The 143,329-nt window shown below is 47.7% G+C and overlaps 3 protein-coding genes across 4 annotated transcripts; 2 read left to right on the top strand and 1 right to left on the bottom strand.

Moving 5' to 3' along the window:
* The first annotated feature begins 26,772 nt into the window (after positions 1-26,772).
* On the top strand, positions 26,773-27,526 carry LOC139317540 (GTPase IMAP family member 7-like). The gene has a single exon (XM_070944616.1). It carries the CDS (start codon positions 26,780-26,782, stop codon positions 27,401-27,403), a length of 624 nt encoding a protein of 207 aa, XP_070800717.1. The 5' UTR covers positions 26,773-26,779; the 3' UTR covers positions 27,404-27,526.
* Positions 27,527-64,805: 37,279 nt separating this feature from the next.
* AOC1 (amine oxidase copper containing 1) lies at positions 64,806-75,225 on the top strand. 2 transcript variants are annotated; one of them, XM_070944607.1, is made up of 5 exons: positions 64,806-64,846; positions 66,986-68,532; positions 70,734-71,022; positions 74,267-74,399; positions 74,481-75,225. In XM_070944607.1, the coding sequence occupies exons 2-5, from the start codon at positions 66,993-66,995 to the stop codon at positions 74,757-74,759; spliced, it is 2,241 nt and encodes a 746-aa protein (XP_070800708.1). In that variant the 5' UTR covers positions 64,806-64,846; positions 66,986-66,992; the 3' UTR covers positions 74,760-75,225. The 2 variants fall into 2 exon arrangements, with proteins under 2 accessions (XP_070800708.1, XP_070800710.1); XM_070944609.1 differs by lacking the exon at positions 64,806-64,846 and adding an exon at positions 72,175-72,182 and having other exon boundaries at positions 66,855-68,532; positions 74,209-74,399.
* A 6,429-nt stretch (positions 75,226-81,654) lies between these two features.
* Positions 81,655-128,965, bottom strand: LOC139317530 (voltage-gated inwardly rectifying potassium channel KCNH2-like). Its single transcript, XM_070944601.1, has 15 exons — positions 128,865-128,965; positions 127,005-127,235; positions 105,612-105,776; positions 103,633-104,085; positions 102,913-103,127; positions 90,990-91,421; positions 88,636-89,023; positions 88,027-88,226; positions 87,272-87,524; positions 86,130-86,323; positions 85,910-86,009; positions 84,748-85,014; positions 84,282-84,483; positions 83,620-83,809; positions 81,655-83,373 (listed from the first exon to the last, which is right to left on the bottom strand). The coding sequence occupies exons 1-15, from the start codon at positions 128,938-128,940 to the stop codon at positions 83,194-83,196; spliced, it is 3,546 nt and encodes a 1,181-aa protein (XP_070800702.1). The 5' UTR covers positions 128,941-128,965; the 3' UTR covers positions 81,655-83,193.
* Between the last annotated feature and the right edge of the window lie 14,364 nt (positions 128,966-143,329).

The following is a 143,329-nucleotide window of genomic DNA, read 5'->3' as shown; positions in this document are numbered from 1 at the left end:
ACAATGATGAATGTAAAATAACTCATGATAACAAAAATACACACAATGAGAAGAAACCAAAAATAGGTAAACCAATTCATGATGAGTGTGCTCACATCTTACATAGGAAGTTAGGACATGCAAGCTTTCCTGTAGTACAAAAAATGACTGAACACGCAGAAGGTGTCAAAATAAAAAATTGTGAAAATTATTTGGAATGCTCAGTATGTAAATCCACCAAACTAAAAACCAGTCCCAGACCAAAAAAATCTAACAGATCAACCAACAATATTTTTGATTTGGTACATATGGACTTAGTTGGTCCATTAACTCCATCAATTACCTATAGAAAACGTTACTTCCTAACAATAGTGGATGATTACAGTCGCTATGGTTTTGTTTACACATTAAAGCACAAGGATGAAACCTTTCAGAAATTTAAGGAATTCTACAAACGCATAGAAACACAACATAATATTAGAATAAAACAAATTATGACTGATAGGGGATGTGAATTCATGTCTAAAGAATTCTCCCAATGGTTAAAGGATAGAGGGATGCTACATTTCACGTCCAATCCATTTTCTGCATTTCAAAATGGGATTGCAGAGAGAAAGAATTCCACACTACAAACCATGATTAGATGCACATTAGAGGATGCTGGTTTAGGCAAACAATTTTGGTCAGAAGCCTTACATTATTCAAATTACACTCAAAATAGGACATGGTCCAGTATTGTGAATAAGACACCATATGAGGTGATGTACAATAGAAAACCCAAATTAGCACACATGCACATATTTGGAGTTACTGCAGACGTACACATACCTAAACAATTGAGGAGAAAGGGAGAAAACGTATCCAGGAGATTAAGATTCATGGGATACGAAACTGGAACCAAAGGGTACAGATTCATTGATAATAATAACAAATTTATAGTATCCAGAACAGCTGTGTTCCATGAGCAGGCCAATTGGTCTAAATTGCACCTTAATGAAATATTTCCTAATAAAAGCAAAGATAATATATCTTGCGAGGAAGGAACAACAGAAAATCAAAGTATTAACAAAAGTAAGAACAAAACCAAAACTTGGACAAATAGTCAGCATAAAATAAAGACAGACACATTAACAAAAAAGGAAGCTAGATATTTGCATGACAACCATAGCAAACCTGAAAGAAATATTAGAAACAATAGAAACCAAATACCAAATAAATACAAAGATTACATAATGCATATGGATAGAGAACAAATAACACCTAATACATATGAGGAAGTATTGAAACTTCCCCGTGAAGAAAGAGAAAAATGGGAACTAGCTATGGAAAAAGAGATGGAAAGTTTACAAGGATTAAATGTATTCACACCTGCGATCGCACCTAAGGATAAAACAATTATAGGTACCAGGTGGATTTATAAAATTAAGAATTTAGAAGGAGGTAATACCTTATACAAGGCCAGACTAGTTGCACAAGGTTATGCACAAAAATATCCAGAAGACTATACTGACACATATTCACCAACAGTGAGAACAGAGAGTGTCAAAACAGCTCTTGTAGTAGCATCTGCACTCAATCTGGACGTGTTTCAATATGACATACAGACTGCATACTTACATGCAAAATTAGATAAGGAAATATATGTAAGAGCACCACACAGTCAATACACTAATAAGAACGAAATTTGGTTATTAAATAAGAGTCTGTACGGATTGAAGCAATCTGGCAAAAGATGGTACGATTGTTTGGTAAAAGTACTTAAAACCATGGATTTCAACGCCACTACTGCTGATAACTGTTTCTTTGTAAAAAAGAGTAATGATCATATTGAATTTGTATTAATTTATGTGGATGATATTTTATATATTGGAAAGCATAAAGAGAGCAGGGAAATCTTTGTAAATAAGTTAAACGAACACTTCTCATTGAAATCACTAGGTAGAGTGAACAAATACCTTGGTGTACAAATTAACAAAACAAAAAGGGGATTCAAACTTACTCAGAAAGATAAAATCATTGAACTCCTAAACAAATGTAACTTAAATAATGCCAAAACATGTGACACACCTATGCAAACTGATTTTCTCAGAAACATTGATGAATCTTCCCCTGAGTTTAAAGACAACACATTTTACAGATCAGTTATAGGTTCACTCCTTTATATATCTAATTGGACTAGGCCAGATATTGCATTACCTCTCAATTTATTGTCAAGATATGTTAGCAGACCAACCTTGTATCATTGGGAAGCTGTCAAAAGAATTTTAAGATATCTGAAAAGTACATTAGATTTTTGTTTAATATTGGAACCCAATAATGACAAAGAACCAAAAATTACTTGTTATGCTGATGCAGATTGGGCTGGTGATACATCATGCAGAAAGAGTACCTCTGGTTATGTTTTTCTATTGAACGATTGTCCAGTTTACTGGTATACTGGTAAACAAGAACTGGTAGCCACTTCTACCACAGAAGCGGAATATGTTTGCTTGTCTAAAGCTGCAAATAACCTTGTATGGTTCAATGATTTGATCACAGATGTTTGGAAGAAACCTACTTTACCATTTATTATGCATGAAGACAATAAAGCGGCCATTGAAATATCTAGATCCGATGCAATTGGACAAAGGTCCAGGCATATTGATATAAAATTTAAGCACGTGAGACAACTATCTCAAGACGGATTCATCAAAGCAATACATTGTGATACTTCTGAACAATTAGCTGACATATTAACAAAACCCTTACCTTCTAAACAACACAAATATTTAACTTCTAAATTATATGTATTATATTGTCCTGAATCTGAATGTAACTGGTGTTGTATAACGAACCGGCATTTAGAGGGGGATTTGTCAGATGTAAATGCCTTATTCTCTAATGTGTAAATAATGTATATATGGAACATCAGGGGTTAACTTATTCTTTGGACTTTAATGTATTCATAATTTACCACTCCCATTCCTGGCTCCACCCCTTGTATATATAAGGAGCCATCCTCCCCATTTTGCTTGCTTCTATCTTGAATATTCAGCGAATATAGAATGCCTATTATGATTAAAGAGAAATATATTTAAATCTCTAACTTCTATTATCTTTATTGAGTCTGATCCTGAAAATATTGCAACATGAAAGGATTAATACCCTTCCCACCTGCTTTGACTGTGGCATACAAGGTCACTTTAAAAGGGAGTGCCCTCGCTCTAGGGCCAACACGGCTGGACTTAAGCACAATAAAAATAAAAGAGGCCGTGGAAGAGGGGGAGGTGGTCATAAAGGATACCAATTCTGTAGTGTCACTAGTGACAATCACACCTCCCAGGTAAAGGATGCTGAGGGGCTGTGGCTTCTTGATTCAGGTGCATCAATGCATATAGCCAACACGAAGCAACGATTTAAGGTTTTACACCCACTCAAGTCCTCAGTAAAAGTTGCTACTGGGGACAAGGCAGAGGTAACTGGGGAAGGCGTGATCAATGTGCCTGGTATAGGAGATGTCACAGGGGCACTGTATGTTCCCTCAATCAAGAACAACCTTTTAAGCATCTTAAAATTGACTGAGGATAAAAATGTAAAACTGGTTTTTGAGAAGGGTGGAGGTTATGTTTTCGAAAGTGGGGGTGTTGTTGGCGATATTGTAAAAATCAACAATTTGCCTTATTTTTCCCCAAAAGCAAAGGTCAAAAGGCACAAGAAACCTAACAAGAGGGCTCAGGGAGCTAACGCCCAGATAGAGCAGAAAGCTTCTGTGCCAGCCCCCAGGTTGTCCAAACTCAAGGACCCTGGACCTAAAACCAATGAAGCTTTTAAACCAGCTCCTAGGACATCCAAAGCCATTAAGGCTGAGCCCATTAAGGTCACAACTCCTCAGCCAACCCTGAGGAACTCTAAGGTGACCATTAATCCAGTGCCTACTCTCATTACTGAACAGACCAAGGCTTGTAATGGTAAGATACATAAGGTTGACAAAGTATGCATGGGTAAACCTTTACATTTGGATTGTGCTCATATATTACACCGCAGGCTCGGCCATGCCAGCTTCCCGGTTATTAAGAAAATGCAAGATTTTTCTGATGGGCTTAAGATAAAGAATTGTAATACCTATTTGGAATGTGCCATCTGTAAGGCAGCAAAATCTAAAACTGCTGCTATACCTAAGGTCTCTTCCCGTCGTGCAAGGTACCCTTATCAGCTGGTACACATGGATTTGGTTGGTCCTTTTAGACCCTCCCTTGGTAGGGGGCGTTATTTTTTAACGGTAGTAGATGATTACTCTCGTTATGGCCATGTATTTATTTTAAAGGACAAAACTGAAGTCTTTACCAACTTCAAATATCTTTACAACCAGATCCAAACGCAACACAAGGTGTGCATCGCTCAGGTGCAGAGCGATAGGGGGACTGAGTTTACATCCAAGGTTTTTGAAAAGTGGATGAAGGAGAGAGGTATCCTCCATTTTAAATCATCCCCTCGAACTCCGTCCGAGAATGGTATTGCATAAAGGAGAAATGGTGTGCTGCAGAATGTCATGAACTGCCTACTTGCAGATGCTGACATGAGCCAAGTTTTTTGGGCAGAAGCGGTCAAAATGGCTAATTATCTAGTCAACAGGACGTGGAGTAGTGCCATTAACCAAACCCCATACTTCCTGGTCCATGGAAGGAAACCTAGCCTCTCACACCTGAGAATTTTTGGTTCCTATGCCTGGGTCCATATTCCCAAGCACCTCAGAAGAAAGGGGGGCAAGGCATCAAGGAGGCTCAGATTTATAGGTTATGCAACCGGCAGCAAGGCCTCTAGGTTTGTAGACAAAAATAACCTTGTTATTGTCTCTAGATCAGCTTCCTTTGAGGAGGGGTCAAATTGGTCAAAAATTCATTCCAATGAACCCGGTTATTCCCCTATTAGAAGCGACACTGAACAAGCAGCACCACCTGAAGAGGATGAACCAACAAACTCCAAACAACTGGCCAGCGAAGATCCGGATGGTGATGAATCCCTACCTGACTCTGACGACTCAGACAAGGAATCCCTGGGTGACTTCACAGCTCCTGCCTCACCTAAACGACCATATCTTCGCAGCGCCTGGGACAGAGGCCCGCCCCATTTTGATTGGAAAGATACCTCCGGCAGCTCCAATTCTGACACCGATGCTCCGGATGACAATGATGATGGTGAGTGGCAATTTCCCAGACGATCAAAACGCTCCAATAAAGGGGTGCCACCCAAAAGGTTGGACATTGGCTGTGTTGCCTCGGTCAACAGCGTTACCATGGCCCCTAAAACGTACTCAGATGTCCTCCAGCTTCCCGAGGAAGAACAGCGCAGGTGGAGGGTGGCAATGGAGCGGGAAATGGACAGTCTCAAAAAATTGAAAGTCTTCATCCCCATGGAAGTCCCCAAAAAGAGGAAAGCAATTGGCACCCGTTGGGTCTACAAGGTCAAGCCAATGCCCAACAACAAACTCCTCTATAAGGCCCGGCTGGTAGCACAAGGCTACGCACAGCGCTACTTGCAGGACTTTGATGAAACATACTCCCCCACCGTGAGAGCGGAAAGTGTGAGGGCTGCTTTGGTCACCGCTGCAGCACATGGGGAACACATTTTTCAATTTGATGTGCAAACTGCTTATTTACATGCACATCTAAAACAAGAAATTTACGTCAGAGGTGCCCCCGGATTTCAACGGCAGGAAGGCCACACCTGGCTTCTGAAGAAAAGTTTGTATGGCCTCAAACAATCAGGCAGACTGTGGTACAAATGCCTAACTAAAACTCTCAAATCACTGGGTTTCCATCCATCTCCAGCTGATAAATGTACCTTCACAAGAGATACCAAAGGGGGGCTGGAGAAAGTCCTAGTGTATGTCGATGACCTTTTATATATAGGGCCTGACAAGGGGGGAAGTATTATATTTGCCAGGACCCTACAAAAAAAGTTCACTCTAAAGTCTTTAGGATATGTGGACAAGTACCTAGGCGTACAAATCATCACTACACCAAAAGGTTTCGCTCTCTCCCAAAAGGAAAAGATAGAGGAACTCTTGGTGAAATGTAAAATGGAAGATAGCAAGCCAACGGCTATCCCAATGCAGACCGACTATTATGGATTGGCACACAAGGATAGCCCAGAGTTCCAAAATAATACTCTATTTAGGTCAGTGATCGGCTCATTACTATATATAAGTAACTGGAGCCGTCCAGATATTGCCCTGGCCGTAAACCTGCTTTCTAGACAAGTGGAACATCCTACCCAGTTCCACTGGTTGGCCATTAAAAAGCTATTAAGGTATCTCAAGACCACAGCAGATTACGTGCTTCGCTTGGAACCTGAGAATAGAGACAAGGCCCAATTAAAATGCTTCGCGGATGCGGACTGGGCCGGAGATACCAAGACACGTAGGAGTACTTCGGGCTTCTTGGTACTATTAAATGAGGCACCCATCCATTGGCATGTGGGGCAACAGAAATTTGTTTCGTGCTCCACCGCTGAGGCCGAATATGCATGCTTATCAGAGGCAGGGAACGATCTGATATGGTTTGATGCCTTAATTTCTAGCATCTGGACACCACCGACTTTGCCCATCCAAATTATAGAAGACAACACCGGGGCCATAGGCATTGCCAAAGCCTATGCGGTGGGAAAAAGGTCCAGACATATTGATATCCGCTATCAAAATGTTAGGCGACTAGTAGAGATGGGGTTTATATCTTTATCACATTGTCAGACCAAATATCAAACAGCTGATATTTTCACAAAACCTCTACCAGCAGATAGGCACAAAGATCTGTGTAAAAAGTTATGTCTCACAGGGTAAAATCTGTTGTGCATTGCATTTGTATGTTTGCATGCCATTGGCTCGCAAGGAGGGGAACTGTCAAGTATTTGCAAGCCATTGGCACATATATCATACAGACACTAGTGGAGGCAGAAAGTGCCCCCACCCCTATGTGGAGAGGAGGGGCTTACACTGAGTATAAAACCCCCTCTAACCTTTCCACCGCGCTCTCTTTTACATTTGTTCTCCATGAGACATGATCTTTGATAGGGGTAGTCACACACGCTGTGTGCCCCCTATCCTAATGGATATTAAGACAGCCTTTGTATATAGTTAATATGTTTTGTTATATGAATAAATACATTTATCACATTTATTCATGCATCTGCCTTTGGACTCTTCTATGCTCCTGGGTGTTTCTACGATCCCAATTTCCACAGAAACCCTGTTGAAAAAAATTAGAGAAGATCAAGGAATTGAAGGTTTAAGGATTAATAGAGAAGAATACAAAGTTCAAGCCTTTGCTGATGACTTAGTGTTTTTGACAGAAAATCCTATGGAATCTATACCTAATTTGTTCCAAAAAATAGAAGAATTTGGAGAAGTGGCTGGACTAAAAATTAATAAAAGTAAATCGAAGCTAATTGTTAAAAACCTTACGGAAATCCAAACAAAAGATTTGATAGATAATATACAAATCCAAACAACAAAAAAAATAAAATATCTAGGAATCTGCTTATCTACAAGAACATCAGCAATTAAAGAAAACAATTATGATAAATTACTAGAACAAACAAAGAAAGACTTAGAAAAATGGGAAAATTTACACATTTCATTCCTAGGAAGAATTTCGGCCATCAAAATGATTATATTACCTAAATTTTTATATTTGTTTCAGGTCACCCCAATTAAAATAGATAAACCGTTTTTTGAAAAGCTGAATAAAATAACATCTAAATTTATTTGGCAAGGGAAAAGGCCACGAATAAAATTTAAACTGCTTCAGGATACAAAAGATAGAGGAGGAGCTGCACTCCCTGACTGGGAGATATACTACCAAGCAGCAGTACTATCGTGGGTCAAAGATTGGATAGAATTAAAGGACTCTAGAACTTTAACAATTGAGGGACACGAACTTCAAACTGGCTGGCACTCCTTTATGTGGGATGAGAAATACAAAACACATTCATATTTTAAAACACAAACAATAAGGAACTCATTATTACAAATTTGGCTTAAAATTAAAAAACAACATTATATGAAGATACCAAATTGGCTAGCACCGGCTGAATCAATTAGACACCCAAATTTAACAGATAAGACAAAAATAATTAGATATAAAGATATAATTGACTATCAAGGCAAACTAAAGACAAAACAACAATTGGAGATAGATTCACACAGAGGAATAGACTGGTGGACTTACACTCAAATACAATCCAAATATAGAGAGCATATAAAAACATATGAAATTTATAATAAAAAACAAGAAATAGATAAAATTATATTAGATTCAGAAAATAAATTAATTAGTAGAATTTATAAATTTCTCCTACGCTATAAATTGGAAGAAGAGACAGTCAAAGAAACGATGATTAAGTGGGCTCAAAATATCAAACACACAATACCTTTGGAAAAATGGGAAAAGTTCTGGCAGGTAAACCTAAAGTTAACGAAAGCAACGGCGTACAAGGAAAATCAACTGAAAATGTTTTATCGGTGGCATATGTCTCCAACCAGATTGGCAAAAATACAACCTAAAAATAGCCCAATTTGTTGGAAGTGCAAAAAGGCACAAGGGACTTTCTATCATTTATGGTGGACGTGCCCGGCAGCAAAGAAATTTTGGTCTAACATCAAAAAATGGTTGGAACAAATAACAAAAACACAGATTGAAAAAGAACCAGAAACATTTTTATTAGGAATATTTAACAAATCATACCCTAAGGATATCAAATATCTTACAATTCATATATTAACTGCTGCAAGAATAACCTACGCAAGAAATTGGAAACAAGAAAAAATACCAAGTGAAACAGAAGTAATAGGGAAAATTTTAGAATGCGCTGAAATGGATAGGTTAACCGAAGAATTACAAGAAAAAGAAGAATCAGACTATTATAAAATATGGAATAATTGGTATAATTGGTTAAAAATTAGAAATATACAAAAAATATAGGGGATATATTACTGATTGATACATATATATGTAATAAAAATATTATTAGATTACAGAAAGGTGAAGGAATATATTATAAGTAGAAGTGTAGAATAAGGTGACCAGATTTTAACATTGGTAAAGAGGGACATTGTGGGCGTGGCTTATTTTGTGGGCGTGGCTAGCTGGTCATGTGACTGGGTGGGCGTGGCTAGCTGGTCATGTGACCGGGTGGCCATGGCTATCTGTATAGGGTAAGGTGAACAGATTTTAACATTGGTAAGAAGGACACCATTGTGGGCGTGGCTTATTGTGTGGGCGTGGCTTGGAGGCCATGTGACTGGGTGGGTGTGGCTAGCTGGTCATGTGACCGGGTGGCCATGGCTATGTGTATAGGGACTACTCAGAGGGCTGAAAAGTCATTTCTGACAGGTCCTCACACTTTTGACTGGTCCTCACACTTATGACCATCCTCACATTTATGCCCGTGCAGCATTCTTAACAACCATGTCACTCATTTCACAACTGCTTCTCTTCAACATGGTATAAGATAGGGCAAAAAACGTAAAATGTGAGGACAGTCGTAAATTCGAGGACTGGTCAAAAGTGCGAGGACCAGTCAAAAATAACTTTTTCAGCCCTCTGAGTAGTCCCTGTGCCCAAAAGGACTACCCAGAGGGCTGAAAAATGTGATTTCTGACAGGTCCTCGCACTTTTGACCGGTCTTCGCAGTTATGACTGGTCATCATTTATGCCCGTGCAGCATTCTTAACAACCATGTCACTCATTTCACAACTGCTTCTCTTCACCATGGTGACAAGATAGGGCAAAAACGTAAAATGTGAGGACAGTCATAAGTTCGAGGACTGGTCAAAAGTGCGAGGACCAGTCAAAAATAACTTTTTCAGCCCTCCGAGTAGTCCATATGCACAAAAGGACTCACCAGAGGGCTGAAAAAAGTCATTTCTGACAGGTCCTTGCACTTTTGACTGGTCCTCACACTTATGACCATCCTCAAATTTATGCCCATGCAGCATTCTTAACAACCATGTCACTCATTTCACAACTGCTTCTCTTCACCATGGTGACAAGATAGGGCAAAAACGTAAAATGTGAGGACAGTCATAAGTTCGAGGACTGGTCAAAAGTGCGAGGACCAGTCAAAAATAACTTTTTCAGCCCTCCGAGTAGTCCATATGCACAAAAGGACTAACCAGAGGGCTGAAAAAAGTCATTTCTGACAGGTCCTCGCACTTTTGACTGGTCCTCACACTTATGACCATCCTCACATTTATGCCCGTGCAGCATTCTTAACAACCATGTCACTCATTTCACAACTGCTTCTCTTCACCATGGTGACAAGATAGGGCAAAAACGTAAAATGTGAGGACAGTCATAAGTTCGAGGACTGGTCAAAAGTGCGAGGACCAGTCAAAAATAACTTTTTCAGCCCTCTGAGTAGTCCATATGCATTAAAGGATACAGCAATAGAGAGGGATGAAGGAAGGTAAGGGAAATTAGAGTAGGAGTGAGGGTAAGAGAGGGAGGAAGAGAGGAGGAGAAGGAGAAAGGAAGAGGAAGTAGGGAGGAGAAGAAGAGGGGGAGGAAGAGAAAGTAAGAAGGAAAGAAAAGAGAGGTGGTAGGTTTGAGGAGAAAGATTGCTGTACAATAAAAAAGATGAAAGGGAAGAAAGCCAACCCCAAGCAAATATAAAGATATTAAGATAAAGAATGAATTGTTAAACTTTAAAGAATAAAAGAGAACAAATATGAATAAATAGCAATAATTAGAAACACATATACAAACATACAATGTATTTTCTTTGAGCAGAATATTTGGCTGGTTCACAAATTTAAACAGCGTTTAGTCATTTCAATTAAATTTACAATTTCTATATTTCCTTTTTGCCATATTTATTCCTCATCTATTTTTTAAAAAAAACAATATTACCCTTCATCCTCATCTCTAATCTTAATCAAATTCAATTTTTCCCTTCTATTCTATATTATACCCCTTCCCATTGTCATCTATTTTTATATCCATCCTCACATTGTTTAATTAATTATGTAATACAGTTGTTTAATACAAATTCAACATTTTAATATAAATCAATTAGTTATATTGAGCCAGGCTAAGATTCGATATTGGGATAAAACTCAAATATTAGAAATCCAAATCTTTGGTCAAGACAGAAGTGCCTCTCCCGTGCCAAGGTGCTGAGATGACAAACGGTATTTGATGTAGGTACAGAATTGTAAAAGGGCAAACTGACCCTAACCAGATACATTCTGTTGTTTAATGTTTATTGTACCCCAAATGTCATGTAGATTTCAGAGAGAAAATACTGTTTCCCTTACTGTCCTCTTTACTGCTTGTGAGGCGTCTTCTAGCCTCTTATCTCCTTTTGTTATGTCTTGAGCTCCGGAGCTGAAAACCTGAGCCTGTGGGAACAGGGCTGTTATGTCTTTCCTAGAGATAGATTAAAGGGTAGCTTCTACGTGTGAAATGCATCACTCTCTGTAATAATTTTGCCTTTAAACTGTATAAATACATGGCCAGAAGAAGCCATCGGCGTTCAGACCCTTAGCTGTCTTTGGACTGTTTGAACCTTGCGCAAATAAACTCTTTCCTGCATTGAAGAGCTTGCCCAGTCCGTTATTTTGTCTACAACAGCTGGCGACTCCGCCGGGACTAGGTGCAAGGCGATATTTCGCTGAGGACCGTTTCAACCCCTCGGGACCATCGGGAGGTCGCTCCTGAACATTCTCCAGGCGCCACGGAGATACATCTCCGGGAGACAGCCGCGATAACCCTGTGGGCCCGACGGTGCTCTGATCGAGTCCAAGAACCCTGCGGTGCAGGAAAGGTGGTCTGAACAAATTCCTGGCCAGGAATCTATGGAGTGGGAGCGTTTTAAGTAAGTATATTGTAAAAGAATTGTACCTGCTTCATTTGAAAGCAGAAGGAGGGAATTGATCACTCCCTCGGACTCGGGGTAGGCTACCCTAATGAAGTCCATGTCAGGTTGTGTGGGTGGTTAAGCCGTCGCATTTCTCATTAGTGGCTGTGAGTTTCCGGGGCTATGAGTCGACGGCAGTGTGGTAGAAGGGATGGGGTTCAGAGCGTGCCAAATACTCCGTTGGCATGCATGTTAAAAGGTTTTGACAAGTATTTTAGCAACCCTTCCTATCCGAAAGGATCAAAGGATCAATTAAAATTCTTATGTAAACATGTGTGGCCACAAAGGGAGATGGGCTGACCCCCTCCCCCTCAGGGATGGTTAAGGGAAGAAACAGTGGATAAGTTGTGGGGAGTGATTGCAGTGAATCAGGATAAATATCCTGATCAATTTCAATATATTGATCAATGGGTGAGAGCCCTGTTGAAAAAAGCTGAGGATTTATTGCAATGTAGGGCTGAAACAGTCGGGTTATGTGTATCTGAGCAGGCAGGAAAAGTAAGGGGGCTGCTGGAGGGAGCGGAGGAGGAAATCAGAGGCGTATGAGTGATCCTGGCGTGAAGTCAAAAGTCAAGGGGAGTCATTCGCCTAGAGGTAGCAGTCAGAGTGAGGGAGAGGAGGATGATGATGAGGAGGAGGAGGAGGATTTGGAGGCTGTGGGGGCTGTAGGTGGAGAAGAAAGAGCAGGAGGCACGGATGAATAAATAGGCTGATTTGTTGGCAGGAGCACTGCGAAGTGGGATGCAAGGGGGTTTTTCTCCCCCCCTTCCTTTGGAGGGGAGAAAGAGGAAAAGAGATGCTTTTAAAACTTTTTTTCTCCTTTCTGGTGGTTGTCTGGTTTTTTTTTAAACAAAATAGGCTGTACACCGCCCTGAGTCCTTCGGGAGAAGGGTGGTATAGAAATAAAATTATTTGGGAAAAGGAATTACTTGGGAAAAGGAATGCCCAAGACAGATGGTGAGAAGTAGAGGGATGAGAAGAGCGGATTTTGGGTCAGGGATGCGTGGGCAGTTTGCAGGGAGAAGGGGAGAACGAGGACAGAGGAGAGGTTTGAGTATAAGTTCAGGTTGGGGTTTCGGTAGAGGATTTGGAGAGGGCGCAGGGCAGCAGAAAGCGGAAAGTATTGGATTGGCAGACATGACTTGGTCAGATTGAGGGGGACCAGGCTTGGAAGAACCCCCGCCTGAGCCATTAGTTACAATGAAAATAGGGGGTCAGTACAGAACGTTTTTGGTAAATATGGGAGCAGGAAGATCAGTTGTAAATAAGCAGATTGCAGCCCCCCGGATCCCATAAAATCCAGGTTCAGGGGGTATCAGGACGGATTATGGGGCGGCAGGTCTTGAAATCAGAGATGTGTGATTTTAAGGAAGCTGAAATCCAGTATGAATTTTTGTACATTCCTGAGTGCCCTATTCCATTGCTAGGCAGGGATATGCTGAGCAAATTAGGGGCAACAATTTCTTTTGATGAAGATAGTTAGAGAATGACCATAAGGCATTCTCCGGAGGAGATTTGGAGGTTGTTTGATGTGCGCTGAGGATAACCTGCCGGGTTTTGCAGCTCGTCACCCTCCAGTGGGGGTGGAACTAAAACCTGGAGTGGAGTCTGTGGGTATAAGGCAGCGTCCCGTTTCTTGGGAAGCTATTTGTGCTATTTATGAAAGCATTCAGAGATTTGGAAGCGGGGTTTTTGGTGCCTATTTAGTCCTCCTGGAATACTCCAATTATCCCAATTAAACAGTTAGATGGGTCTTACAGCCCGGGGCACGGTAACTTTACACCCGGCCGTGTTGAATCCTTATACCCTGTTAAGTTTAATTCCACCCCGGGCTGAGTGGTTTTCTGTTATTGATTTAAGGGGTGCATTCTTTACAATTCTCATTCACCCCGTAAGCCAGCCACTGTTTGCATTTTGAGTGGGAGAATCCTTATACAGGAATGAAAATGCAATATACTGGGACTCGGCTGTCTCGGGGATTTAAGACCTCCCCCACATTGTTTGGAATAGCGGTAGCTAGAGACTTACAGTATTATGTGCCTCAACAACCAGGAGACACAATACTGTAATATGTTGATGATGTTTGGATCAACAGGACTGATAGAGGATTTATGATGGGAGAATACTAAGATGAATGCACGAGGATGTTAGATTTGTTACTAGAGTGTGGTTATTGGGTATCAAGAAAGAAAGCTCAATTGGTGAAAAGGAAAGTTAGATATTTGGGATACAATATAAGGGTCATCGAGCTTTAGGACCAGAGCAGAAAAGGGCGGTCCTAATGCTGGCAGAACCCCGAACAAAAAGACAACTGAGAAGCTTTTTAGGACTAGCTAGCTTTTGCTGTAATTGGATGGGGGGGCCCAAAAAGCTGGCCCCACTGTTTGAAGGTGCTGGCTGCAAGTGCAGAATTGATTCAGAATTGTAATAAACTTACTTTTTCTTGTCCTATACTCATGCACTCCCCTCATGAGGAGCAGTCTGTGTTGGATACTAAGGGACATTTGTGGATTAGTGGGCAAAGGCTGACAAAATATCAGGCAATTAGGAGTGAGAATCCACAGGTGTGTCTGGTGGTGTCTAACCGATTAAATCTAGCAACTTTGTTGCCTACGGAGTCTGTTTCTGAGCATGATTGTTTACAGGTATTGGAGGTTTATTCCACCCGACCATGTAAAAAAAAAAGGTAAAATAAGGTAAATATGTATGTTAGGTGGCCTGATTTAGGTCGTAAGGGGGGGGGGGGGGGGTTGGAATATGGAGATGGTACAAGAACTTAATAAGTAAATTGAGAGATTCCAACAATATGTGATGGAATAAGTACCCCCTAGATTAGTAACTTAATGTCACTCATTTGAACCTGGGGACCAAGTGGAAGATGGAAGGGATCTTTTATTGGTATTATGACTTCTCCACTTGCTATTAAGATTGCAGGATCAAAATCATGGATCCATCGGACATGAGTCAAGGCAGCAGCTGACACCGGCTGGAAAGTGTCCGTGGACAAACAACATCCAACAAAACTGACATTTGAATGTGCTTAAAGAAAGCTTTTGTATTCTATATATAGGTTACCTTGATGTATATCTGCTGATGTAACCCGCTGTAAGCTAAAAAGAGGATGGAGCACCTGCTCTCTTGAATTGGTCCGGAACTTGGATCCTGACAAGAGATTGAAGATCATTGCGGATCCATGTGGGAGGAAAATTGGGTGTGGGCACTTTGAGTAATTGGGGTAGTAGCTTTATTGATTATTGTGTTTTACAGATATAAGCAATGGTTTTGTGGACAATCAGGGCCCATTTGATTTCTCAGTCGTTCCGATCCCTAATATTTCCCAACCGGCTGCGGAGTGTGAACCTCTTACAGATGAAAGAAGTCCCTGCTTAGGACACCCTGGAAGCTGCCTTTTGATGCAAAAGAACAGAAAAGAGAATTTTCTTTAAATGTGTTGGTTTTGTAATTGTGGGTGTGAGTGTTGTTGTTGCACTCACGGTATTGATTGTGTTTTATGTATAAGCTGTAAGGTAGAGTGGGACGTGAAGATTATAGAGGAGGTGCTAGTACATTATTTGGTAATAAATCCTGAAGAAGTCCCCTTGTGATATTATCTGAAAAGGGGAAAGCTGAATATACCCGAAATTCCTAGTCATGTAACAAATACCTTTGTCAAATTGGCAGAAGACATAGCCCACACTCTGAATGTATCAAATTGTTTTGTTTGTGGAGGAACTAACATGGGAGAAAAATGGCCATGGGAAGCTCAAGGAATTAAATTATTCTAAAATATTAGAAATGGATCAGAAAGGTAATCTGTCATATAATAAGGGTAAGGATGGGGACTGGACATTGACTACTAGTCTGGTAGGGAGTGTGTGTTTTCAGGGAAGAATTGTGGCAGGCTGTCATCAGGTAGGAAACCTCATATGTACAGGAAAATGGGAAAGTAAGGTATGGTGGTCAGGAGGTAATGCCACAGAGGGAACTGATAAAAGGGCCCTGTTTAAGGTAAACAGGTTATCTTTTTTTAAAGGGTCCTGATAATCAGGCCCTTGAATGGCTGGCTCCTGATGGACTATACTGGATATGTGGTAAAATGGCATATGGGGATCTACCTAAATCCTGGTGCGGAGCCTGTGTCCTGGGAATAATTGGACCAGGATTCTTTTTGCTTCCCCTTAAAACTCGACAGGTTTTAGGTGTCTCGGTATATGATGAGGTGGGAAACTTAAGACAAAGAAGACATGTAGACACATCTGCAATAGGAGGAGTTAGGGTTGGAGGTAACCAATGTGGTTGGGGAAGTGAAGAATGGCCTGCAGAGCGAATTATTGAGGTTTAGGGACCAGCTACATGGGCGGAAGATGGCATGTATGGCTATCGGACCCCTATATACATTCTGAACCGTTTAATTCGTCTGCAAGCGGTGGTTGAAATCATCACCAACGACACTGTAGAAGGTCTTACTCAATTAGCTAGGGAGAGTGTCAAATCAAGGACATATCTTATGCAGAATAGGTTAGCCTTAGACTATTTGTTAGCCAAGGAAGGAGGGGTATGTGGAAAGTTTAATTTGACTAACTGCTGTATAGAAGTTGATGAAAGCAGAAAGGTTATTAAGGAAATAACAGACAAAATGGTTGAAATAGCTCATGTGCCAGTCCAGACTTGGAAAGGTCTTAATTTACAGGATATGTTTTCAGGATGGTGGCCAAAGTTACCTGGCCTGCAGGCCATTTTTGGCCTGGTGGGATTAGTGGCTGCAGGGTGTATTTTTCTCCCATGTATTTTACCTCTGTTTGCTAACACTATTAAAAGTCTATCCTTGCTGGTGGAACGTAAGACAACTGCTCAGGTGATGGCTATGTGGGATTACAAACGGCTCCAGCAGGAAGAGGACCTATGGTGTGACTCATCTGGATAAACAGATGAGTCACAAAGGGGGGTATGAGCCAGGCTAAGATTCGATATTGGGATAAAACTCAAATATTAGAAATCCAAATCTTTGGTCAAGACAGAAGTGCCTCTCCCGTGCCAAGGTGCTGAGATGACAAACGGTATTTGACGTAGGTACAGAATTGTAAAAGGGCAAACTGACCCTAACCAGATACATTCTGTTGTTTAATGTTTATTGTACCCCAAATGTCATGTAGATTTCAGAGAGAAAATACTGTTTCCCTTACTGTCCTCTTTACTGCTTGTGAGGCGTCTTCTAGCCTCTTATCTCCTTTTGTTATGTCTTGAGCTCCGGAGCTGAAAACCTGAGCCTGTGGGAACAGGGCTGTTATGTCTTTCCTAGAGATAGATTAAAGGGTAGCTTCTACGTGTGAAATGCATCACTCTCTGTAATAATTTTGCCTTTGAACTGTATAAATACATGGCCAGAAGAAGCCATCGGCGTTCAGACCCTTAGCTGTCTTTGGACTGTTTGAACCTTGCGCAAATAAACTCTTTCCTGCATTGAAGAGCTTGCCCAGTCCGTTATTTTGTCTACAACAATATAACTATCTTTTTTGTATATTAATCAATATGAACATGAATATTCCAATTATTTCCATGCAATCCAATTTCTTACAAATCAATTAATTATATTTACCAATAATAATAAACCAAATAATTTCCCCCATATATTCCTCTGAACCACAACTTAACCATTTCTGCTTTCAACACAATATACAATTAATAGTATCTCAATTATTACAATTCCCTAGTTAAATACAGCTTTTTTTTCTTTTGTGTTTTAAAATCTTGAACTCTCCTCCTAAATTTCCCATTGTTTGCAGTTTTTCACCTACCTTTTTTGGGGAGGAAAAATAAAAATAAATCTCTCTCTGCCTCATTTTGTCACGTTGCACCAAAGATCCTGGTTTCGGTTTCGTTTCTGCAGCTTAGCTAGGGGGAAAAAAAACTGCTTCAGGAACTCTTTAGAGTCTAAAGTTTAGACTGATTGCCTGTAGGGCGGCCCTTTGAAGCCCCGGGCAAGAGTTTAAACAGTTTTTTTTTCTTCTAGCCATCAGCTGGGGCTCAAGAGGCAGCGGGACTCAGGAGGCAGAATGAAAAATCGGGACTTTTTTGAAACGCCGCGGGACGCGGGACAAATTTCTAAAAATCGGGACTGTCCCGCCAAAAGCGGGACGTCTGGTCACCTTGGTGTGAAGGCACTGAATACTTATGCCAATACTTATTTCAGGGTTTTTTCCCCTCTTTTTAATAAATTTACAGACATTTCTAAAATTCTGTTTTCACTTTGTCATTATAGGGTACTGAGTGTAGATTAACAAGGGGAAAAAATGAATTCCAACAACCGCAGAATCAAGCTGCAGCATAACAACTGGCAAAAGTGAAGGGGGTCTGAATGCTTTCTGAAGGCACTGTAAATTTACAGCAGACAAGATAGTCAGGAACACAGGAACATCATGAGGTAAAGCATCAGACAGTATACAGAACACACAGAAGAAAATGGTGGGGAAAAGGGAAACTCCCCCTTTAATCTCCCTTTACACCAGGGGTCCTCAAACCTTTTAAAAAGGGGGCCAATTCACGGTCCCTTAGACTCTTGGGAGGGTGGACTGGGAGGGCGGGCGTGGCTAGGTAGTCATGTGACTGGGTGGGTGTGGCTAGGTCATGTGACTAGTGGGCATGGCCAATTTAACAGTCCCATTAAACAATTCACAAGGGACGTGGTGGCTCAGTGGGTAAGACGCTGAGCTTGTCAATCGAAAGGTCGGCAGTTCAGCGGTTTGAATCCCTAGTGCCGCGTAATGGGGTGAGCTCCCTTTACTTGTCTCAGCTTCTGCCAACCTAGCAGTTCGAAAGCACGTAAAAAATGCAAGTAGAAAAATAGGGACCACCTATGGTGGGAAGGTAACAGTGTCCCGTGCTCCTTTGGCATTTAGTCATGCCAGCCACATGACCACGGAGACGTCTTTGGAAAGCGCTGGCTCTTCGGCTTTGAAACAGAGATGAGCACCACTCCCTGGAGTCAGGAACGACTAGCACATGTGTGCGAGGGGAACCTTTACCTTTAAACAATGCACACAAATTAAACTTTAATTTGTTTTGTTCCTGGGGGTGTTTTGTTTGCTTTTGTTTGCATGTTGCTTTTTTTGGTTGACTTTTCTTTTTACTAGATCATTTTTTCAGTTTTATTTAGGAGTCTAGTGGTCCACTTCAAGAAACCAGTTTTGCAGCAATTCTTCTCAGCCCTAAGGAGCTTGAGAAATCTCTCTCTCTCTCTCTCTCTCTCTCCCTCCCTCTTTCTCAGTCTCTGTCTCTGTCTCTCTCTCTTTTTCTATCTATCTTCTGGAAGCGGGGGAGGTGAAAAACAGGCCCATTTTTGGCCTCCCGGGTCATCCACACACCCTGTTTTTCACCTCCCCCTCCTCCAGAAGCATTCTGCAGGCCAAAAATGGGCCATTATGCCTGTTTATTGGCCTCCTGGGGTGTCTGTGTGCCCCATTTTTCACCTTCCCCGCCTCCAGAACGTCTCTTCAGGCCAAAATTGTTGGCCTTACTTTTCAGTTCCAGCTCGCGGGGCTCATGACGGTAAGTCCTGTGCTCAGCCGAAGGGTGGGCGGGGCAATGTGGGCAGGGCAGCCTCATGGTCCTGCACGGGCCAGATTAATGGCTTTGGTAGGCTGCATGCTGCCCGCGGGCTGTAGTTTGAGGACCCTTGCTTTACACCCACAGAAACCAATTATAATGTAGATTACCTGCCTTATGCAAGAGCCAGCACTCTTGTACACTAAGGTGAGCAGATTTTAACATTGGTAAAGAGGGACATTGTGGGCGTGGCTTATTTTGTGGGCGTGGCTAGCTGGTCATGTGACCGGATGGCCATGGCTGTGTGTATAGGGTTAAGTGAACAGATTTTAACATTGGTAAGAAGGACACCATTGTGGGCGTGGCTTATTGTGTGGGCGTGGCTTGGAGGCCATGTGACTGGGTGGGCGTGGCTAATTGGTCATGTGACCGGGTGGCCATGGCTATGTGTATAGAGACTACTCAGAGGGCTGAAAAGTCATTTCTGACAGGTCCTCACACTTTTGACTGGTCCTCACACTTATGACCATCCTCACATTTATGCCCGTGCAGCATTCTTAACAACCATGTCACTTATTTCACAACTCATTTCACAAAATGAGCCTTGGTAGTACAAGGGTTTAAGGCACCCTGTTATTAAGCTGCTTAAGACCAGCTGCCTGCAATTACTGCAGGGTTCGAATCTCGCCAAGGCTCAAGGTTGACTCAGCCTTCCATCCTTTCTAAGGTAGGTGAAATGAGGACCCAGTTTGTGGGGGCAATAAGCTGACTTTGTATAAATATACAAAAGGATGAAGGCTATTGCTGAGCACATTGTAAGCCGCCCTGAGTCTTCGGAGAAGGGCGGCATATAAATCAAATTAAAAAAAAAAAAAAACTGCTTCTCTTCACCATGGTGACAAGATAGGGCAAAAACGTAAAATGTGAGGACAGTCGTAAGTTCGAGGACTGGTCAAAAGTGCGAGGACCAGTCAAAAATAACTTTTTCAGCCCTCCGAGTAGTCCATATGCACAAAAGGACTAACCAGAGGGCTGAAAAAAGTCATTTCTGACAGGTCCTCGCACTTTTGACTGGTCCTCACACTTATGACCATCCTCACATTTATGCCCGTGCAGCATTCTTAACAACCATGTCACTCATTTCACAACTGCTTCTCTTCACCATGGTGACAAGATAGGGCAAAAACGTAAAATGTGAGGACAGTCGTAAGTTTGAGGACTGGTCAAAAGTGTGAGGACCAGTCAAAAATAACCTTTTCAGCCCTCTGAGTAGTCCATATGCATAAAAGGATACAGTAATAGAGAGGGATGAAGGAAGGGAAGGGAAATTAGAGTAGGAGTGACGGTAAGAGAGGGAGGAAGAGAGGAGGAGAAGGAGAAAGGAAGAGGAAATAGGGAGGAGAAGAAGAGGGGGGGGGAGAGAAAGTAAGAAGGAAAGAAAAGAGAGGTGGTAGGTTTGAGGAGAAAGATTGCTGTACAATAAAAAAGATGAAAGGAAAGAAAGCCAACCCCAAACAAATATAAAGATATTAAGATAAAGAATGAATTGTTAAACTTTAAAGAATAAAAGAGAACAAATATGAATAAATAGCAATAATTAGAAACACACATACAAACATACAATGTATTTTCTTTGAACAGAATATTTGGCTGGTTCACAAATTTAAACAGTGTTTAGTCATTTCAATTTAATTTACAATTTCTATATTTCCTTTTTGCCATATTTATTCCTCATCTATTTTTTTAAAAAAACCAATATTACCCTTCATCCTCATCTCTAATCTTAATCAAATTCAATTTTTCCCTTCTATTCTATATTATACCCCTTCCCATTGTCATCTATTTTTATATCCATCCTCACATTGGTTAATTATGTAATATGAGTTGTTTAATACAAATTCAACATTTTAATATAAATCAATTAGTTATATAACTATCTTTTTTGTATATTAATCAATATGAACATGAATATTCCAATTATTTCCATGCAATCCAATTTCTTACAAATCAATTATATTTACCAATAATAATAAACCAAATAATTTCCCCCATATATTCCTCCAAACCACAACTTAACCATTTCTGCTTTCAACACAGTATACAATTAATAGTATCTCAATTATTACAATTCCCTAGTTAAAAAGAGCTTTTTTTTCTTTTGTGTTTTAAAATCTTAAACTCTCCTCTTTTGCCCTAAATAATTTCCCATTGTTTGCACCTACCTTTTTTGGTGAGGAAAAGGAAAATAAATCTGCTGCCTAATTTTCCAACGTTGCAAGCAAACAGCAAAGCCAACAGCCTGTTTTACTTTCAGTTTCGTTTTGAGCTTGGTTTGCACAAAGAAAAAAAAACTGCTGAGCAATTTAGCAAGAGCAGAGCCCTGCGCAAATCAGCTGAGAGGGGGAAGCCGAGCTAATCAACGTAGGGCGGCCCTTTGAAGCCCCGCGGCAATCAGCGGGGACTCAGGAGGCAGAATGAAAAATTGGGACTTTTTTAAAACGCCGCGGGACGCGGGACAAATTGCTCAAAAGCGGGACTGTCCCGCCAAAAGCGGGACATCTGGTCACCTTAGTGTAGAACGTCACTCTGAAAAAATGCTTAAGAAGAAATTATATTCTTTTTGTGTATATGTTGTATAAATGTTAGTTGTGTATATGTTACGTATGTCTTTTTTAATATTTATATTCAATAAAAACTATTTTAATAGAAAACAATTGTGGAGAAAACTGGATTTTTTTCTTCAAAACATTCTGCATAACCCACCAAATTTTTATCCAAAAAGCCTTCACTTTCTTACAAGTCCACCACATATGATAATATGTGGCATCTAGACAATCACATCTCCAGCATTTTGGTTGAACATTAGGGTACATGCACGATAATTTCTTAGGATCTAAATGCCATCTATAAAACATTTTATAAAAATTTTCCGTCAAATTCTGCGACTGTGTAAATTTAACATTCTGAACCCATATTTTTTCCCATGTTTCCAACATCACTGGTTCTGCAAAATTTTGTGCCCACTTTATCATGCAATCTTTAACCAATTCAGTTTCTGAATCCCTTTCTAACAAAACATTATAAACCCTTTTAATATGCATTGGACCTTTCTCTTTTATATGTCTAACCAATTCTTCCTCGTGCATCATTATACCAGTTTTTTGGTCCTCTTTCCATCTCAATTGAAGTTGAGGATATTTCTGACAGATGGGCAGTCCGGTCTCTTCTTGAAGCTTGGAGACCCAGGCGAACAGCGTCGCGACAGGAAAACCACTTGCCAAAATGTGTAGACGGAGAAATTAAAATAAATCTGGATTATTATTTTTTTGGATGTGTACATCGCCCTGTTTTTAGTCGGAACCGAAGGCCTGGTCCGATCGGGGATAAAATGGACCTCATCGGGGGAATTGAATCCTGAGCGATTTGTAGACCTCCTGCTTAAGCAGGGGGTTGGACTAGATGACCTCCAAGCTCTCAACTGTGATTCTAGGATTCTGTAAGGATCTCCTACTTGAGAAGGAGGGGGTTTGGACTAGATGACCTCCAAGGTCCCCACCAAGTTTTATTCTGTGATTCTATAAGATCTCTTCTGATTGGTGACCTGGCCAGAGCCCAAATGAGGAGATGGAGGGATGAGACCCGCCCTTCTTTCCTTCCTCCCCCCCACTCTACTTCTGTTCGTTTTCTGACCCGCCCAGAGCGAAAGCGAAAATGCGGAGAAGAAAGCTGGAAGAGCACGCGTTGTTTCTTCGGGTTGCTCAGTTGAGCCTGGAACACGGGAGTCAACGGAGTGTCTGCCCGGCTTTCCACGACTCAGGTGGACTGCTTCTCCCTGCCAGGGTCGCTAGCGCAGGGGGGAGGCGGCAGCGGCGGGGGGGGGGAATCTTGGTGGCGCAGCGGACTAAAGTGCTATTAAGTAGCACCAGCTGCCTGCAATTACTGCAAGTTCGAATCTCGCCAGGCTCAAGGTTGACTCAGCCTTCCATCCTTCCGAGGTAGGTAAAATGATGACCCGGATTGTGGGGGCAATAAACTGACTTTGTATAAAAAAGAACACCGCTTAGGGGGGGCCGAAAGCCCTACTAAGTAGGTATGAAGGCTATTGCTTAACGCATTGTAAGCCACCCTGAGTCTCCGAAGAAGGGCGGCATATAAATTGAACTAATAAATAAATAAATAACGCTTCCAACCGCCTTGTCCTGGTTTCAGGCTGGGCATCAAGCAGGCGGCCGGGACTTTGGCCGGTCCCTCCTTTACTTTTTTTTTGGGGGGGGAAGGAGGATGTTCCTGTGGGAGGAAGGGAGAGTAGAGGGGAGGGGTCTCTACTCTGTCCTCAAGAACTCCGGGTTCCTTTTCAAAGTTTTGTGTTAGCATCGGAATCCGCTCCGTGGACAGGTGTTAAAACAATACAAAGAATATTTATATTAATATTCCTGGACCCCGAATGGTTAAACTACTCCAAACAGGACTAATTTTTTAAGGTTTGTGGGGTTTTTTGGCATAGAGGAAAAGATCTCACTGATTTCACAATGTGTTTGTCTGATTTTCCTGCCCACAATATCCTAATTTCATTTCCCAGATTTCCTAAACTTCTCCACCTGGACAGACAAAAGCAGAAACACCACAGAGAGGTAGCTATGGTTTCTTTGAGGTTTGCGGGGGGGGGGGGGGGGCACACCTGGATAGCCAAAGGACAATCCGGACTTCCATTTTAACCCCGGCTGCAAAGCACCTCTGACTTCCTGCTCCTCAGAAGGTCTCAAAGAGGGATCGTGTGACCCAGGGAACGTCATAAATATGAGTCCGTTGTCAAGCGGGCAATGGTGCAACGGTTGTTGGTGCGAAAAGCCACCATAAGGCCCTTTTTGCAATGCTGTCGTAACATTGGACGGCCACTAAATGAACCATCATAATTGGAGGAGTAGATCCGTAGACATCACATCAGAATTGTTCTTCTAATTCAGAGCAAAATATGGCAGGGAGGTTGAAGAATAGGTTTTTCCATGGTCAGTTATTTCTCTTTTCTATCCCCTTGGAATCGGATAATATTTGCATTCCTGATTCCTCTCTGGGGTCCCCGACTTCCGGTACCAAGCTGTGGCCCATTGGGAACTGGGCTGCACAAGTCCTCTTCTCCCGCCGGGCAGCTGGGCAGGCCCTCCATGGAAAGCATCTCCAGCCATTTCAGGCTACGTTGGCCTGGCCCTTCGGGATGTACGCAGAGGGGTGTTCTCCCTTGGCAGCCTTACATAGGGTAGGGAGCAGAAGGAAGGGGGTCCTGTGGCAGAAGCCACCAGAATGCAGGATTTTCCCTGCTGGAGTCAGTTTTTGCAATTTTGGGGAGTAAAGCATCAATGGGTTCAGATTAACTTTTAAAGCAGGGGTGAGAAACTCAAGGCCTGCGGGCCACATCGGGCTTGTGGGGTACTTAAATCTGGCCCACAGGGCCGGCCTGCAAATTTCAAAGGACCAGTCTGCGGTGCCTCTGCTGGCCAAAACGGGCCGCACAGAGGCCTCGTTGTTGGCCCAGTAGGGTGGTGCTGGAGGCCAGGGAGTACTGTGGAAAGAAAGAAGGGAAAAAGCGCATCTTGAGCCTATGTCAAATGCCCACCCAGGCCACGCCCTCCCTGGCCACGTCCACCCCCAACTACCCACCTCAGCTTTCCAAGGTCAAACAACCTTGATGCCCTCAATGAAATCCAGTTTGACACCCCTGCTTTAAAGTAAATTAAAATCGGAGTTATATTTATTACAGGGATGACCTGTTGGACGAACAATTTAGCTTAAAAAAAACATACATGGTGAACGTTTTCCATGTTAAAAACACATTGAAGCCGGGGAAATGCATGAAATTATGAAAACGGGTGCCATGCTCATCATTACAGTCCTTGACTTACGACTGCTCATTTAGCGACCGTTCAAAAATTACAACAGCCCTGACAAAAAGTGACTTAGGACCGTTTTTCATGGTTACGACCGTTGCAGCATCCCCGTGTTCACGGGTTCAAAATTCAGAAGCTTGCCAACGGGTTCATACTTACATCCCGGGGTCACACGATCCCCTTTTGCAACCTTCAGGCAAGTGAAGCCCACGGGGCGGAGCCCGATTCGCTTAACAACTGGGGGACTAACACATCCACTGTGGGGTTCACTTAACAGCGGTGGCCAGAAAGGCCGTAAAATGGGGTTAAAATGACAGTGGCACTGAATTCAACTATGGTCGTAACGGAAGAACCCGTATTTATGTTTGCAAAATGGAGGTGTTGGAAGTCACAACAGAAAGACTCCGGCAAACAGCCCAGCCTCACCTCACCTCTCCTCCCCCTTTTTTTCTGTTTATTTTCACTCCTGTGACTTCCTTCCTGCCAGAAGAAGCTTCTCGAACCATTCTCACTCGGTTTGCTCTTCCTGTTAGAAACCCTGAAGATCGGCGGAGGACCATCCGAGCGTCGGCAACATGGGTGCAGCTGAGTCAGGTAAATCTAGTCCTGTCACCTTAGTGTCCTCTGCACATTTGACGAGTTCCCCTTCTATTCCTTCATCTGAGTCATTTCTGAAGATATTGGAGAACCTTGTGGTACCCCACTGCATACTTCCCTCTACTGTATGTAGACGTAGTACCATTTAAGGACTACTCTTTGAATACGGTTTGTCAGCCAGTTACAAATCCATTTGGGGGTGATACCATCTATCCCACATTTTTTTCTAGCTTATCAAGAAGCAGGTCATGGTCTACTCTGTCGAATGCCTTACTGAAGTCCCTGTAAATTATATCTTCAACTATATAAAATATAAATTATAGTTTCCTGGATCCACATTCCCTCCCCCTTTTTTTTGAAGATAGGGACCACATCAGCTCTTTTCCAAGCTTCAGGTAGTTTCCCTGGTGCTCCAGGATCTTTGAAAAATCTGGTACAATGGTTCCGAGATCACATCGGCCAGCTCCTTCCGAACTCCAGGGTGTAATCCATCAGATCTCGGTGATTTATATTCGTTAAGATTTATATTAGTTAAGCAGGGGTGCCAAACTCAAGGCCCAGGAGCCGGAGCCGGTCCACGGGGTGCTTAGACCTGGCCCGTGGTGCTGCCCTGGAAATAGTGAAGGACTGGCCCATGATGCCTCTGCCAGCGAAAACAGAGCTCTGTTTTTTTACAGGACTGTTTTTGACAGGTGGGACTGTTTCTTCCCTTTATGGAAAGACGTATGGAAAGAACGAGTTCAGCCGTTTTGCTTTCTCCCTGCTGCTCGTCACGTTCTTGCCCTTTACTCCCGTTCCTTCTCTTCCCTGCGAGTGAATGGGAGGCCTCTGACCCCTTTGTCCCTTCTCTTCTCTTCCTTTCAGTTCAAGACGTGAGGATCATCATGGTCGGCAAAACGGGCAATGGGAAAAGTGCCACCGGGAACACCATTTTAGGGAGGGAAGCATTTATCTCCAAGATGGAGGCCAAATCCATCACCGCCCAATGTAAAAAGGAAACGGGTACCCTGCCAGATAAAAGGACACTGGCTGTGATTGACACGCCGGGCTTTTTCGATACCAAATACTTGCAGGTGGTGACGCTTGCAGAAATTAGAAAATGCACAAGCTTCTGTTACCCGGGTCCCCACGTCATTATACAGGTCATCCGTCTGGGCCACTTCAGCAAGGAGGAGATGGAGGTCGCCCAGCTCATCAAAAACATCTTCAGCATTAAAGCCAAGGCCTACATGATTGTCTTGTTCACCCGAAAGGAAGACCTGGAGGGGCGCCCTCTTTCTGAGGTACTTCAAGACGAGAGTGTGGTGGCTCTGAGGGAGCAAATTGAGAGTTGTGGCAATCGGTGCCTGGCTTTCAACAACAAGGCAAAAGGGAAGGAACGGGAGGATCAGGTCAAGGAGTTGATTCAGATGGTGGATGACCTCACACAAAACAACAAAACCAACCCCTATTACACCAAAGACATGCTGGAGGAGGACAAAAAAAGTGCACCTACATGTATCCTGTGATCCAGGAGCGCCCTCATCACCAATGGAGACCCATGGAAGATGCCATTCAAACACATCTGGGTCGGAGTAGATGGCCATGGCTTTCCTTGGCTGCTTCATCCCCAAAGGTGCTTTCCCACCCCCCCCACCCCCATAAAAGCCACTGGACTTCATTTTTTCCTTGAAGAGGTTTTGCTTCTCATCCCAGAAGCTTCCTGAGTTTCTGAAGAAGCTTCAGGGATGAGAAGCGAAACCTCTTTAGGGAAAACGCCAAGAAGGGCCCAGTGGCCTTTTGTGAAAAAGCATCTATGGGACAGCCATGACCCGGAGGTTTGGGAACCCTCGAGTGAATCAGAATAGAGCTGGAAGGGACCTTGGAGGTCTTCTAGTCCAACCCCCTGCTCAAGCAGGAAACCTAATTGTCAGACTTCGATGCTATCTCAAAATAAATGAATTTCCAAACTGCCAATCTTTAAGGAAATCTTCTCTTTATTTGAGCACAGCAACCGGATCATGACTCGATGCGGACAAGACTGACCTTTTGCCCCCCAATCCCTCCCTTTCCGATCCCCAATTATCTGCTTCTCATTGGCTATCTTCCAAGTCACTCCACTGACTTCTTGTCTCGTCATTTCACAGGACTGTCCCCCCCCATTTCCACGACGACCCAGCTTCAAAGGGATTTAGCAGGCAAAAGTTCAGGGTTTATCTCTCTCCTCTCTATGCCAGCGGTGAAACGCTGACACTAATACCATTTGAGACAAGGGCCTGTCCAATCTCTTCTTTAAAAAAAACTTCCATCACTGGAACACCCACAACTTCTGATGGCAAGCAGTTCCACTGGTTAATTGTCCTCACTGTCAGAAAATTCCTCCTTAATTCTAGCTTGCTTCTCCCCTGGATGAGTGTCCATCCATTGCTTCTTGTCTTGCCCTCTGGTGCTTTGGAGAATAGGTTGGTCCCCTCTTCTTTGGGGCAGCCCCTCAAGTACTGGAATGTTGCTATCATGTCGTCGTCCCCCCGTCTCTCCATTGCTCTTCTCTCTCTATCCCAGCAAAGGATCCCTCTGTTAAAGTAGTGAAGTTTGCAGCTAATACAAGGATGATTGGTTTCACTCATTCGAGACAACAACAAATCTGCAGGCAGACGGGAAGTTGAACAACTGACTCTGGGGTGCGGCCAGAACAATCTTGATTCCTGGGTCCAGTTTTGGTCACCACACTATAAAAAAAAGATGTTGAGACTCTAGAAAGGGTACAGAGAAGAGCAACCAAGAGGATTAGGGGCCTGAAGAACAGTTACAGGAACTGGGCGTGGTGAAGAGAAGGACCAGGGAGGACATGATAGCAGTGTCCCAATATTGGAGGGGCTGCCACAGAGAGGAGGGGGTCAAACTATTTTCCAAGGCACCCGAAGGCCAGACAAGGAATAACGGATGGAAACTGATCAAGGAGAGATTCAACCTGGAAATAGGGAGACATTTCCGGGTGCGCTTCAAGGTACTGGTTACCACCTTTAAAGCGCTCCATGGCATCGGACCTGGGTATTTGTGGGACCGCCTTCTGCCGCCAATAGCCTCCCACCGGCCAGTACGCTCCCACAGAGAGGGACTCCTCAGGGTGCCGTCAGCTAGGCAGTGTCGGCTGGCGACCCCCAGGGGGAGGGCCTTCTCTGTGGCAGCACCTGCCCTCTGGAACGATTTGCCCCCGGAGATACGGAGGATATCAGATCTCCGGGCTTTTCACCGTGCCCTAAAAACTTTTTTCTTCCATCAAGCAGGGCTGGCGTGAAACACCCCCCCCCCCCCCCCCGTTTTTGAGATATTAGATTTTTTAATTGTTAAATGGGTTTTAGTTGTAAGGTTCTTAATGTTTGGCCAAAGGGTATAATTCTTTTAAATTTTTAAATTTTGTATTGGATGTTTTTTACTTGGCTGTGCACCGCCCTGAGTCCAATAGGAGAAAGGCGGTATACAAATTTAAATAAAATAAAAAATAAAAATAAAATTTCCTGACAGCGCAATCAACCCATGGAACAGAAGTTGCCTTCGAAAGTTGTGGGAGCTTCATCACTTGAGACTTTCAAGAAGAGATTAGACCAGCGGTTCTCAACCTGGGGGTCGCGACCCCTTTGGGGGTCGAACGGCCATTTCACAGGGGTCGCCAAAGCCCTCTCTCGCCCCCCCACCACACCTTCACTCACCCTCACTCTCTGCTCTGTTGGATCACCGGCCGTTCGCTTACCCCGCCCACTCCCAATCTATTGCTGCCTCCGGAGTCCCTCTGATGGCTAGAGGGAAAAAACTGTTTAAATTCTTGCCGCGGGGCTTCAAAGGGCCGCCCTATAGCCAGTGGTGGGATTCTGCCGGTTCCGCCCTGCCCCTTGCCCCGCCCCTCCGCACCACTATTTATTGCCAATAAATAGTGGTGGGTGAGGGGCGGGCGAGCCAGCAATTTAACAAATGGTTCGGTGTTTTTTTGTAATTTTATTAGCCTGTGGAGCTTCAGCATAGGCTAATTAGCCCGTTGATTAGATCGGCTCCTGACTCTCAGCTGATTTGCTCTCAGCTGTTTTGCTCAGGGCTCTGCTGCTTGTTTGCAAAGAGTGCTGGAGCAATTTTTTTCCCCTAGATATGCTGAAAAACGAAACTGAAAGTAAAGCAGGCTGTTGGCTTTGCTGTTGCTACAATGTTGGAAAATTAGGCAGGCAGATTTATTTTCTTTTTCCTCACCAAAAAAGGTAGGTGCAAACAATGGGAAATTTAGGGAAAAAGTGGAGAGTTCAAGATTTTAAAACACAAAAGAAAAAAAGCTCTATTTAACTAGGGAATTGTAATAATTGAGATACTATTAATTGTATATTGTGTTGAAAGCAGAAATGGTTAAGTTGTGGTTTGGAGGAATATATGGGGGAAATTATTTGGTTTATTATTATTGGTAAATATAATTAACTGATTTGTAAGAAATTGGATTGCATGGAAATAATTGGAATATTCATGTTCATATTGATTAATATACAAAAAAGGTAGTTATATAACTAATTGATTTATATAAAAATGTTGAATTTATATTAAACAACTGTAATATTACATAATTAACCAATGTGAGGATGGATATAAAAATAGATGACAATGGGAAGGGGTATAATAAAGAATAGAAGGGAAAAATTGAATTTGATTAAGATTAGAGATGAGGATGAAGGGTAATATTGTTTTTTCTACAAAAATAGATGAGGAATAAATCTGGCAAAAAGGAAATATAGAAATTGTAAATTTAATTGAAATGACTAAACACTGTTTAAATTTGTGAACCGGCCAAATACTCTGTTCAAAGAAAATACATTGTATGTTTGTATGTGTGTTTCTAATTATTGTTATTTATTCATATTTATTCTCTTTTATTCTTTAAAGTTTAACAATTCATTCTTTATCTTAATATCTTTATATTTGTTTGGGGTTGGCTTTCTTCCCTTTCATCTTTTTTATTGTACAGCAATCTTTCTCCTCAAACCTACCACCTCTCTCGTTTCTTTACTTCTTAGTTTCTCTTCCTCCCCCTCTTCTCCTCCCTACTTCCTCTTCCTTTCTCCTTCTCCTCCTCTCTTCCTCCCTCTCTTACCCTCCCTCCTACTCTAATTTCCCTTCCCTTCCTTCATCTCTCTCTCTTGCTGTATCAGCGGCTCCTCGGACAGCCTGAGCTTCCTGAGTTGGCGCAGGAAGTCTGTTGTGCTCTTTGGATGACATGGTTGATGTTAGGCATCCATTTTAAGTCCTGAGATATCACGGAACCCAGAAACGTGAAGGTCCTTCCTGTTGACGCTGCGTTGTCCAGTATTGTTAAGAGGTGGTAGAATCGGAGGGCTGCTTCTAAAATCTACCATTATTTCTACAGTTTTGAGCACACATCGAATAACAGAGTTGGAAGGGAGCTTGGAGGTCATCTAGTCCAACCCCCCCGCCCAAGCAGGAGACCCTACTATACCATTTCTGACAGATGGCAGTCCAGTCTCTGAAATGTATTTGAATGTAAGTAGCTTGGCGCAGGAGTTGGGCTGTGGGGCTCAGCTCCAAGCTTGGCAATTCGGTTGGAGAAATGACGTCACCATTCGAGGAGATGCTGTTGGTGTGCTTTGAATTGTGAAAAGTCTAATCCAGTGGTTCTCAACCTTCCTAATGCCGCGACCCTTTAATACAGTTCCTCATGTTGTGGTGACCCCCAACCAGGGGTGGGTTCTAAATTTTTTTACTACCAGTTCTGTGGGCGTGGCTTATTTTGTGGGCGTGGCTAGCTGGTCATGTGACTGGGTGGGCGTAGCTAGCTGGTCATGTGACCGGGTGGCCATGGGTATATGTATAGGGACTACTCAGAGGGCTGAAAAAAGTCATTTCTGACAGGTCCTCGCACTTTTGACTGGTCCTCACACTTATGACCATCCTCACATTTATGCCTGTGCAGCATTCTTAACAACCATGTCACTCATTTCACAACTGCTTCTTTTCACCATGGTGATAAGATAGGGCAAAAACGTAAAATGTGAGGATAGTTGTAAATTCGAGATCTGGTCAAAAGTGCGAGGACCAGTCAAAAATAACTTTTTCAGCCCTCTGAGTAGTCCATGTGCACAAAAGGACTACCCAGAGGGCTGAAAAAAGTGATTTCTGACAGGTCCTCGCACTTTTGACCAGTCTTCGCACTTATGACTGGTCATCATTTATGCCCATTGTAGCATTTTTAACAACTGTGTCACTCATTTCACAACTGCTTCTCTTCACCATGGTGACAAGATAGGGCAAAAACGTAAAATGTGAGGACAGTCGTAAGTTCGAGGACTGGTCAAATGTGCGAGGACCAGTCAAAAATAACTTTTTCAGCGACTTCCGGTTGGAGCCGTTGTCGCTGATAGACAGTCCTTTTAAGACCGCCAGCCCCGTTGCTCGTAAAGAGCCATCTCTGCAGTTGAGAGGTGGCTTGGAAAACTCCACGATCCGGAGGAATCGGGAGAAGAGCCGGCGCGACAAGGTAGAGCCCCCTTTGAAGTCCCCAGATTGTTTTTTTAGCATCTGGGGAGGAAGCAGGGTGAGGCTCCCTATACAGCGCGCTGAGGCTCTGGGCTCCGAGGACGACTCTGCAATTGCAGAGCCAGGCGACGCGACCAACGAAACAAGAGAAAGCCAAGAAAATTGTTAAAAATAAGCAGGGTGGAATCTGGACTTCAAAATTAAACCGCAAGTATTTTTTTTAGCCCTGTGAATGAGTTTACTAACTGAGAAGAAGTGAAAGTTCTTTTAAAATGGCGCCCGGCTTTAGCAATAAGGAATGCTGAAAGCGAAAGTGGAATTGTTTGAGCTTATTTGTGCTACAAAGTAACAAAAAGTAACAGCGCTGGCCTGAAGAAAGAGGAAAAGTTCTTTTAAAAGTGATTTGACTTGTTCCCTCTCCCTTGGGACTTGACTAAAGCTGGGGAAATTCCTGAAAGGTTTTTGTGGTGGAAAGGGAGAGAGGATATCTTTTTTAGAAAGAATCAGGCTGCGTGGAAAAATGGCTTCAAAACAAACAAAGTCAGCTAAAGCTGAGGGGGGGGGCTCCCCCACTCATAAACCAAAAGAGCAGCCTTTGAGTTTACAGACACAGACCCAAACACAAGAATCTGGATTTAATGATTTGAAGGAATTTATTGCTGGGGCTTTAGATCAGAAATTTGAAAAATCACAGCAGGAATTTAAAGAGATGGTTCAAGAAAAATATGACAAGATGAAAAGGGAAATACTGACAGCTGTGACTGGTTTGTCAGAAGTAGTGCTCCAAGTTGATAAGAAAGTGGAACATCTCAGCTCAGAAGTGGAATCTAAAATGAAGGAAGCTGATCAAAAAATTTCTAATGTTGATAATAAAACACAAAGGCTTGAAAATGAAGTTACAATGATGCAATTCAGATTTATGGAGTTTGCTGTGAGACTCAGAGGTATAAAAGAGAACAATAGAGAAGACCTGAGAAGGGTTTGTGCTGATGCTCTGGCTGTTATGTTAAAGGTTGACCCTGAGGAGATTTTTTGCAAAATTGATAAGGTCTATAGAGTGAATTCTTGGGTGGCAAGGTAAAGGCAATTGCCTAGAGATGTGGTGATCTACTTTACAGATAGAAGAATAAGAAATGATATTTTGCAAAAATCTTTTGTTTCTACTATTCAAGTGGATGGAAGAGAGATTGGGATCTACAAAGAATTGCCACCTAAGATGTTGAGAGATAGAAAAGATTTTGGATTTTTGGTGACTGAATTAAAGAAACAACAAATTCCATTCAGATGGGACACTCCAGTTGGTATAATATTGAGGTATCAAGGAGAGAGATATCGATTAAATACTCTTCAAAAAGCGGAAGAATTTTATTTCAGTGTTTTTAAACCTGGTGCAGCATCTCCACGTACTTCCTCGGTGTTAGCCATAGTGGAGGGTGAAAAGGATATGCAATTTGAACAAGAGCTTGAAGAGCAGAGGAAACAGACGGAGAGGGAGGCACTAGAGACTCAAGGAGCGGCAGGGGGCCTACCCTTGTTGGATCCTCCTTTAGAGTTTTCAATTGAACCACCTAAAAATACAAGAGAAGTGGCAGCGGATCTTGATTTGATGTTGCATAGTGCTAAAGATCAGCGTATTACTCGAGCAGCTTATAAACAATTTTTAGAGAAACAACAACATCAGAGCTCAAAGTTATCACAAGACGAACAGGGAGTCAATGGTAAAGCACAAAAATCCAAAGCTATGGGAGGAGCTAAGCCGAAGACTATCAGTGTGGAACAGAAACTTCAGCAAATGCTCTTATCGCTTCAAGAGCCCGCAAATGACAATTAAGTTTTTATCTTGGAATGTGAATGGATTGAATTCACCACAGAAAAGGAGGAAGATATTTCATTATTTGAGACAATTTAATAATGATGTTATTTGCTTACAGGAAACTCATATTAGAATACAAGATCAAAAATATTTGATAAATTCTAGATTAGGAACACAGTTTATAGCTTCAAATTCGGAAAAAAAGAATGGTGTAGTGATTTATACAAATAAAAGATTGCCAACAAAAATTATAGAAGCAGATGATTGTGGAAGATATATAGCAATAGAACTTCTTACAGATAATGGCCCAATCTTGGTGATTGGAATTTATGCTCCTAATCAGCAACAAGAAAATTTTTATAAATTACTGCATTCTAAAATACTACAATGGGACTATAAATCTATCTTACTTATGGGAGATTGGAATGGAGTTATAGATCCTAAAATAGATAAGAAGAGCTTGGCAAAATCATGTGTTAAACTACCACAGTTTTTTTTTTTTTGATTTGAAAGAAGACTTGGAACTAAAAGATATATGGAGAGTGCATAACCCAAAAGAATTGGACTTTACTTTTTTTTCAGATAGACACAGATCCTTCTCTAGGATTGATTTTATTTTACTTACAGTTGACTTGCTTTTAAAAACAAAGAAAACAAAGATATTTCCGAGGACTTTATCTGACCACAGCCCAGTATGGATAGAAATAGAAATGGGAAAGAAAGAGAGAAGATCTTGGAGAGTAAATGAAAATTTATTTAGATATGAAAAAAATGTAAATGAACTTAAAAAACAAATGAAGGAATTTTTTGAAATGAACTTGAATAAGGGTACCCCTATTGAAACTGTTTGGGATGCGAGCAAGGCCTATATGCGGGGGGTACTGATTTATATGAACTCTAAACATAAATCAAATCGACAAAAGAAAAAGCTTAGAATTGGAAGGGGAGATAAAGAAAAAAGAGCAGTTACTTATAAAAAATCCAACAGATGAAAAATTACAAGGAGTTATAAAACTTTTGAAAGATCAATTCCATATGCCCACAGCGGAACAAGCAGCAACTAATTTACAATTTGTGAAACACAATACATTTTGTAATGCCAATAAACCGGGCAGGTGGTTGGCTTACACATTGAGGAAACAGCAGAGTACTCGGACTATTGGGAGTATTGAGTATAAGGGGAAGGAAGTATTTCAACAAAGACTAATTAAAGAAGCCTTTCTAGATTATTATACCAAACTATATGCTAAAGATGATATACAGAATGAACTTATAAATAAATACCTAGAAGAAAAGAGAGTTATAAAAATTTCTAATGATCAAAAGGAAAGAACGAGTTTACCAATAACAGCTGAGGAGATTATTGTTGCTATTAAACAACTGAAAACAGCTAAAGCTCCAGGAACGGATGGTTTAACTGCGGTGTACTATAAAACTTTACAAGCAGAAATGATTGAACATCTTAAAGACTTATTTTGTAGTATACAACAAGGGGGAAAAATACCCCCTTCATGGAAAGCAGCTTTTGTTTCTTTGATACCGAAAGAGGAGGCAGGCTCTACAAAACCGGAAAATTTTAGACCAATATCTCTCCTGAATACGGATTATAAAATCTTTGTGAAAGTATTAGCCAACAGATTAATGCCAGTTATTCAAGAAGTGATTCATCATGATCAAGCAGGATTTATAGAAGGCAGATACATGAAGGATAATGTGAGGCAAATTATAGACTTATTGGAATATCTTGAGAAGAATAAACAGATCTCTGCAGTGCTGGCGTTTTTGGATGCGGAGAAGGCCTTTGATCGAGTGAATTGGAACTTTCTATTAAAGACTTTAAAAAAGATGGACTTTGGGGATCAGTTTTTACAGGCGGTTTCAGCAATTTATCAAGAACAAACAGCACAAATTATTATTAATGGAAGCTTAACTACAAACTTTAGTATAGAAAAAGGCACAAGACAAGGTTGTCCGTTATCCCCGTTGTTGTTTATTCTAACTCTAGAAGTCTTGTTGAATACAATACGGGACTCGAGCACTTTGAAGGGAATAGTGATAAGGCAAGAGGATTACAGAACAAGGGCATTTGCAGATGATCTGGTTGTTACCCTAACGCAGCCGATGGAATCAATAATTCAGTTGAAAGACATTATAGAAGAATATGGTATGGTATCAGGATTTAGACTGAATCAGAAAAAAACCAAGATGATAGTTAAAAATATGACAGTTGATCAAAAGAAGGAACTGGAAAGGAAGGCAGGCTTTGAAATAGTATCAAAAGTGAGATATCTAGGAGTTCAAGTTGCAGATTCAAATATAAAACTGTTTCAAAATAATTATGAGGTGTTGTGGCGAAAGGTACAAAAGGATATGGAAACCTGGAAAAAACTGCAGCTGTCTTTACTTGGAAGAATAGCAGCAGTTAAAATGAATGTTCTACCTAGATTTTTATTTTTGTTCCAAATGATTCCGGTGCTTAAAAGTGATAAATATTTGACCGAATGGCAAAAAGGAGTGAATAAGTTTGTTTGGAATGAGAAAAAGCCAAGAGTTAAACTGAAAATTATGCAAGATGTTCGTGAAAGGGGTGGTCTTAAACTTCCAAACCTGAGATTATATTATGAAGCTGCAGCGTTTACACAAGCAAGTGATTGGTTTGGAAGGACAAAGACTGGAATATTGAATATAGAAAGCCACGATCTTGAATTTAGTTGGCATGCATATTTATTTTATGAAAACAAGGTGGACAAAGTATTTAATAGCCATATACTTAGAAGCTCCTTGATGAGAGTATGGAAGAAGCACCGATTCAAATGGGATTACAAAATACCGTTGTGGTTGGATCTTGGTCACATTATACGGAATATAAATATAAAGTCACTGGGGGGGGTTTATATAAAGAAGTACTTTTTAATGATGGGGGCAGATGGCAACTAAAGACATTGAACACACTGTTGGAAGAAGGGATTAATTTAACTTGGTTACAGTATAATCAACTTCAATTGAGATGGAGAGAAGATCAAAAAAACGGTTTAATGTTGCATGAAGAAGAATTGGTTAAACAGATAAAAGAGAAAGGCCCAATGCATATTAAGAGGATTTATAATGTTTTATTAGAAAGAGATTCAGAAAATGAATTGGTTAAAGATTGTATGATAAAATGGGCGCAAAATTTTGGAGAACCAGTTATGATGGAAACATGGGGAAAAATATGGGTTCAGAATGTTAAGTTTACACAGTCGCAGAATTTAAGGGAAAATTTTTATAAAATGTTTTATAGGTGGCATTTAGATCCTAAGAAATTGTCATGTATGTATCCTAATATTCAACCGAAATGTTGGAGATGTGATTGTTTAGATCAGCGGTTCTCAACCTGGGGGTCGTGACCCCTTTGGGGGTCAAACGGCCATTTCACAGGGGTCACCAAAGCCCTCTCTCGCCCCCCCCACGCCTTCACTCACCCTCACCCTCTGTTGGATCGCCCGGTCGCCGTTCGCTTACCCCGCCCACTCCCAATCTATTGCTGCCTCCGGAGTCCCAGCTGATGGCTACAGGGAAAAAAACCCGCGGGGCTTCAAAGAGCTAGCTGCAAAGAGGTAAATTCCTGTATGGTGGGACAGGTAACAAATAAAATAAAATAAATAAAAAACACGGGTCCAGATTGAAAATATGATTGGATGACCTTGTTGCCTTTTTGGGTCTGGGCTTGGTTTTCAATTTTGAACATTTACATACTGAACATTCCAAGTAATTTTTACAGTCTTTTATTTTAATACCTTCAGCATGTTCACTCATTTTTTGTATTACAGGAAAACTGGCATGTCCTAATTTTCTATGTAGTATGTGTGCACATTCATCATGAATTGGCTTTCCAATTATGGGTTTCCTGTTTGTGTATGTATTGTTGTCTGATACAGTTTCATCATCATGTTCTGTTCCATGTTCTTCATTGTCACTATCTATATCATTTTCTGTTTCTGTGTTGGTGTTTGATTCTATGTTTGAATTTATGTTGTGTAGCCATTTTTCTTCTGCAATTAAGTATGGTAGGTCTCCTTTGATAATTATAATACCTATGTTTGTTTTGTTTTTCTCTAGTGTTACTTTTCCCTTTGAGAATGTTATATCTATGTTAGAATCCCTGCTTAATTTTATTGCACTGAGAATGTTGTGGGGTATTTTAGGTACTAATAGTACCCCCTCTATTTTCCCTAGACCGGGTAATTCTACATTTCCTTTTCCGACCACTTGAACTTCCTCTTGGTTTGCTACTTTAATTAAAAATTTATCTTCAATGAAGGAAGATAATATTTTTTTATCATGTGTTGTATGATTTGTTGCTCCGGAATCAATGAGCCAAGCACTGTCTTTTGAGTCTTGATTTTTGATTTTTGTGTGTTTATCTATTCCGTACAATGACCCAGACTTCCTGTCCCTTGAGTTGTCTCTGCCCCCTCTATGTTCTCTAAAGTTTGGTGAATTTCTGTGCCTATATCTGTCAATGGATGATTGTCTATCATGATATCTGCTTCTTGTGTCATGTCTTTGTCTCTCTCTAGGACAGTGGTTCTCAACCTTCCTAATGCCGCGACCCTTTAATACAGTTCCTCATGTTGTGGTGACCCCCAACCAAGGGTGGGTTCTAAATTTTTTTACTACTGGTTCTGTGGGCGTGGCTTATTTTGTGGGTGTGGCTTATTTTGTGGGTGTGGCTAGCTGGTCATGTGACCGGGTGGCCATGGCTATATGTATAGGGACTACTCAGAGGGCTGAAAAAAGTCATTTCTGACAGGTCCTCGCACTTTTGACTGGTCCTCACACTTATGACCATCCTCACATTTATGCCTGTGCAGCATTCTTAACAACCATGTCACTCATTTCACAACTGCTTCTTTCGAGGACTGGTCAAAAGCGCGAGGACCAGTCAAAAATAACTTTTTCAGCCCTCTGAGTAGTCCCTGTGCCCAAAAGGACTACCCAGAGGGCTGAAAAATGTGATTTCTGACAGGTCCTCGCACTTTTGACCGGTCTTCGCAGTTATGACTGGTCATCATTTATGCCCATTGTACCATTCTTAACAACCGTGTCACTCATTTCACAATTGCTTCTCTTCACCATGGTGACAAGATAGCGCAAATACGTAAATTGTGAGGACAGTCGTAAGTTTGAGGACTGGTCAAAAGTGCGAGGACCAGTCAAAAATAACTTTTTCAGCCCTCTGAGTAGTCCATATGCATAAAAGGATACAGCAATAGAGAGGGATGAAGGAAGGGAAGGGAAATTAGAGTAGGAGTGAAGGTAAGAGAAGGAGGAAGAGAGGAGGAGAAAGAGAAAGAGAAAGAGAAAGAAAGAGGAAGTAGGGAGAAGAAGAAGAGGGGGGAAGAGAAAGTAAGTAAGAAAGAAAAGACAGAGGTGGTAGGTTTGAGGAGAAAGATTGCTGTACAATAAAAAAGTTGAAAGAGAAGAAAGCCAACCCCAAACAAATATTAAGATATTAAGATAAAGAATGAATTGTTAAACTTTAAAGAATAAAAGAGAACAAATAGCAATAAATAGCAATAATTAGAAACACACATACACACATACAACGTATTTTCTTTGAACAGAGTATTTGGCCGGTTCACAAATTTAAACAGTTGTAGGAGGTTAGCACCCACCCCTTTCCTAGAAGAATGAAATATTTTGGGAAATATTAAAAAGGCAGAATATTATATTTCCCTACCTGGATGAGAAATGGAGAAGCATATTTTACAGACAAAGCAGCTCCCACCTTCCTGGCCCCCACCCTTTGTTAATGGGCCAGAGGCAGAAAGTCAATCCTTTGTCAAAGGACATTTGCAACACAATAGCAACAGAAACTAACACAATGGGCCCCATCAAGCCATGTGATCCTGTCCACCATTAAACCATCTTTCCAAGCAGTCTCCATGTTTCCAGTGTCTTTTTCCTCACTTGGAGCAGAACCCAGAAGGATATTTCTTCCAACACAGTATTTAGTCATTTCAATTAAATTTACAATTTCTATATTTCCTTTTTACCATATTTATTCCTCATCTATTTTTTTAAAAAACCAATATTACCCTTCATCCTCATCTCTAATCTTAATCAAATTCAATTTTTCCCTTCTATTCTATATTATACCCCTTTGCATTGTTATCTTTTTATATCCATTCTCACATTAATTATGTAATAGTTGTTTAATACAAATTCAACATTTTAATATAAATCAATTAGTTATATAACTATCTTTTTTGTATATTAATCAATATGAACATGAATATTCCAATTATTTCCATGCAATCCAATTTCTTACAAATCAATTAATTATATTTACCAATAATAATAAACCAAATAATTTCCCCCATATATTCCTCTGAACCACAACTTAACCAATTAATAGTATCTCGATTATTACAATTCCCTAGTTAAATAGAGCTTTTTTTCTTTTGTGTTTTAAAATCTTGGAACTTTCCTCTTTTGCCCTAAATTTCCCATTGTTTGCAGTTTTGCACCTACCTTTTTTGGTGAGGAAAAAGAAAAAGAAATCTCTCTGCCTCATTTTGTCACGTTGCAGCCTGCTTACTTTCAATTTCGCGTTTTCAGCTAGAGGGAAAAAAATCTGCTCCAGGAATTTACCTCTTTGCAGTTAGCTCTTTGAAGCCCCGCAGCAAGAATTTAAAGTTTTTTTTCCCTCTAGCCATCAGCTGGGACTCCGGAGGCAGCAATAGATTGGGAGTGGGCGGGGTAAGCGAACGGCGACCGGGCGATCCAACAGAGGCAGAGGGTGAGGGTGAGTGAAGGCATGTGGGGGGGGGGGGCGAGAGAGGGCTTTGGCGACCCCTGTGAAATGGTCGTTCGACCCCCAAAGGGGTCGCGACCCCCAGGTTGAGAACCGCTGCTTTAGGTGGGGGGCAGAGGCTTTGCTTTCGAGAGACTTCAAGAGGAGGACCTGAAAGTCCATCTTGTGGGGTCGGTCCTCTGCCACTACCCTGTTTTGCAAAAGGTCAGTGTCCCATAAAGTCACATCTGCAAGGAAGTTTCATTAAAGTTGCCATTCAGAGCATGCATGAGGGTTTATTCATGAAAAAGAAGACTGTTTATTCCATTCTCTATTCTGTTCTGTTCTGTTCTGTTCTGCATTCTATTCTATTCTATTCTATTCTATTCTATTCTATTCTATTCTATTCTATTCTATTCTATTCTATTCTATTCTATTCTATTCTATTTGTATTCTCTTCTCTTCTCTGTTCTATTCTATTCCGTTCTGTATTCCGTTCTGTATTCTATTCCGTTCTGTTCTGTTCTGTTCTATTCTATTCTATTCCACTATTCTGTATTCTATTCTATTCTCTGTTCTATTCTATTCCATTCTGTATTCTATTCCACTATTCTGTATTCTATTCTATTCTATTCTATTCTATTCTATTCTATTCTATTCTATTCTATTCTATTCTATTCTGTTCCATTCCATTCGATTCTCTATTCTATTCCATGCCATGCCATCCATTCTTCTGTTCTATTCTGTTCTGTTCCATTGTTCCATTCTTTCTGTCCTGTTTTGTCTCATCCCATCCCATCCCACTATCCCATCTCATATCATCCCATTCTATCAATTCCTTCTAGTCTGTTCTGTTCCATTCCGTACCACTCTACCCTACCCTACCCTACCTTACCTTACCCTACCCAATCCCATCCCTATTCTATCCATTCCTTCTATTCTATTCCCTCCCATCTCATCCCATCCCGTCTCATCCTATTTCTATTTCTATTACTTCTTTTTCTACTTCCATTCCAACAATGCTGAGGGCTGATGGTGAGTGGCGGGCGTACGTTTTCCTTTTCAGGGAGGATAGTGAGTCACCCTCGACTTCTCCAACCCGGAGCGGCTCAGAAGAAGGGCCTGACCTTCCCCCAAGGAGTCCACGGCTACCTGGGAGCACCAGTCTGGCTTAAGGGTAGAGTCACTGGGAGCCCAGCGGCCTCCTCCTGCGCCCCAGGAGGCTCAGAGCGACAGGAGAAGCCAGGGGATCTTACCTGGGATCAGGGAATCTCTGTGGCAGTCGTAGAGCCTCCCCAGCTGGAAGGGGCGACCCAGGGTCGGCATCTCCAGGGCCCCTTCCATTCTACGCGTCTGGCCTCAAGCCAACCAGGGAGAGAGGAAGTCCCAGAAGGGAGAACCAGCTGCCGGACTCGGCCTGGGTGTAGGAGATGAGCAGGCGGAGCTGGAGGGTGGGGATAAACGTGCCAGTAGTTTGGAGTCATTGTGTGGGCACAAGAGACCCAAATCTAGCCCTGCGAGCTCTCGACTTTTTTAACCTTTTGTTTGGAGATCCGGGAAGGGGCAGGGGCCAGGGAAGAAGCTGGGCTGTCGGCCGACAGGGATGGTCTTCAAGGACCTCAAAGGAGGGTGGGGCCCCTTTGCCACCCGCATTCCAGCACAATTCCACCCTGGAGAAGCACGGACCGACAAGGCATGTGTTGTTTCCACCCCCACCCTGCGTGATACTCCTTTGTCCCCTTCCGGGCTGGGACAGGGCCACGGGGGGGGGGGGGTTGGCAGGATCCTAGGGTTGGATGGGACCTCGGAGGTCATCTAGTCCACGCCACTGGTCAACCCAGGCAGCCCGTCTGTCCATCTGTCCAAGGACCCGAGGGGAGCGAAATCCAGCTGAGGAGGGGGGGCTCCTGTCCTCCCTCCCTTCCCCCCAACTCCTCCCTTGGCAGGGACTTACCTGCCAGCGGCTCCTTCCTAGGAGGGGGCGGGAAGGACTGCAGCCTGGCCCACTCCCCCCTGACTCGCCCACTGAATAGCAGAGTTGGAAGGGACCTTGGAGGTCATCTAGTCCAACTCCCTTGCTCAAGACAGGCAGCCCGTCTAGCGTTTCGGCGCCGCTTTTGCTTCCTTGTACCGGGGGGGGGGGGGAGGGGGCTCTTGACCTAACTCCCTTTCGTCCCCGCACCCCCGCCTCCTCCCTCTGCGCGGACTTACCTTTCAGCTGCTCTTTCCTGGGAGTCTAACTGCCCTCCCCCGCAGGCGGACACCAAACGAGTCTCCCGCCACGAAGCAGAGCCAAAGACCCGCTCGCCCCCGCACCTCCCCCCCCCCGGACAAAGGAAACGCTGTGGGGGCGGGCCGGAGGGAAGCAGCCTGGAATGGAGCGGGGGGGGAGGGGGAAGCAACTCCCCCCCCAACGGCCCTTAAGAGACCCAGGGACAAACACGGCCTCTTTGTAGGCAGCGCCTCCCCCCTTTTCCTGCGGGTGCGGTGGGGTGGGGTGGGCGTCTTTTCTCGGGCTCTTTTCTTCAATCACGTGGTTTCCAAGCAGCGCCGCCGTCTGCAGATTTTCACTTTCGCTTTCCTTTTTTTATTTTATTTATTTTTTTTTAAATTTGATTTATATGCCACCCTTCTCCGGAGACTCAGGGCGGCTTACAATGCGTTAAGCAATAACCTTCACAGTCAGGGCTTGGGTTTTGGATATCACTTTTCCTGTTATCTCTTCAAGTGGGGGAATTGCCTGAGGGGTATTGCTTCCTTCCCCATGGAATTAGCAAGGAGATATGACTCCTTGGGCTTTTAGTGCCACAGAGCAAAAATCAACCTAGGAGAAGCTTTGTGTGGAGGTAAGTGAAGGAAATCGTTTCAATCTAATTCTGAATAGTGTGTCTCTCTGTGTGTGCATGTGTATGCAGCTACTTTTACAATACAGGCAATACAAACATTTTGGACATATTTCTCCTCCACACCAGACAGAAATCTAGAGTGTACATAACTTGCTGTGGCAATCACTCCCAAATACAATTCTTACAATAAACTGATTACAATATAAATGAGACAAGAAAGAAAACCTTACAATGAATTTTCACCCTCCCCATAGTCTTTCCAGCTGTCTTCTGGGAATTGAAAAGAATCTTTTGGTCTTTACTTATACATCTCAGGGTCTTTTCTTTCATGTCTGCTGGGTAGCATGCTTGGTGGTAAGGCTGGTCAGTCAGGCTTGGGAAGATCTGCTCCACTCTGGTTGCTGTGATGACTTTCAGTGGAGGCTGGATTCAAACCCAATCCCTGGTTCAAACAGATGGAAGGTCTCCTCTGAAGGCAGCATCTGGATCCATGTGCTCTGCTTCCACAGGTTGCAGAGTCCTTTGTGCAGGGCTGAAAGACATTAGAACAGGGTCCCCTCCCCCCTTTTGTGGGTAATCTTCCCAGGAAAAGCATTGTAACAGGATTAGAGATGGGGGGTGGTAGATAGCTTGCAGGCATAGTTTGAAAAGAAACAACACACCAGTATTGCAGTTACTAAACAGATAATGGAGTTTCAACAAAATGGAGACACAACAGATAAGAAAAAACTGGATTCACATGCTTCAGGAAATAGATGAACAGGTAAACCTATTTAAACACATACAGTAAATGCAAGACTGAATTTTTTCCCTTGTAAATGAACTTAAAACGTTTCCTCATAAACTTGAGTTGCTACTTTAAGATACAGAGAGGGAAGGAGAGAAAAAAAAATAGAAATGAAATGAAAAGCTCTCTTTAATCTGTATTTGTTGGCCAGACAAATACAGGGCAAAGGCTCTGTAGGAAGTTAGCACCCACCCCTGTCCTGAAAGAGTGAAATATTTTAGGAAATATGTCAAGTATTTGCAAGCCATTGGCACATATATCATACAGACACTAGTGGAGGCAGAAAGTGCCCCCACCCCTATGTGGAGAGGAGGGGCTTACACTGAGTATAAAACCCCCTTTAACCTTTCCACCAAGCTCTCTTTTACGTTTGTTCTCCATGAGACATGATCTTTGATAAGGGTAGTCACACACGCTGTGTGCCCCCTATCCTAATGGATATTAAAACAGCCTTTGTATATAGTTAATATGTTTTGTTATATGAATAAATACATTTATCACATTTATTCATGCATCTGCCTTTGGACTCTTCTATGCTCCTGGGTGTTTCTACGATCCCAATTCCACAGAATGGTAGCAGAGGAATGGTAGCAGAACTCCACTCCAGGAGCTGTTGAAAAGGCAAGATGCCCTCCAAAATAACCTGTGAGAGAAGCTCCCCTGTTGTGACCAGAGGCCTTCAACGGAGGAGAACTTCACAGCAGCCCCAGTCTGAATCAACAAACTTTCCTCTTTTGCCCTAAATTTCCCATTGTTTGCAGTTTTGCACCTACCTTTTTTGGTGAGGAAAAAGAAAAAGAAATCTCTCTGCCTCATTTTGTCACGTTGCAGCCTGCTTACTTTCAATTTCGCGTTTTCAGCTAGAGGGAAAAAAATCTGCTCCAGGAATTTACCTCTTTGCAGTTAGCTCTTTGAAGCCCCGCAGCAAGAATTTAAAGTTTTTTTTCCCTCTAGCCATCAGCTGGGACTCCGGAGGCAGCAATAGATTGGGAGTGGGCGGGGTAAGCGAACGGCGACCGGGCGATCCAACAGAGGCAGAGGGTGAGGGTGAGTGAAGGCATGTGGGGGGGGCGAGAGAGGGCTTTGGCGACCCCTGTGAAATGGTCGTTCGACCCCCAAAGGGGTCGCGACCCCCAGGTTGAGAACCGCTGCTCTAGGAGGTTTTGGGCAGTCTCTTCTGTAATGTTCTTTGGACCCACAGTTATAACACTCTATTGTGTCCTGATGTCTGTCTTGGAATGCTACCCTTTTGATCTGTCTATGCTCTTTATGTATATTGTAGCGGCTTTTTCTCAAATTATCTTCAGCAATTAATCTGTTTGATAAACTCTCTATAGATAGATAGCCTAGGTTAATTGTATCTAGATGTGATATGAAGTTGTCCCATGATGAGTCTAATGAATTAATAATGACGCTTTTCATTGTCTGGTCAGATATTATTTCTCCTCTTAAATGTAGTTCTGCTCTAGTTGTGTTTAGTAATAATAGATGTTCACTTATGGTAGTCCCAGGTTTTATCCTGGCTGAGAAAAAGTTTTTAGACATTCTAGTTGTGGTTGCCACACTTTCACTATGAAACAGTTTAAACATACAATGAATTATTTCTGAAACAGTTATGTTATGCTTAATACTATGATAAATAGCAGGTGAGATACTGGAGATTAGTAAATAAAATGCTCTGTGATGTAGGCAGTCCAATTTTAGTGTCCATGGTTTTTTAGGAGGGTTAGTTATGAAAAACAATAAATTCTCTTTTAAGAAAACAACCTGGAGTTGCTGACTCCATTCCTGTAAATTAACACCGTCTATTCTCAATTTGGGAAAATCACTAGGCAAATTTCCAATGTTATTTGTTGCATTACTTACAGCTGGTGGCTGTCCATGGTCCTGTATATGCTGATAATTGCAGAATGGTGTAGGAACACTCGCGGCTAGTCTGAATGGTTCCTTCTGCTTTTTATTACCTCTAAGTTCGTCTGGACGTATTTGCGCGTGCACGTAGATCATTTCGTTTCTGAAGCTGTCGGGGAAGGGCCTCGCCGCTGTAGCTCCCTCGTAGTGCTCTTCCTCTGAAGATTCGCTTTCTGGTTCGGCTTTGGGCGTCCAGGTGTGAAGCGGGGTTTGTCTTTTTTCCTTGTAGTCGTCCCGGCTGAGGTCTCTGGCTCCCGGAAGTGTCTGCGGTGTGTGTGAGTACTTGCAAGATCCTCTGGGTTCAGGCGTTAGTGTCCTTGTCGGTCGGATCAGAGTTGATTTTAATCGATGCTGGGATGCTTGTGTGTTCGTTCCTGTATCTTCGTCTTTGGATCGTGCAGTTTGTCTTTTCTTTGTTATTTGATCGACTGTCTTTGGTACTTTCGTTGATTCTTTTGAGATTTTTAAATTCGGGCCGAAGGCTGCGAAAAGCGTTTTCATAGCTGTTTCGATTTGTAGTTCAGTTGGTGTTTCTTCGGTGTCTGTATCAGATTCTTCTGATGAGTAGAAATTTTCTTTTTTATTTCTTTTGCTGTGTAGAGTTTTTCGCACCGGCCATTTTGAACTCTGCTTTCTGATTGGTTCTGGATCAGTCATTTTGGCGGGCTGACAAATTAAAGATGGCTGCCATTCAAAATTTTGCGCGGGATCGCTAGTCTTTTCTTTAGTCATATTTTCATCTATGAGTAAGTCGCTTACCAGTTCGTGGTCTTTTGACTTTGATGTGTTGATGTAGTTTTCTCTCGCTGCTCCGCTATCTTTTATGATGTCTTGGAGGTTCGCGATGAGGTTTTTGTCGTCTTTTTGGCTTTTTAGTAGTCTTAGTATTTCTAATCTGAGTGTGTTGCTTTCTGTCTCACTTGCTTCTTGGTCGCTGGATTCATCGATTACCTCTTCGTCGTCTGTAGTGAGGTTTTCGGATTCTTTTGTCATTTTTATTGTAGTTTCGCTGATCATTTCTTGATCTGTTTCCATTTCTTTGGTGTGTGCCCTGGTGTTGGGTCTTTCTCTTTTGTTTCTGGAGTTTTCTTTCTTTGGCATGTCTGTTTCTTATTGAGTCATCCAACCATCCTCTGCTACCAGATTGTTGCTGTAATTCGAGGATCAGACTCAATAATAAACTCAGACTTCTTTTTATTCAAACAGAAGATAGTTTATTTACAGATGGCATTCTTTATTTACAGAGCGATTGCAGAAAGAAGCAAGGAGAGAGGATGTGCACCACCTTTTATACCAAGGAGGCGGGGTTAAAAGTAGGGAGTGGTTAATGAGTGATACATTAGGGAGAGGAGAATGAGTTAACTCTTGACATTCCAAGACATATCTTTCCTTCAGGTATGAATGAGGCATTTACACATGACAGTTCTCTTCTTTGTCAGTCAGTCAATCAATCAATCAGAGTAGATTAGTGTGTAGCAATATGGCGATTACCACAAATAAATTTCTCCAGATGCCTTTCCAGAGTAACTTTAGTTCACGTTTTGGATGGCTAATTCCCTTAGTAGATTGCAGGAAGGCTTTAGCTGTAACGTATCTTGATTTCAGCCAAACATTTATCTGTTTATATACTAAATTCGGAACCGCCAATCACGCTCAAGGGAGTGACTCGGGGCAGTGTACAGTTAAAATAGGAGGGAGTTACAATGAAGTAGGGGGAGGCCTTATAGACCCTGGGGATGCGGGTCTAGGGGTGCGTGGGGGGGGCGGATCCTGAGAGAGGATGGCAACCCCAGTGTTCCCTCCCCTTGGCCCTGGCAGCCTGGTACAAATGTAGCTGCGTGCACACATGCACTCGCCTGTTGCTTGCACAGCCCGGTTCTGTACGGGCCGTGACTCAGGGGTTGTGGACCCCTGATGTAGTCCCCAGCTTCCTGACAGAGATCCAGCTGGCCTCTGCTTAACCTTTCAGTCTTCAACCTCCAGTTTGTTCCCCAGGGGCACAAAACCTGTCCCAGGGAGGAATTTGGCCTCGCTGTCCCACCCAACTCCTCTTCCTTGGGACAGAAACCCCTCCATCTCTGCCTCCCGTGTGGAGGACAATGGAATTGGGTCCCTCAGCACCCCAATGTCTCAGAGAAAAGATGAACCAATGAAGCGAGTCCCAGACAGGAGACGCCGTGCACCGCCGGTCAGCCAGCTGACCCCGACTGTTGACTTCACAGCCGGTCTGGCCAAGAGGTGACCATCCTGCACGACTTTTCTGCTTGGGGTCCGGTTACAAGCCACAAGGTGGACACGGCTGTGGACGCCTTCCGAGTGCAGTGCCACAGCAGCCTGCAGGGCACTCCGTTTTGCGACCACGCAGGTGCCTACAAGGGTAAGGTGCCTCTGGAGCTCTAGCTTCAGTCCCGGGCCCTGGGGGCAGGGCTGCCAAACGGCCCCTCCCTGAGTATCCTGGAAGGCAGGGCCTCGTAGTTGGCAGCCCCCCTCCCCGCCAGGAAGTCCGACACTGATTGGAGCCCTTCCTTTGCAGCCTTGAACCTCTGCCAGTTGAACGTCTGTGACCCCTTCTCGACCGCCTGCTCCTCCCCAGATGGCCTGGTCGGCTGCACCTGCCATCCCGGCTTTTTCCGGGCACACGCCATGGACCGCACCTGCACAGGTGGGCTCCCTTGGATTGGCCTTGGGGGATCCCTGCTCCCCACTGCAGATGGGGCACCCCTTTTTTTCCACCCAGGGTCTCAGCGGATCTCTCTTTCTCATCCTCTCTCTCTCATATCATCCTCTCTCTCTCTTATTCTCACTTTCTCTCTCTCTTTCTTTGTCCTCATTCTCTCTTTCATTCACTTTCTTTCTCTCTTCTCATTCTCTCTCTGTCTGTCTTCATTCTCTTTCTCATTCTCCTAATTCTCTCTCTCAATCTCTTTCTCTCCTCTCTCATTCTCTGTTCTCATTCTTTTACTCTCTCTCTTTCATTCTTGGTTCTGGGGGGGGAGAAATTGTCCCCCTCAGAACGGGCTCGCAATTTGGGTGTCCTCCTAGACTCACAGCTAAGATTAGAGCAACATCTGACAGCTGTGGCTAGGGGGACCTTTGCACAGGTTCGCCTGGTGCACCAATTGCGACCCTACTTGGATCCGGAGGCTCTCGTCACAGTCACTCATGCCCTTGTCACCTCACAGTTAGATTATTGCAATGCGCTCTACATGGGGCTACCCTTGAAAAGTGTTCAGAGACTACAGTTGGTCCAGAATGCAGCCGCGCGAGCTGTCATGGGTGCACCTAGATATACCCACATTACACCAATTCTCCGTGAGCTGTACTGGCTCCCTGTTGGTCTCCGGTCCCAATTCAAGGTGTTGGTTATTACCTTTAAAGCCCTACATGGCTCAGGGCCAGGTTATCTTCGAGACCGCCTTCTACTGCATAGCTCCCAGCGACCGGTAAGATCCCACAGAGTTGGTCTCCTCCGGGTCCCGTCAGCTAAACAATGCCAGCTGGCGGGCCCGCGGGGGAGGGCCTTCTCTGTGGCTGCCCCAGCTCTCTGGAACCAGTTACCTCCTGAGATCCGGACCATCCCACCCTATTGGCCTTCCGAAAAGCGGTGAAGACCTGGCTCTTCCGGCAGGCCTGGGGCCGTTGATCTCGCTGTTGCGATCTTGCGAGATCTGGCCATGAATGGCGTGAATGAGTTTTTAATGTTTTTAATTTTTAAATTATTTTTTTTTGGTGGTGATTTTTTGAAGTGTACTGTGAGCCGCCCTGAGTCTTCAGAGAGGGGCGGCATATAAATTGAATTAATTAAATTAAATTAAATTAAATTAAATTCTCTCTTTCTCTCTCCTTCTTCCCCTTCTCTCTCTCTCTCTTTCTTGGTCTTCTCATTCTCTCCTTCCCTCTCTCCCTCTCTCTCTCTCTCTCTCTCTCTCTCTCTCTCTCTCTCTCTGTCCCCTATCCAGCTTGTGAGAGTGGATTTTGGCTGCAGAACGGCACCTGCATCAGGTGAGGTGCATTTATACTCGGCAGAATCAGGTCCCAGATTCTAATTCTGGTCCTGCATCTTCTTCACACCCCAGTCCGTGAGTGGCGGGTGTTTCATCGCAGATCAGTTTGAAGAAAAAAAAAAAAACAACCAAAACCAGACGCCCATTTGTCCAGGATGGAATAAAAGACTCGGGTGCCTTGAGTCCCCGGGGGTTGGACTAGAAGACCTCCGAGGTCCCTTCCGGCCCTAAAATCCTCTGATGAAAAAGAAGCCGATCGAGGCCACTAGAGGGCAGCAGTGTCAAGGCCCGGCGCTTGGCAACAAAGAGATGCCTGCCTGGCAATGGCTGAGGTTTCTGGCTGCCCCAAGTGAAAGCAGGGTTATTTGGGGGGGGGGGGGAGCAGTTGTCCCAAAAGGGGAATCCGGTGCCCTCCCTGCACCTGGCTGGTGAGAGTGAACCCTGCCTGCCCTCCTACCTCTTCCTTCCCTTCCAGGTGTCCCTTTGGCTTTGGAGGTGCTGCCTGCCAGGAGCGTAAGTGCCTCACCTCTCGGGGGGGGGGTGTTTCCTCCCCCACAGCGGCCAAGCCAACAGAAGCCATGGCTGAGGGATAAAGGGGGGGGGGGAGGAGGGGGTTGAGAGAAGAGCCTAGTGGGGAGGGAGGGGTTAGACAGTGTGCTGGAGAATTGGAAGCAATGCATGGCAACCTGGCTGGATGTTGTGCAGGCAAACTTGGGAACTCATTGCCACAAGCACTTGGATTAGGAAGGTGGTGGTGGTGGGGAACTTCTTCCGGTTGGGCCCGATCCAACACCAGGCCGATTTGGTTGAGGTGGGAGCACTGGAAGCGCCCCCCGCCCACTCATTGGGAGTGAGACCCTCCCTTTGAGGCAGGCACCAGAGGGCCAAGGACGGGCTGCCCACTCTCCCTGTCTAGGAGTCTCAGGCTTCTGACCAGTGGAGGGGAGGGCCTGCCGAAAAGAAAGGAAAAGAGGGAGGGAGGGAAAAAGAGAGAAAAAAAAAAAGAGAGAGAGAGAGAGAGAGAGAGAGAGAGAGGAGGGATAGGAGGAAGGAAAGGAAGAGGAAAGGAAAGAAAGAAAAAAGAGAAAGAGTAAAAAAGAAAGACAAAGGGAAAAGGGACTTACTTAGGGAGAGGAAGGAAAGAAGGAAAGAAAGAAAGAGAGAGAGAGAGAGAGAGAAGGGAGGGAGGGAGGGTGGGAGAGGAGGCCCTCTATGGGGCAAGGGCCCAGACTCCTCCCAAGAACCCCCTTCGGGCACTGCCATATTTGTGATGCTTTGTGCCTGGTGAGGAGGGGCCTTCCATGCATAGGGCTGAGCAGGGAAAACCCATATTTGAGTTGGGGGGCTGGGTCTCTGACCTGACCTTTGACCCCCCCCTCCATGCAGCTCTCCTCCTGGCCCTGGTGGGGGTCTCCTGCTTTGCGGGTCTCCTGCTGTGGCTGCTGCTGGCACTGCTGCTCTTCCGGTAAGAGGAAGCGACTGTGGAGGTCATCTAGTCTGACCCCCTGCTCGAGCAGGGAAAACCTTACCATTTCCTGAAAGGGAAGGCGGCCATCATTGATGGGGAGGGGGCTCACTGCACAACCTTTGTCCTGTCAGTGATAGGGCCAGCCTCACCCCACACCAGCCCCCTCCTGGAAGGGGCGGGGCCTGGGTGGAACCTGCCATGGGTAGGGCTCTCTCGGAGGGTGCCCCCCCTCAGTGGCTTCTCTCCCCACAGAAGAGCTCCCCCTGCCCAGAAGACCCTTGTGGCCCTGCCACTCCCTCTCCGCTCGAGGGTCTTGAGCCTCCCTCGCGTGCAGCCACCGGGGTCCATGCCAGAGCTGGAAGACTGCCCCCCTTTTGTCCTTGACCCAGTGAGTGTTATCGGGAGCTGTGGGGGGTGGGGGCTCAGGAATTTGGGTCCCAGCCCTCCAAGACAGACCCCAGCCCTCCCCTGGGTTCAGTCACTGTCACTTTTTTGCTTTCCATGCCTTGCAGGAGAGGGAGGGGCTGCCTGCAGAAGGAGCCCCTCGGATGAAGACGTTTTTGGGGTCTCGGGGTCCTCCTCCCTCGGCCCCACAGACAGTGGGGGGCTGCAGTAACCTGGTTTTCATCGGCGACGCAGGAGAGCCGGACGAGCAGGACCACTTCTGAGGCGCTGGAAGGGCCTTCAATCAATCAGAATAGAGTTGGAAGGGACCTCGGAGGTTGTCTAGTCCAACCCCCTGCTCAAGCAGGAGAGCTTTACAATATAACAGAAGAACAGAGTTGGAAGGGACCTTGGAGGTCATATAGTCCAGCCCCCTGCTCAAGGGCTGCAAGGTGGATATATTACCTTCCTTTTAGACCAGGGATGTCCACGCTTTTTAACTTTAAGACTTGTGGACTTTACCCCCCCTCCCCCCAGAATTCCCCAGCCAGCAATTTTGTTCACTTTGCTGAAATCAAGATATATTATGTTCACTGCATACCCACCATCTACTAATAAAATTATCCTATAAAATGTGATATATTTTGTTCACTGCATATCCACCATCTACTAATAGTTTCCATGTCAAAAAATGGGATATATGAAGTTCACTGCATAACCACCACCTACTAATAAAAAAGCGATAAAACAGTCTATCCACATTTGTTCTTCTTCTTGTGCTATCCATTTTGGTAAACCCTTGCTAACTGGGGAATTCTGGGAGTTGAAGTTCACAGGTTTTAAAGTTGTCAAGGTTGGAAAGTCCTGCTTTAAAGCAATCCATTTTCTCGGCTGAAACCTTTTATTTTTTTAACATCTGGAAATAGACTGATGTCATTCAGACTCAATTCAGAATCTGGGTCAGAAAGCCAAGTACAGAAATAAATATATATAAAAAGTCCACCATTTTTGAATTCTTGGCTTCCTGCTCCATCTCACTGAGTTGGGGACGCCCTTTTGTCCTTTTATGGGAGGAGGGGGAGGTTAAATCCAGATTTCTGAGAGTCCCACCGATATTTGACTGCTCAACCCTGCCGTACATCGGTGACCCATGGGGCATGTGGATCGTTCGGAGTTTTGCACAACAAACGCTTTGTTGATTTTGTCAACGGGGACATGGAAATGTGACGCAACCCCTTAATCTGGAAACAATTTCAACACATTCATTTTATTTCATTTTATTGCTCTCATTTTCAACATCTCTCCAGATGGGAATCCAACTTTGGCTGCAAACCCTTCAGTTAATCAGCTCCCTCCGAGCAAAGGTGACCTGAGATAAATTCTTCTTAGTTACTCATTGAGCCGTCCTTTTCTCCCCAAAAGAGACAAAAGCAACTTTTTGTGCTTTTTTAAAATATACACTGCTCAAAAAAATAAAGGGAACAGAAGCAGAAGACCTCCGAGATCTGAATGAATGAAATAGCCTTATTAAATACTTTGTTCGTTACATACAGTAGTTTTGTGTTCCCTTTAGGTGTTTGAGCAGTGTATAAACTACTGTATGTAAAGAACAAAGTATTTAATAAGGCTATTTCATTCATTCGGATCTCGGATGTCTTCTGCTTGTGTTCCCTTTATTTTTTTGAGCAGTGTATTTATAACTATAAATATAAATTTTATATAAATACAAAATCCAATATATATATATATATATATATATATATATATATATATATATATATATATATATATATATATATATATATATTATATGTACTACGACTGTCATAAATACGAGTCGGTTGCCAATTTTGATCACGGGACCATGAGGGAAGCTGCAACGGTCATAAGTATGAAAAACAGCCTTAGTGGTCCCCACAGACATGTGATCAAAATCCAGGCTCTTAGCAACCGACTCATATTTATGACAGTCGCAGCATCCCGTAGTCCGACGACTTCCTTTTGTGACCGTCAGACCAGCAAAGTCCACGGGGAAGCCCAATTCACTTAGCAACCGAGTTGTAATTTAGCAGCTGCAGTGATCCACTTAACAACCGGGACAATAAAGGTGGTAAGATGGAGCAAAATTCACTTAGCAATGGGTCACTAAATGGACTAAATAAGTCCAGCATTACTTGCAGAAACTGGATACTTTACAAATGTTAGTTTGTTGTTTCTAAACTGGAAACTCGCATGTGAGGTTTTACAAAGGTCTGCCCAATTTAGGGGTCCCATCGCATTTTATTTTATAGGGGCCTTTATATTAAAATAATCTTTTATTTTATGCATCTGAATTTGCAATTTTTATTTGGGGCACGAACCAATTTTCCCCATAAAATTGTGCTCAACACACAGAGATGCTGGTTGTATTTTTCCTGGGAACACAATAGTTTGCGGTTGCCAACTTTCTGGTACACGGTTTTGACTTCCCAAGCTAGCTTGCATCCTAGGGGTGGGATTTGGTGGGCAATGTGGGTAGGGCTAGACGGAGGTCTCCAAGTATTAGTTTGGTCTCATCCTGGTTGGCTTTTAAGAATGGTTGCTGGAATTGTGGATGTCTCATTGAATAAAAAGGAGGATGGGGGGATGGGGTGGGACATGATAGCTGTTTCAATATTTGGGGGGCTGCCCCAAAGAGGCGGAAGGCCAATCTATTCTCCAAAAAGCAGCTGAAGGCAGGACAAGGAACAATGGATGGAAACTAACCAAGGAGAGAAGCAACTTGGAATTAAGGAGAAACTTCCTAACAGGGAGGACAATTAACATGTGTGTACAGCTTGCCACCAGAAGTTTTGGGTGCTCCATCACTGGAGGTTTTGAAGAAGGGACTGGACAGCCAGCTATCTGAAATGGTATAGGGCCTCCTACTAGAGCAGGAGGCTGGACTAGAAGACCTCTGAGGTCCCTTCCAACTCTGTGATTCTGTAAGGATCTCCGGCTTGAGCAAGGGGTTGGACTAGATGGCCTCTGAGGTCCCTTCCAACTCTGTGATTCTGTAAGAGTGTCCTACAAGAAAACAGCCAAGCTCAAACAGCATCAGGGACCTGACAGCCATCTCCCCTCCTCCTCCTCCCTTCTAGAACTGATAACGTTCCCTAGTTGGGTCACAAAACATCTGCAAGAAAACCAACCAGCTCAGAGAGCTCAGCTGTTTTCAATGTACAGCGCATATACACACAACACCTACACAGAGAGAGAGAGAGAGAAAGGAGAGTGGTATACTACAGCCGAAAACCGGGCCTTGGTGTACGGAGCGAAGCCAGAGAGCATTGAGGGGAATCATACGACGTTTACGGCAAAGACGGTTTCCCAACCGCAACCTCTGCAGAGGGACAGGGCCAGGAGGACCGGCAGAAAAAATGGATTAGATGCCACGCACACCAAAGGGAGCCATCAGCAAAAAAGGGAACCAGGCCGGCTGTCAAATTGTCTCTGGTCACGGAACGGCTCACCAACTTCCGATTTCAGTTCCAAAGAAGCCACAGCCAAGTGTGTCAGCAAGGTTGCGTATGAGGCTGTCATGAAGGTGCAGAACAAATTTGACGGGTGGCATCTGATAAAAATTCTGCCCCCGGGGACCTCTGGACCAAAATTTGCAATATTGTCCAAGGTGAAGCAACTCAAGCATTTCAGAAGCCCCACAAGCATGGGCTCTGGGTATCTACGAGACCACCTTCTGCCACTGATAGCCTCCCATCGACCAGTACGTTCCCACAGAGAGGGGCTCCTCCGGGTGCTGTCAGCTAGACAATGCCGGCTGACGACCCCCAGGGGGAGAGCATTCTCTGTGGGGGGCCCCACCCTCTGGAATGAGCTGCCCCGGAGATTCGTAGGATTACCGACCTGCGTACCTTTCGCCGTGCCCTAAAAACATTACTATTCCAACAAGCAGGGCTGGCCTAAATAATAATAATATTTTTACTATTTTAATGGGTTGTTTTATTAGAATTTTTGGGCAATTGATTTAATTGTTTTAACTTGTTTTTAATTTTTCTACTGTCATGGTTTTATTTCTGGCTGTACACTGCCCTGAGTCCTTCGGGAGAAGGGCGGTATAGAAATTTAATAAAATAAAATAAATAAAATAAATAAAACAAAGGCTTTATTTGTTATTACGGAATAACAGAGTTGGAAGGGACCTCAGAGGTCTTCTAGACCAACCCCTTGCCGAAGCGGGAGACCCTAGCTAGATCATTCCAGACAAGTGACTGTCCAATCTCTTCTTCAAAACCTCCACTGATGGAGCAAGCCACAACTTCTGGTGGCCAGTGTTCCACGGGTTAATTGTCCTCCCTGTTAGGCGGTTTCTCCTTAATTCCAGGTTGCTTCTCTCCTTGGTTAGTTTCCATCCGTGGTTTCTTGTCCTGCCTTTGGGTGCTTTGGGAAATAAATTCTTTTATTCATTTTTAACAAATCTAATTTAAATTTTATTTTATTAAATTAAATCTTTTAATGAAATAAAATTCTTTTATTTATCTACATTCTTCTCTGGGGCAGCCCCTCCAAAGATTGGAAGATGGCGCTCATGTCCCTTCGGTTTCAGGCCGACATTCCCCCAAACCTGCTGGTGGATTGGGCCCAGTGGTGGGATTCAGCCAGTTCGCACCACTTTGGGAGAATCGGTTGTTAACTTGCTGAGCAGTTTGGCAAACTGGTTGTTGGAAGAAATCATTAGGGCAGAGAACCGGTTGTTAAATTACTTGAATCCCACCACTGATTGGGCCCCTCTGATCTCCCCCCCTCCCAATCCCAAAGTGTCTAGGAATCTCTGTTTTTCGGCTCTTTGGGATCCCTCGACCGGGGGGGGGAGGAAGGAGGGCAGCCTGGGATCAATCGATTGATTTTCATTGATTGATCGATTTTGATCGATCGGCGAATAAAAGCTGGCAACGTCCCCTCCCGTTGTGGCTCTGTTTGGGGACTTTCCAGGCCAGGAACCACATGCAAAAGGCAACGGATCCACCCCAAGTAATCCACCACCGATCTGGATCTATCTATCTTTCTGATCGGCCTTTCTGGTCCAAATCTGATTTTCTCCCGGGGTTTTATCTCTCCTTCTTAACTGTACGTTCTGTTTTTCTTGGTTAATTTATAACTCTTCCTGAGGCAGCCGGGCACGGTGGCCTTGAGGAGGTGGCTGGTGTTGTGGTCCACCAGCAGCCTGCGGAGTTGGCAGCGGAGTTGGACAGTGAGGAACATGGGCCAGTCCTGGAGTCTGGAGAAGGCCCGGACAAGGGCTCTGCATTGGAGGCAGAGATGGGGCCAGGGCCATCTGGGAGTGATGCGTGGACTCCGGAGCCTCTAGAGTCAGACATCAGAGAGGCAGAGGAACAGGAGGAGCCTGTTCCTAGTGCACACATGCGCAGAGCTGCCAGAAGGAAAGAATAGTTCAAACTAAAGGTGTTATGTTGGGTGAATGAGGACACAGCAAGCCAGGCAGTGAGTGACAACAGCTCTTTATTGTAGGGTGAGAACCCAGCAACTGACCTGGGGAAACAGCTCCCCTTATATACCTTGCAGCTGTGGTGGTCAGCCAATCAGCTGATGGTCAGTTAATTCAAACTGCCCGTCCAAATCTACATACATAACACTCCTCCCCTCCCAGAAGTCACTTGGGGTGGACATTAGCATACATAGTCCCTCAGGTGACCAGGGCGTGTCCGCACCCTAGTTGACCTGCACAGTTCAGTCGAAGGTGTGGCATCGAGCAGGTCAGAGGAACTCCCTGTTTCTCCCTGCTCCGCCAATGGAACCTCCGAGAATTCGTTGTGGGCGGCGACTTCTTCGGCTGGCCGATCTTCCGCGATGGGGTGGTGCTGGATCTCAGGGCCGACAGCTAAGTCCTTCGCTTGACTCGGGCTTGAGTTAGGTCTGGAGTTCTGTTGGTAGTTAGGGAGTGGTTTGTCGAATATGTCTTCTGTGTCGGCGGTTAAACGTTTCCGTAACTGATCAATGTGCCGGCGCCAAATCCTCCCATCTCCCATGTTTATCCTATAAGACTTGGGCCTGGTTACCTCCGTGATTGTCCCGGTTTCCCAGAGGGGCCCGTTCCCGTAATTTTTTGTGAACACTGGCGTCCCTACTGTGAACTCTCTAAGCCTTGGCCAGCGAAATCTATATGGATCCTGGACCAGGGACCCTAGGGCTGTTCCCATTCCCTTACCGGTGCTGTGAGGGGGTCTGGCCTAGACTCCTGGCAGGGCTGGCACTTCCCCACCCACTCAGTGATGTCCTTATCCATTAGGGGCCACCAAACGTAACTCCTAGCTAACCCCTTCATCCTCACGATCCCGGGGTGCCCCTCATGCAACAGATTCAAAACTTTTTTCCTTAGGCACAAGGGAATAATGACCTGATCGCCCCACAATAGACAACCCCCTTGCATTGTCAGCTCGCCCTTTTTGTTAGCGAAGTGTTTGAATTCCCCGCCCTCAGTCTTTTCCGGCCACCCCCTCGTGGCCCAACTCGTGACTTTCCTAATCACGTGGTCTTTGGTTGAAGCCCTTGCCACCTCTGCTGAGGTGATGGGCCCCGAGTCCAAGACATCAATCAGCAGGACTGGAACTCCAGGTGTGGGGTCCTCTATCCTGTCCGGTAATGGGCAACGGCTGAGGGCGTCGACGTTGCCCATGCTCACTCCTGGTTGGTGTACCAGGCAATAGGAGTATGCTGCCAGGAAGATGGCCCAGCGTGTCATCCTGGGAGACAGGGCTGCCGGGGTAGGTCGGTCCCCTGCTATGAGACCCAGAAGGGGGCGATGGTCTGTGATGAGGTCGAAGTCTCTGCCGAATAAGTATTCGTGGAACTTCTTGACTCCTGAGACAGCTGCCAGGGCCTCCTTGTCAAGTTGACTGTAGTTCCATTCGGTGCTTGAAAGAGTCCAGGAGTAGTAGGCGATGGGTGCCTCTAGATCATTCAGTAGTCTATGGCTCAGGACAGCCCCCACGCCCAAGGGGGAAGCGTCACAGACGAAGGGGAAGCGTAGAGTTGTACTGAATTAGAAAACTCTCGGCTGACAGGAGTTTCTTTACGGCAGTAAATGCAATAGCCTCAGCCTTCCCCCAAACCCATGTGGACTTTTTGGCCAACAGTCTGCGCAGGGGCTCCGCTACTGTTGCCTTGTCCTTTAGAAAAATTGCGTAGAAGTTCAACAGTCCCAGGAACGCTTGTAGTTCCGCCTTGTCTTTGGGGGTGGGGGCCTCTTGGATCGCCCTAATCTTGCTCTCGGTGGGGTGTATGCCGGTCTGATCTACCCGATACCCCAAGAATTCCACAGAAGGGACTGCGATCATGCGCTTGTTGCGTTTGACCCTGAGTCCCGCACTTCTGAACTTTCCTAGAACTTGTCTCAGTCTCTCCCTTGGCTGCTGTTCGTCTTCTGCGGTGATGAGCATGTCATCAAAATACGGGACCACCCCGGGGATCCCCTGTAACAGTCGCTCCATGGTGCTCTGGAACAGTCAGGAAGCTATGCTGACTCCAAACTGGAGTCTGATACACTTGAAGGCACCTCTATGCGTCACTATAGTCTGTGCCTCTGCGGTAGCACCATCTACCGGCAACTGCTGGTACGCCTGCGCAAGATTGAGTTTAGCGAAGATCTTGCCGGGCCCTAGGGAATGCAGTAGATGGTGTACGATCGAAACCGGGTAAGCGCTCTGTTGGAGAGCCTTATTGATCGTACACTTATAGTCCGCGCAGAAGCACACAGACCTGTCAGGCTTCATGGGGGTCACTATTGGGGTCTCCCACTGGGCATGATCGACTGGTATTAGCACCCTTTGTGTCAGGCCCCCCTTCTCCTTCTTATGTCAGCACTAGAGTAAATGCAGGTTGAAGTGCTGACACCTTGCTTAATCAATTTGTCCAGTTCCACATTGATCTTGGGCTTTAGGTCGAAAGGTACCCTTCTGGGCTTCAGTCGGATGGGGGCAATATTGGAGTAAAAGTTGAACGAAATAGGGGTCCCCACATACTTGCCGAGCCGCTCGTTGAACACGTCCTGGAACTCCTGCATCAGGTCGTCCTTCAGGGTGCTTCGCACGTTGCGGACTCCGGTGAATCCCATGCCCAGGGCTCTGAACCAGTCCATGCCCAGGAGGCTTGGGAGCTTTCTGCTGACCACGGTGAGGGGAAGCTTCTCCCGGAATTCCCCGTACTCCACCTGGAACTCGCCGATTCCTTCCACAGGGATGCGGTTCCCCTGGTAATCACGCAGTCCGAGCTGCTGGTGCCGTAGGTGCCGTCTCTGGATGCTGGGGACGGCCTTCTTTAGCTTGTCCCAGGACATGATGGTAATTGGGGATCCGGTGTCGATCTCCATTATGTACTCATGCCCCTCGATGCCAACCGTCGTGTAGGTCTTCTCCCCGGGGGATGTGCAGGTCCGGCCGATTTGAATGGTGCAGGCTTCGAGGTCCTTGGATTTCGCGCTCTTCCTGTAGCTGCCCTTCGGATTGGCTTTCGTCTGCTGCGCCATCTCTGATTGGCTAGCGTTGCTCCGTGGCTTGTAATGGGGGCTCTGCAGACTCTAGCGATGTGCCCCTTCCGCTCGCATTGCCGGCAAATGGCATCTCGGAACTTGCAGGTCTGGCGTGGATGGGGTCCCCCACAGCTGGCACAGGCATCTTGGTGACCTCGCTGGTCCTGCCGGTCCTGCTCGGTTCGGCAGACCTCCTCGTCCGACTCTTCCTCGCTCCCTGTGCCTACGGTTTCCTGGTGAACCGGGGCTGACTTCTGTGCTGTTCTGCCCTGTGTCGTCCCCTGTAGTCTCTCGGCTGCCTTGGAGGAGGATTCGTGAGCCCTCGCCTCGTCCAGTGCGATGTGTAGTGTGAGATTTGTCTTTGTGAGCAACCTTCTCTGCAAACGAATCTCTCTTACTCCGCAGATTAGTTGCTCTAGCAGCATCTCATCGAGATCTCGGTACTCGCACTGGTTTGCGGCCTTGTGCAGGGCAGCGACGTACTCGCTGATCGATTCTCACCCATGCTGCAGCCGTTGCCGGAAGTCATACCGCTGGACGTACTTCGATGGCATTTGGGCGTAGTGGTCCTTCAGCAGTGTCTGAAGCGTTTGCCATGAGATGGTGTGGACCGAGTTCGGTTCCGACAGGGCCTCGGCCATATCGAACACCTTGGGTCCACAATGGCTCAGGAACAGGGCTTTCTTCCGTACATCGGGTAGTCCCTGTAGGTCGCTGGCCACCAGGAAGCATTCGAAGCGGGACGTGTAGGATCCCCACTTCTCTTCCGTTGGGTTGAAAGGTGCTGGCGGTACGTAGGCAGACATCATCGGTAGATTCTCCAAGTACTCTGCTCGCTCGCCTGGCTGGATTCAGGTTTGCAGCTCTCTCGTCGGCTCGTGGCTTCAGCTCTTTCCGTGGTTTCTGGCCTCAAAATCCCTCCTTCATCGCCAATGTTATGTTGGGTGAATGAGGACACAGCAAGCCAGGCAGTGAGTGACAACAGCTCTTTATTGTAGGGTGAGAACCCAGCAACTGACCTGGGGAAACAGCTCCCCTTATATACTTTGCAGCTGTGGTGGTCAGCCAATCAGCTGATGGTCAGTTAATTCAAACTGCCCACCCAAATCTACATACATAAAAAAAGGGACGACTCAGGAGTAAGGCCTGGAGATGACCGGCCCGTCCCATAAGGCTTAAAAGAGCAGCAACGGCTCTTGGGCTCTTTGCAGGCATCTCAGTCGACATCTCTGTTTGATTCTGGACTCTGTGGGGCTTTGCCAAATAGATCTTTGGCAGAGTGTCAAGGGAGATAAAGGTTGGTGATTATCCCGAAGGACTTCTCCCGAAGGACTTATTTTGCAACTAATTGGGACTCAGCTGTGAATGAATGTAATTCGCAGCTGTTGCAATAAAATAGGTTTTTGGGACTACTCGTGTGTTTTAATGACTCAGGAAGCCTAGGTGACAACAGCTGGAATCCCAAGGGGGAAGCCCAGATAATAGGATCTAGAACTGGAAGGCACCTCGGAGGTCATCTAGGCCAACCCCCCCCAAGTGGATGACCAGTTAAGGAGAGGAGGCATTTGGATCAGAGCCGAGCTGGAAGGGACCTTGGAGGTCATCTAGTCCAACCCTCTGCTCGAGCAGGAGATCCTTGCAGAACCACAGTTGGAAGGGACCTTGAAGGTCATCTAGTCCAGCCCCCTGGTCAAGCCGAGGACCCTTGCAGAATCATAGAATAATGGAAGGCACCTTGGAGGTCATGTAGTCCAACCCCCTGCCTTAGCTGCAGCAGTGAGCATGAGTGGGCCCACAAATTGCCCCCTTTTGTGGCTAACACCAAGTCCAGCAATTTTGATTCCTCCCCCACCATTCCTTATTCAGCTTTTTCCTTATTATATCCGAATTTAATCTGCATTCTGTCCCTTCGCTCCACCCAACAATGGACGCAGAATTCAATCGTGTGCAGGAAAAAAATATATAATTTCCTCATGGCTTCACCCACCCCGATTTCCCTGGTGTGGTAGGTTTTCTCCCTGTGCCAGGGCACGTTCCTTCCGCAGGATTTGGTGATCAACTTTAATAAAAGGAGGGGAAAAAATCATTCTACCATACGGGTTCCAGATCGAGGCTCTGGCACATAATTTCAATGCCAAATCCGCTGGATAAAAAGCAGCCATTTGGCTAAGGGCCACCAAATGGTCCCATGGCTTCTTTAAACATTTTTTTCAAATGTTTTTTTAAAAAATAGATTTTAATTGCGTTTGGGAATAGTGAGCTGTCCAGTGGCTTGCTGAGATGGGTGGCTATAGAAATAAAATTTATCTATCTATCTATCTATCTATTTATCTATCTATCTATCACCATCATGTCTGTCCGTCCATCCACCCCCCCATCCATCCATCTCGCCTTCCTTCCTTCCTTCCTTTCCATCCATCCATCCTTGCTTCCTTCTATCCTCCCTTCCTCTCTCTCCCTTCACTCCCTCCCATTCTTTTTCCTTCCTTCCTTCCCTTCCTTCCATCTATCCTTCCTTACTTCTGTCCTTCCTTCCTTCCTCCCTTCACTTCCTCCCATTTTTTCCTTCCTCCCTCCCTCCCATCTATCCTCCCTTCCTTCTATCTCTCCTTCTTTCCTTCCTTTCTTCCATCCTTCCTTCCTTCCTCCCTCTCTCCACTCCCTCCCATTCTTTTTCCTTCCTTCCTTCCATATATCCTTCCATCTATCCTTCCTTCCTTCTATCCTTCCTTCCTTCCTCCCTCCCTTCACTCCCTCCCATTTTTTCCTCCCTCCCTCCCTCCTATCTATCCTCCCTTCCTTCTATCCCTTCTTTCCTTCCTTTCTTCCATCCTTCCTTCTTCCCTATTCCTTCCTTCCATTCATCCATCCTTCTATCCTTTCTTCCTCCCTCCCTCCCTTCACTCCCTCACCTTATTTTTTTCTTCCTTCCTTCCATCCATCCATCCATTCTTCCTTCTTTCCTCCCTCCCTCCTTTACTTCATCCCATTTTTTATTTCCTCCCTCCCTCCCGTCTATCCTCCCTTCCTTCTATCCTTCCTTCCTTTCTTCCTTGCATTCATCCATTCTTCCAACAAGCACGGGGGGAGAAGCCGGATTCATTTAATGACCGGGTGACTGATTTAACAACCACAGGGCTTCCACTAACAACGGTGGCCAGAAAAAGTTGCGAGATGGGGCAAACTTCATGTAACAAATGTTGCACTTAGTGACAGAAAGCTGGGGCTGGATTGTCGGCGTAAATCGAGGACTATCCCTATTGACCGCTGCAGGCTGCCCGGATTTGATTTTCAAATGGGAGGAATAAATAAATGTAGGCAACCATCTAGGGCTCCCAGTTGATATGCTGCAAAGCCCCCCCCCCTGCCCCCCCAATCTGACATTCGATTTCAGCTGGCCTGTAAAATGGTGCCAGAGAGCAGAGCAGCCCCAGAGCCCGGAGGGAGGGAGGGAGTGGGAGGCAAAGGGAACAAGCTGTCCTGAAGGCTCTGAGCCTGGAGGAGGGGAGGCCAGTGGCCCCATTATCCACAACCTGCAAACTCCTGCTCGCCCCACTGCAACGGGAGAGGGAGGGGGAGCACGCTGCCCCTCCCTCTCCTCCCGCTAGATGTAGGGCTGCACCTTGCGCCGCGTTGAGAAATCCTCCCCTTGGAAGGGACTTTGCTCACCTGAGCAGAGTCCCTCCGGCTGTTTGTGGACTTAAGGTGGGCCTGCCCACCCACCCTGCCAAGCCTGGCACCCATCAGGCACTGCCCACCCACCCCCGTCCCCGTGCCCTGGGACAGCCAATGGCTCGGCTCTGCTCTGCCAGGACCTGCCCCCTTCCACCTGCTGCCCTCCCCGCCAGGGGAGATAGATAAGTAGGGGCAGCCCCGCGGGAAGGGCTGGTGGAAGCAGGCGCCGTGTACCAAGCCACAGCCCAGGCGGCCCAGAAGTGAGTGGCGCTCGGGGTGGGGGGTGGGAGGGAGGGATGGAATGGGATGGGAAAAAAGAAAGAAGAAATGAAAAAAGAAAAGTAGGGAGGGAGGGAGGGAAGTGGGGAGGGAGGAAGGAAGGAAGGACTCGATTGCAGAAAATATGACTTCAGTCAGTAACAGAGTGGTCAACGCCTGGAATGCACTACCTGACTCTGTGGTTTCTTCCCCAAGCCCCCAAAACTTTAACCTTAGACTGTCTACTGTTGACCTCACCCCATTCCTAAGAGGTCTGTAAGGGGCGTGCATAAGGGCACCAGCCTGCCTATCGTTCCTGTCCCAATATTCCTTTTTTACTTACTCTTTTCATGTATTCAAATTATGTTTATACTTTTACCTGTTATCTTATATATGCTTGACAAATAAATAAAAAAATAAAAAAATGAGGAGGGAGGGAAGGAGGAAGAGAGGAAGAGCAGGAGTGAGGAAGGAAGGAAGGAAGGAAGGAAGGAAGGAAGGAGATGGAAGGAGGAGGGAGGGAAAGAGGAAGGAAAGAAAAAAGGAGGGTGGAAGTGGGGAGGGAGGGAGGGAGGAAGGAAGGAAGGAGATGGAAAGCAGCGGATGAGGGAAGGAGGAAAGGAGCAGCAGGGAGTAAGGAAGGAGGAAGAAAGGAAGGAGAGGGAAGGAGGAGGATGGAGGGAAGGAGGAAGGAAAGAAAGGGAGGAAGGGAGGGACGGAAGTGGGGAGGGAGGAAGGAAGGAAGGTGGAAGGAAGGAAGGAAGGAAGGAAGGAAGGAAGGAAGGAAGGAAAGAGAGAGATGGAAGGAGGAGGAGGAGGGAGGAGGAGGAAGGAAGGAAGAGCAGGAGGGAGTAAATAAGGAAGGCTGGTTGGAGACTTTGTGAGGAGGGGAGCCCCTCTCCCCAGGGCCAGAGGTTCTGCCTTCCAGAGGGAGGGAAGAGATTCAAAGCAGATGGGGAGGGCACTCGGGGCCTGCCACCTACTCCCTCTCCTGGTGCTCCCAGCCCACTGTCTCTTCCCCCCCTACACCTATTGTTTAAAAGGGAGGGGGGTCTCAGCTGCTTGGATAATTGGCAGGGTGGCTCAGCGCAAAGCCCTCAGTGGCTCCAGGGGTCTTGGGGTGGGGGTGGGGCTTGCCCACAATTGAACTGGATGGGGGATGGGAAAGATGCCCCTTCTCCAGCGATAGGGACCCCAAGCCAAAGACACACGGTGAACTGTCCCAGGGTGCACAACCCCCCCCGCCTGTCCCCCATTCCCCTCCATGCCTCTGCCCTTGGCTTGTTTTGCAATCCCCTCCCCCGACTTGGGTAAGAGCGGAGAGCTTGCCCAAAAGTCATGCCAGGATGCCTGGCTCCCCATGGTGGAGCAGTGAAAACACGGACTATTTTAAGCCATGAAATGGATGGCTTCCTAGCACCCTCTTTCCTTCCTTCCTTCCTTCCTTCCCTCCCTCCCTCCCTCCCTCCCTCCCACCTTCCTTTCCTTCCCTTCCCTTCCCTCCCTCCCCTCCCTTTCATCTTTCCTCCTCCTCCTTCCTTTCTTCTTTCTCTTTCCTTCCTTCCCTCCCTCCCCTTCCTCCCTGCCTACCTCCCACTTCTCCTTCCTTCCTCCCTCCCTTCTTCCCTCCCCCTTTCTTTTCCTCCCTTCCTTCCATCGCTCCCTCCCTCTCTCCTTATCCTTCCATCCTTCCCACTCTCCTTCCTTCCCTCTCATTCCCGCCAGCCTGCCTGCCTGCCTGCCTCCCTTCCTCTCTCCTTTCTTTCTTCTTTTTCTTTTCCTCCTTCCCTCTCTCCTTCCCTCTCCTTATTGCTTGCATGCCTCCCTTCCTCTTCCTTCCTTTCTTCCTCCCTTCCCTCCCTCCTTCCCCTCTCCCCATTTTCCCCTCTCCAGATGGCCTCCACCAAGTTTTAGATCAGTGCCCAGCTGACCTGAGGTGCTGGGGGATGGTCCTTCACCCTTGGCTCCATCAACTGAGTTCTCCAGAAAGTTGTCACCCCCCCCACCCCCACCCCAGTAGCTGAGGTTCATCAGAGCTGACGGCAGGCAGTTTGCAGCTGGGAGAGAAGAAATGCTTAGTGGCGGCCACGTCTCTCTGCCACATGTGAATCCCTGCCGCATGCCTCTCCTTCCTCCAACAGGCCCATCATGATGTGGATGCCAGTGGCCTGCATGGTGGGCATGCTCTGTCTTTTCGTCCAGGCCAGTCGGAATGCGCTGCCCTCCCTGAGCAAAGAGAAGGCCTTCATTTTCTCTGACTTGAGCCCCACAGAGCTTCAGGCCGTCCGGACGTTCCTTATGAGTCGTCCCGAACTGGGACTCCAACCGAGCAAGGGGGGGTCCCTTGCCAAGAACAGCCTCTTCCTGATCGAAATGCTCCCCCCAAAGAAAAACCAGGCCTTGTGCTACCTTGCTTCCGGCACGCAGCCCCCGCGTCGACGCGCCCGAGCTGTGGTCTTCTTTGGCACCAGCGCCAAACCCAACATCACTGAGTACATTGTGGGGCCGCTGCCTGTGCCGACGTTCTATCGCCCGTCTGGCCAGCCGGTGGACTTCACCACCAGACCCATGACCCAACTGGAGTACAAGCTGGTTTTCGACAAGCTGGCCGAACTCCTGGCCCCCCTGAACCAATTCCTGAAGGACGTTTCGGGTTTCGGCCTCAAGGACTGCCACGACCAATGCTTGACCTTCACCGACATCGCCCCGCGTGGCCTGGCCTCTGGGGAACGGCGGACATGGATCATTGTTCAGCGTGCCATCGAGGGCTTCTTCCTACATCCTGTCGGGCTGGAAGTCCTGATCAATCACCGGGAGTTGGACCCTGCTCGGTGGTCCATCGAGACGGTATGGTACAACGGCCAGTACTTCGGCACTCCACAAGAACTGGCCCAGCAGTACGCGCAGGGCAAGGTGCCCATCATTCGGCTGGTTTCCCATCCAGACCAAACCCTCTTCTCCAGCTTTGTGCCACGCGGGCAGTTCAACGCTGGGCCCCCTACCAACGTGCATGGCGCCAAAGTATGTGAACCGCAGGGATGCCACTACTCCGTGCACGGCAACCTCGTGGAGTACAGCGGGTGGAGCCTGGCCTTCCGGCTACGCACATCAACCGGCCTGCAGCTTTTCGACGTGCGCTTCAATGGGGAGCGCATCGCCTACGAGGTGAGTGTACAGGAGGCCATTGCCTTCTACGGAGGGAACTCCCCAGCTGCCATGCAGACCAAGTACATCGATGTCGGATGGGGCATGGGAAGCGTCACTCATGAACTGGCTCCTGGCATCGACTGTCCAGAAACGGCCACCTTCATCGACGCCTACCACCACTATGATGCCGATGCGCCAGTCCGCTACCCCCGTGCCATCTGTATCTTTGAGCTGCCTATGGGCGTGCCCCTGCGCCGCCACTTTGACAGCAACTTCCAAGGGGGTTCCACCTTCTACGCAGGCCTGGAGGGTCATGCCCTGGTGATCCGGACCACTTCCACCATCTACAACTACGACTACATTTGGGACTTTCTGCTCTTCCCGAACGGCGTGCTGGAAACCAAGGTCCACGCCACGGGCTATGTCCACGCCTCCTTCTACACACCAGAGGGGATCCACTATGGCACCCGTCTCCATACACACTTGCTGGGCAACATCCACACCCACCTGGTACACTACAAGATTGACCTAGATGTTGCAGGTAGGTTCTCTCTGCCACGGCAGATGGAGTGGTGGGGACCCCTAGGTTCAAAACTCCACTGTAATGGCCAAACTCTTCTGGGCAGAAACTTTTCGTCCAGTCGGTCATGTCCATGGAAACAAAATCATCATCATCTTTTAATGACCCCATAATCCAGGGCTGTCAAACTCAATTTCATTGAGGGCTGCATCAGGGTTGGGGTTGACCTTGGGGGGCTGGGATGGCTGTGCCAGCTGGATGTTGCTCATGTGAATGGGGTGCCTGTGGTGACCCAGTTGGGGCTGCGGGGATCCATTGTCTCCACGGGATGCAGCGGCCCCTTGCTGACTCCAGGGCGGTCCCGTGAATCTAAGGCTGACCACTTTGGGGCCCAGATGGCCTCCACCAAGTTTTAGATCAGTGCCCAGCTGACCTGAGGTGCTGGGGGATGGTCCTTCACTATTTCCAGGGCAGCCTCGCGGGCCAGATCTAACCACATCGTTGGCTGGATCTGGTCCCCAGGCCTTGAGTTTGACACCCCTGCCATCATCCTTTGCGGGGTGGAGCCTGGGCAACTGAATGGAGCTAGTAGAGTGTTTGAATGGCCGGATGCCCTTCCTGTCACCAATGCGGAGTTTTGTTCGGCAGATCTATCCTCATTGTGCCCAGAGAGAGAGAAATATTTGCCTCTACCTAGGATTGAACTCACAGCCTCCTGATTGTGAGGCGAGACCTCCACCTCTAGGCCACCGCACCACTCTATGGAAGCAAAATAGACTCCGGGAATAGCTTTCCTTGAAGTAACTTCCTTTACATGGTGCCCATCTCCAAGAAGTCCCTTCTACAAGATTGTCCTCTCTTCTTCTGTGGTGAAGAGTGTGCAGTTTTAATGCTGTCCTCTCCGAGGAAGAATGTAGCATGGGGCGGGTCTAAGGCCCAAGTCTAGGGGTGGGATTCTACCGGTTCGGACCGGTTCGGACAAACCGGTAGCTCTGATGATCAGGTTGGGTCAGCCCGCCCCTGCGCTTTACTCACCTTTATCTTCTCAGCTGATTGGCACAGCAGAGCAGATTGCCCGCGCCTCAGCTGTGTTACTCCCAAGTGGTAACACAGAAGTTTAGTATTTGTACGTGTGATCACCAAACTGGTTGTTAACTGGCAGCATCCCACCACTGCCCAAGTCGGACCTGTCTTTACATCCAAGAATTCTGGGGTTCCCCTCTAGCTACCTTTACAGAGTCATCTCTGTAAACGGGGTCACACAACAGCCAATTCTGAGCCAAAGCTCATTCTTTGCGGGGGCAGGTTATTTCTCCTGCCTGTGACTACAATCACCATCACTAGAACTCAGGGAGTTTGGTCACGTCCTCCCAGTTCCCTCTTCAAACCCCAGATGACCAGGACTTCCCCCTGCTTCCTGGAGATCAATCAGTCAAATCAATCAATCAATCAATCAATCAATCAATCAATCAATCAATCAGAATAGAGCTGGAAGGGATCTTGGGGGTCATCTAGTCCAACCCCCTGCTCAAGTAGGAGACTTATACCATTTTAAATAGGTTGTTGTCCAGTCTTTTTTTTAAAAAAACCTCCAGTGATGGAACACTCACAACTTCTGGTGGCAAGTAGTTCCACTGGTTAATTGTCCTCACTGTTAGGAAGTTTCTCCTAAATTCCAGGTTGTTTCTCTCCTTGATTAGTTTTTTATCCATTGTTTCTTGTCTTGCCTTCTGGTGCTCTGGAAAATAAGTGGATCCCCTCTTCTCTGGGGCAGCCCCTCAAATCCTGGAAGACTATCATGTCTCCCCCCCCTCCGGTCCTTCTTTTCTCTAGACTACCCAGACCCTGCAACCGTTCTTCGTATGTTTTTGTCTCCAGGCCTTTAATTGTCTTAATTGCACTCCTTTGATTTTTTTCTAAAGTCCCAACATCTTTTTTTGTGATGTGGGGACCAAAACTGGATGCAGTTATTCTAGGGGTGGCCTTACTAAGGCTTTACAAAAGTAGTACTAATCCTTCCCGCCTCTGTTTATGCAACCCTGGATTGGGTTAATTTTTTTGGCTGCCGCTGCACACTGTTCTATAGAAGGGAATGTTTTCCATCTCCTCCCACGCAAGGTGAATGTCAGGGTTCCAAGTAACACCCCCAACGACAGGGTCCTCACTCCCTAGCTATCATGGAAGACTGATGAAAAACATCCCTGTCTTGGCCTCCTTCGCAGGGACCGCCAACAGCTTCGAGACGGTGGACATCACCTTCGAGAACATATCGCTCCCCTGGCAACCGAGCCACCGGCTGGTGCAGCCACACTTGAAGCGGGAGCCACGCCTCCGCGAGCGCCAGGCCACGTTCCTCATTGGCAAGCCCCTGCCTCGCTACTTCCTGGTCTCCAACCCCAGCAGGAAGAACCGCTGGGACAACCCGCGCAGCTACCGCATCCAGCTCAACTCCCACGCCGGCCTCATCCTGCCTCGTAACTGGAAGGAAGAGAACGGCGTCCCCTGGAGCAGGTGAGCCGGGATGGGACAGGACGCAACCAAGGGGTGAAATCTAAAATTTGTTACTACCGGTTCTGTGGGTGTGAGTTGCCTGATTGTCAGAGGTTTCTAAAACATTTTTTTCTGCAACCTTTTAAGGTTGTAGAAAAAATTCTTTTAAAAGTAAAAAAAAAAAAAAAAAAAGTTGGCCACACCCACCGTCACATTCCCCCTCCCACCAAGCCACGCCCAGCTGGGCATGGGGGGGGGGTGCAGGGATTTTTGCTACTGGTTCTCCGAACCACCTGCCACCATCGCTACCGGATCAGGTGATCCGGTCCGAACTGGGAACATTTCACCCCTGACGCAACCCCAGTTGTGCAGGGGCCATGGTATTTCTTGACTGCCATCCCCGAGTCTTCCCAAAGGAGGGTGTTCTGACCCAGCTCTCCAAACACGACAAACCCTCTAAAGCAGTGGTTCTCAACCTTCCTAATGCCGCGACCCTTTAATACAGTTCCTCATGTTGTGGTGACCCCCAACCAAGGGTGGGTTCTAAATTTTTTTACTACTGGTTCTGTGGGCGTGGCTTATTTTGTGGGTGTGGCTAGCTGGTCATGTGACCGGGTGGCCATGGCTATATGTATAGGGACTACTCAGAGGGCTGAAAAAAGTCATTTCTGACAGGTCCTCGCACTTTTGACTGGTCCTCACACTTATGACCATCCTCACATTTATGCCTGTGCAGCATTCTTAACAACCATGTCACTCATTTCACAACTGCTTCTTTCGAGGACTGGTCAAAAGCGCGAGGACCAGTCAAAAATAACTTTTTCAGCCCTCTGAGTAGTCCCTGTGCCCAAAAGGACTACCCAGAGGGCTGAAAAATGTGATTTCTGACAGGTCCTCGCACTTTCGACCGGTCTTCGCAGTTATGACTGGTCATCATTTATGCCCATTGTACCATTCTTAACAACCGTGTCACTCATTTCACAACTGCTTCTCTTCACCATGGTGACAAGATAGCGCAAATACGTAAATTGTGAGGACAGTCGTAAGTTTGAGGACTGGTCAAAAGTGTGAGGACCAGTCAAAAATAACTTTTTCAGCCCTCTGAGTAGTCCATATGCATAAAAGGATACAGCAATAGAGAGGGATGAAGGAAGGGAAGGGAAATTAGAGTAGGAGTGAAGGTAAGAGAAGGAGGAAGAGAGGAGGAGAAAGAGAAAGAAAGAGGAAGTAGGGAGAAGAAGAAGAGGGGGGAAGAGAAAGTAAGTAAGAAAGAAAAGACAGAGGTGGTAGGTTTGAGGAGAAAGATTGCTGTACAATAAAAAAGATGAAAGAGAAGAAAGCCAACCCCAAACAAATATTAAGATATTAAGATAAAGAATGAATTGTTAAACTTTAAAGAATAAAAGAGAACAAATAGCAATAATTAGAAACACACATACACAGATACAACGTATTTTCTTTGAACAGAGTATTTGGCCGGTTCACAAATTTAAACAGTTGTAGGAGGTTAGCACCCACCCCTTTCCTAGAAGAATGAAATATTTTGGGAAATATTAAAAAGGCAGAATATTATATTTCCCTACCTGGATGAGAAATGGAGAAGCATATTTTACAGACAAAGCAGCTCCCACCTTCCTGCCCCCCACCCTTTGTTAATGGGCCAGAGGCAGAAAGTCAATCCTTTGTCAAAGGACATTTGCAACACAATAGCAACAGAAACTAACACAATGGGCCCCATCAAGCCATGTGATCCTGTCCACCATTAAACCATCTTTCCAAGCAGTCTCCATGTTTCCAGTGTCTTTTTCCTCACTTGGAGCAGAACCCAGAAGGATATTTCTTCCAACACAGTATTTAGTCATTTCAATTAAATTTACAATTTCTATATTTCCTTTTTACCATATTTATTCCTCATCTATTTTTTTTAAAAACCAATATTACCCTTCATCCTCATCTCTAATCTTAATCAAATTCAATTTTTCCCTTCTATTCTATATTATACCCCTTTGCATTGTTATCTTTTTATATCCATCCTCACATTAATTATGTAATAGTTGTTTAATACAAATTCAACATTTTAATATAAATCAATTAGTTATATAACTATCTTTTTTGTATATTAATCAATATGAACATGAATATTCCAATTATTTCCATGCAATCCAATTTCTTACAAATCAATTAATTATATTTACCAATAATAATAAACCAAATAATTTCCCCCATATATTCCTCTGAACCACAACTTAACCAATTAATAGTATCTCGATTATTACAATTCCCTAGTTAAATAGAGCTTTTTTTCTTTTGTGTTTTAAAATCTTGGAACTTTCCTCTTTTGCCCTAAATTTCCCATTGTTTGCAGTTTTGCACCTACCTTTTTTGGTGAGGAAAAAGAAAAAGAAATCTCTCTGCCTCATTTTGTCACGTTACAGCCTGCTTACTTTCAATTTCGCGTTTTCAGCTAGAGGGAAAAAAAATCTGCTCCAGGAATTTACCTCTTTGCAGTTAGCTCTTTGAAGCCCCGCAGCAAGAATTTAAAGTTTTTTTTCCCTCTAGCCATCAGCTGGGACTCAGGCAGCAATAGATTGGGAGTGGGCGGGGTAAGCGAACGGCGACCGGGCGATCCAACAGAGGCAGAGGGTGAGTGAAGGCATGTGGGGGGGGGGGGCGAGAGAGGGCTTTGGCGACCTCTGTGAAATGGTCGTTCGACCCCCAGGTTGAGAACCGCTGCAATATAGAGAGCGGTCAGAGAGGGGTTGAGCAGGGCTGGCCTGGGCTTTGGGGTCTTATTTCCATAGGGCCAGTATTAGAGTACAAGAATAAGGGGTCTCTGCCCTCTAGCATTCTCTTCAAGGGGGTTAGCAAAAAAATGGGGAGGCAGTAACTGCAGGCAGTTTGGATACAAGGCTGGGTTGAAGGGCAGTGTGGGCCGAAAAAGCAGAGCTGGATTTAGGGAGACAACCAAAGCAGTGTCCCCCAGTTCTTGTGGGGAGGCTCAAAAGCAGCACAGTGTGGGGAACATCAGGGAATGGAAGGGGGATGCTGTAGCAGAGACACGGAACAGGACCACAGACGGCTCCAGGTTGCTGGATGGTTCTACCGTCCTGCGTTCAGTACGGAGATATCAACACAACGGTGATGTGTTGTGCCAGAGATGGAGGGAGGGAATCAGGGTCCTCAGACACGGGTGTTTTGTCTAGACAGGTGGGGCGGGGTCACCCCGGCCACACCTGGAGATTGAGGCAGGACATCCTCTCGGCAGGTATCACATAGCTGTGACTCAACACCACGAAAACGAAGGCATCAGCAGCAGCTTGTACATCCAGAATGACCCGTGGCACCCCAGTGTGAGCTTTGAAAACTTCCTTCGGAATGACGAGAGCATCGACAAGCAGGTTGGAGAGAGAAGTTTGTGTGTTTGTGTGCGTTTTGTGTGTGTCTGCGTGCATTCCTAACTGGAGACTTCTTTCCGACAGGACCTGGTGGCCTGGGTGACAGTGGGGTTCCTCCACATCCCCCACTCAGAGGACATCCCTAATACGGCCACGCCCGGCAACGTAGTGGGCTTCTTACTGCGCCCCTTCAACTTCTTTGATGAAGATCCCTCTGTGGCATCCCGTCGCACAGTCATCGTGCGTCCCAAAGAGGCTGGGAGTGGGAATGGGGTGAGGATTCAGCGCTGGACTCCGGAGAGCCCTGGACACTGCGTGACGAAGGAGCCCTTTAGCTACAATGGCACCTACAGCCCCATCTAGCTCAGCTGGGACTTCTGACCGCGGAACACCGCCGTTGCCGGTTCAAAACACGCCCCAAAGGACCTCATCTAGCAACTCCTGTGGCCAGACAGAGGGTCTGCAGGCAGAAAGGAGGAACCTGGCCATGCTGCCTCCCCACCTTGGTGCTCTCCCTGTTCCAGATCCTTTCTTGGACTGGCTGTGATTCGACTGCCAGCAGGTGGCGGCAATTCTGCCTCACTTGCTCCCCCTCCTGGCCCATTACTGACTCTACAGCAAGGGGCAAAATTTGAACTCAAGGCCACAAGCGGGGAGTGTCGGGACTTGAGGGTTCCAGGTATTTCACCCCCAGAGTTGTTCTTCCCCAGAGGGTGGCTGTCAGAGCAGGGCTCCACCTGTGGGTCAGGGGAAACCTCTGCCCTACCCAGTAGGGCTGTCATGAAAATAAATTGAGATAAACTGTTCAAAGTGCAGTATATACAAATGGTGCCACACACAAAACACACTCTTGAAAGGCAGCCTTTGATGAAGGAGGGCCAAGAACATAGAGCCCCAAAACTCCCCCACGGCCCATGTACCACTGAAGGCCCTGCCCACAGTGCCAATCAACAGCCACTCCCCTACCCATGAGGCCCATGCAGCCACAACAACCCTCAGTGGCCCTGCCAGGGAAGTCACTCTGCAAAACTCTGCCCCCAAGCACCCAAACCAACTCATACAGGTAGTCCTTGACTTACAACAATTCAATTTTTGTTGCTAACCGAGATGGTGGTTTCGCCCCATTTTGCAACCTTCCTCGTCACAGATGTGAAGCCAATCCCAGCCATTGTTTGGTTAGTAACATTGGTAAAGCGAATCAGGCTTCCCCCTTGACGTTGCTCTTCAGATGGTCGGGACCCTGGGACTGTGTTGTAAGTATGAGCCAGTGGCAGAGGTGGCATTCAGCCGGTTCAGGTGAACCGGTAGTGGCAACCTGTGGATGGTCACCCACCACTGGCACTACGCCATCCTATTTACCCACGTTTTCTAAGCCGCGCACATGTAAGCCACGCGTGTGAGAAAAGTGCATGCGTGAAAGGCTGTGCATATGCGCATGCTCTCACATTTTCCGTGCGCAGCAAACCAGTGGTAACATTATGTGATACCCACCTCTGGCCAGTGGCCAAGCGTCTGGATTTTTCATCACATAACCGTGGGGAGTGCTACAATGGTCAAAACCCACTGTTTTCAGTGCTGTTGTCAACTCTGAAGCGTTGCAACTTGGAACGGTTGTAGAGGAATGGTTGTAAGGTGCAGATTACAACGCACTTCTACTGAATCTTCTCTGGGAAGTCCCAGCTTTCTTAAGATGGGGACACCCCCATGTTCCCCACAATTCCTCCAGTTTTTCAGGTGCTACATATAAAACGCAGTCTCCTCTCTAAGCAGTGTCTGTTCCGGAGTGAAACAACCAGCTGTCATTCCTTGGACAACAGTCCGTTGTGTTCTCTGTCACCTGAACCAAGTACCCAGTACTATGAACCCACCCTCCAGGTCCTCAATTTATGACCACAATCAGGCCCCAAAATTTTAAGTGCCCAAGTCAGAAACATTTGTGTTTTGCCTCATTTTACGACCTTTCCTGCCATGTTTAAGTGAATGGGCGTGGTTGTTGGTTACATGGTTGTTAAACGAATTGGGCTTCACACGCTGGTCAGAAGGTTGCCTGAGTGGATCGCGTGACCCCGGGACCACCGCGTCCACTGTAAATGTGAGTCAGGGGTCAAGTGTCCCAACATGTGACCGCGGGGATGCTAAAATGGTCATAAGAGTGTAAAACAATCCTTGGTCCCTTTTTTTCAGGGCCGCTGTAAGTTTGGTCACTAAGTGACAAAGGACTTCCTGTAGATGTGGGGGCTTGGCTGAATGGGTCCTTTTGGGGAGGGGCTGTTAACACCCAAGGAACCAGGTAGTTCAGTGTAGACCAGGGGTGAAATGCTAACCAGTTCAGCTGAACCAGTAGTGATGGCAGTGGGTGGTTTGGAGAACTGGTAGCAATGGCAGTGCGAGGCTCCGCCCACCCATGCGGTCATCACTTCCTGGTTTTAACCAGGAAGTGACCTGTTTTTTACCCTCTGCGCAAGCACAGAAGGGTTTGTGCATGCACAGAGGGTCATGAGAATGTTATCTGGGAGGAGTTTGATCCTGTGGCTCCAGAGGATGTGGACAGGGTTCTGGGTAAGATTAGTGCCGCCACGTGTTTATTGGACCCGTGTCCCTCCTGGTTGGTACTGGCCTCCCGGGAGGTTACACGAGGCTGGCTCCAGGGGATTATTTTTATTTTATTTTATTTTATTTTGAATTTGTATACCGCCCTTCTCCCTGAGGACTCAGGGCGGTGAACAGCCAAGTAAAAACATCAAGTACAAATATTAAAATACAGTTAAAATATACATATATAAATTTGGCCCCATTAATTAAAAACAATAAACAAAACACTTAAAAAATTAGGCCAGCCCGGCTTGCTGGAAAAGGAAGGTTTTAAGGGCACGGCGGAAGGCACCGAGGTCTTGGATTCTCCTTATCTCTGGAGGCAATTGATTCCAGAGGGTAGGTGCCCCCACAGAGAAGGCCCTCCCCCTGGGGGTCACCAGCCTGCACTGTTTGGCTGATGGCACCCCGAGGAGGCCCTCTCTGTGGGAGCGCACGGGTCGATGGGAGATTGTCGGTGGCAGCAGGCGGTCTCGAAGATAGCTAGGCCCTATGCCATGGAGCGCTTTAAAGGTGATAACCAACACCTTGAAGCGCACCCGGAAGACCACTGGGAGCCAGTGCAGCTCGCGCAGGAGCGGTGTTACATGGGAGCGCCAGGCTGCTCCCGTCACTACCCGCGCTGCTGCATTCTGGACCAGTTGGAGCCTCCGGGTGCTCCTCAAGGGGAGCCCCATGTAGAGAGCGTTGCAGTAGTCAAGGCGAGAGATGACGAGGGCATGAGTGACTGTGCACAGGGAATCCCGATCAAGAAAGGGCCGCAACTGGCGGATCAGGCGAACCTGACAAAAGGTCCCCCTGGTTACAGCCGTCAGATGTTCCTCCAAGGACAGCTGCCTATCCAGGAGGACTCCCAGATTGCGAGCCCTCTCTGTGGGGGCCAACGACTCGCCCCCAATAGTCAGTGATGGAGTCAACTGACTATATCGGGATGCCGGGAGCCACAGCCACTCAGTCTTGGAAGGGTTGAGCCTGAGCCTGTTCCTCCCCATCCAGATCCGCACAGCCTCCAGGCACTGGGACATCACTTCAAGGGCATCGTTGGGGTGGCCTGGGGTGGAGATGTACAGCTGGGTGTCATCAGCGTACTGGTGGTATCTCACCCCAAAGCCACGGATGATCTCGCCCAGCGGCTTCACATAAATGTTGAACAGGAGGGGCGAGAGGACCGACCCCTGAGGCACTCCACATATAAGAGGCCTTGAGGTCGACCTCTGCCCACCTGCCAACACGAACTGCGACCGGTCGGAGAGAAAGGAGGAGAACCACCGTAATACGGTGCCCCCCATCCCCAACTCTTCCAGCCGGTGCAGCATGATACCATGGTCGATGGTATCAAAAGCCGCTGAGAGGTCTAACAGGACCAGAACAGAGGAACAACCCCTGTCCCGAGCCCTCCAGAGATCATCAACCAACGCGACCAATGCCGTTTCCGTGCTGTGTCCAGGCCTGAAACCCGACTGGAACGGATCTAGATAGGATGTTTCCTCCAAGAATTGTGGAAACTGTCGCGCGACCACACTCTCAACAACCTTCGCCAGGAAGCGAAGGTTGGAGACAGGACGATAGTTGGCCAATATTGCCGGATCCAGGGACGGCTTCTTGAGGAGAGGCCTCACCACCGCTTCTTTCAAGGCGGCGGGGAAGTGACCCTCACTCAACGAAGCGCTGATAACACCCTGGAGCCAGCCTCATGTAACCTCCCGGGAGGCCAGTACCAACCAGGAGGGACACGGGTCCAGTAAACATGTGGCCGCACTAAGTCTCCCCAAAATCCTGTCCACATCATCCGGAGTCACAGCATCAAACTCCTCCCAGGTAACATTCTCAAGACTATTCCTCGTCACCCTGCCCTGATCTACCCAGTCAGAGTCCAAATCCCCCCGGATCTGAGCGATTTTGTCATACAGGTATTGTCCGAAATCCTCCGCCCTGCCTTCCAAGGGATCCTCCCGCGCTCCCAGATGGAGCAGGGAGCGGGTTACCCTGAACAGGGCGGCCGGACGATTCCCTGATGACGCAATAGAGGCGGAAAAGTAGTTAAACTTTGCCGTCTTTATCGCCACTAGGTAGGTCTTAATATGCGACCTTACCAGTGTTCGGTCAGATTCAGCGCGACTGGCCCTCCAACCGCTCTCTAGGCGTCTTTTCCGGCGTTTCATCTCCCTCAGCTCCTCGGTGAACCAAGGAGCCGTGAGGGATCGACACCGGGTCAGAGGCCGCAAAGGCACGACTCGATCCAAGGCCCCACCAGCCGCCCGATCCCAGGCAGCTACCAGGTCCTCGGCCGAGTCGTGTGCCAGATCTTCAGGAATTGGCCCAAGCTCCGTCTGGAACCTATCAGGATCCATCAGGCGCCTGGGGCGGATCCATCTAATTGGGTCCGCCTCCCTGCGGCGGGGTGTAGCGGTTCGAAGGTCCAGACGAAGGAGTGAGTGATATGACCATGACAAGGGTTTCATGTCTATATCCCCTATAATAAGACCACTCAACCACTGGCCAGAGACAAAAATCAGGTCCAGCGTGTGTCCCCCCCTGTGAGGTCCAGCGTGTGTCCCCCCCTGTGAGAAGCAGATTATAACTGCTTCTTTGAGCGAGGGTGCCTTTCCTGCCGCCTTGAAAGAGGCGGTAGTGAGGCCCCTCCTCAAGAAGCCTTCCCTGGACCCAGCTGAATTAGCCAACTATCGTCCGGTCTCCAACCTTCGTTTTGTGGCGAAGGTTGTTGAGAGCGTGGTGGCATGACAGCTTCCCCGACACCTGGATGAAGCTATCTATCTGGACCCGTGCCAGTCAGGCTTCAGGCAGGGGCACAGCACAGAAACGGCATTGGTCGCGTTGGTGGATGATCTCTGGAGGGCTCAGGATGGGTTGTTCCTCGGTCCTAGTCCTATTAGACCTCTCAGCGGCTTTTGATACCATCGACCACGGTATCATGCTGCGGCGGTTGAGGGGGTTGGGAATAGGGGGCATCGTTTTGCGGTGGTTCTCCTCCTTCCTCTCCGACCACTCGCAGTTTGTGTTGGCAGGGGGACAGAGGTCGACCTCGAGGCATCTCACATGGGGAGTGCCGCAAGGGTCGGTCCTCTCGCCCCTCCTGTTCAACATTTATGTGAAGCCGCTGGGTGAGATCATCCGTGGTTTTGGGGTGAAGTGTCACCTGTACGCTGACGACACTCAGCTGTACATCTCCACCCCAGACCACCCCAACGATGCCCTTGATGTGATGTATCGCTGCCTGGAGGCCGTGCAGGTCTGGATGGGGAGGAACAGGCTCAGATTCAACCCTTCCAAGACCGAGTGGTTGTGGCTTCCGGCGTCCCGATATAGTCAGCAGGTGCCATCGCTGACTATAGGGGGTGAATCTTTGCCCCACACAGAGAGGGCTCGCAATCTGGGTGTCCTCCTGGACGCACGGCTGTCTTTAGAAGAACATATGACGGCCGTGGCCAGGGGGGCCTTTTATCAGGTCCGCCTGATTCGCCAGTTGCAGCCCTTTCTGGATCGGGACGCCCTGCGCAGTCACTCACGCCCTTGTTACCTCCCGGTTGGACTACTGCAATGCTCTCTACATGGGGCTCCCCTTGAAGAGCACTCGGAGGCTCCAACTGGTCCAGAATGCGGCCGCGCGGGTGGTTATGGGTGCAACCCGTTGCGCCCACGTGACACCCCTCCTGTGCGAGCTGCACTGGCTCCCAGTGGTCTTCCGGGTGTGATTCAAGGTGTTGGTTACCACCTTTAAAGCGCTCCATGGCATTGGACCCAGGTACCTTCGAGACCGTCTTCTGCCACCAATAGCCTCCCACCGACCAGTCCGCTCCCACAGAGAGGGTCTCCTCAGGGTGCCATCGGCCAAGTCATGTCGGCTGGCGACACCCAGGGGGAGGGCCTTCTCTGTGGGAGCCCCAGCCCTGTGGAATGAAATGCCCCCGGAAATTCGTAAGATTTCTGACCTCCGGGTATTTCGCTGCGCACTCAAGACCCTATTGTTCCGCCAGGCTGGGTTAGCAACATAATTTTAAATTGGATGTTTTAAATTTTTGGGGTTTTAAATTAAGCCAAATTTGTTTAATATTTTTAAATTATTTTAAATTGATGTTTATTCTGTTTTTAATTAGGCTGTACACCGCTCTGAGTCCTTCGGGAGAAGGGCGGTATAGAAATAAAATTATTATTATTATTATTATTATTATTATTATTATTATTATTATTATTATTATTATTATTATTATTATTATTATGCAGCACATGCACTTCCGAACCAGTAGGGAAGGTAAGATTTCACCCCTGGTGTAGACCGATCGGTTGTGGTGTCATTTCCTGACGCAACAAGTCCTTGAGGTTGGTACAGAAAGTGGGGCAGAATTGGTTGCCTCTCCTGGATGCTTTGTCCTCCCCCCTTCTCCCCCCCCAGCAAGAAATACAGGTAGTCCTCAACTTATAACAGTTCATTTAGTGACCATTCAAAGTTACGATGGCACTGAAAAAAGGGATTTATGACCATTTTTCACACTTACAACTGTTGCAGCATCCCCAGGGTCACATGATCCAAATGCAGATGCTTGGCAACCAACTCCTATTTATGACGGTCGCAGTGTCCCAGGGCCACGCGATCCGCTTTTGCGATCTTCGGACTATCAACAGGGAAGCCATGTTCACTGAACCACCATGTGACTAACCTAAGACCTGCGGTGATTCAATTAGCAACGGTGGTGAAACCGGTTGCAAAAATGGGCCCGTGTCCCACTGAACCCATGTCTCATTTAGTGACAGAAATTTGGGCCTCGAGTATGGTCATAAATCGAGGACTGCATGGACTCTCCAGCCAGCTCTCCTCTTTTCCAGGCAACGTTTGCAACTCACAGGCTGACCCACACAGCCCTCCCCTCTGAAACAGCCCCCCACAAAGAAACCAGATCTGTGGGGAGGGGGTCTTAAGTCATCCACTCCATATTTATTGGGCATCTGTTGCTACTGCTGAGGACAGCATGCGGGGGAGGGGGAAAATGTTGCGTGCTTCATTCAGGTGTGTGGGGGAAGGGGGGGATCTGGAGACCTGCAGGGTGGGGTTAGATGTCAGCTCTCCTTTGATGGAACCTACCCTCCCGCTACCAAGCAAGAGGGCCAGGAGGTGGTGAGGGACAGGAAGGGGGTTACATCCAGTGGCTGCTGCTTTAATGCGGAGGGGGGTACCTATGCAGTGGGACATGGGAAGGAACAGGGACCTCCACCCATTCTCCACCGCATCCCCCTGCACCCTGTTTTTCCATCAGCGGGAACATTTAGGAGTGGCTGAGAAAGTGGGGTGCACGCGCCCCCTTACAGAGATGGGGAGAGATGCCCTGCCTGCAGCCCCATGTGTAATGGGGAGGGGCTGTGAACACAGCCTGGCTTCTAAGTGAGGGGGGGGAGAGTGATCCAGTGGTGGCATTCAGCTGGTTCTATCCGGTTCAGGTGAACCAGTAGCGAAGGTAAGTGAATACCACTCCTGGAGTGATCCAGCAGTAAATGACCCACACCTGCCCATCCACAATGACCTATGGGATGAACTCTGCTCTCCCACGCAGGCTGCTCCGATCCCCAACGGTCTCGTCCCCCCCAATGGACTCAAGGGGCTTTGAATTATTGCTCAGCTGGAGCCTCCCCTCACCATGGAGAAATCGCTTTGGTGAAGCAAGGGGGGGATTATGAAAGTCCTGGAGGGGGGAGAGTCTCTCAAAAAAGAAAGCAGGTTCTGCAAAGACTCCCCAGAAGGGGATGGGGAGGTGTCCCCATCTGCCCTCCTCAGGTGTTCCAGCTTGGGGGCTCCGGAGGAACACCCCTTTTCCTCCTGGACTCCCTGCTCAGTCAGCTGGGTTGATCGAAACCCCGGAACCCATGAAGGATGGTACACCACAAAGTTCAGGGTCCCGAAGGGCACTCAGATCCTCGCTGTCAGCGTCCCGTCGGCTCCACCTACATCATCCTCATGTCCTGCACAACATTGTCGTCCACAATTCTTGCAGCCTTCCCACCAGTCCCCCAGGCATCCTCTGGGATCTGCCCATCTGTTAGGCCAGCTAATGTCGTTAAGGGAGAGTGGCTAGCCCTGCTTGGCCATACCAGGCAGCCACCCCTCGGGTGGGCTGCGCGGGCTCCTGGCAATCCTTGTCCACTGTCTGCTCCCCATTGTGAAGAGATCCTCGTCTGGGCCTAGGTCCAGAGTCCATTAACTGCCGGGGTCCGAGCAGTGCCTGTGCAAATCAGAAGGCAAGTCTGGGCCCCCCGCATTGGCCAGCTGTCCTGGGAGCGAAAGGCGCCGAGGGGCCATGCAGGGCGGCTCCACCAACAACACCACCTCACCACTGGACTCGGTGGCATCCACTCGGGGAGCCGGAAAAAGAGGCATCTGAGAAGGGATGAGAGGAAGATCAGCTGTAAGTGGTCTGGGGGAATGGGGGTCCAGGCCCCTTGAAAGGGACGGGAGGGGCAGCACCCACAAAGGCAATGGCTGGTCCATCTGACAGACTCATGTCCGTCCGGGAGGCTGGGATCCCGGAGCACCAGGCGAGTCCCACATGGGTTTAGGGGCCGCAGAAGTTGGGGTGCTGTATATCTGGGGACAGGGCTCAGCACTCTGAGTGGGGATACTCACCTGTGTCCGGGTGCAGAGCACCTGGGCCAGGATGGGGGGAAGAGCCAGGGGGTGCTCCCCCGAGGAGGGCTCAGTGTTCAGTGGGGGCTGTGGAGAGGAGACGGTGCTATAGGCAGGAGGCACCAGGATGGCTTGGCGCTGTAGCAGCTGCAAGATGGAGGCCACGTCCGTGGTCAGGCGGTTCTCCAGCCTGGGGGGAAATGACAAGAGGGAGGGGGACAGGTGAAGGGCTGGCAAGACATCTCTTCCACGTACGTCTGTCCGTGTGACACACGTATCTCCACATCCATCTGCACTGCCTTTCTGCAAGGAAGGGACCCACCCACCCACACTGCCCCATTCCAGAACAGTGGCACGTTCCTTGGGCACCCATCTGATTTGGCTTCCTCCAGGCATGAAGGATTCTCCATTGTTTCCCCCTCCCCTCCTTCTAGCCAGCTCTTCTGGGGGGGTCCCCGTTTTTCTAGAAGGGGCTGGGGGCTTGAAAACGTGAAGAGGACACCCCCCCCCTTCACCAAGAAAGGTCCTCTTGGCCTTGGGGGGGAGGAGTAATCTTCAACCCGCCCCCTTCCCTTTGCCAGCAAATGCCCAGGAACAATTCTGCTGAGATTGCAGGGCATAACCTCACACAGACACACCGACACCGTGCCAATCCAATCTACCTGTTGAGCTGCTTCTGGAGCAGGTCCAGGCGGCCTTCCAGCTCGGTGCGATGCTGCCTGCTGGAGGGGAGGCTGCTGCTCCCAGCCAGGGGGAGGTTGAGGGTGGGGTGGGCAGAAGTGGGGCAGCGGGGCAGCTCCTGGTACTGCCGTTCTCGGCTCTCACTCCAGAAGCTGAAGATATTTGACACGCCTGAAAAGGCTCCTGTGTGGGGGGACACAGGAGGACCATCAGCCCCAGGGGTTACTGCGAGATGGGCAGGCCAGCCCCCTCCCTGCCCCCTGGCCACAAAGAGGGACACTGCTGCCGTGGCTCCTTGCAGGCTGGGAGAAGATAACAGCCCAGCCCTCCCGCAGCGGAAAAGGGGAGGGAGGTCCCATGTGATGGGTGAGGCCAAGGCCCACCTTCTCCTTCTGTTCCCCTCCCCAATTGACGATGTGGGCGATGAGCGCCCCCAAGAGGCCTTACCGGAGAGCGGGTTGCAGGAGTCGCTGCTCTGCTCCTCAGGGGGGGCTGCAGAGGGAGGCATGGCCAGGGGCCCCATAGCCACATGGAAAGGCGACAACTCTGTGACCCCGGAGATGGGGACAGGAGTCTCCTCCTCGTCGCTGGAGGCGGGGCTGGATGCAGCTGAGCTGCTAAGGCAGGGCTCCCACCTGGGGGCGGTGGGGGCCTGGCAGTTCTGGCCCAGGTGCAGCGCCTTGGGCTGGGACCTCGATTCCCCCAGGTGCTCGTCTGCGGAACACGGAGGACAAAAGTACTTTAGAGGTGCAGGTGTGTCATAGGCTGAGTCTTCGGGCTGGTGGGTCTAGGGCAGGGGTATGAAACCCTGCAGCATTGTAGTTCTCTTACACGGGCCAGCCGGGATGGGGGGGGCAGAGAGATGGGATGGACACCTCCTGCAGCACCCTGCCAGCCGAAACAGGGCACCGGAGGGGGGATTGTGTGGCTCCCCGCACCCCATTTTCAGCCTGGATGGCCTGCAGCACCCTGCTGCACCCCCATGCCCCATTTTGGCCAGTAGGGTGCTCCAGGAGGCTGTCCAAGCCAAAAATGGGGCATGGGGGGACTGCGCAGGCTTTTTTAGCTGCCAGAGGCATTGCACACCAGTCCTTTGCTATTTCCAGGCCGGCTCAACGGGCCAGATTTAACCACCCCGCTGGCCAGATCCAGCCCGTGGGTCTTGAGTTTGACACCCTGGTCTAGGATCTTCTGGTCCCCAGAGGGAGGGTGGGAAGGAGAAAGGGAGGAGGGAAACTCAACCTTCTTTGCTAGGTGGGAAACAGTGCCCACTCTTTCCATCTTGGTTGGCAGTTCCAGCTGCCAGCCTCTCACTCAGAAGATCAGCCACCCACCCAAAGGGCAGCCACTAAAAGAGACAATCTGCTGTGGCCATAAGTGTGTGGTTCCCCCTTCACAGACCCTACCCCAAGGACGCCTTTCCTTGCTCCTGGCCCTTCAACCCTTGGCTCCATTGGGATGGCGGATCGGCAGATGAAGGCAGGATGGTGTCCTTGAATCTCTTAAAGGCTCTGATGTGGGGGAGGGGAGGTTGAGGGACCTTGGAGGGAGCAGCAAACTTCAAGGGAGGGGGACAATGGGGTGGCAGCCACCTCTGGCCAATGCTCACCTTTCTCAGTGCGCCGTCGGAAGGAGAGTTTGCGCCGCCGCAGCCGGTTGAAGCCCTCATTCATCTCGTCGCTGCCAGGTGAACCCGGGATCATGTTCGTCTGCAAGGTCAAGCCGAGGTTTTACTTGGGGAGGGGCGAGGTTCAGCAGGAAGGATGGGTATGGAGAGCCGCGGAGGGGGGGGCTAGCCCAGGATGGGGAGCCCCTCGCAAAGCACTCACATCTCGCAGGTTGAATGTGATCTCCAGGTTGGACCAGAAATGGTCAGAGAACTCCGGGTACATGTCCAGCACCTCCAAGAGATCTTCCCGGTGGATCTTGTGCAGGTCGCAGTACGTCAGGGCTCGCACGTCCGTGTTGGACTTGCCGGGCCGTGCATAGAGGTTGAGCGGCTCCCCAAAAATATCATTCTTCCCTGGTGGAGGTAGACAGAGAAGGCACAAGGATGGTGGGACACCAGCCAGAAGATCCATGTCAGCTGCCACCTTATCTTTGCTTCGTGCTTCACTACAGCGACAGACTGCCCTGAATTGTGGGGAGGGGGATACAGGAGGGAATGCTTGGGAGTCAGTTGCCATGCGTCTTAATTTTGATCACGGGATCACAGGGAGGCTACCGTGGTTCCCTGAAAAATACGACCCACCCCAAAAATAAGCCCTAGCTTTCTTTTCACATGCCTAATATAAGCCCTAGTTAAGACCCCACCCACTGCGTCCCACCGTCTGCTTGTATGAGGTGGGGTGAGGTGCATGTGTAAAAATCAAGCTGGGGGTGGGGCGGTGGAGCTTCCCCATGCACCTGTTTACCTTAGGATCACCGCAGCCAGGCCTTCGACATTCCGACACCTGTCGCACCGCTGCCCGACTTCTGCAGCCACTTGCAGCTGCTTGTGGAAGGAGGATACCGTGGGGTGCGTTGCACCAGTGCCGCCATTCATGTCAGGATGCTACCTGGCGCAGGGCACATCGCGCCAGCCCCACTGCTCGTGCGCGCAGTGCACCCCAAAGGAAGCCAGGCAAAGGCGCGACAGGTGTTGGGGCATGGGAGGCCTGGCTGCAGCAGTCCTAAGGTAAGTGGGTAAGACATTCCCCCCCCAAATAAGACCTAGTGCTTATTTTGGCCCCCAAAAGAAAATAAGACCAGGTCTTATTTTCTGGGAAACAGAGTACAATGGTTGTGTGAAAAACAGTCATAAGTCACTTTTCTTCGTCTTGAATGGTCACTACACAAACGTTTGTATGTCAAGGATTACTTGTAGGCACTGCCACCTTCCAAGGGGCATTCTAGGGCCACTGGAGAGGGAGGAATGTCCTTTCTGTAAGACCAGAGGTGGAACAAGAATGGGGGGCAGCCCCTTCTTCACCTAGGATGGCCACCACCATGTCCCCCCGGAGGATCTCGATGGAGCCACGGGAGATGAAGTAGAGGGCGGTGAGGACGTCCCCTGCATGCACCAGGGTGTCCCCGGGCGGAGCGTGGGTTGTCTTGAATTTCATGGCCAAGGCGCGCAGGCAGCCCTTACTGGCGCCCCGGAAGGGACGACAGTTCTGCAGCAGGGTGCGGTTCAGGTGGAGGCAGATGTCGGCTTGCAGGCACTCGGGGAATCCCTTCAGCACCTGCAGTGGGGAGGGAGGAAGGGAGGGGGCAGCATTTGAATCAGGGCGCTAGGGGCTCCCCATCCTGAGAAGCACCCACCCGTGAGCACAGATTAGACACAAGAAAGGTTGAAACAAGTTGGAGCTTTATTCTACACTAGACTTTTCCGGCTTTGCAGACCGGTGGGAGGGGTGCAGGGATGGTTCAGTGCGAGCGGCGGGAACGAGTGCTCGCTGATTGTGCGAACGGAGACCATGCGCACCTGCTCACCTACCACTCACATAAGTGGGGATGTACGTATCCTCTCAACCACTTATGTGGCCCTATTTCGAACATCTCGAGGCCCAGTAGTGGCCCGTGGCCCAGAAGTTGTGGACCCATTCTATACTCCTTGGGAGATCCCAGCAGCACAGGCGCTTCAATCCCCAGGGTCCCATTAGGGGGACAATGGACCCCCATTCACCCAGGAGGAGGGACCAGCCAAGCTCTTGGGAGGGGGGCAGTGGGGTGACTCAAACTCACTGCATTCATGTCGATGCCGTTGGTGTAAGACCAGGCGTGTTGAAAATATTCTTCTAGGCGCTGGCGTAAGGGGTTGGGGATTTGGTGGAAGCGGATGAACTCTCGCACCCGCAGCATCTGGGTGTGGTAGCGTGCGGTGCCGGAGTATAGCCGCTGGATGATGGCCGACACATTCCCAAAGATGCTGGCGTACATCAGTGCTAGCAAGAAGGAAGATATCATTTCGTCAGCTGCTATCACTCCCGGTGTCTGGACTCAAGATTCTTGTACCCAGAAAGGGTTCTGCCTCACCCAACAGGACCCCCTGGCCTTTGCTCCATTTCCAGGCATGCCTCAGTTCCCCAGTACTTGGCAAATCTGGGTAGAAGCTCCCCCCTCCCAATCCACAGGGTGATACGCAGCACGCCGCCTGGTGCCATGGGAAGGCTGTGCTTTGTAGTCACTCAGTTCCAGCTTGTCCTGCATGCCAAGAAGAGTTTCTCTGAGCATGCACAGAGAGCACCCACCCTTTGTGAGGGGCCAATACCCCCAAGACACTGATCTAAGGGAACGTTGCCCTCCCTTCCACCTCCCCAACAGGGTACCCTCCCCCGGGCGGGCCACACTCACAGCCGATCAGCATGACACAGATGGAGAAAATCTTTTCGGGGTTGGTGTTGGGGGACACGTTGCCGAAGCCAACGCTGGTGAGGCTGCTAAAGGTGAAGTAGAGGGCAGTGATGTACTTGTCCTTGATGCTGGGTCCAAGGTGCGGCGTGCTGTCATTGAAGGGCTTGCCGATCTGTCCGCCCAGCGAGTGCAGCCAGCCGATGGTCTTGCCTTCCATGTTGCCGATGGCATACCAGATGCAGGCCAGCCAGTGTGCAATCAGGGCGAAGGTGCACATCAGCAGGAAGAGCACCGCCGCGCCATACTCCGAATAGCGGTCCAGCTTGCGGGCGACGCGCACCAGGCGCAGCAGCCGCGCCGTCTTCAGCAGCCCAATCAGGGTGGTGGTCTGTGCGGGCAGAAGCGGTTGGGAGGGTGTGAATCTCCCAGAGCCCCACTCTCAGCTGGGGTTACACACTATCCCTCGACCCCATTTCGCAGGCTGTTTCCACCCCACAACGTTTGGTGGTAAGCCAACTGTCATTCTCAGTGGGAACTCTCGGAGGTTGCAAAGAACACAGTCCCCCAACCTTCTTGTCGGGGGGGAGGAGGAGATTGTTTGGGGCGAGTGACGGGCCCATGCACACGGCCCTTGCACCTGTGTATGTGCTCGGCTACTGCTTGAGTAAGTGGGGATACGCGGGCATGTATCCGCCACTTCTGCGGACTGGTTCGGAATGTCTCAAGGCCCAGGAATGGGCCATGGCCCAGGGGTTGGGAACCTCTGGCAAAGAGGACCCACATGCACCCACTGCGAAGCTATGCCTTCAGTTGGGGGAACCCCCTCTGAGCCACAGGACAGGGGCCCCAGCATCTGTGGTTCTCCCAGTTCTGCCGGGGGACAACTCAACCAAGGCAGCTGTTCCCCAGGCCTAACATCAGCTTCTCCCACCACTCCGCTAAAGGCTGTCCCCTCTCACTGCTAGTTGCCTCACCTCCCTCCAACCAGCCATCAGTGGGTCTTGTCATCCCCATGGCAAAACAACTCAGAGGCGCACTGCTGGCCAGAAGGGAAGGGGGCAGTGGTGAAATCCTGCCGGTTCTGTCCAGATTGTGCGAACTGGTAGCGGTGGCAGCGCGAGGCTCTGCCCATCCACCTAGATGTCGTTACTTCCTGGTTTTAACCAGGAAGTAACTGTTTTTTACCCTCTGCGCATGCGCAGAGGGTCAATAATCAGGTATGACGATGGCGTGTACGCACTTCCAAACCGGTAGGGAAGGTAAGTAGATTTCACGCGAGAGAAGGCGCAGATCTGAGTCACCCATGTAAGTGGCATTTCCCCTGTGGAGCACCCAGATGCCCCATACAGGCTGCCCAAGGGCACTATGACCCCTCTCTGCCAGTGCGGCTTCCTCCGTGCAGACCCAGTTTCTCCCCACAGCCGAGGGAAGCCTGAAAGGGGCCGCCCAGTTGGGCTAGAGGCAGCGATGCCAGCCTCAGGGGAACAGCCAGAGCTGTCTAGACGGCCAGCCGTGCCAGCGGGGTCACCTTCCTCCCTCCCACTTGCCACCTTCAGCTCCTGCTTTTCATTGCAGGCAGTCATCCATCAGATGCATTTTGGCTGGATCCATATAAAACCACCTGCATCGGAAAGTCCGAGCCCACCAAGCTTCGGTTGCCAGGAAGACAAAATGTGAACATCTGGCACTGCCAAAACCAGAGCTTCCATCTTCCACCATAGGTGCTTGGAGGGCAAAAGGACACCCACCCTTTGTCCTTCAAAGTCCCTGAAAATCGAAAGCACTCCCTGTCCCAGGACCCACAGATCATAAAATAACTTTAAAAAAGCAAAGACTTCCCCTGAACCTAACGAGTACGGCTAGTCCTCGATGTACAACACTTCATTTAGCAACTGTTCAACATTACCACAGCAGCGAAAAAAGTGACCTAGGGCCATTTTTCGCACTGATGACCATTGTGTGCGGCTTCCCCATGGTCATGTGATCCAAATCCGATGCTCAGCAACGGACTCTTGTTTATGACAGCCGCAGCATCCTGGGGTCATTTTATCCCCCTTTGCGACCTTCTGATGGGCAAAGTCAATGGGGAAGTTCAATTTGCTTAACAGCCGTGTTACTAACAATGGCAGTGATTCACTTAACAATGGTGGCAAGGAAGGTCGCAAAATGAGGCCAAATGCGCCAACGTTTCACTTAGCGACACAAATTTGGAACACCATTGTGGTCGTACATTGAGGACTACCTATAGTAAGAAGGGGCAAACGTGGCCCACCCCAAAGACTGCCCCCATCCCAAGCAGGCAGAGCCGTTCCCGCCATAGGGTCGTCTTGTCTCCCGCCGGCCGGCCGCAATACCTCCTCTGAACCGGAGCCGAAGATGAGCAGGTCGAAGGGGATGGCCGCCACCATGTCGATCAGGAACCAGCCCTTGAAGTAGTGGATGGCGATCTTGGCCGGGTGGCTGACCACCTCCTCGTTGGTGTTGACGTAGGTGGTGCGGAAGTTGATCAAGATGTCGATGATGAACATGATGTCGACGATCAGGTCCACCACGTTGAGGGGGCTGCAGGAGTAGCTGCAGGCTACTTGGGGGTGGTCCCGCCCCTCCTTGTTGTTCAGCAGGAAGGCCGCCGAGTACGGGGTGAAGATGGCCGTGTAGATGACCAACAGTAGGATCAGCCAATCCCAGACCGCCTTGAAGGGGCTGTAGTGCAGAATGGTCCACTTATGGATGCGGGGGGCCTGCAACTTGTATTCAGGGAGGACATCAGCGCCCAGCGACAGCACCTGGTTGGGGGGAGGGGACAGAAGGCAAGGTGAGCAACTCTAAGCTCCGCCCTCCCAGCCCCGGCCCGTTCTAGCCACCCTCAACTCTGCACCAGCTCTTCTTTCTGGATGTGCTCTGTGACGCGGGGGTGAGGGCTCCCGTGATGGATGTCCCGGGCTCTCCCTAGCAATGCAGGTGGGCTCTCGCAACAGCCGCAAGCCACACACACACTAAATGGAACAACTAGCCCCTCCGCTCCATGTTCAGTGCCCCATACTGACCTCCCCCCCTCCCAAAAAAAGTAATTGCACTCCAGAGATTTAGGCCAAGGCCCCCTTTGCGTAGGGCAAATCATGCTCACCACATCACACAAGTCTAACTACCTTGTGAAGGGGAGGGGGCACTAAGGACCACCTGTTCTCCTCTCTGTCACGAGTGTTTCCAGGATTGCTGTGGCTATCTGCCTACTCACAAACACTCTCCCTCCAGCCCAGAGGTGCCCAGAGCAACAGCCACCCAGTGTGTTTAACAGCCCAGCCATCCCTCAGGAGTTGAAGTCCCCCCCCCTTAAAGCATGCCGGCTGGGGGATTCTGGGAGTTGAAGTCCACCCCCCTTAAATCACGCCTCTCCTTGCCCTCTGACCCCCTACTGCCCAGTTTTTCCTTGAGCCAGGAAGCGTCTGGGGCTCGCTTGGAGCCACCCAAAGCAAAGACACTTTGCCGTCCAATTCCTGCCTTGCCTTCCAGACACTCCGAGGGCAGCAGCCCTGCCAGCCCAAAGCCCTTGCCAGGCAACTCCCTCATGCCAGAGGCTGCCCTGTGCCTGGCACTCCTGCCCCACCTCCCCACACAACAGGGTCAGGACAGGCTCCGAATCGCCCCCCACCAGGCAGGGAATACCTGGCATGACAAGGCAGAGAAGGCAGGCCCTGGAGGAGTCTGCAGCCCCAGAACAGCCGGGTCCATGCACAGCATTCTTATCCCTGCTTGGCCTAACCCAGCGGTGTCAAACTCGATTTCATTGAGGGCTTCATCAGGGTTGTGTGTGACCTCGGGGGACCGGGGTGGACAGCTCAACATCACTCTTCGAGGCTCCGTTTTCACGTCACAACGGCCTCCTGTAGCTCTCTGCCAGCAAAAACAGAGACCAGTGTGTGTGCGCGCCCCCCCCACCCCCGGCTCCATTTTTGCTGGTAGTGGGCTGCAGGAAGGCTGTCACGGCCAAAAACAGAGCTTGGGAGGGCTGCGCAGAGGCACCGCGGGCCAGTCCTTGGCTCTTTCCAGGGCGGTCCCGCGGGTCAGATCTAAGCACCCCACGAGCCGAATACGGCCTGCAGGCCTTGAGTTTGACACCCTTGGCCTAGACTCCCCCCCTTTCCCCTGGCCTCAGTCTGTACATTCCTACAAGGCAAGCTGGAAGAACATCTTGGTGTGCCCTTAAGCAACAATCCCCCTGAGCGCGTGCAGAGAACTCTTCCCGCCTGCCAGTTCCAGAAATTTTGTGCCCCTCTATTGGGGAACTCAGAATGACCAACAGTTTAATCCCTACATCTCACTCCACGAAACCCGCCCCATTCCAGGCCAGCCCCCTGGCAGTCCCTTTCCTGCAGCCTCAACTGCCAGCTGTGCCATTCCTGAGTGGCAGGTGGAAGGGAACAGTAACAGAGTTGGAAGGGACCTTGGAGGTCATCTAGTCCAACCCCCTGCTCACGCAGGACACCTGTACTAGGGATTCGAACTGTCGACCTTTCTGATCGAAAAGCTCACTGTCTTAGTCACTGAGCGATCATCTAGTCCAGCCATCCCCAACCTTTGCGGCTTGACAGCAGGGCAGGAGAGGGGAACCAGGCTGCCCGGGTGGCGGGCCAGGAGTTGTGCAAGCAGCGGGCCAGTGCGCGCACACGCGCAGCTGGACTTGCAGAAGTCCACGCCAGTTCCCCGCTTACACAACCCTGTTCCAAATAGGTCACGCTCTGGTAGTGTGCTGCGGGCCTGGGGTTTTGGACCCCGATCTTGTCCAGTGAGGTGGAGGTTTCAGCTCACCAGAAGACCCCCTTGTTGTGGGTCCTGTGGAGGAAAGCCTGGGAGAAGGGAGTCCTCTCCATGCGAGGCTGCACTGGAAGAAGTGCCCAATCAAGAGGGCCTGTGAGCACGTCCAGAAGTCTTGCATCCCCACCCTTTCTCTCCTGGGGAGCCCTGATCACCCTACTGCTTGTTTGCGGGGGGAGCTTACCACCCAGCCACCTCTGGGAAGACAGTCAAAGCCCCCTTCCCGGTCCTCCCTGGCGTACCTTCTCCATGTCTTTCTGCCGGCCCCTGAACTGGGGGCATCCCCATCCTGGCCCAAGCAGCTGCCCCAGAGGAAAAGACCCACTGTCGGGGTTTTTTTGGGTGGGGGCTCAGAAGGGGTGGCTGGGGGCAAAGACCAGTCCTGAAGCAGCCACAGGAAGGATGCCAGCATCCTCCCAGTGAGTCCTGGGCCGGGGGGGGGGCTTCCTCCCATCTGGCTGCCATGGACCCCAGGCACCATCTGCTCTGTGGATGCCAGACAGAAGCAGCTGGCAAGGAAGTGCCAGCATAAATTATCGGGGCGGAAATCTTACCCAGCCTGCCCTGCTCTCCAAAGAGGTAGCCCCCACCCCCAAATCCCCTCACCACCACCAGCCAGGCAGATGGAGAGGGCGCTGGGGTGTACCCATCTCTTGCCAGCTGGGCTATGGTCCAGAAGACCCCGAGAACTACTCAAAGGGGGTCAGTTTCCCCTCCTCGGGAAAGCAGCAGAGCCAGGCGGACGGAGGGGTGGAAGGCAGCGTAGCCACTCTGGCTTGGCCTGGTTATTTCAGTGCCAGACGGGCTGGGGGTGGAAAACAAGCCAAGGGTGGGGAGGAGTGGGGGGGGGGGGAACGTCAGCATGCCAGGGAGCGCAATTCCAGCCTCTTCATGTCAGAGGAGTTCCCTGCCCCACAGTGGCTGCTCTCCAAAGCTGGCTTGCTCCCCCCCTCCCCGGGGCAACCCCCGATTAGGGATGAGGGGCATGGGAGAGAAAGGCCTCCTCCATGCCAGGCCAGGTGCCCGCAATGCTGCCCACTTGCTTGCCAAACGTGGCAGGTCCAGCACCCAGTCTGATGCCAGGGAGGGAGGGAGTCCGCCCCTGCCAGGCACAGCCACAAAACAGGCTGGACTCCCAAACACTGGGGGAGGAAAGAAACTGGGGAGGGTGGGGGAACAGAGCTTTGGGTGCTGAAGAAAAGATAGAAAAGCCCCCTCCCAAAGAAACAGAACAGCCCATTGCTTGGCCGAGCCTCCTTTCCCAGAAGAGGGGCACGGGGGTCTCTACCTGAACCGGCTACCTCTTTAAAACTGGGCCCCTTTTCTGCTGGAAGGGGGGGTGGACAGCCGGAGGGGGGGTGGAGGAGGAAGAAGTGGGCCCAGGGTGGTTTGCCTGGAACTGACCACACGGCTTGGCCCGGGAGCTAAAATTAGCCACCCGTTGCGCTGTGCACCAAATTGGGACAAAAATGCTCTTTGCTGGAAATGGATAGTGTGTGTGTTTGTGTGTGCGCACACGGCACGTGCCTACATGGGAAAACAAGCTCTTCCTCCGGGCCAGGGCGGCGAAAGAGGAAAGGGGGGCAACCCCCCCTTGGAACCCGCAGGCTTGGAAAAGCAGGCAGAGGGATGAGCTCTCCCCCCCAAGAAGAGAGTCCTCCGAGCCCTTCGTGCTTAGAGCCACCCGCAGCAACCGGACCAACAGCAGAATCTTGGGACATTGTTTGGGACTGAAGGACCCACCCAGAGGACTCAAGATGTCTGTCTGTGTGTGTGTGTGTGTGTGTGTGTGTGTGTGTGTGTGTGTGAACTTCGGAATCCAGAGATTTGATCCAGTTGTTGTCTGTGCCTGTGAAGAAGGGTGGGAGATCCACAAAGGGGGCTCTCTTCCTGAGCCCCTAACATGCCCAACTGGCCCCCTGCTCAGGCTGTCTATGCCAAATTAAGGAGGGAGACGGGTGGGGGGGGACCTCCCCTCCTGTCCTGTGAGCTACAGCAGGACCAGCCCCTCCCCTCCCCAGTCACTGCCCGGCAGCCCTCTCCTGCCCCTGTATCCTGTCGCATAGGCAGGAGGTTCGCAGAGACCTTCGGCCTCCCTGTGGGACCCCAAGCAGCTACTGCCAGGCTCTAGGGCTGGAGGGAGGGGAGATGGGCAGCCGGGCCAAACAAAGGGATCACATGAGTACCAGAGGTTCAGCCCCCTCCCTGGGGGGCGGAATCTTCATTCTTGGGGGGGGACTCTTTCCTGTGTTCTGGGCAACGCAGGCCCCGGGTCTCCTTTTGTGGCGATCTGGAAGATTGGGCTGAGAGGGAAACCTCACAAAGACCTGGGTTGGTGTCCTGCAAGGGGGGGGCGCACTTCCCCCTTCCTGGGGAGCAGTGGTGGAATCTAGCCCTGCCTGCCTCCATGGTCTCCTTTCCGTCCCATCCCCAGCACTCAAGGGGGGGCTGGGAGAGGCAGGGCACAGCTGGCATTGCCCGGGGATGTGGGGAAACCATCTTCTGTGCCACCAGCCGCGGAGGGAGGGCTGTGGATGGGGAGGGGGGTCATCTCAATTTTTATAGCAGCAACAACAGTAAGGTTGGGCGAGTCTCTTCACGTTTCAAACTGGTTGGGGGGGGGGCTTCCAAGAGATCCACTATCTGATCCCTTTAAGGTAGGGGCCAATTTCAGACTTGTGGACTTCAATTCCCAGAATCCCCCAGCCGGCATGCTTTAAGAGGGTGGACTTCAACTCCCAGAATTCCCAGCTGCTTGGCGTAGTTATTTTGGTGCTAGACGGGCTGCGGGTGGAAAACACACCAGGAGCGGGGAGGGAGAAAGGGAGACACTGGCTGGGGAATTCTGGGAGTTGAAGTCCACAAGTCTTCAAATGGCCAAGCTTGGAGTTCCCTTCCTTAAAGGGACCGGATGGATGATCTCTCGGGGACCCCCAATCAGTTTGAGCTGTAGAACAGCCATGAAGAGACCCCAGATCTTACCGTGCATTGCTGTTCTGAAAATTGAGACCCTCTCCACTCTGCAGCCCTCCCTCCCTCCAGGACTGGGCTGGGGAATTCTGGGAGTTGAAGTCCACAAGTCAAGTTGGAGACCTCTGCTTTAATGTGATACAGCCCTCTCAACCCCCACCGCCCCCCAGAAATTGCTCTCTGCCCCAAGGAAAAAAGCCTTCACCCCAACACCTTCCTGCCCTAGGAACATGGAACAATGGCGGCTGCCGCCCCATCTGATCCATGGGGCAGGCCCGGGGATGACGACACGCAGCGATATAAGCAACCTTTCTTTTAGCAGAGAATAACCCAAAGCCAAGACTTCAACAGCTGAAGTCTCGGCTTCACGTTATTTTCTGCTAAAATTTCCGTGCCAGTCCTATGGAGGGGCGAGGCCGCCACTGGATCCAGGGGTGGACGATCGTCCATGCCAATCCACTGGATCCCAGCCTCACCGCCGCCCCCTTCCCCCAATCCGCTTTAATTGATGCTTTTGAATGAAAGACACTTTAATTGGCCGGTTCCAGATTCCTAAGTTTATAATAAAGTTTATACAACAATTCTGCTGCCTGTTTTATGGACGAAGGGAGGCTCGATGGAGCACAGAAGCCGCACTCCAGTTTTGGGGGAGGGGGGGAAGGAAAGAGGGGAGGAGCCCCACTTTTGTTCACAAAAGCGAACAAAAACAAACACCCCAAACACACAATCTGGCGCCAACAACTGGTATTCCTTGGAAATAATCTATTTGCTAGAGACGGTTGCCAAGGAGCGGACGCCCCGTTGACAGATCGTCCTCCGTCCATCAATGCCACCTCGAATCCCAGAAGTTAATTCTGCAACTTTTGGGGGCATTTGTGGGTGGAAATTTGAACCATTCTCACTTCTCCGGACAAAAGTTGGGGCGCTGATGGAAAAGAAAGGCGTATTTTTAAAAAAATTGTGGGGCACGGACAGCTTCGACGTCCATCCTGATCAGGGGAGAGAAGCACGAGGGACAACAAAGCCCTCGGGAGTCCCCCAGAGATCCTCTAGTCCAGTGGTTCTCAACCTTCCTAATGCCGCGACCCTTTAATACAGTTCCTCATGTTGTGGTGACCCCCAACCAAGGGTGGGTTCTAAATTTTTTTACTACTGGTTCTGTGGGCGTGGCTTATTTTGTGGGTGTGGCTAGCTGGTCATGTGACCGGGTGGCCATGGCTATATGTATAGGGACTACTCAGAGGGCTGAAAAAAGTCATTTCTGACAGGTCCTCGCACTTTTGACTGGTCCTCACACTTATGACCATCCTCACATTTATGCCTGTGCAGCATTCTTAACAACCATGTCACTCATTTCACAACTGCTTCTTTCGAGGACTGGTCAAAAGCGCGAGGACCAGTCAAAAATAACTTTTTCAGCCCTCTGAGTAGTCCCTGTGCCCAAAAGGACTACCCAGAGGGCTGAAAAATGTGATTTCTGACAGGTCCTCGCACTTTTGACCGGTCTTCGCAGTTATGACTGGTCATCATTTATGCCCATTGTACCATTCTTAACAACCGTGTCACTCATTTCACAACTGCTTCTCTTCACCATGGTGACAAGATAGCGCAAATACGTAAATTGTGAGGACAGTCGTAAGTTTGAGGACTGGTCAAAAGTGTGAGGACCAGTCAAAAATAACTTTTTCAGCCCTCTGAGTAGTCCATATGCATAAAAGGATACAGCAATAGAGAGGGATGAAGGAAGGGAAGGGAAATTAGAGTAGGAGTGAAGGTAAGAGAAGGAGGAAGAGAGGAGGAGAAAGAGAAAGAAAGAGGAAGTAGGGAGAAGAAGAAGAGGGGGGAAGAGAAAGTAAGTAAGAAAGAAAAGACAGAGGTGGTAGGTTTGAGGAGAAAGATTGCTGTACAATAAAAAAGATGAAAGAGAAGAAAGCCAACCCCAAACAAATATTAAGATATTAAGATAAAGAATGAATTGTTAAACTTTAAAGAATAAAAGAGAACAAATAGCAATAATTAGAAACACACATACACACATACAACGTATTTTCTTTGAACAGAGTATTTGGCCGGTTCACAAATTTAAACAGTTGTAGGAGGTTAGCACCCACCCCTTTCCTAGAAGAATGAAATATTTTGGGAAATATTAAAAAGGCAGAATATTATATTTCCCTACCTGGATGAGAAATGGAGAAGCATATTTTACAGACAAAGCAGCTCCCACCTTCCTGCCCCCCACCCTTTGTTAATGGGCCAGAGGCAGAAAGTCAATCCTTTGTCAAAGGACATTTGCAACACAATAGCAACAGAAACTAACACAATGGGCCCCATCAAGCCATGTGATCCTGTCCACCATTAAACCATCTTTCCAAGCAGTCTCCATGTTTCCAGTGTCTTTTTCCTCACTTGGAGCAGAACCCAGAAGGATATTTCTTCCAACACAGTATTTAGTCATTTCAATTAAATTTACAATTTCTATATTTCCTTTTTACCATATTTATTCCTCATCTATTTTTTTAAAAAACCAATATTACCCTTCATCCTCATCTCTAATCTTAATCAAATTCAATTTTTCCCTTCTATTCTATATTATACCCCTTTGCATTGTTATCTTTTTATATCCATCCTCACATTAATTATGTAATAGTTGTTTAATACAAATTCAACATTTTAATATAAATCAATTAGTTATATAACTATCTTTTTTGTATATTAATCAATATGAACATGAATATTCCAATTATTTCCATGCAATCCAATTTCTTACAAATCAATTAATTATATTTACCAATAATAATAAACCAAATAATTTCCCCCATATATTCCTCTGAACCACAACTTAACCAATTAATAGTATCTCGATTATTACAATTCCCTAGTTAAATAGAGCTTTTTTTCTTTTGTGTTTTAAAATCTTGGAACTTTCCTCTTTTGCCCTAAATTTCCCATTGTTTGCAGTTTTGCACCTACCTTTTTTGGTGAGGAAAAAGAAAAAGAAATCTCTCTGCCTCATTTTGTCACGTTGCAGCCTGCTTACTTTCAATTTCGCGTTTTCAGCTAGCTAGAGGGAAAAAAATCTGCTCCAGGAATTTACCTCTTTGCAGTTAGCTCTTTGAAGCCCTGCAGCAAGAATTTAAAGTTTTTTTTCCCTCTAGCCATCAGCTGGGACTCCGGAGGCAGCAATAGATTGGGAGTGGGCGGGGTAAGCGAACGGCGACCGGGCGATCCAACAGAGGCAGAGGGTGAGGGTGAGTGAAGGCATGTGGGGGGGGGGGCGAGAGAGGGCTTTGGCGACCCCTGTGAAATGGTCCTTCGACCCCCAAAGGGGTCGCGACCCCCAGGTTGAGAACCGCTGCTCTAGTCTAAACCACGTGCCTGTTGAGGGGGAAGAGGGGGAGGGGCACCCCCAGATTGGTTGTTCTAGGATTGGCAGTCTCACCTCCAACGGCCGGCGGGGCTGCTGAGAAGCTGCTCCTTGGGGTTTTGTGTGTGCGGGGGGGGGGGGGTCTGAGAGGATCCCACCCAGTTGGGATTCAAGGGCTGAAAGGGGGAGGGTCGGGGGGTGGCAGAGGAGGGGTTTTGCAGGAAAGAAAGAGGCCCTCCCCGCAGGCCTACATCTGGCACCGCTGGCAGAGGAGCCCGGCACACAGAGAAGAAATATTCTGAATAGTTGGGAAATGGGAAAGGGGCAAGGAAAATACTGGGACACCCCCCCCCCAGCATCTAGTTAAGAAGCAAGCAAGAAGGGAGCAAGTTACTTCGGTAGGTAATTCAACAGGAAAAGCGCTTCCCTTCTCAATCTTCAGACCCCCACCCCCGCCCCATTTGAGAAAAGGTGGGAAGTCAGAGCAGCAAACTCAACCCCCCCCCACCCTCTTTGGGGTCCCAAAGAGATTTCTGGCGAGAGGGCCACCAGAGCGAGGATGGAAGTGTGCGTGTGTCTTCCGAAGAGCCCTCCCTTTGCTTGGCCCAGTTTGGGGGTCTCCTTGTGGGGAGGGGCTTAGCAGGCTGGATAGATCTCACAAAGCATCACCAGGTATGTGTGTGTGTGTGTGTGTGTGTGTGTTGGTGACAGCTCCTAGCTGAGGGGCTCCCTCTGACAGCTGCCCAATGCCCCACTCCGCAGGGAGACTCCAAAGCAACAGAGCCTCTGAGCCAAAGTACCCAAAGTATTTTTCCACCCCTCGGGAATCCAGATCCCCAGATCTCTCTGTGTCCCACCCCCACACTCTGTGTCCCTGCTCCCCCCACCCTTCCGCTTCCCCGGTACCTCCTGAGCCACCAAGCTGGAGATGCGGACGGCCCGACGCACACGCGAGTCCTTGTCTTCTGGCTGTATCGGCTGCCCGTCTCTACCCCGAGGCATCTCGGCCGGAGGGAAGGGGCTGGCTGCTCAGAGGGGGGGTTTGGAAAGTCCGCAGCCCGAGCCCCGCTGGGGCATTGCGGCCGGGATGGAGAAGGGGGGCCGGCCCAAACAGCAGCCGGAGAACTCCAGGCAGCTGCATCTGGCAGGACCCTGGCTTCTTCAGCACGGCTGGCAGAGGGAACAGCTGCCAGCTCCTTCCGTCCCCACTCCCTCTGCTCTGCCCTAGAAGGCACCCCCCCTCCTGACTCCTCTGGGCCCCTCCCCTGACTCAAACCTTCCCACAGATCTCTTGACAGATGGGACAGACCGGGAGCAGCTGAGACGGGAGAGCTGGCTGTGGACAAGGGCTGAACCCCCCACCCTCATCCTTCTTCCCCCCAGCCCCTGGGGAAAGCAGGAGTCACCAGCTCTGCATTTGGGGGGGTCGTCTTTTTCCCAGGCCCCTGCAATGCAGCGGCAGAGTCTCAGGCAAAGGGGAGACAGATGGGGGCGCCCGCCGAAGCCCGGGTCACCTTGAAACGAGCAACGCCGTTTCCTGCAATGGCCTTGCCAGTCAGCAACAAATTATGGGGCTGTCCCCCACTTAAGCCCCTCCATTCGGGGGGGGGGGTTCCTTGTGATGCATCTTGACAGGAAGGGCTGAAAGAAGAGCCCCCCCCCCTCCCGTGGCTCCTTTGCTGGGAGAAAGGTTCCAAGATGGGCAATGCCCCCTCATGGCCTCCTTCTACATTGCCCTCCACCACTCTTTGGGTACCCATCCCGCAGCCACCAAGGCTTCGAAGCTGTGCCCTTTTGGCCCCAGAGGATCTGAGACGAGACCCCCCTTTTCAAAAAACAAAAATGCCACTTCCCAGGCTCCACAACCACTGGGGAAAAGACCCCCACCCCGAAATCAATCGCAGGAGGGTCATGGGAGTCTCTTCCTCGCACCTGCGTGAGGATGCGCGCGACCGACGCCATCTCAGCCGAAGCTCTGGCTTTGGGAACGTCAAGACGGTTCACCTGCACCCACCTCCCAAAACAAACTCCCCCTTTCCCTTGAGACAGGTGGATTTATTTGGGAAACCTGTTGGCTGCCTCCCGCCCTCTTGCTCGTCTTAGGCAGAGCTGGACACTCGGGAGTAACCAGAGATGACCCAAAACCTCCCCCCCCTCTCTTAACAGAGTTGACCTTGTAGGTCCTGTAGTCCAACCCCGACCCAAGAAGACCCTACATCATTTTTGACAGATGGCAGTCCAGTCTCCAACTTTCAGCTTCCAAGAAGCTTCTCTTTCTTTCTGTTTCTCCCCTCTCCCACTTTCTCTTTGTCTTTCTCTCTTTCTTTCACTCACTGCCTGGCTGCAGGGAGGGGAGAATGCTCTTCCCTGGGTGAGGGCATTGGTCAAGCAAGGCCAGCATCTGCCAGAAGCATGAAGGAGCCATTCTGTGCACCCCTGTTCACCCCCAAGCCTGACCTCCATAGAAGCCACTTCCTGGGGAGGGGGTGCCTCTGGAGTTGCCGGGCAGAAATTCCCCCCCTCCAAAGCAGTGCCTGGATCCAAATGGCTGATTCCTAAGTTTGGTGTTCTTGCACCTCTGCCATCCTGAAGACAGACTGTCCGACAGCCGTCCCCAAAGAGGCAGGTAACGCCAACAGTACTCAAGCACAGGAGACCCCTCCCCATCTTCTGACACCCCTCCTCCAATTGCTCCATCTTCAATTGCAACCCCCCACCCCGGTTCCTCTCTGCTGCCCCCACCCTGGCTGCCTGGTCATGTTTGTTGCTGTCTCAGCCACACGAGGGTTGGACTAGAAGGTCCCTTCCACGTCTGCTATTCTCTATTCTGTAAGGGTCTCCTGCTCGAACAGGGGGTTGGACTAGGTGACCTCCAAGGCCCCTTTCGGCTCTATTCTGATCAATCCAAGCAGATACACCAAGCAAGTCCACCCGAACAAGGACACGTCTCCCCTCAGAAGAGACACCCTGGCAGCCGCCTTGCTCCCTTTTCGACAAGCGCCTGCCGAGGCTCGCGTCTATCCACCATGCGACCACCGAGACACCAAGCACATTGCCGCGAGAAGGACCCTCCGATCGTCCCTCCGTCAGGTTTCCTGCACAGCCAGAGATATGCGACCAGCTCTCACCTGGGTGACCTTCTCAGTAACATTATGTGTGCGGTCCTTCAGCTTGCTGGGGGCGATGATTTCCTTCTCACTGGAGGGCGAGGTCAGGAAGGCCTCGGCCTTGAAGTCCACAAAATTGAGGGTGATCTGAGGTATCTTGCTTATCGCCCGGTAACGCATGAGATCTGAATCGGAGGTGGAGTTGAGCAGGTGGCTCTGCATGTTGTTCATGGCCCCTGCTGGGAAACCCCAAACTATTAGTGAAAGAGTGGGGGCTTCTGTCTCCCTCCTGCCCACACAAGGACATCCCGAGCCTGGGCCTGCGTCCACTTCGTCAGTCTGGCTGCCCAAGGGCACCAAACCCACCCATACAAAGTTGGACCTCTGACTCACTCAACAACATCCCACCCCCACCCTCATTTGGGGGGGACGTTCAGGAGATTTTCCTGTTGACATCCCCAAATCTCTTTCTACCGAGATCGGGAGAGGTCCCCTTCTCTGCCCCACTGGAGTTGTGGGTGATCCGACACGGGAGATTCTTAAGAACAGACGGGACCACCATTTGTCTGGAATGGTAAAGGGTTTCCTGCTGGAGCAGGGAGTTGGACTAGATGACCTCCAAGGTCCCTTCTAATGCTATCAGCGGTGCCTCACCCGCTCACCCACTTCTCGTCCGGCCCGGACGGCACATCTATTTGCACCCCTTGCACCCTGCCTCCCGGCGCCCATGCAGGGACCCACCTGTGCTGGCGTGCCGGCTGTGGGCCCAGCCTTTCTCCCCTTCACCCTTCATGGCTTCAATGTCGTCCACCGAGGATGCCCGGCGCACGCTGTAGAAGCTCTCGCGCGAGCGGCTGCGGGTCAGGCTGCAGTTGGAGAAGGAGGCCTCCAGGTGGAGGAGGGTGGCCTTGTCTGTCCAGGGCGAGGAGTGTGTGACCGGGGGGTCCATACCGCAATCCCCCCGGTGCTCCATCAAGGCACGCCGGTCCTCTGGCTCTGGCTCTTCCTCTTCCTCACAGCCCAGGCAGGTATGGTCCAGGGAGGTGGTGACCTCATCCAGCGCCATGGACTCACTGCTCGGCTTGGACAGGTCCACCACCACGGCTTCATCCGGATCGTCTTGCGGCAGGGACTGCTTACTCCCAGCCAGGGCGAGCAGCGTTGGCAGCTTCAGACGGAAAGATTTGCCACGACCTGGAAGGCAAGGGTGAGCATGGCCAGGGTGTCCATGGGCAGCTCAACCTCACTCACCGAGGCTCCATTTTTGGCCACGATGGCCTCCTGCAGCCTCAGCCAGTGAAAACGGAGCTCGGGAGGCCTGCGCAGAGACACCACGGGCTGATCCTTTGCCGTTTTGAGGATGGCCCCACGGGCCAGGTCTAAGAAGCCTGCAGGCCGGATCTGGCCGATGGACCTTGAGTTTGACACCCCTGACATAGGGGGGATATGGATGCTTTGGCCACCAGGGGTCAGCAGCCCTCCTTATGGCCTGGCCCAGAGGGTGACGGAGATTCATCCTGAGCTCTTTGGGGAAAGCAGGACCCACCAGTAAGAGGAAGTCTCTCCCCTCCCGGCACCTTCGCATAGTCCCCCCTTTTGTGCTCATAAATACAAGAGAGCTACTTTTATAGCCAAAATTGTGCAGTTGTCCCTGCAGAGAAGTGGCGGGACAGGCTGTTCCTGCAGAAAGGAGACAGTCACCTCTGTCTGTCCTCCCATGCCATTCTGTTTCTCCACCCTCCCCTCCGCCTCTTCCTTGGGCTCTTGGCCAAGCTGTATGAAGCAACCTGACCTGAGGGGACCCCAGAGTCCCTGCCAGGACCAGTCCCGTCCCCCCCGTCGTCATCCAGACAGCCCAACAGCCGGTCACGGAAAGCCGCCGTTCCTCTTCTGCTGCCCCCATCCCCGAATCACCATCTCAAAGGTGTTCCACTCGATTTCCAGAGCACGCCCGAGGACTTGGGGTAGGGGAGGCAGAGGGATGGAGCCCAGAAAGCCTTCCTGTGGTTGGGACAGCTGCCCGGGTTTGCATTAGCTCGCATTAGCTCGCATTTTTAAGATCTCGTCACACTGGATGTTGTGGTTGGTAAGGACCATTTCCTCCAGACTTTGGGCCTTTGTAGCACTCTCCACCCCCCTCCCCAAACCTGGCTGTTCTCCTCCCCTTCCCACTCTTGCCTGTCCTCTCCCCGGTGGGGTCATTCTAACAGATGAGAGTAGATATAGGGCAGCTGACTCTCCCTCTCCTGGCTTTGCCATCCCCGCTTTCGGCAATTCCGAGGGCAAGGGGGGACATGGCAAAAGGGACGAGGGGGTTTTTTAGACTGGGATGGGGGGGAGGGCAGCCCCAGAAAGTCGACCAGACCCTGATTGCATCTTGTACCCCCAGCTGAATTAGGATGGTATCAATCTAAGCCAGCTGTCCCCAACTTTTCTGGTGCATGGACCAGGTAGTGGCACTGGCATGAAGGGGGGAGCAAGCAATGGTTACCTGTATTCTATTCTCCATTGTGGTCGTTAAGTTAAAGATTACCTGTACTTTATTTGCCATTGCAGTCATTAAGTTAAAGACGGCTTTACTCTTCCTGGCAGCCCCAAAGTAACATGGCAACTAAAGCAGCAGCATCGTCTCATTTTAAGACCAGCTGGACACACGGATGGGGTTTCCAAGGGCAACCGCCTGCCCGCCCGCCCCCTGCAGACCGAGCCCTTCCCTCTACCTGTGGGCAACCAGGCGGCCGGCGACACCCAGTGGTTGGTGTTCTTGGCCGAGCTGGTCAGCAGGGCCCGATCCACCACCACCTCAAAGTTGAGGATGAACATGATGACGGCGCCGTCCTCGTTCTTCACCGGTACCACGTCCACCAGGCACAGGAAGCAGCTGCCTGCCAAAAAAAAGTCGAAGTGATCCTTCCGGAGAAAAGGAAAGGGTCATGGGTAGCGATAGTTCGCGGGTGGCGGGGACCCCAGTAGATGAAGTGCTCGCGGCCTGGGACGCCAGGCGGGTGCCCATATTGAGGGGCATGGATAAAAGGAAATTAGGAAAATTGTGTCAAAAATGGGCTTTGCTAAGAGATAACACCGGGAGACAAATTTGGCTAAATAAAGGTACTTAAAAGAAAAGGGAAATATATAAATAGGAATGTTGGGGTTTGTTTGTTTTGTTTGTTTGTCTCTTTCTCTGTCTTCTATGCAACCACGTGGTATGTTTCTTAAGATTTGTGCCTTCCCTAATTTAACTGAGATTTATGGTGGGAATGATCAGTATGTGTGAAATCTGAGTTCTGCTTTCTTCTTTGTCCTTCTTCTTTTTATGTGTGTGTGTCTAAGTCTTTGTGCACCCTCGAGGTAATTGTAACTGTAAAATGTATCTGATCTCTAGAGACAAGAATTTTAAATTGTTAGAAAAAAAAAAAGGTTGAAACAATGAAAAATGGGAGAGAGAGAAAAAAGAAAGAGCCTTTGCCCTGTATTTGTCTGGCCAACAAATACAGATTAAAGAGAGCTTTTCATTTCATTTCTATTTTTTTTTCTCCTTCCCTCTCTGTATCTTAAAGTAACAACTCAAGTTTATGAGGAAACTGTTTTAAGTTTGTTTACAAGAAAAAAAATCAGTCTTGCATTTACTGTATGTGTTTAAATGGGTTTACCTGTTCATCTCTTTCCTGAAGCATGTGAATCTAGTTTTTCTTATCTGTTGTGTCTCCATTTTGATGAAACTGCATTATCTGTTTAGTAACTGCAATACTGTTGTGTTGTTTCTTTTCAAACTCTGCCTGCAAGCTATCTACACCCCCCCAATCTGTAATCCTGTTACAATGCCTTTCCTGGGAAGATTAGCCACAAAAAGGGGGAGGGGACCCTGTTCTCATGTCTTTCAGCCCTGCACAGATGACTCTGCAACTGTGGAAGCAGAGCACATGGATCCAGATGCTGCCTCCAAAGGAGACTTTCCATCTGTTTGAACCAGGAATTGGGTTTGAATCCAGTCTCCACTGAAAGTCAGCACAGCAACCAGAGTGGAGCAGACCTTTCCAAGCCTGACTGACCAGCCTTACCACCAAGCATGCTACCCAGCAGACATGAAAGAAAAGACCCTGAGATGTATAAGTAAAGACCAAAAGACTCTTTTCAATTCCCAGAAGACATCTGGAAAGACTATGGGGAGGGTGGAAATTCATTGTAAGGTTTTCTTTCTTGTCTCATTTATATTGTAATCAGTTTATTGTAAGACTTGTATTTGGGAGTGGTTGCCACAGCAAGTTATGTACACTCTAGATTTCTGTCTGGTGGAGAGGAGAAATATGTCCAAAACGTTTGTATTGTCTGTATTGTAAAAGTAGCTGCATACACATGCACACACAGAGAGACACACTATTCAGAATTAGATTGAAAATATGTCCTTCACTTACCTCCACACAAAGCTTCTCCTAGGTTGATTTTTGCTCTGTAGCACTAAAAGCCCAAGTAGTCATACCTGCTAATTCCATGGGGAAGGAAGCAATCCCCCTCAGGCAATTCCCTCACTTGAAGAGATAGCAGAAGTGATATCCAAAACCCAAGCCCTGACTGTGACTCACAAATGATGCTGCCCAGTTGCCCAGTAAACAAAGATATATTGCACTGGTGGTCTCATGAGTAGAAATCCCAGGGTTCATTATGTGTAACACCAAAAAGAAAAAAAAAAGAAAAAGAAAAAAGAATGGATATTGTACACTGGCTAACCTCAATTTGGACTCACAAATCCTGGATGTACTAAAGTAAGAGCTAGGGCAGTTTCAGTAACCAACCCTTGGAAATGGGCAGCCTGTAATTTAAAGGAAAACCATGGCTGTGAAAAAATTTGGGACAAGTGCTTGCTTGAAACCTGACTGGAAGCTCACAGAAACTAATATCTGAAATCTGAAATTAATTGGCATGGAAAATTGGATACTGTAAAATTCTTACCAGAACTTTTCTCCTGGCTGCTAGACCTTCATGGTTGAAAGCTTTCAAGAGCCACTGAAGGAATCCTTTTCTGTTGCCTCTATCAATGCTTTCCCCTTTGCATTAGAAAATTAAAAGCACCCATTAAGGCTCCCTGATCTGATCAATTTTAATCTTTTGCCAGGAACTTGTTTCAAAACTCACGTTTTGAAAAAAAAAAAGTAGGGATTGTAGGAAGTTAGCACCCACCCCTTTCCTGGAAGAGTGAAATATTTTAGGAAATATGAAAAAGGCAGAATATTATATTTCCCTGGGAGAAGCATGTTTTACAGACAAAGCAGCTCCCACCTTCCTGCCCCCCACCCTTTGTCAATGGGCCATTAAGGCCTGGGCCAGTCTATTCTACATAACAAAGATCTGCCTCCTTCAGGCAGAGCCATAGTAGGAATTGCCAAAGATAGGATTAGCCCTCTACACAATAGCAGCAGAAACTCACATGTGACCTGGGAAGCACATGTGACCATCAGCCAGGAAGGCCCCCACCCCCTGGGAGTCTGACAACCAATCAGGATACTCTTTCGGGGCCCCAAGAAATGCAGAGCCAGAGAAAGCATAAAAACCCGAGGATTTTCTGTATCTGCCCTTTTTTCTGTTCAGGAACTCAAGCCATGTGATCCTGTCCACCATTAAACCATCTCTCCAAGCAGTCTCCATGTTTCCAGTGTCTTTTTCCTCACTTGGAGCAGAACCCAGAAGGATATTTCTTCCAACACAGTATTTAGTCATTTCAATTAAATTTACAATTTCTATATTTCCTTTTTACCATATTTATTCCTCATCTATTTTTTTAAAAAACCAATATTACCCTTCATCCTCATCTCTAATCTTAATCAAATTCAATTTTTCCCTTCTATTCTATATTATACCCCTTTGCATTGTTATCTTTTTATATCCATCCTCACATTGATTAATTATGTAATACAGTTTAATACAAATTCAACATTTTAATATAAATCAATTAGTTATATAACTATCTTTTTTGTATATTAATCAATATGAACATGAATATTCCAATTATTTCCATGCAATCCAATTTCTTACAAATCAATTAATTATATTTACCAATAATAATAAACCAAATAATTTCCCCCATATATTCCTCTGAACCACAACTTAACCAATTAATAGTATCTCGATTATTACAATTCCCTAGTTAAATAGAGCTTTTTTTCTTTTGTGTTTTAAAATCTTGGAACTTTCCTCTTTTGCCCTAAATTTCCCATTGTTTGCAGTTTTGCACCTACCTTTTTTGGTGAGGAAAAAGAAAAAGAAATCTCTCTGCCTCATTTTGTCACGTTGCAGCCTGCTTACTTTCAATTTCGCGTTTTCAGCTAGCTAGAGGGAAAAAAATCTGCTCCAGGAATTTACCTCTTTGCAGTTAGCTCTTTGAAGCCCCGCAGCAAGAATTTAAAGTTTTTAGAATTGTAGTGTATGGTAATCTTGCAGGAAACTGGGTTGAAATAGGCTAGTTTAGTGATTGATTAGTTTAAGAAAAAGGATTTTTAAGTCATATATTTTGGGGAGTGGAAGAATTGGATAGAACTGAATAAATGTTAAATTTGGAGAAGGCTGCTTTGAAATGTTATATTAATATATATAAAAGATTAAAGGTTATGTTGTTGTAATAATAATAATATTTTATAAGTTTGGGGGAGGAGAAAAAGGGTAGATTATTGCGAAAAGCGGAGAAAAGCGGAGTTATAAGAATATTATGCTAAGGGTCAGTACTTTGAGGAGTGAGTAAGGGCATGGTAAAATATTATGTAATTAATTATGAATTAGCTTGTTGTGAAGAAGAAGTCACAGGGGGGGATGGGTGGTGAGGGGGGGTTAGGGAAGAGGGGGGGAAAGGGGGAAAAACTTGTATTTGAAAACTTTTTCAATAAAAAAAAAAAAGAATTTAAAGTTTTTTTTCCCTCTAGCCATCAGCTGGGACTCCAGAGGCAGCAATAGATTGGGAGTGGGCGGGGTAAGCGAACGGCGACCGGGCGATCCAACAGAGGCAGAGGGTGAGTGAAGGCATGTGGGGGGGGGCGAGAGAGGGCTTTGGCGACCCCTGTGAAATGGTCGTTCGACCCCCAAAGGGGTCGCGACCCCCAGGTTGAGAACCGCTGGCATAGAGCTTTCCATCCCGCACGATCCCCCGTAAAAATCAGAGTGGGTTTTCAGATAAGACCGCACCCCATCAATCTCCCTTGAGCTGAGCATTGGTAGGGGGGCTTTTTTGAGGAGGGGAGTGGGTATGCCAACCCTGCCCCAATTGGAGTGGGGGAGGGGCCTTCTCCTGCCAGACTGGGAGCATGGAGCTCTCTTGGGAGGGGTCCCGGAGATGCCAACAAGCCTCGGCAGAAATATCCCCTCCCCTTTTGCAGATTTGGGGGTAACGCAGCCTGCCTTGTTTTGGGGAGGGGTGGTCGTGAGCTTCTGTGGGACCCTCTTGGGAGGGGCTCCTTCCAGGCACCTCCCCCCAATTGAAAGGGAAAGCGATCCTTTTTGTGGGCAGAAGCAGTAGGGAGGGGGCTCCATGAGGAATGAGGGAGGGGGCGGAGGGTCTATCTTGCCTCCCGATTGGGGAGGGGGTGCTAGGCAGTGCAGCAGGTGCCCCCCCCCAATCAACCTAGAAGGAAAGGAATACCTTACAAGGTTTCGTTTAGTGACCAAAGTTAGAACCGGGCTGAAAAAAACCTGGACTTAGAGCCGTTGTTTCACACTTATGACCTTTGGTTGTGGGATCAGGACGCTCAGCAATGGAATTGTATTTATGAGGGTCGCAGAAGCATCCTGTGGGTCATAGGATCCCCTTTGGCAACCGTCGGATGGGCAAAGTCCATGGGGAAGCCGGGTTCGCTTAACGACCGGGACAAGGAAGGTCATAAAATGAGGCAAAACTCATTTCACAAATGACTCGCTTAGCGACAGACATTGTGGGTTCCATTGTGGTCGTAAATCAAGGACTATCCCATGGTGCAGGAACCCCCAATTTCCGTTGCTAAGTGAGACATTGGTGAAGTGAGTTATGCCCCATTGAATGACCTCTCTTGCCTCCGTCGTTAAGCAAATCTGTGCAGTTGATAAGTGAGTCATCTGGTTGGTAAGTGAATCCGGCTTCCCCATCGACTGCTCGACAAGACGGTCACAAAGGGGGATCGTGGAACCCTGTGCCCGTCATAAATTAATTTTAATTGGATTTTAATTTATATTTAATTCATATTGTTGAATTTTTATCTTGTAAGCCACCCTGAGTCCTTCGGGAGAAGGGCAGCATATAAATTGCAATAAAATAAAAATAAAATAAATAAATACGAGTCCCTTGGCAAGCGTCTGAATTTGGATCCCATGATCACAGCGGTCGTAAGTGTGAAAAAAGTCCCTTTTTTTAGAGCCAACATAACTTTGAGCGGTTGCTAAACAAAGTGCCACTAGTCAAGGACTAGCTGTAAAATTTTGCAAACCATGTGGTGGCTCAAACATCCGGCTTGTGTGTGTGTGTGTGTGTGTGTGTGTGTGTGTGTGTGTGTGTGTGAGAGAGAGAGAGAGAGAGAGAGAGGGAGAGGGAGAGGGAGAGGGAGTTGGAAGGGACCTTGGAAGTCATCTAGTCCAACCTACTATAAGAGCCACCTCTATTTCCTTGGTCGTCCTCCTTTTGAATCCTGATAACAAACCAACATCTGTCCATCTAGTTTCTCCTCCACTGACTCGGAGGGACTCTGGCCCCGAAGAGGGGTGGCTGGATGACCTCAAAAGAACCCTTCCAAGCAGGAGTGTGGGACGTGACCCAGGAAGTCCGGCAGTCAGTCCAGACTTACGACTGTTAGTTTTGCGAGTGTTCAAGTTCGTGAAGTGACTTTATGACTGTTTTTCAAAGTTATGACCGTCGCAGCCTTCCCATTCGTCAGAGGCTTGGCGATTGACTCACATTATGACGGGGGTCACATGATCCCTTTTTGCAACTGTCTGACGGGCGAAAGACAAGGAGGGGGAAGCTGGATTCGCTTAACAACCGTGGGGCCTCATTTATCCGCTGCAGGGATTCACTTAATGACAGTGGCAGGAAAGCTTGTCAGATGGGGCAAAGCTCACTTAACGAAGGTCTCAATTAATGCCGGTGGCCCGCCTGCTCCCTCTCTTCTTGGAATGGCACAAAGGAACCTGAGAGCTGAGGGACACATGCGCCCCCTGGTGCCCAGATGGTACATTGCGCCTGGAGAAAAATTGTGACTCCTCCTCTGTGGGAGGGATGATGGGAGTTGTAGTCCAGGCCTTCCATTAGGTGAGAATGCCGAGTGGAAGTCACTCAACAACTGACTTGTATTTATGACGGTCGTAGCGTCCCAGGGTCACCTGAACCCCCTTTGTGACCTTTGGATGAGCAAAGTCAACGGGGAAAGCTGGATTCCCACAACAACTTTTGTGTTGCTCAGTTCACAATGGAGGGATTTACTTAACAACCCTCGTGGGAACGGTAGTAAAATGTAGCAAAAACCTCACTTCACCAATGTCTCGCTTAGCGGCGGAAGTGTGGGGCTCACTTGTGGTTGCAGGTTGAGAGGCCAGGTGTGACCCCTGAGGACGTGGACAGGATTCTGGGCAGACTGAACGTGACCACTTGTTTATTGGACCCGTTTCCTTCCTGGTTAGTGCTGGCTTCCCGGGAAGTGACACGAGGCTCGCTCCAGGGGATTATAAATGCTTCGTTGGGTGAGGGTGACTTTCCCGCCGCCTTAAAAGAGGCGGTGGTGAGGCCTCTCCTCAAGAAGCCTTCCCTGGACCCGGCAATGTTGGTAAACTACCGTCCGGTCTCCAACCTTCGCTTTGTGGCGAAGGTTGTTGAGTGTGTGGTTGTGCAACAGCTCCCCCAGCACCTGGATGAAACGACGTATCTGGATCCGTTCCAGTCGGGTTTCAGGCCTGGGTACAGCACGGAAACGGCATTGGTCGCGTTGGTAGATGATCTCTGGAGGGCTCGGGACAGGGGGTGCTCCTCTGTCCTGGTCCTGTTAGATCTCTCAGCGGCTTTTGATACCATCGACCATGGTATCATGCTGCACCGGTTGGAAGAGTTAGGGGTGGGAGGCACTGTGTTGCAGTGGTTCTCCTCCTTTCTCTCTGACCGGTCGCAGTCTGTGTTGACAGGGGGGCAGAGGTCAACCCCGAGGCCCCTCATATGTGGGGTACCGCAAGGGTCGGTTCTCTCGCCCCTCTTGTTCAACATTTATGTGAAGCCCCTTTAATACAGTTCCTCATGTTGTGGTGACCCCCAACCAAGGGTGGGTTCTAATTTTTTTTTACTACTGGTTCTGTGGGCGTGGCTTATTTTGTGGGCGTGGCTTGGATGTCATGTGACTGGGTGGGCGTGGCTAGCTGGTAATGTGACCGGATGGCCATGGCTATGTGTATAGGGACTACTCAGAGGGCTGAAAAAAGTCATTTCTGACAGGTCCTCGCACTTTTGACTGGTCCTCACACTTATGACCATCCTCACATTTATGCCTGTGCAGCATTCTTAACAACCATGTCACTCATTTCACAACTGCTTCTCTTCAACATGGTATAAGATAGGGCAAAAAACATAAAATGTGAGGACAGTCGTAAATTCGAGGACTGGTCAAAAGTGCGAGGACCAGTCAAAAATAACTTTTTCATCCCTCTGAGTAGTCCCTGTGCACAAAAGGACTACCCAGAGGGCTGAAAAATGTGCTTTCTGACAGGTCCTCGCACTTTTGACCGGTCTTCGCAGTTATGACTGGTCATCATTTATGCCCATTGTACCATTCTTAACAACTGTGTCACTCATTTCACAACTGCTTCTCTTCACCATGGTGACAAGATAGGGCAAAAACATAAATTGTGAGGACAGTCGTAAGTTCGAGGACTGGTCAAAAGTGCGAGGACCAGTCAAAAATAACTTTTTCAGCCCTCTGAGTAGTCCATATGCATAAAAGGATACAGCAATAGAGAGGGATGAAGGAAGGGAAGGGAAATTAGAGGAGGAGTGAAGGTAAGAGAGGGAGGAAGAGAGGAGGAGAAGGAGAAAGAGGAAGTAGGGAGAAGAAGAAGGGGGGGAAGAGAAAGTAAATAAGAAAGAAAAGACAGAGGTGGTAGGTTTGAGGAGAAAGATTGCTGTACAATAAAAAAGATGAAAGAGAAGAAAGCCAACCCCAAACAAATATTAAGATATTAAGATAAAGAATGAATTGTTAAACTTTAAAGAATCAAAGAGAACAAATAGCAATAATTAGAAACACACATACACACATACAACGTATTTTCTTTGAACAGAGTATTTGGCCGGTTCACAAATTTAAACAGTTGTAGGAGGTTAGCACCCACCCCTTTCCTAGAAGAATGAAATATTTTGGGAAATATTAAAAAGGCAGAATATTATATTTCCCTACCTGGATGAGAAATGGAGAAGCATATTTTACAGACAAAGCAGCTCCCACCTTCCTGCCCCCCACCCTTTGTTAATGGGCCAGAGGCAGAAAGTCAATCCTTTGTCAAAGGACATTTGCAACACAATAGCAACAGAAACTAACACAATGGGCCCCATCAAGCCATGTGATCCTGTCCACCATTAAACCATCTTTCCAAGCAGTCTCCATGTTTCCAGTGTCTTTTTCCCCACTTGGAGCAGAACCCAGAAGAATATTTCTTCCAACAGCTTTTAGTCATTTCAATTAAATTTACAATTTCTGTATTTCCTTTTTACCATATTTATTCCTCATCTATTTTTTTAAAAAACCAATATTACCCTTCATCCTCATCTCTAATCTTAATCAAATTCAATTTTTCCCTTCTATTCTATATTATACTGTTGGAAGAAACATCCTTCTAGGTCAGCGGTTCTCAACCTGGGGGTCGCGACCCCTTTGGGGGTCGAACGACCATTTCACAGGGGTCGCCAAAGCCCTCTCTCGCCCCCCCCCCCACATGCCTTCACTCACCCTCACCCTCTGCCTCTGTTGGATCGCCCGGTCGCCGTTCGCTTACCCCGCCCACTCCCAATCTATTGCTGCCTCCGGAGTCCCAGCTGATGGCTAGAGGGAAAAAAAACTTTAAATTCTTGCTGCGGGGCTTCAAAGAGCTAACTGCAAAGAGGTAAATTCCTGGAGCAGATTTTTTTCCCTCTAGCTAGCTGAAAACGCGAAATTGAAAGTAAGCAGGCTGCAACGTGACAAAATGAGGCAGAGAGATTTCTTTTTCTTTTTCCTCACCAAAAAAGGTAGGTGCAAAACTGCAAACAATGGGAAATTTAGGGCAAAAGAGGAAAGTTCCAAGATTTTAAAACACAAAAGAAAAAAAGCTCTATTTAACTAGGGAATTGTAATAATCGAGATACTATTAATTGGTTAAGTTGTGGTTCAGAGGAATATATGGGGGAAATTATTTGGTTTATTATTATTGGTAAATATAATTAATTGATTTGTAAGAAATTGGATTGCATGGAAATAATTGGAATATTCATGTTCATATTGATTAATATACAAAAAAGATAGTTATATAACTAATTGATTTATATTAAAATGTTGAATTTGTATTAAACTGTATTACATAATTAATCAATGTGAGGATGGATATAAAAAGATAACAATGCAAAGGGGTATAATATAGAATAGAAGGGAAAAATTGAATTTGATTAAGATTAGAGATGAGGATGAAGGGTAATATTGGTTTTTTAAAAAAATAGATGAGGAATAAATATGGTAAAAAGGAAATATAGAAATTGTAAATTTAATTGAAATGACTAAATACTGTGTTGGAAGAAATATCCTTCTGGGTTCTGCTCCAAGTGAGGAAAAAGACACTGGAAACATGGAGACTGCTTGGAAAGATGGTTTAATGGTGGACAGGATCACATGGCTTGATGGGGCCCATTGTGTTAGTTTCTGTTGCTATTGTGTTGCAAATGTCCTTTGACAAAGGATTGACTTTCTGCCTCTGGCCCATTAACAAAGGGTGGGGGGCAGGAAGGTGGGAGCTGCTTTGTCTGTAAAATATGCTTCTCCATTTCTCATCCAGGTAGGGAAATATAATATTCTGCCTTTTTAATATTTCCCAAAATATTTCATTCTTCTAGGAAAGGGGTGGGTGCTAACCTCCTACAACTGTTTAAATTTGTGAACCGGCCAAATACTCTGTTCAAAGAAAATACGTTGTATGTGTGTTTCTAATTATTGCTATTTATTTCTATTTGTTCTCTTTTATTCTTTAAAGTTTAACAATTCATTCTTTATCTTAATATCTTAATATTTGTTTGGGGTTGGCTTTCTTCTCTTTCATCTTTTTTATTGTACAGCAATCTTTCTCCTCAAACCTACCACCTCTGTCTTTTCTTTCTTACTTACTTTCTCTTCCCCCCTCTTCTTCTTCTCCCTACTTCCTCTTTCTTTCTCTTTCTCCTCCTCTCTTCCTCCTTCTCTTACCTTCACTCCTACTCTAATTTCCCTTCCCTTCCTTCATCCCTCTCTATTGCTGTATCCTTTTATGCATATGGACTACTCAGAGGGCTGAAAAAGTTATTTTTGACTGGTCCTCGCACTTTTGACCAGTCCTCAAACTTATGACTGTCCTCACAATTTACGTATTTGCGCTATCTTGTCACCATGGTGAAGAGAAGCAGTTGTGAAATGAGTGACACGGTTGTTAAGAATGGTACAATGGGCATAAATGATGACCAGTCATAACTGCGAAGACCGGTCAAAAGTGCGAGGACCTGTCAGAAATCACATTTTTCAGCCCTCTGGGTAGTCCTTTTGGGCACAGGGACTACTCAGAGGGCTGAAAAAGTTATTTTTGACTGGTCCTCGCGCTTTTGACCAGTCCTCGAATTTACGACTGTCCTCACATTTTACGTTTTTTGCCCTATCTTATACCATGTTGAAGAGAAGCAGTTGTGAAATGAGTGACATGGTTGTTAAGAATGCTGCACAGGCATAAATGTGAGGATGGTCATAAGTGTGAGGACCAGTCAAAAGTGCGAGGACCTGTCAGAAATGACTTTTTTCAGCCCTCTGAGTAGTCCCTATACATATAGCCATGGCCACCCGGTCACATGACCAGCTAGCCACGCCCACCCAGTCACATGACATCCAAGCCACACCCACAGAACCAGTAGTAAAAAAATTTAGAACCCACCCTTGTTTGGGGGTCACCACAACATGAGGAACTGTATTAAAGGGTCGCGGCATTAGGAAGGTTGAGAACCAGTGGTCTACAGCGTCTGGCCTCTGCCCCCAAAGTGGCAAGGAGAGGCAGCCCTGCCTGCATGCTGGGGAAGGGGTTTGCCCCGCCTGCCCTGCCCTCCAAAATGGCCGATCCACTGTTAGGAGGAAAAAACACACACACACACATAACAGAGAGAGACAAAGGGGTCCACTCAAGCCCCACCGAGACTCCTCCACTCGGCCGGCTGACCCCCACCCCTTGAAAGACCCCTGCCCAGCACATCCTGTGGGTAGGGGGGCTGGCTGCGGCTCCACCCTGAGTCCCTTCCCCAGTTAGGATCCTTCCTCAGCAGATCTCTGGATTTCCAAAGGGATCAACCCACCGGAGTCCTGCCCACCCCAGAGCCTTCCCAGCAGAGAGGATGGGGCCCTGCAGGGTGGCATGCATGGAGGCCGAAGACACCCCCCCTCACCCTTGGGAGCTGGCTGGCCCTGCTGCAACTCCCAGCACCCCCCAAGCCGATCCCAGACTAGATCCCACCCAGCGGGTCCCCCAACCTTTCTGGCTTTGTAGACCGGCGGGAGGGAGGGTAGGGGGAATGGTTCCATGCAAGTGGCGGTCGAACACGCGTGAGTCGCTTGCCGCTCACACAAATAGAACTGCGCTGGTGCTCGACCACCATTTCCACAGCCAGGTTCCGAACGGACCACCGCCTGGGGTTGTGGACCCCTTATCTAGAGCCAAAGAAGAGAAGCACGGAAGCTCGAACAGGAGGGACATGGCCAACCCCCCCTCAAAATACCGTCAGAAGGCTGCCACTGTCATATGGGGGGGGGGAGTTGGGCCAGGACCACCCTCTAGTTCTGTCTGCTGCGGTTGAATGGGTGGGAGGTATAAGGGACCCATCTTTCCATCGGACATTAGCCCTCGGCGGACACAGAGAGAGTCCCGTTCAAGGTCATATCTGGGCCTCTTAATTTGGGGGGGGGTCTTTTCATACATGCAGACCCCCTTTTTCAGGCTGAAATGGAAGGGTGAGACCTGCACCCTGCAAACACCACTAGGCAGGTCCCCCACCCGTAGCGGGTGTTAAAGGGCCCGCCGTGGCTGGATGTTGTGGCCCTTTGGATGCGTTGGTTCCCGGGAGGGTCTTCTTAGGCCTTGGTCGAGTTTTCCAGAAAGAAAGTGCGAGCCCCCCCCCCCCAAAGTTCACCCTGAAGAGCTCGGAGGTCTCCCCACAGATGGTCATTTGTGGGTCAGGATAACACCCATTTCTGTCCTCAGTTTTGCTTAACACGGGGATGATTTGAGATGAGGGATATGGGTTCAAATCCTTGCTTTGCCCACATCCTCCAACCCAGAAGAGGTTGGGGGGACCCTACAAGGCACCATCAAAAGACCCCCAGCTTCACCCTCAATTCAGGGTGTGTTATTCTGTGGGGTTAGGATGACACCCCCCCCCCAAGCCCAGACAGACCCGAACCGAAAGGGTCCGGAAGAGCAGGGGGAGACCGGCAGGCAGAGATGGCAGGATGTCTGCTGGTCCGAAGGGAGTCCATGTAATCCTCGATTTACAACAGCTCATTTAGTGACCGTTTGACGTTAACAGGGCATTGCGCAAAGGACAATTGTTCACACTTAAGACAGTCACACATCCCCACGGTCAGGTGATTTACCATTTGGATGCTTGACAACCGACTCACATTTATGACGTAGCATCCCGGGGATCACGTGATCCCCTTTTGCGACGTTCGGACAAACAAATCCAATTCTATCTTACTAGCATAAAGAGCCGCAGCCATTCCCTGAACAACTGTGGCACGGAAAGTGGCAAAACGGGCCAAAGCTCACTTAAAAACCACCTTGCTTAGTGACAGAAATTTGGGGCTAAATGGTGGTCGTAAGTTAGAAGTCAGAAGACTCCAAGGCCAAGAACCAAGTCCTCTCCCTCCCTAAGGGGGAACCAGCCTACCGATGGCAAATGTTTATGGGATGGGGAGGACAAGAGAGGGGGATCTGGCCACAGGACCGTGGCCAGAGAAAATGGGGAGGGAATGGGGGGAGGGACAGTTCTCCCCCCCCCCCATGCTGAAGAGGAGCAGAGCACAAACAAGGCAAGGAAGGAGCAAACCCGGGACGGACAAAACAACTCAGCCACAGAGGGCAGCCAGGCGAGTGGGGCGGCGAGAGGCTGCAGGGCTCCTTGCCAACACAAGCTGGATGAAACACAACAGCTCATCACCAAGGCCGGCCAGGCCAGAGCAGCCTGCAAACACACCCAGCGACGATGGGGAGAGCGGAGAGCAACACCCCCCTCTGCTGCCGTTGCTCTCTGAAAGGCTTTCTCCCCAGGGGGAGTGGGGGGGGCAGGTCAGGAGGCAGCCCCCTCCCCCTGCAGCCCTCTCAAAGGCCCCGGCCCACATGTCTGATTGCTTATCTTGGTCCCAGCGGGATACCAGGCTGAAATTCCATCCCTCCGTTGGAAGAAGCCCTCTCCCCCAGCCCTCCACCATCCACCCCCGGGCGGCAGCAGGCAACAGCTGGAATCCCTTGGAGAACAGCTTAGAAAAGGAATGGAAGCTCATCGCCAACTTCTGTGGAACAAGAGGCCACCCTGAATTTCTCCAGGCAGACTCCTGCTTCATCTCTAGAGAATCACAGGGCTGGAAGGGACCTTGGAGGTCTTCTAGTCCAACCCCCTACTCAAGCAGGAGACCCTTACAGAATCACAGAAGGACAGAGTCAGAAGGGACCTTGGAGGTCATCTAGTCCAACCCCCTGCTCAAGCAGAAGACTCTTACAGAATCACAGAGTAGGACGGGACCTTGGAGGTCATCTAGCTGCCAAATTGAATGCATGTCCTTGTTTATTGCAATGTGAGGCTCCCAGCCAGGCTACATAAGCTGGATTGTAAATTAAGTTGGGAGCACAAGTGCCGGCCTGCTTCTCACATGACACAGTTCAGAATAGGCCACAGCCCGATAGTGGGCTGTGGCCCCCCTATCTCCTGGACCCCTGGCGTGGATTGTCCTTGTGACTATGTAGGGCAGACGGGTAGGAAGTGAAGCACCAGACTGCAAGAACACAAGTTAGTGGTCAGACGAAGAGACCCGACCTCCCTGGTAGCTACGCACAACATCCACCATTTAAACACCACACACAGAACTGTCATTTGGCCAGTGGGAATTCAGATTTTCCTGGGAAAAGAGCTGGGGGCCTGAAGAGGAGCTGGTATCCTACCTAATGCCAGATGGACATTGAAGAGGGGTTAGCAGCACTCTAATGCAGAGTTCCCCAAACTTTCTGGATTAGCTGCCCAGAGAGGTAGGACGGCAGAGAGAGGGGATTATTTTTGTGGGAAGGGCAAGCACATGTGTACATGCATGTGCATGCGTGAATGCCTGCAACATTCGCAGAGACGCGAGTGTGAGTGGGGCGTGAGTGCTTGTGACGAGGCTCGCATGAGTGGGGCCATGCGATGACCAGCCACTGCGACCCGGTAGTGGGCTGCGCCTCACAGGTTGCAGACCCCTCCCCTCAAGCCATCTCTGGGAAATAGAAGCCGGAGGTGGAAGACTGGAGAGAGCCGTGGGGCACTCTGAAGACCCCAGGAGGGCCAGCCTGCCAGCAGACAACTGCATACCAGTGCAGGGGACATACTGGGGGTGGTGGAATCAGAAGGTGGGGAGGATTAAAGGTTTCCTGATCCAAGTTAGTCCCAATAGCAACAGGGATCTTGGGTGTGATCCCAAAACAAGCGGAGCACCGCTTGGAACGCTGTCGGCATTGACAAATTCACCATCGGTCAATTGCAACAGGCAGCCCGGAATGGCTGAAATCCCACGACGGTATTTTTAACACCGTCAAACCACCACATTTCCCTCCATAGGGAGACAAACTGGACTCGATAGCTTGAGAAAAATGTCCAATCCAGTCTGAACATCTGGTTGGAACATCTGTACAAACCATAATAACCACCAGCCTTGACCAAATCCCCATTAGTCAATTGCAAAAAGGCTGCTTTATTGGGAACAGCTGACATCCTGCGACAATCCCTTTAATACCATTGAAGAGGAACATCTGCCTATCCCTGGTCTCTGGGTAGGACTCCAGAAGTGGACAAAAAGGCCAAATCCAGCCTGAACATCTGGCTGACTGCACAACAAACCGTCATGGAGAAAATACTAATCTTTGTTACAATTATCGCAATTTCCATAGAATAACCATCCTCGCTTGTTTTCCAAGAATTTATTTATTTATTTATTTCATGTATTTATATGCTGCCCTTCTCCAGAAGGACTCAGGGCGGCGAACACAAGTTAAAAACATGTACAACAAAATCCGATTTTAAGCCAAATTAACTAAATTAAATTAAATTAACTTAATTAATTAATTAATTAGTTAATTAAATTAACAGGAAACAGGGCCGCTGGGCGGTTTTCTGCAGATGCAATGAGGGCGGCGAAGTAATCTCGCTTCGCCGCTTCCATCGCCACTAGATAAGTCCTAATAAGGGTTCTTAACAGTGTTCGATCAGATTCAGACCGGGAGGACTCCAACTCTCCTCTAGGCGTCTTTTCCGACGTTTCATTTCCCGGAGCTCCATGGAAAACCAAGGAGCGACCTGGGATCTGCGTCGGGTCAGAGGCCGCAAAGGTGCAATTTGGTCCAAGGCATTGGCAGCCGCCCGTTCCCAGGATGCCACCAGAGCCTCAGCCGAATCGCAGGATTGAGGTGTGGGGAATGTCCAAAGCTCCGTCAAGAACCTCTCTGGGTCCATCAGGCGCCTGGGGCGGAACCATTTTATGGGTCCCGCCTCCCAGCGGCAAGGGTTGGCAGATTGAAAGTCCAGTCTAAGGAGGGAATGGTCGGTCCATGACAGGGGGGCAATGCAAAGTTCTCCCCTACCACGACCATTTATCCACTGCCCAGAGAGAAAAACCAGTTCGAGTGTGTGTCCTCCCCTATGAGTTGGGCCCTGAATAACCTGAGTCAGGTCCATGGCTGCCATGGAAGCCATGAACTCCCGAACTGTCTCAGATGACTCGCCGATCGAAGGCAGGTTGAAATCTCCCACAACCAAAAGGTTGGGGAGTTCAAGTGCCACTTCAGTCAAGACATCGAGCAGTGCGGGCAGGGCTGTGGCAACGTAGCTGGGAGATAGGTATGTGACCAACAAGCCCGACTGAACTCCAGGGTCCCACTTCAATAGAAGAGACTCACACCCGCCTATCTGAGGGACAGTGACCTCCTTGGGACTAAGACTTTCTCTAACAACCACCGCCACCCCCTCTACCCCTTCCCTGGTGTCGCGGCTGACTTAGGTTGACTTCCAGGAGCATATTCATTCGCTTTATGCTCCCGCCTCTTGCAGGCAGCTAGGCGGTATGAAATTTGATAAAAGATCATCAAGGCGGGATATAAATAAATTAACAGCTGGTCTAAGATCCCCTTGAAAGCCACGGAAAAAATAGTCCAGGTTTCATTTTAGCTTATTTTTGATGCAAGAAATAAACCGGCATATTCAACATCCGGCATATGCTTCTCCGAATTCCACCCCCCGGAATTAAGTCCATTTAAAAAAAAACACAAAACGTCAGTATTGACAAAGTATATTCCAACAAATCATACCCCCATAATGCTTGATACATGCCAAGGTTGGACGCCTCTGGTAAAGGCTCTCCCACTCAAGCAAGGGGTTGGACTAGAAGACCTCCAAGGTCCCTTCCAACTCTGTTATTCTATGATTCTGTAAGGGTTTTTTGGCTTGAGTAAAGAGTTGGACTAGAAGATCTCCAAAGGTCCCTTCCAGCTCCATTCTGATTGACTGCTTGAGCAGGGAGGCTGGACTAGAAGACCTCCAAGGTCCCTTCTGTTATTCCATGATTCTGTAAGGATCTGCTGCTTGAGCAGGGGGTTAGACTAGAAGACCTCCAAGGTACCTTCTGTGATTCTGTGCTCAGGAAAATTGGCACTCAGAACACCCGTTTGGAGAAACGCAATCAATTCTGAGCCTCCAAGCTAGGAAAAGAAAAGCAAGAGTATAAATTTATGAATGGAAAATTGGGAAACACACGGAACATGCGTGTTTGTGCAACCGAAGACGGATGTCCCCAGGACTGCATCGCAGGATAGCCGACACTGGGAGGTCTCCCCCTAATTCCTGCAGGAGGAGGGAGGGGGGCACTGAGCATGTGTGCTCTGGTCCAGGGAGAGTTTTATGGCAAGTTTTAAAGATCTCGACAGACTCGAACATGAGGCCCTATCCAACCACGTGACATTTAATAGGGAGAAAAGCCAGGTTTTACACCGAGGCGGGAAAAAGGATCCCAGATCTGCGCACTTTCCGCCGTGCTCTTAAGACCCTCCTATTCCAGCAAGCTGGCCTGGCCTAATTTTCTCCCCTTCCTTTAATTTTTTAAACTGAAATTTTAATTTGTTTTAAATTATTGGGATTTTTAATTGTCTTGGGCTAAATTATTTAATTTGGTTTTAAATTGTTTCTAACTTTTGTATTTATGTATTTTATTCTGTGCCTGTTCACCGCCCTGAGTCCTTCGGGAGTAGGGTGGTATATAAATTTAATAAAACAAACAAAAGAAACAAACAAACAAAACCCTAGGTTCGAGTACTGAGTAGGCGAAACCCAGCTCAGAAACAGGAACTGGGAGATGGACTTCGGAGTCCTAGCCAACAATCGGGGGGGGGGGGGGGTATTCACTTACTTTCCGTCCACGCACGCGCACATCCTTCTGTGCAGGCGCTTTGCTCACTCATGCGCCTCCCACGCATGCGCCCGGCCTCAAAGACCTGCCTAAATAGGAAGGCATAGAGCCCGGGTGAGCCCACCCGCAATTTCCAATAGCGGTTCGGAGGAACCGGTCCAAACCGGCTGAATACTACCTCTGCCGACAACCCCTTAAACCTGAGCTATCCCTCTGCGGCGGCAGCCGAAAATGCTAACCCCCAATCCTGGGTTGTCTCAACAGAGGCACAGAATCACAATCAGGAGAAAAGGTTTGTACCGCTTTGTAAAGCCTTAGTCAGGCCACTCCTGGAAAACTGCAACTAATTTTGGTCACCAGATTACAAACAAGTTGTTGAGACTTTGGAAAAAGTGCAGAGAAGAGCATCTAAGAGGATTAAAGGCCCGGAGAGTAAAACATACGGAGAACGCCTGCAGGATTTGGGTCTGGTGAGTCTGGAGAAAAGAAGGAGTGGGGTGGGGGTGGGGGGACAGGATGACAGGCTGCCCCAAAGAACTGGAGGTCGACTTATTCTCCAAAGCACCAGAAAACAGGACAAGAAACAACGGATGGAAACTAATGCAGGAGAAAAGCAACCTGGAATTAAGGAGAAACTTCCTAACAGTGATGACAATTAACCAGTGAAACTGCTTGCCACTGCTTGCCACCAGAGGTCGTGGGTGCTCCATCACTGATTTGACTGCTTGAGCAGGGGGTTGGGCTAGATGACCACCCAAGTCCCATTCCCATTGAGGCTGGAAGGGGAATCCCTCCAAGCAAGGCCTGGCTTGGGAAAGTGAAACAAACTAGGGAGCCATTTTAATCCACCCGATTGCAAAGGGCGAAGGTTAATTGCAAACACAGGGACAAGAGCAAACAAACACTACACAACCCGGTGTGTGGCCTCCTTCGGCAACAAATCCTCCTTTGAGTTATGCGTCCCCCACGTGCACATCAGCTGTTGTGTCGACTAGACGATGACCCATTTCCCCTGCCCTCCTCCGCCGGGACCGAAGAATTTGAAATATTTTCCTTCGGCTGCGGCAAAGTTTGCACGCAACTCTGAGTGGGTGTCCCTCCTGGTGCTGAGTTGCGTGCCGAACGACAACCATTTCTCCCAAATAAGTGTTGGGCTCCATCGGGATCAAGCCCATTGAACCTGGAATTCTTTTGAGCGAGGGGTTGGACTAGATGACCTCCGAGGACCCTTCCAAAGCTGTCATTCTATGATTCTGTATTCTGCACAATGAAGCCCCAAATATCTTGCAAAAGCAAGCCATTTGTTAAGCGAAACTTGCCCTGTTTTACAACCTTTCTTGCCCCCGTCGTTAAGTGAATCCTGCAAGCCGATCCCTTAATAACACGGTTGTTAAGTGAATCGGCTCTTCCCCACTGCTTGTCGGACGGCCGCAAGCAAAGGTCACATCGTAAGGACGAATCGGTCGCTGAGCCTCTGGATGCGGATTCCCCCCCCCCCCCCCATCGCAATTCTGCAAACCGGTCCTAAGTCCACCACTTCCAACTGTCACTAAACGAACCATCATAAAACCGAGGACCGTGTCAGAAGCTGAACCCTCCGAAAAGATAAACACAGCTGCTGAATTTCTCCGGCCATGAAAACACACACGCACATGCACGAACCACAACACAGTGTTAAAAACAACACAATCGCCTTGTGCAATTGTGTTAATTCACAAAACTGGACACACAACCGAAACCCAGCCGAAAACAGGACAGGATGAAAGGCCGAGTTGTGTTCATTTGTGTGTGTGTGTGTGTGTGTAAAACACACTATTTTTTTCCTTCGCAACCGGCTTTTGCAATCCCAGCTAAAAATGTCAAGGATGAGAATTCTCACAATTTCAGATTGTGTCAAAAACACCACAAAATCATTTGCAGCCCCCCCCCCCCCCAATTGTGCTTTCCGCACAACTTTGTGTATATGTTACAACTTCCGGGGTCAGCTTGTTGGAAACCTTGACACACTTGCAAAAGGTTGAACAACAAAAAAAAACCCACCATTTGTTGGAAAACTGGGATTGTGTATCCTTCACAAAAATGTCGTTTTGACACATTCTGGCAAAGTATGATTGACAGAGGAGAAAAATTCAATTATGTTATAAATGAAAACAACGCGGCTAAAAAAACAAGAAACAACCACAAAACTTCCAAAAATTACTCTTATTTTTTTCCCCCTTCAAGGTTCCCCTTTACAGGCAGTCGTCTTACGACGCTTCGCTTAGTGACCGTTCCAAGTTACGATGGCACCAAAGAAAAGGGACTTGGCATTTTTCATGCTTCCAACTGATTCATATTTATGACCGTCTCGGCGTCTCAGGGAGCCACAGCCATGCAAATCTTTAATGGTCATCCTCCACTTACGGCAGTTCGGTTAGTGACAGTTTTGAGTTACAACGGCACTGAAAAATTCGACTTATGACCGTTTTTCACTCTTACGATCACCCACCGTCATAGGATTGAAATTCAGACACTTGGTGACTTGACTCGTACTTACGATGATTGCAGCATCCCTGGGGTCAGGCGATCCCCTTGTTGACGAGCTTTGGGCGAGCAAGGTCAAAGGGAAAGCCGGATTCACTTAACGATCGGCTGACTAGCAGATCGACGGCAGGGATTCACTTAGCCACGGTGGCGGACAGGTTGTAAAACGGGACACAATTCATTTTCGTGGAGGTGCCGCAAAGGTGGGAAAAACAGCCCTAAGTCACATTTTTAGTGCCGTTGTCACTTTGAAACGGTCATTAAACGAAAGTTGTAATTCGAGGACTACCTGTAATAGCGTTGGGAGCTGAGAGGTCATCTAGTCCAACCCCCTGCCCAAGCAGGAGACCCTTACAGAATCACAGAGTTGGAAGGGACCTTGGAGGTCATCTAGTCCAACCTGCTATTCAAGCAGGAGACCTTGACAGAATGACAGAATCACAGAGTCGGAAGGGACCTTGGAGATCATCTACTCCAACCCCCTGCTCAAGTAGGAGACCCTTGTAGAAATGCATAGTTTAAAGGAGACCCTTACAGAATCAGTCAGAACTCAGAGGTCATCTACTCCAACCCCCTGCCCAAGCAGGACACCCTTACAGAATCCCAGAGTTGGAAGGGACCTCGGAGTTCATCTAGTCCCACCCCCTGCTTGACCCGAGCTCGAGATCCTGGCCACGGTGCCCCTGCCCGCCCAGCCGCCCCGAGCGCGCTCACCGTCCTTCCGATAGAAGCAAATCTCCACCTTCCGCTCCTCGGAGCCCAGCAGGGCCTGGGTGATCTGAGCCATGGCACTGGTCTGGGTTCGAGGCCCATACAGGAAGTCGCAAGTGCACGGCTTCTGCATGACTTCAGCCCGGGTGTAGCCGCAGAGATCACAAAACCCATCGTTGCAGTAGATGATGGCGCAGTTCTGCACACGGGCGTTGGCGATGATGAACTTCCGGCCTGCAGGGAAAAGAGAGAGGGGTGGGGGTGGGGTCAGTAGGGAAAGAGATTTGGGACCCTTGGTCCTGCGCCTCCCTTTCTCTCAACCTCCTTCTCAAAAAGAAGACCCATACAGAATAAAAGTCGGAAGGGACCTTGGAGGACATCTAGTCCAACCCTCTGCTCAAGCAGGACACCTTACAGAATTACAGGGTTGGAAGGGACCTTTGAGGTCATCCAGTCCAACCCTCTGCTCAAGCAGGAGACCCTTACAGAATTCCAGAATAACAGGGTTGGAAGGGATCTTTGAGGTCATCCAGTCCAACCCTCTGCTCAAGCAGGAGACCCTTACAGAATTCCAGAATAACAGGGTTGGAAGGGATCTTGGAGGTCATCTAGTCCAGCTCCCTACTTGAGCAGGAGACCATTACAAAATAACTCTCTAATTCAGTAATTCTGTAAGGGTCTCCTGCTTGAGCAGGGGGTTAGACTAGATGACCTCTGAGGCAGAGTGTTGCCTGCTGTTCTGCTTGGATCAGCAGTAGAGGGAGAGCAAGGAGTCCAGCTGAGGCTAAAGCCTGGGCCGTGGTCCTGGATTCAAATCCTGACCCCAGGCCTGCTCGGGAATCTTCCTCTCCGGCCTCAGTTTCCCTCCTGGGCCGCTGGGCATAATAAGGGCCTTTGCACCGTCCTGACTGAGCCCTCCTTGGGTCGATGTGTGTGTGCTGTCACCGGAGGGGGTGAGGCTGGGTGTGCACTGAGCCGCCTCCCCAAAATCCAGAAGGGCAGGGGAGCCTCTCCCATTACAGTGGGTCTGGGGGTGAGCAGAGCCTTCCTCTTCCCTTACGATCCTCTGCTCCCCCAGATGTGTGGGGAGAAGATACCCTGTGCGTGTTTAGGGAGGGGCCTGCCAGGTAGTCCAGAGCAGGGAGGGATCTTCTGGGTTACTCAGTCAAATGCCCTCCCTGCCCCCCCCCCCCCGTTATCCCCCCCACCCCCCCAGCTGCAAGAGGGCTTTAAGGACCCCTGGCCCAAACGGACACCATCCGTAGTGATTGCCAGCCCCTCTCTTCTTTTGGAACCCTGCCCCAGGTTCCATTCCTCTCAGGGTACCGACTTGGTGGTCGTCTCCCCCCGGGGGTCTGCGACACCCCCCCCCATTCCCCCTCCCGCCTCGAAGGAGAATGACGGAAGGAGCCTTGGAGGTCTTCTAGTCGGACCCTCTTGCTCCACGCCCGGCCCCCCACCGGCGCTCCTCTCCGGCGCCCCCTCGGCCTTCACCTGCCAGGCACCCACCCACCCCGGCCACCGACGGGACCCCCACCCCACCGCTTGCCCCCCTCCACTTGAGAAAGAGCTGGCGCGGACCTCTCCCCGCCGTTCAACGGAGCCGGCTGGGTCTCCGCCGCCCTGGCCCCTCTTCGCGCCGGCCGGGAAGATGGATCCGGCGGGGCCCTGAGAGGGTCTTCCGCCCCTCCTGCGCACTTGCCCAGGCTCGGCCTCCCTCTTCCTCCTCCTTCCCGGGCTCCGTTGACCGCGGCCCCACGGGGAAAAGACGGAGGGAGGGGCACGGGCCCTCGCCACTCCCGGGGACCCTTCCTCAACCCTACGTGGCAAGGCCCCCTCCCTCCCTCGGCCGGCCCCACTTACTTTGCCCCTCAAACTTTCGGATGATGGTGTCCAGGAAGGTGTTCTGGGGGGCCACGTGCCCCCGCCGGACCGGCATGCTGTAAGCCCATGGGGGAGGGTCGCCTGCCCCCCGCCGCCACGCGCCTCCAGGACCCCCGACAACGGCGACCCCCGAGCGGCCCAGCGCTGGGGCCCTTCACGGAGTCGCGACCCCCCGGAGTCTCAAGACGGCGTCCTCTCGAGTGTGGGGGGGGGGGCGGCGGGTGGGGAGGAGGGCGAGGAATTCCGAAGCAAGGAAGGCAGGACCCTCCCCTTCCAGCCGGGCCCTGCGCCCCCTCCCCCTCCCGCTTCTCAGGGCCTCCTCTGGGACTCCCTTGGCTCTTCTCGGTGGAAATCTGGGCCGGACGGGTTGGGGGGTGGTCTCCGGAGTCCCTGGAGCCTCCCCAAGCCGGGGTCTCTTGCCACGATGAGACGGGCTGCGATGCCGAACCTTATTTAGGAAAAGGAGATGGAGCGGTGGGGCTTGAGAAGGGAGGGGGGGGAGAGATGGGGAAGGGAAGGAGGGGGGCAGCCAGGCAGAGGAGGGAGGCGGCGGGGGTGGGGGGGAGCGCAGCTGGCCGCTTCTTCTTGGGCTTCCCCAGCTGCGAGCGAGGACTCGCCCGCCCTGCGGGGTCTCGAACGGCCCCGATAGCAGCAGCTCCGGCGGTCCAGAACGGCGGTGCTGGCGAGCGGGGGGGGGGGGGCGGTTGGGGAAGGGGGGGTGATGAACTGAACCGGGGAGGAGCCTGGACACCTCTCAGCCAATGGCAACGCCCGCCACCCGAGCTTTAACGGGGTGAGGAGGGCGGGGGGGGGGGCGTCCGTCAGCTGCTGGCTCAGCCGAGCCCCGAGGCGGGTCTTGGGTCGCTGGCGAGGATGGAGATAGATGATGCCTCTGAGCCGGGGCAGAGTGCCTCCTCTAGTCCCCCCCCCCACCTCTGGGGGGGAGGGGGTCTCATTGGAAGCAGCTCGGGAGGGGGGGGTCTCCTTTCTCTGCCCAAAGGGGTCTGGCTACTCGTAAAGATGCCCCCCCTCCCCGGATCCCTCCCCCCCACTGGGGATGGGGGGAGCGCCAGACAGCGCCTCCAGCTGTCCAGCCAGGAGACTGGGTCCAAGCGGCCCCCTCCCCAAATTTTGTCAAAGCTGTCCTTGCCAGCTGGAAAAGTGCCAGCTTGGGGGGAAACGGGGGTGGGGGGGAGGACGCAGATAACAGGCCCTCCACGGCTGACTTGGGTAAAGGACAGGGAGGGGGGTGTTGTTCTGGAGGCAAAAGAGGGTGGGGCCTCCAGCCCCCCTCCCCTCCCCCCCTTCAGCAGGCAAAGTTTACCCGCAGAAACTCACTTGGATGGCAGTGCCCCCTCCCTGGGCACCTGGGCACCGGGTAACCCCAACAGGCATCTTGAAACAGACTCCGGCCTGCTGCTTTTTTTTTTTCAGTTGCATTGTCAACTTGGAACGTCACTAAATGAACCGTCGTAGATCGAGGACCCCCGGGTGCTGGCTCTGATGTTCGAGCCAATCTACTCCCCCTCCCCCATACATATATAAAATGTGAATTTATTTCAAACTTTCCGACCTTAAAAAGCCCCTCCCCTATTCAGTCCAGGGAGTCCTCGACATATGGCCGCCCCTTGAGCCCATTTCTCTCACTAAGCGAGACATTTCTTCTGGGAATTTGCCCCGCGTTACCATCTTTTTTGCTGCCGCTGTTCATGGAATCATTTGACATTGTTAAATGAGCCCCCCACCCCCACCCCGGTTGTTAAACGAATGGGGCTTATCCCCTCGACGCTTCTGGACGCTGTTGTTAAATGAATTGGACTTCTCCACTGACTTGCCTTGTCAGAAGGTTGTGAAAGGGGATCATGGCTGGCCTCGGGACACGAGCAACAGTCACAACTCTGAGTCAGTGGCCAAGTGCCTGAATTTTGATCTCGTAAATGTGAGGATGGTGTGATGGTCGTAAGTGTGAAGAACGGTCGTTAAGTCACATTGACTGTTGTAAGAGGAAGAACTGCATTCATTTCAAATGTTCCTACCTAATATGGTAAGTTGAAGACTCCATGACTTACTCTTTCCTGAGCTGGAGTGGAGGATGGGCTTTGATAGTTCTGCAAATTGGGGACTTCAACTCCCAGAATCCCCCAGCGAGTGTGGGGAACAACTGCTTTTTCTACTTTTAATTATATATTTTAATTAATAAATAGCGACAAATTAATTTTGACTAGACTGGTTGGGCCTCCACCTGCAAGAATTTGCAGGTTTTTAGAAACACTTCCCATCAGGAGTTAGAAGGCCACAATGCCTCTGTCAGCTGACCACAAAATTCGTGCCGACAGGATGCGGTTTCCACACTGCACTGTCGTATGGCAAACCACACTCTTACCAGAATTAAACAAGGTTGACGTGGCGTTTAGCTTAAGCTGTGGTTAGGGGCATCCGGACGAAGGTCCGACAGTGAGCAGAATTGATCTTTGGCCTAATAAAAAGAGACACATAAATTGTCAAGTTATATCAGGGGTCCACAATCTTTCCAGCTCAGTGCCCCGACCAGGTGCGGGGTGGGGAGGAGGGTGTGTGAGTGGCAGGGTGTACCCTGCACTTGCGCGAATAAAGGTTCGTGTGCAAGCAGAGAGTTCCTGCACTCGTGCCTGGCATTCCACTCACGTGAGATACAGGCACTTGCACTTGTGTGCGAAACTCCACTCGTGTGAGACGCATTTACGGTCACGCATGAAACTCCACTCAGGTGAGAGGCAGGCACTTGTGCTCATGCACAGAACTCCACTCGCATGAGATGCAGGCACTCGCGCTCGTGCACGAAACTCCACTCGAGCGCGAGGCAGGCACTTGTGTTAATGCACAAAATTCCACTCACGTGAGAGGCAGACTCTTGTGCTTGCACACAAAACTCCACTTGTGTGAGACATAGGCACTTGCGTTCACACACAAAACTCCACACTAGAAAGAGGCAGGCACTTGCGTTCATGCACGAAACTCCACTCGCGCAAGAGGCAGGCATTTGTGCTTGCGCACGAAACTCCACTCAAGCGAAAGGCAGGCATTTGCGTTCATGCACAAAACTCCACTAGCGTGAGACTCGGGCACATGCCCTTGCACACGAAACTCCACTCACGAACAAATGGAAGTTCGCACTTGTGCATGTGCTTCCCTACCGCTCAAGCGAGTGGAACTTCACATGCACATGCTTGCTCATTTCTCCCGTTGCCCAGTTTCAAACAAGCTGCGGCCTAGTAGTGGCGACGGCCTGGGGGTTGGGGACCCCTGAGTAATATGATAGGTAAAAGGAATCCATGCCGATTTCACTCCTAGTCATTGTCGAATATAGAGGGCGGTGCCATCTCTGTTTCAAGGTCATTGAGCCAGTTCTGTCTGAAGATATTTCCACCATCAAGTGGCCAACATGACATCATGGTGCTTTGTTACCTACCCACCGAAGTGGTATCTATTGATCTACTCGCATTTACAGTACATGCTTTTGAACTGCTAGCTTGGTAGGAGCTGAGGTGAGGATGGGAACTCGCCCTAACCCTTGGCACTTGGGTCTCGAACCAAGGCTGCAGGTTTCCAGTAAACAAGCCCAGTATCTTAGCCATTGAGCCATGGTACCACTGTACTTATATGATAATGAAGTAGAATTAAATACTTGATGAAGTATTATGGGATGGCATTGCTTTGTATACACGTGCAACCTGTAACGATCAATACTGGATTTCAGTTTAATTTGTTACCGGTTTGCCCATGTGCGTGCACATACTCATGTGCGCAACCCTTCTGCGCATGCGTAGAAGTGTCCGGGCGGGTGGCCGAAGCCTCCTGCTGCCGCCGCTACTGGTTCCCCCTATCTGGGATGAACCGGTAGCAACCCACCACTGGTCATGATATTTTGTCACCAATCAGCAATTCTCTTTAGTTTCACTTTTGTAAATTTGTATAGGTTTTCCTGCAGGGGTTGGAATAGATGACCTCTGAGGTCCCTTCTGACATAATTCTGTAAGGGTCATCTGGCTTGAGCAGGGGGTTGGACTAGAGCACCTCCAAGGTCCCTTCCAGCTCTGTGATTCCTAAAGGGTCTCCAGCTTGAGGAGGGGGTTGGACTAGAAGACCTCCAAGGTCCCTTCCAACTCTGTCCTCCTGTAATTGTGTAAAAACTCCCCAAACACTGGCAGGAGAGCCGAGGGCCAGAGAGGAGGTCTCCTGGTTGCCACTTTGATGCCAACACAATTCCTGGCGGATCTCAAGAGTGGAAAAAGCGCAGGTCACACCTTCCACACTGTCTGCCAATTAACCCAGGGAGCGAAGAGCGGCACCTTCCCCCGGGAGGATTGGAGAACCAGGCCGGCATTTTCCCCATGGCGCCAAGAAGAGTCAACAACCTTGAACCTGGGGGAAGGGCGTGGGATCTGTCTGTAGAAGAAGAAAAGTGGGTGCGGCTCAGCCAAATCTCTCTCTCTCTCTCTCACACACACACACACACAGCCTCCAGTGTCTGTGGAGAGCTTCCATCGTCCACATCACGGTTGTCCCCAAAATGCTTTTTTTTAAAACGAAACCTTAACAATGGCCTTTGCTTGATTTTATTTTGTCGTTCGAAAGGGTTCACTTCTTCATTTCTTGGCCGGGAATTGGGGATGGGTCAGTCTATAGATAATAATGAATAGATAGATAGATAGATAGATATAAATAATAATGAATAGATAGATAGCTATAATAATGAATAGATAGATATAGATAATAATGAATAGATAGATAGCTATAATAATGAATAGATAGATAGATATAGATAATAATGAATAGATAGATAGCTATAATAATGAATAGATAGATATAAATAATGAATAGATATAGATAATAATGAATAGATAGCTATAATAATGAATAGATAGATAGATATAGATAATAATGAATAGATAGATAGATAGATATAAATAATAATGAATAGATAGATAGCTATAATAATGAATAGATAGATATAGATAATGAATAGATAGATAGATATTAATAATAATGAATAGATAGATAGATAGCTATAATAATGAATAGATAGATATAGATAATGAATAGATAGATATAAATAATAATGAATAGATAGATAGCTATAATAATGAATAGATATAGATAATAATGAATAGATAGATATAGATAATAATGAATAGATAGATAGATAGATAGATATAAATAATAATGAATAGATAGATAGCTGTAATAATGAATAGATAGATATAGATAATAATGAATAGATAGATAGCTATAATAATGAATAGATAGATAGCTATAATAATGAATAGATAGATAGATATAGATAATAATGAATAGATAGATAGATATAAATAATGAATAGATAGATAGATAGCTATAATAATGAATAGATAGATAGATATAGATAATAATGAATAGATAGATAGATATAAATAATAATGAATAGATAGATAGATAGCTATAATAATGAATAGATAGATGATGGATGGATGGATGGAGAGAGAGAGAGATAATGAATAGAGAGATAGCTAGATAGATATAGATAATAATGAATAGATAGATAGATATTAATAATGAATAGATAGATAGATAGCTATAATAATGAATAGATAGATATAAATAATAATGAATAGATAGATAGCTATAATAATGAATAGATATAGATAATGAATAGATAGATATAGATAATAATGAATAGATAGATAGATATAAATAATAATGAATAGATAGATAGCTGTAATAATGAATAGATAGATATAGATAATGAATAGATAGATAGCTATAATAATGAATAGATAGATAGATAGCTATAATAATGAATAGATAGATAGATATAGATAATAATGAATAGATAGATATAAATAATGAATAGATAGATAGCTATAATAATGAATAGATAGATAGCTATAATAATGAATAGATAGATATAGATAATAATGAATAGATAGATAGCTATAATAATGAATAGATAGATAGATATAGATAATAATGAATAGATAGATAGCTATAATAATGAATAGATAGACAGATATAAATAATGAATAGATATAGATAATAATGAATAGATAGCTATAATAATGAATAGATAGATAGATATAGATAATAATGAATAGATAGATAGATATAAATAATAATGAATAGATAGATAGCTATAATAATGAATAGATAGATATAGATAATGAATAGATAGATATTAATAATAATGAATAGATAGATAGATAGCTATAATAATGAATAGATAGATATAGATAATGAATAGATATAAATAATAATGAATAGATAGATAGATAGCTATAATAATGAATAGATATAGATAATAATGAATAGATAGATATAGATAATAATGAATAGATAGATAGATAGATAGATAGATAGATATAAATAATAATGAATAGATAGATAGCTGTAATAATGAATAGATAGATATAGATAATAATGAATAGATAGATAGCTATAATAATGAATAGATAGATAGATAGCTATAATAATGAATAGATAGATAGATATAGATAATAATGAATAGATAGATAGATATAAATAATGAATAGATAGATAGATAGCTATAATAATGAATAGATAGATGATGGATGGATGGATGGAGAGAGAGAGAGATAATGAATAGAGAGATAGCTAGATAGATATAGATAATAATGAATAGATAGATAGATATTAATAATAATGAATAGATAGATAGATAGCTATAATAATGAATAGATAGATATAGATAATGAATAGATAGATATAAATAATGAATAGATAGATAGATAGCTATAATAATGAATAGATATAGATAATAATGAATAGATAGATATAGATAATAATGAATAGATAGATAGATAGATATAAATAATAATGAATAGATAGATAGCTGTAATAATGAATAGATAGATATAGATAATAATGAATAGATAGCTATAATAATGAATAGATAGATAGATAGCTATAATAATGAATAGATAGATATAGATAATAATGAATAGATAGATAGATATAAATAATGAATAGATAGATAGATAGCTATAATAATGAATAGATAGATAGATATAGATAATAATGAATAGATAGATAGATATAAATAATAATGAATAGATAGATAGATAGCTATAATAATGAATAGATAGATGATGGATGGATGGATGGAGAGAGAGAGAGATAATGAATAGAGAGATAGCTAGATAGATATAGATAATAATGAATAGAGAGATGGATTCAGTGGTGGGTTTCAAAATTTTTTACTACCAGTTCTGTGGGTGTCGCTTGGTGAGCGTGGCTTGGTGGGCATGGCAGGGGAAGGTTACTACAAAATTTCCATTTCCTCCCAATCAGCAGAGAATAGATGGGGGTGGGGCCAGTCAGAATTTTTACTACTGGTTCTCCGAACTACTCAAAATTTCTTACCAAGATTTTTATTTCTTTTTCAAATGATACCTATACTCAAAAAAGATGAAAATTTGAAGGAATGGCAGAAGGGCATAAACAAGTTTGTGTGGGCAGGGAAGAAACCACAAGTTAATCAAAAGATAATGCAAGACACCCGAGAAAGAGGTGGTCTTAAAATGCCCAATTTAAGACTGTATTACGAAGCTGCTACCCTCTCAGCGATTACAGATTGGATAAATTTAACGGAGGAAAAGAATATTGAAGGATATGGTCTGGTCTACGGCTGGCATGCTTATCTATTTTTTTTTTTTATTGAAAAAGTTTTTCAAATACAGATTTTTCCCCCTTTTTTCTCCCCCCCTCCTCCCTAACCCCCCCTAACCCCCCTCCCCCTGTGACTTCTTCAAAGTAAAATCCAAATTCATAACAGATTATATAATACTTTACCATTCCCTTACTCCATCCCCCAAATACTGACCCTTTCTTTCTAATAATATTATTATATCCCCCTTTTACTATACATTTCAAAATAACATTCTACTGTAACATTGTGTAATGACTTCTGATTTAACATAATATTATTATAACTCCCAATTTAGCAATAATCTGCCCTTTTTCTCCTCCCCATACATATATCTCTTAAATCAAACCTTTTATGTATATTAATATAACATCTCAAAACAACCTTCCACTTTAAAACTATATAATTCAAAGCAGCCTTCCACTATAAAACTATATAATAAATCCTAATTTAACATTTATTCAACTCATAATCTGTCCATTTCCTCCACTCCCATAAATATATCTCTTAGACATCTCTTTTCTTAAACTAAACCATCAATAAACTAGCCTATCTCCACCCACTTTCCTACAAAATAACAATTCTTAATATCTTTATTCTTCTGCCCACCCTGCTAAAAAAAAAAAAATATCTCTTATATAGATAAAATCAATAACTTTAAACTTGTAATCCATATAATGTCTTCTGTAATATCTTTAAACTGGATTGTTAACTCCTTCACCCATATTAGGGTAACATCACATCCTAATTCCAGCAAAATGTTTGGAATCCTCAGTTGTCATCTGCCCCCATCAATAATAAATATCTTCATGTATATATATATAAAAAAAGAAAACAACCACCCGAGTGACATTATAATTGTATTCCATATAGTATCTGTAGTGGCGGCTTTCTTCAAGATTATTAATTCCAGCCATCATTTTATTTTTTTATTTTTTATTTATTTATTAGATTTTTATACCGCCCCCTCTCCCGAAGGACTCGGGGCGGTGAACAGCCAAAATTAAAAAACATACAATATAAACATTAAAATACGTTTAAAACAGAATTAAATCCAAAATGGCTCCCCAATTTAAAACGCCTTACCCATGACCCTATAATAAGACGAATTTAAAATTTAAAATTTCCACATTTAAAAAGGGGGAAGATTTAGGCCAGGCCAGCTTGATAAAATAGAAAAGTCTTAAGCGCGCGGCGGAAGGTGCGCAGATCCGGGATCCTACGTATCTCCGGCGGGAGCTCGTTCCAAATCGTAGGTGCCCCCACAGAGAAGGCTCTCCCCCTAGGGGCCGACAGCCGACATTGTTTGGCCGACGGCACCCGGAGGAGCCCCTCTCTATGGGAGCGTACTGGCCGGTGGGAGGCTATTGGTGGTAGCAGGCGGTCCCGTAAATAACCAGGTCCTAAGCCATGGAGCGCTTTAAAGGTGATAACCAGAACCTTGAAGCGCACTCAGAAGACCACCGGGAGCCAGTGCAGCTCGCGCAGGAGAGGTGTTACATGGGAACTCCATGTCGCTCCCATCACCACCCGCGCGGCCGCACTCTGCGCCAGTTGGAGCCTCCGAGTGCACCTCAAGGGGAGCCCCATGTAGAGACCGTTGCAGTAGTCCAGACGAGAGGTAACGAGGGCATGAGTGACTGTGTGTAGGGAGTCCCGATCTAGATAGGGACGCAACTGGCGGATCAGGCGAACCTGATGAAAAATCCTCCCGGTCACGGCCGTCACATGCTCTTCTAAAGACAGCCGTGAATCCAGGAGGACACCCAAGTTGCGAGCCCTATCTGTGGGGGCCAATGATTCGCCCCCAATAGTCAGCGATGGCACTAGCTGACTATATCGGGACGTCGGAAACCACGGCCACTCGGTCTTGGATGGGTTGAGCCTGAGCCTGTTCCTCCCCATCCAGATCCGTACGGCCTCCGTACGGATAATGGGGTACGGATAATGGGGTAACAACCAGATCTTCTGCATGCCCCAACGTAGCTCTCTTGCCATATAACTCAGCATAAACGTAATACATTTATCAAAGAATCCAAAATAGATAATTCCAATCCAACAGTTTAAGGCCCTTTTCACATCCCAAAAATACGGCATTGCAGAGGTCTGTCACTCTCCTCAGGATAATATTAACCAATACTTCGCCTCAACTGTCTTTTCATGTATTCAGTCATCTTTTAGATAACTGGCTTCACTGTTGCCTAGTTTAAAATTTTTTATTTTTATGAGACCTATTTCTTTTTTTTTTCTTGACTTCCTGTGGGTTTGATCTCCGGCCTAATTTCCTTTCTATGAGTTGTGTGTCAACTGTTCGATTTTTGTTCTGATCTATAACTTGATCTTGTTGGTTTTGCTTTTGTAACTTAGATCGCCATTCAGGTTTCTTTTCTATAAGTTGTGTATCAACTGATTGATTGTCATGCTTGTCTGTGACTTGATAAGTCTTCACATTAGAGTCCAACGCCGCTTCTCTCGTATTTATAAGTAGTCCATCTGAGACATCTAAAGCAGCGGTTCTCAACCTTCCTAATGCCGCGACCCTTTAATACAGTTCCTCATGTTGTGGTGACCCCCAACCAAGGGTGGGTTCTAAATTTTTTTACTACTGGTTCTGTGGGCGTGGCTTATTTTGTGGGTGTGGCTAGCTGGTCATGTGACCGGGTGGCCATGGCTATATGTATAGGGACTACTCAGAGGGCTGAAAAAAGTCATTTCTGACAGGTCCTCGCACTTTTGACTGGTCCTCACACTTATGACCATCCTCACATTTATGCCTGTGCAGCATTCTTAACAACCATGTCACTCATTTCACAACTGCTTCTTTCGAGGACTGGTCAAAAGCGCGAGGACCAGTCAAAAATAACTTTTTCAGCCCTCTGAGTAGTCCCTGTGCCCAAAAGGACTACCCAGAGGGCTGAAAAATGTGATTTCTGACAGGTCCTCGCACTTTTGACCGGTCTTCGCAGTTATGACTGGTCATCATTTATGCCCATTGTACCATTCTTAACAACCGTGTCACTCATTTCACAACTGCTTCTCTTCACCATGGTGACAAGATAGCGCAAATACGTAAATTGTGAGGACAGTCGTAAGTTTGAGGACTGGTCAAAAGTGTGAGGACCAGTCAAAAATAACTTTTTCAGCCCTCTGAGTAGTCCATATGCATAAAAGGATACAGCAATAGAGAGGGATGAAGGAAGGGAAGGGAAATTAGAGTAGGAGTGAAGGTAAGAGAAGGAGGAAGAGAGGAGGAGAAAGAGAAAGAAAGAGGAAGTAGGGAGAAGAAGAAGAGGGGGGAAGAGAAAGTAAGTAAGAAAGAAAAGACAGAGGTGGTAGGTTTGAGGAGAAAGATTGCTGTACAATAAAAAAGATGAAAGAGAAGAAAGCCAACCCCAAACAAATATTAAGATATTAAGATAAAGAATGAATTGTTAAACTTTAAAGAATCAAAGAGAACAAATAGCAATAATTAGAAACACACATACACACATACAACGTATTTTCTTTGAACAGAGTATTTGGCCGGTTCACAAATTTAAACAGTTGTAGGAGGTTAGCACCCACCCCTTTCCTAGAAGAATGAAATATTTTGGGAAATATTAAAAAGGCAGAATATTATATTTCCCTACCTGGATGAGAAATGGAGAAGCATATTTTACAGACAAAGCAGCTCCCACCTTCCTGCCCCCCACCCTTTGTTAATGGGCCAGAGGCAGAAAGTCAATCCTTTGTCAAAGGACATTTGCAACACAATAGCAACAGAAACTAACACAATGGGCCCCATCAAGCCATGTGATCCTGTCCACCATTAAACCATCTTTCCAAGCAGTCTCCATGTTTCCAGTGTCTTTTTCCTCACTTGGAGCAGAACCCAGAAGGATATTTCTTCCAACACAGTATTTAGTCATTTCAATTAAATTTACAATTTCTATATTTCCTTTTTACCATATTTATTCCTCATCTATTTTTTTAAAAAACCAATATTACCCTTCATCCTCATCTCTAATCTTAATCAAATTCAATTTTTCCCTTCTATTCTATATTATACCCCTTTGCATTGTTATCTTTTTATATCCATCCTCACATTAATTATGTAATAGTTGTTTAATACAAATTCAACATTTTAATATAAATCAATTAGTTATATAACTATCTTTTTTGTATATTAATCAATATGAACATGAATATTCCAATTATTTCCATGCAATCCAATTTCTTACAAATCAATTAATTATATTTACCAATAATAATAAACCAAATAATTTCCCCCATATATTCCTCTGAACCACAACTTAACCAATTAATAGTATCTCGATTATTACAATTCCCTAGTTAAATAGAGCTTTTTTTCTTTTGTGTTTTAAAATCTTGGAACTTTCCTCTTTTGCCCTAAATTTCCCATTGTTTGCAGTTTTGCACCTACCTTTTTTGGTGAGGAAAAAGAAAAAGAAATCTCTCTGCCTCATTTTGTCACGTTGCAGCCTGCTTACTTTCAATTTCGCGTTTTCAGCTAGCTAGAGGGAAAAAAATCTGCTCCAGGAATTTACCTCTTTGCAGTTAGCTCTTTGAAGCCCCGCAGCAAGAATTTAAAGTTTTTTTTCCCTCTAGCCATCAGCTGGGACTCCGGAGGCAGCAATAGATTGGGAGTGGGCGGGGTAAGCCAACGGCAACCGGGCGATCCAACAGAGGCAGAGGGTGAGGGTGAGTGAAGGCATGTGGGGGGGGCGAGAGAGGGCTTTGGCGACCCCTGTGAAATGGTCGTTCGACCCCCAAAGGGGTCGCGACCCCCAGGTTGAGAACCGCTGCCCTAGAGGAAGGGGCCCATACTTCGCAAGGGAATCGAAGTCCTTCCCAGAGCTTTTTCCTCTGAAAACTGAGAGCGTGCCACCCGGCTAAGTCGAAGTGATCCTTCCGGAGAAAAGGAAAGGGTCATGGGTAGCGATAGTTCGCGGGTGGCGGGGACCTCAGTAGATGAAGTGCTCGCGGCCTGGGACGCCAGGCGGGTGCCCATATTGAGGGGCATGGATAAAAGGAAATTAGGAAAATTGTGTCAAAAATGGGCTTTGCTAAGAGATAACACCGGGAAGACAAATTTGGCTAAATAAAGGTACTTAAAAGAAAAGGGAAATATATAAATAGGAATGTTGGGGTTTTTTGTTTGTTTTGTTTTGTTTGTTTGTTTGTCTCTCTGTCTATTCAACCACGTGGTATGTTTCTTAAGATTTGTGCCTTCCCTAATTTAACTGAGATTTACATGGGAATGATCAGTATGTGTGAAATCTCAGAGTTCTGCTTTCTTCTCTTTGTCCTTCTTCTCTTTATGTGTGTGTGTCTAAGTCTTTGTGCGCCCTCGAGGTAATTGTAACTGTAAAATGTATCTGATCTCTAGAGACAAGAATTTTAAATTGTTAGAAAAGAAAAAAAAAAAAGGTTGAAGCAATGAAAATGGGGGAGAGAGAGAAAAAAGAAAGAAAGAGCCTTTGCCCTGTGTTTGTCTGGCCAACAAACACAGATTAAAGAGAGCATTTCATTTCATTTCTGTTTTTTTTTCTCCTCCTCTCTCTGTATCTTAAAGTAACAACTCAAGTTTATGAGGAAACGTTTTAAGTTTGTTTACAAGAAAAAAAATCAGTCTTGCATTTACTGTATGTGTTTAAATGGGTTTACCTGTTCATCTCTTTCCTGAAGCATGTGAATCCAGTTTTTTCTTATTTGTTGTGTCTCCATTTTGTTGAAACTGCATTATCTGTTTAGTAACTGCAATACTGTTGTATTGTTTCTTTTCAAACTCTGCCTGCAAGCCATCTAACACCCCCCCCATCTGTAATCCTGTTACAATACCTTTCCTGAGAAGATTACCCACAAAGGGGGGAGGAGACCCTGTTCTCATATCTTTCAGCCCTGCACAGATGACTCTGCAACTGTGGAAGCAGAGCACATGGATCCAGATGCTGCCTCCAAAGGAGACCTTCCATCTGATTGAACCAGGAATTGGGTTTGAATCCAGTCTCCACTGAAAGTCAGCACAGCAACCAGAGTGGAGCAGACCTTTCCAAGCCTGACTGACCAGCCTTACCACCAAGCATTTTACCAGCAGACATGAAAGAAAAGACCCTGAGATGTACAAGTAAAGACCAAAAGACTCTTTTCAATCCTCAGAAGCCAGCTGGAAAGACTATGGGGGAGGGTGGAAATTCATTGTAAGGTTTTCTTTCTTGTCTCATTTATATTGTAATCAGTTTATTGTAAGAATTGTATTTGGGAGTGATTGCCACAGCAAGTTATGTACACTCTAGATTTCTGTCTGGTGGAGAGGAGAAATATGTCCAAAATGTTTGTATTGTCTGTATTGTAAAAGTAGCTGCATACACATGCACACACAGAGAGACACCCACTATTCAGAATTAGATTATTTCCTTCACTTACCTCCACACAAAGTTTCTCCTAGGTTGATTTTTGCTCTGTAGCACTAAAAGCCCAAGTAGTCATACCTCCCTGTTAATTCCATGGGGAAGGAAGCAATACCCCTCAGGCAATTTCCTCACTTGAAGAGATAGCAGAAAAGTGATCTCCAAAACCCAAGCCCTGACTGTGACTCAGAAATGATGCTGCCCAGTTGCCCAGTAAAGGAAGATATATTGCACTGGTGGTCTCATGAGTAGAAATCCCAGGGCTCATTATGTGTAACACCAAAAAAAAAAAAAGAAAAGAAAAAAAAAAGAATGGATATTGTACACTGGCTAACCTCAATTTGGACTCACAAATC

This window comes from Pituophis catenifer, unplaced genomic scaffold (genome assembly GCF_029215685.1).
Source record: "Pituophis catenifer annectens isolate HBS135680 unplaced genomic scaffold, rPitCat1.0.hap2 SCAF_5, whole genome shotgun sequence".
NCBI lineage: Eukaryota > Metazoa > Chordata > Lepidosauria > Squamata > Colubridae > Pituophis > Pituophis catenifer.
Note: the sequence above shows the minus strand (reverse complement) of the source record. Positions and strands in the feature narration are given on the sequence as shown.

Bases quoted from the DNA above. Each gene is read 5' to 3' on its own strand.
- LOC139317530 (XM_070944601.1), bottom strand. From the start codon at position 128,940: ATGCCGGTCCGGCGGGGGCACGTGGCCCCCCAGAACACCTTCCTGGAC. The intron at 104,086-105,611 runs GTAGAGGGAAGG...CTTGCCTTCCAG, and splicing joins GGCCGCCTGGTTGCCCACAG to GTCGTGGCAAATCTTTCCGT. The intron at 87,525-88,026 runs GTGAGTTTGAGT...TCCCCACTGCAG, and splicing joins ACGGCATCGACATGAATGCA to GTGCTGAAGGGATTCCCCGA.
- LOC139317540 (XM_070944616.1), top strand. From the start codon at position 26,780: ATGGTCGGCAAAACGGGCAATGGGAAAAGTGCCACCGGGAACACCATT.
- AOC1 (XM_070944609.1), top strand. From the start codon at position 66,993: ATGATGTGGATGCCAGTGGCCTGCATGGTGGGCATGCTCTGTCTTTTC. The intron at 68,533-70,733 runs GTAGGTTCTCTC...CCTCCTTCGCAG, and splicing joins GATTGACCTAGATGTTGCAG to GGACCGCCAACAGCTTCGAG. The intron at 74,400-74,480 runs GTTGGAGAGAGA...TCTTTCCGACAG, and splicing joins ACGAGAGCATCGACAAGCAG to GACCTGGTGGCCTGGGTGAC.